The 138,791-nt window shown below is 46.5% G+C and overlaps 51 non-coding genes across 51 annotated transcripts; 24 read left to right on the top strand and 27 right to left on the bottom strand.

The window, feature by feature from the left end:
• Window positions 1–2,254: 2,254 nt before the first annotated feature.
• trnag-ucc (transfer RNA glycine (anticodon UCC)) lies at window positions 2,255–2,326 on the bottom strand. Its single transcript has one exon. It is a non-coding gene; the product is annotated as a tRNA-Gly (tRNA).
• A 9,568-nt stretch (window positions 2,327–11,894) lies between these two features.
• On the top strand, window positions 11,895–12,036 carry LOC138237351 (U4 spliceosomal RNA). Its single transcript, XR_011188887.1, has one exon. It is a non-coding gene; the product is annotated as a U4 spliceosomal RNA (small nuclear RNA).
• Window positions 12,037–21,716: 9,680 nt separating this feature from the next.
• Window positions 21,717–21,858, bottom strand: LOC138237432 (U4 spliceosomal RNA). The gene has a single exon (XR_011188964.1). It is a non-coding gene; the product is annotated as a U4 spliceosomal RNA (small nuclear RNA).
• Window positions 21,859–23,151: 1,293 nt separating this feature from the next.
• Window positions 23,152–23,270, top strand: LOC138237388 (5S ribosomal RNA). Its single transcript, XR_011188922.1, has one exon. It is a non-coding gene; the product is annotated as a 5S ribosomal RNA (ribosomal RNA).
• A 636-nt stretch (window positions 23,271–23,906) lies between these two features.
• Window positions 23,907–24,076, bottom strand: LOC138237419 (U1 spliceosomal RNA). Its single transcript, XR_011188951.1, has one exon. It is a non-coding gene; the product is annotated as a U1 spliceosomal RNA (small nuclear RNA).
• Window positions 24,077–30,994: 6,918 nt separating this feature from the next.
• LOC138237427 (5S ribosomal RNA) lies at window positions 30,995–31,113 on the top strand. The gene has a single exon (XR_011188959.1). It is a non-coding gene; the product is annotated as a 5S ribosomal RNA (ribosomal RNA).
• Window positions 31,114–31,749: 636 nt separating this feature from the next.
• Window positions 31,750–31,913, bottom strand: LOC138237406 (U1 spliceosomal RNA). Its single transcript, XR_011188939.1, has one exon. It is a non-coding gene; the product is annotated as a U1 spliceosomal RNA (small nuclear RNA).
• A 1,807-nt stretch (window positions 31,914–33,720) lies between these two features.
• LOC138237348 (5S ribosomal RNA) lies at window positions 33,721–33,839 on the top strand. Its single transcript, XR_011188884.1, has one exon. It is a non-coding gene; the product is annotated as a 5S ribosomal RNA (ribosomal RNA).
• A 635-nt stretch (window positions 33,840–34,474) lies between these two features.
• On the bottom strand, window positions 34,475–34,638 carry LOC138237404 (U1 spliceosomal RNA). Its single transcript, XR_011188937.1, has one exon. It is a non-coding gene; the product is annotated as a U1 spliceosomal RNA (small nuclear RNA).
• Window positions 34,639–36,444: 1,806 nt separating this feature from the next.
• LOC138237394 (5S ribosomal RNA) lies at window positions 36,445–36,563 on the top strand. The gene has a single exon (XR_011188927.1). It is a non-coding gene; the product is annotated as a 5S ribosomal RNA (ribosomal RNA).
• Window positions 36,564–37,199: 636 nt separating this feature from the next.
• LOC138237407 (U1 spliceosomal RNA) lies at window positions 37,200–37,363 on the bottom strand. Its single transcript, XR_011188940.1, has one exon. It is a non-coding gene; the product is annotated as a U1 spliceosomal RNA (small nuclear RNA).
• Window positions 37,364–39,170: 1,807 nt separating this feature from the next.
• LOC138237400 (5S ribosomal RNA) lies at window positions 39,171–39,289 on the top strand. The gene has a single exon (XR_011188933.1). It is a non-coding gene; the product is annotated as a 5S ribosomal RNA (ribosomal RNA).
• A 636-nt stretch (window positions 39,290–39,925) lies between these two features.
• Window positions 39,926–40,089, bottom strand: LOC138237408 (U1 spliceosomal RNA). The gene has a single exon (XR_011188941.1). It is a non-coding gene; the product is annotated as a U1 spliceosomal RNA (small nuclear RNA).
• A 1,806-nt stretch (window positions 40,090–41,895) lies between these two features.
• LOC138237405 (5S ribosomal RNA) lies at window positions 41,896–42,014 on the top strand. The gene has a single exon (XR_011188938.1). It is a non-coding gene; the product is annotated as a 5S ribosomal RNA (ribosomal RNA).
• Window positions 42,015–42,649: 635 nt separating this feature from the next.
• Window positions 42,650–42,813, bottom strand: LOC138237409 (U1 spliceosomal RNA). The gene has a single exon (XR_011188942.1). It is a non-coding gene; the product is annotated as a U1 spliceosomal RNA (small nuclear RNA).
• Window positions 42,814–44,620: 1,807 nt separating this feature from the next.
• Window positions 44,621–44,739, top strand: LOC138237354 (5S ribosomal RNA). The gene has a single exon (XR_011188890.1). It is a non-coding gene; the product is annotated as a 5S ribosomal RNA (ribosomal RNA).
• Window positions 44,740–45,375: 636 nt separating this feature from the next.
• Window positions 45,376–45,545, bottom strand: LOC138237420 (U1 spliceosomal RNA). Its single transcript, XR_011188952.1, has one exon. It is a non-coding gene; the product is annotated as a U1 spliceosomal RNA (small nuclear RNA).
• Window positions 45,546–52,486: 6,941 nt separating this feature from the next.
• LOC138237393 (5S ribosomal RNA) lies at window positions 52,487–52,605 on the top strand. Its single transcript, XR_011188926.1, has one exon. It is a non-coding gene; the product is annotated as a 5S ribosomal RNA (ribosomal RNA).
• Window positions 52,606–53,241: 636 nt separating this feature from the next.
• LOC138237421 (U1 spliceosomal RNA) lies at window positions 53,242–53,411 on the bottom strand. The gene has a single exon (XR_011188953.1). It is a non-coding gene; the product is annotated as a U1 spliceosomal RNA (small nuclear RNA).
• Window positions 53,412–58,672: 5,261 nt separating this feature from the next.
• Window positions 58,673–58,789, top strand: LOC138237364 (U5 spliceosomal RNA). The gene has a single exon (XR_011188898.1). It is a non-coding gene; the product is annotated as a U5 spliceosomal RNA (small nuclear RNA).
• A 230-nt stretch (window positions 58,790–59,019) lies between these two features.
• Window positions 59,020–59,161, top strand: LOC138237355 (U4 spliceosomal RNA). Its single transcript, XR_011188891.1, has one exon. It is a non-coding gene; the product is annotated as a U4 spliceosomal RNA (small nuclear RNA).
• A 759-nt stretch (window positions 59,162–59,920) lies between these two features.
• Window positions 59,921–60,035, bottom strand: LOC138237370 (U5 spliceosomal RNA). Its single transcript, XR_011188904.1, has one exon. It is a non-coding gene; the product is annotated as a U5 spliceosomal RNA (small nuclear RNA).
• Window positions 60,036–60,425: 390 nt separating this feature from the next.
• LOC138237373 (U5 spliceosomal RNA) lies at window positions 60,426–60,542 on the bottom strand. The gene has a single exon (XR_011188907.1). It is a non-coding gene; the product is annotated as a U5 spliceosomal RNA (small nuclear RNA).
• A 393-nt stretch (window positions 60,543–60,935) lies between these two features.
• LOC138237384 (U5 spliceosomal RNA) lies at window positions 60,936–61,050 on the bottom strand. Its single transcript, XR_011188918.1, has one exon. It is a non-coding gene; the product is annotated as a U5 spliceosomal RNA (small nuclear RNA).
• Window positions 61,051–61,441: 391 nt separating this feature from the next.
• Window positions 61,442–61,558, bottom strand: LOC138237374 (U5 spliceosomal RNA). The gene has a single exon (XR_011188908.1). It is a non-coding gene; the product is annotated as a U5 spliceosomal RNA (small nuclear RNA).
• Window positions 61,559–61,949: 391 nt separating this feature from the next.
• On the bottom strand, window positions 61,950–62,066 carry LOC138237360 (U5 spliceosomal RNA). The gene has a single exon (XR_011188894.1). It is a non-coding gene; the product is annotated as a U5 spliceosomal RNA (small nuclear RNA).
• Window positions 62,067–62,457: 391 nt separating this feature from the next.
• On the bottom strand, window positions 62,458–62,574 carry LOC138237383 (U5 spliceosomal RNA). The gene has a single exon (XR_011188917.1). It is a non-coding gene; the product is annotated as a U5 spliceosomal RNA (small nuclear RNA).
• An 8,837-nt stretch (window positions 62,575–71,411) lies between these two features.
• trnas-gcu (transfer RNA serine (anticodon GCU)) lies at window positions 71,412–71,493 on the top strand. Its single transcript has one exon. It is a non-coding gene; the product is annotated as a tRNA-Ser (tRNA).
• A 2,427-nt stretch (window positions 71,494–73,920) lies between these two features.
• On the top strand, window positions 73,921–74,002 carry trnas-cga (transfer RNA serine (anticodon CGA)). The gene has a single exon. It is a non-coding gene; the product is annotated as a tRNA-Ser (tRNA).
• An 8,128-nt stretch (window positions 74,003–82,130) lies between these two features.
• Window positions 82,131–82,203, bottom strand: trnar-ucg (transfer RNA arginine (anticodon UCG)). Its single transcript has one exon. It is a non-coding gene; the product is annotated as a tRNA-Arg (tRNA).
• Window positions 82,204–83,396: 1,193 nt separating this feature from the next.
• trnan-guu (transfer RNA asparagine (anticodon GUU)) lies at window positions 83,397–83,470 on the top strand. Its single transcript has one exon. It is a non-coding gene; the product is annotated as a tRNA-Asn (tRNA).
• A 1,539-nt stretch (window positions 83,471–85,009) lies between these two features.
• On the top strand, window positions 85,010–85,091 carry trnas-uga (transfer RNA serine (anticodon UGA)). Its single transcript has one exon. It is a non-coding gene; the product is annotated as a tRNA-Ser (tRNA).
• A 2,820-nt stretch (window positions 85,092–87,911) lies between these two features.
• On the top strand, window positions 87,912–87,985 carry trnan-guu (transfer RNA asparagine (anticodon GUU)). Its single transcript has one exon. It is a non-coding gene; the product is annotated as a tRNA-Asn (tRNA).
• Window positions 87,986–89,516: 1,531 nt separating this feature from the next.
• trnas-uga (transfer RNA serine (anticodon UGA)) lies at window positions 89,517–89,598 on the top strand. The gene has a single exon. It is a non-coding gene; the product is annotated as a tRNA-Ser (tRNA).
• A 1,554-nt stretch (window positions 89,599–91,152) lies between these two features.
• Window positions 91,153–91,225, bottom strand: trnar-ucg (transfer RNA arginine (anticodon UCG)). Its single transcript has one exon. It is a non-coding gene; the product is annotated as a tRNA-Arg (tRNA).
• A 1,193-nt stretch (window positions 91,226–92,418) lies between these two features.
• On the top strand, window positions 92,419–92,492 carry trnan-guu (transfer RNA asparagine (anticodon GUU)). Its single transcript has one exon. It is a non-coding gene; the product is annotated as a tRNA-Asn (tRNA).
• A 1,538-nt stretch (window positions 92,493–94,030) lies between these two features.
• Window positions 94,031–94,112, top strand: trnas-uga (transfer RNA serine (anticodon UGA)). Its single transcript has one exon. It is a non-coding gene; the product is annotated as a tRNA-Ser (tRNA).
• A 6,377-nt stretch (window positions 94,113–100,489) lies between these two features.
• On the bottom strand, window positions 100,490–100,562 carry trnar-ccu (transfer RNA arginine (anticodon CCU)). The gene has a single exon. It is a non-coding gene; the product is annotated as a tRNA-Arg (tRNA).
• A 6,255-nt stretch (window positions 100,563–106,817) lies between these two features.
• Window positions 106,818–106,890, bottom strand: trnar-acg (transfer RNA arginine (anticodon ACG)). The gene has a single exon. It is a non-coding gene; the product is annotated as a tRNA-Arg (tRNA).
• A 1,624-nt stretch (window positions 106,891–108,514) lies between these two features.
• trnas-gcu (transfer RNA serine (anticodon GCU)) lies at window positions 108,515–108,596 on the top strand. Its single transcript has one exon. It is a non-coding gene; the product is annotated as a tRNA-Ser (tRNA).
• Window positions 108,597–109,939: 1,343 nt separating this feature from the next.
• On the top strand, window positions 109,940–110,021 carry trnas-uga (transfer RNA serine (anticodon UGA)). Its single transcript has one exon. It is a non-coding gene; the product is annotated as a tRNA-Ser (tRNA).
• A 1,695-nt stretch (window positions 110,022–111,716) lies between these two features.
• trnag-gcc (transfer RNA glycine (anticodon GCC)) lies at window positions 111,717–111,787 on the top strand. Its single transcript has one exon. It is a non-coding gene; the product is annotated as a tRNA-Gly (tRNA).
• A 5,443-nt stretch (window positions 111,788–117,230) lies between these two features.
• Window positions 117,231–117,372, bottom strand: LOC138237430 (U4 spliceosomal RNA). The gene has a single exon (XR_011188962.1). It is a non-coding gene; the product is annotated as a U4 spliceosomal RNA (small nuclear RNA).
• Window positions 117,373–118,664: 1,292 nt separating this feature from the next.
• On the top strand, window positions 118,665–118,783 carry LOC138237390 (5S ribosomal RNA). The gene has a single exon (XR_011188924.1). It is a non-coding gene; the product is annotated as a 5S ribosomal RNA (ribosomal RNA).
• A 635-nt stretch (window positions 118,784–119,418) lies between these two features.
• Window positions 119,419–119,582, bottom strand: LOC138237414 (U1 spliceosomal RNA). The gene has a single exon (XR_011188947.1). It is a non-coding gene; the product is annotated as a U1 spliceosomal RNA (small nuclear RNA).
• A 1,766-nt stretch (window positions 119,583–121,348) lies between these two features.
• On the top strand, window positions 121,349–121,467 carry LOC138237398 (5S ribosomal RNA). The gene has a single exon (XR_011188931.1). It is a non-coding gene; the product is annotated as a 5S ribosomal RNA (ribosomal RNA).
• Window positions 121,468–124,191: 2,724 nt separating this feature from the next.
• trnas-cga (transfer RNA serine (anticodon CGA)) lies at window positions 124,192–124,273 on the bottom strand. Its single transcript has one exon. It is a non-coding gene; the product is annotated as a tRNA-Ser (tRNA).
• A 1,389-nt stretch (window positions 124,274–125,662) lies between these two features.
• trnas-gcu (transfer RNA serine (anticodon GCU)) lies at window positions 125,663–125,744 on the bottom strand. The gene has a single exon. It is a non-coding gene; the product is annotated as a tRNA-Ser (tRNA).
• Window positions 125,745–126,340: 596 nt separating this feature from the next.
• LOC138237368 (U5 spliceosomal RNA) lies at window positions 126,341–126,454 on the bottom strand. The gene has a single exon (XR_011188902.1). It is a non-coding gene; the product is annotated as a U5 spliceosomal RNA (small nuclear RNA).
• A 393-nt stretch (window positions 126,455–126,847) lies between these two features.
• LOC138237378 (U5 spliceosomal RNA) lies at window positions 126,848–126,961 on the bottom strand. The gene has a single exon (XR_011188912.1). It is a non-coding gene; the product is annotated as a U5 spliceosomal RNA (small nuclear RNA).
• Window positions 126,962–130,258: 3,297 nt separating this feature from the next.
• Window positions 130,259–130,400, bottom strand: LOC138237350 (U4 spliceosomal RNA). The gene has a single exon (XR_011188886.1). It is a non-coding gene; the product is annotated as a U4 spliceosomal RNA (small nuclear RNA).
• Between the last annotated feature and the right edge of the window lie 8,391 nt (window positions 130,401–138,791).

Consider the following 138,791-nt stretch of genomic DNA (forward strand, 5'->3'; position numbering starts at 1 on the left):
CAATACAGAAGGAATGGCTGAGGGTTCACTGAAATGTATAAATATACAAATTCCAAAGACTGAGTCCATATAGAAACAACTACTTTTCATTTTCAGTATAAGAAAAAAAAAACTATCTTCCAAAGCATCATAAAATTGTCCCTTCTTCCAGACCCTACTTCTCTCTTGTAGTAGTACAGCAGACCTTTCCAGGTGAGCAGATCACAGAGTCCGAAATGAGCTTCCTCCATCAAGCAAAGTACCTGAACATGACTCTGTCTTCATAAAAGCGCCCCTGTAATAAAGAAATTAAATCCAAAATCAAGAGGGCAGTTGCCTACTGAAATACAAGAAGTCATCAATTTTAACCTAGCAACACATTAAAGGCTGCATCTATACAAGTGCGATTCTAGAAATGCTCACCAGATTACGTTTTAAGAAGGAACTGCGCCACAGGTTCCGCCGAGATCTTAAATCGGATGGCAGGATTCAGAGTCCGGAGTGTGGACTGATGGCGAACGGAGGGTCCACATACTGTGGATCCCTCAGTGATCTTCCGCGTATTCAAACCGCCAGCGTGTGACTCCCCTGTCCCTGTGACCTCATTGCTCTGCTCTCTCCTCTGTGCAGCCGAGCCCGACTCACGGTAAAGTGAAAAAAAAGATGCCCTCAACGTGAGATTTACTCTGGAGCGAGGATAGATGTTACCTTTTTATCATTTAACAGGATGTATGTGATGTGGCGACTAGGTTCAATTTTGTATCCTCTTTAAAAGATTAAGGACTGGGGTGAGCGTGATTTACCACCCTTTCAGCTAAGAACCCGACTTGCGCACCGTTTAAGCTGCATAGACTCGGTCGTTTAACTCTTCTCCGTTAGCAGGGTTAAGGTTAAAGAAAAAAAAATAGCTGACTCCTTTTTTTTGCCAGCTGCTAGCGCTGATTAGCAAGGCTTGTATTTCATGTTTTGCAAGTTGCATCCATTTTAAGAAAAACAAGTCGCGTTAAAGACAGGAAATGAATACTTGCATTTAATTAAGTCTAGCCGTAGGCGGGGATCTCCTGTTTACTAGACAGGCGCTTTAACCAACTAAGCCACGGGGCCCCAGGAGTGTTGTCCTTTTGCAGCCACTTGGACACACCACTCAGACACATCTGCATTCGGTGTGTGCTCCGCCTGCTCGCTGAGCAAGTTGCCACCTTTACATACAATAGCAACATCGACACCAAGAGAAAGGATGACAAATGGCTTTTATCTGGAACTTTTCATGTCCAAGGAGCTCAATGTGCTTTCTGTGTAAACAGGGCCACTGAACTCCACACTGGCCACTGAACCACAGCAGTGGCTTGCTGGCTTGACATCTCCCAAGGAAAATGTTGAAATCACATGTGGAACAGGAAAATGACCCTCGAGTATGTGGGGAAAAAAAGAAAAAGATCATCTGGAGCGCGCCAACCCATGTCCGGACAGCCCAGTTTCGTCGACAAGGTGGCTGAGTGGTTAAGGTGATGGACTGCTAATCCATTGTGCTCTGCAGGCATGGGTTCGAATCCCATTCTCATCGCTCTCCATCTCTGACACGTGTGCCTGTTCGACATCGGCCCTCCTGTTGTTTGCTCCGGTGCTAGAGCCGTACATTTTCTAGCAGTGGCTGAACATGGTATAGTAGGCCAACGTCGGTATCGAGCAGTGACAGTAACAGTACTTACTGCGCCCCATAAGAAATCGTTTGTCCCTGTTCAAAAGAGATTGTGCGATGTCCTGCGGCGTTCGTAAAGCAAACCTTTGACAGTTTGAAAAGAGGAATTTATTCTGCTTCCTGTGCGTGCAGTAGTTACAAAGTTGAACGTCTTTACACGATCTGCTGCAGTTTTCAGTGGGCGGGCTTTGTCAGATGGCTTGAAAAAACGCACTGTGTTTCGGCTCGGGAAACATCATGAGCAGTGTCCTGCATGTTTTCTGTGTATAGCTGTCTTTTAACGCATACAGAATTCATTCGAAATCATTGATTTCTCCAATTAACAAGGGTCCCTTTTTGAACCTGCGAGAAGCATTCTTTCAATGTAACAGATTTACTCCGGGGAAAGCCAGCACGACATTGAGAGTAGCTCAAGCTTTCAGCACCCGTATCGGACTGCGTGTATGCAGACACCGCTCAGAATCCCCTGTAAGATTCTCCCTCAATTCCGTTTTTCAGTGCTTTAGCTCTTTCAAAAGGCTTTGCTTTGCTAGTCACAATCCAAGGCTCATGACAGCATTTGAAAACATTCGCCACTGCATTGGCCGGGAATCGAACCCGGGTCAACTGCTTGGAAGGCAGCTATGCTCACCACTATACCACCAACGCACACCCACAGGAAGCCTGCAGGACACCACCAGAGAATGCTTTTTTTAATTTTTTTTTATTAAACATAGAATTTACAAATACAAATACAACAAGAGGATCAGAGTCATGTACAAGAGAAAAAAAACGCAGCAGAAAAAAGCATTTAACTACCAGAGGTAATTAAGTAATTATGTGATCAAATTGTATATTTTACACGTATCATATTTTCCTTGCTTTAATATTTCTCAATTATTTATAAACTTTAGTTTCAACATGCATGCGTTTCCTGTAAAAAATAAAACTCAGCACACAGTTTTTCTTTTAACAACATTTCGAGTACCTCTGGCATTCATGAAAAAGACATACACAAAAGCAAATAACTAACTCTAAGACTGTCTAAACTATTGAGTTTTTCAAAGAACCATGAAGAAAGATGTGAAGACGGGGGTTTGAATTTAATCCTTTCTGTAGGGGGTTTAGACTTCTAAGTCACAAGCTGGGGTTTATGGCAGGAAAGGGGGTTAACTGATAAGGATTGCAGATGCAAGCTAGGAACCCCCCTGGGTGTAATGTTAAACTGACCATTTGCCCAGAACATCGTAAACTGGCCAAATACCATGAACCCCCCTCTTTACCATCAGACCGAGTGACGTCAGAAACGGAGAAGAAAACACTATATAACCCAAAAGTTTGTAACAGTACGTGGAACAATACTTCGGTTTTGTTGTTTCTTGCGGGAAACAAGACTTCGGCTTTATTGTTCCTTGCATGCAATAAACTCATCTGTTTTACTTCATCTCGGGATCAAGAACCTTATTTCTTCTGTTACAACAAATTTGGCGTAGTCGGCGGATGCTCCAGAAGGCGCAGAACTTCCCATCGGCAGGAGAGACGGTCAGCGCGCACATAACTAAGAGGTAAGGACTCCTCTTTTATTTAAAAGTCCCGACTCTCTCTGACCGATTGGGAAATCTCTGCTCCCTGCGAGAATCGCCCGAGATGACGGAGTAAACGTGAGTTTCTGAATTCCTCTGGCCCGGGGAAGGCACCGGTGTATGTAATGGGTTGGTTGCTGTAAGCCCAGAATTTGGTCTGGCAGGGGTTCCGCGGTATTGTGTACAGGCGTTCGAAGCTGGTGTATGCCTTAATTGCGCGTGGAGTTTTTAACGGGTTTTGGACCCTTACCGTGAAGTTCAGGACTGGTGTGGGTCTTAATTGCACCCGGAGTTCTGAAGGTCAGAACTGGTTTGGGTCTTAATTGCACCCGGAGTTCTGAGGCTCAGAATCGGTGTGGGCCTTAATTGCGCCCGGGGTTCTAGAGCAAGTGGTGCATTAAATGCACGTAGTTCAGGACTGGTGTGGGTCTTAATTGCACCCGGAGTTCTGAAGGTCAGAACTGGTTTGGGTCTTAATTGCACCCGGAGTTCTGAGGCTCAGAATCGGTGTGGGCCTTAATTGCGCCCGGGGTTCTAGAGCAAGTGGTGCATTAAATGCACGTAGTTCAGGACTGGTGTGGGTCTTAATTGCACCCGGAGTTCTGAAGGTCAGAACTGGTTTGGGTCTTAATTGCACCCGGAGTTCTGTGGCTCGGGATCGGTGTGGGCCTTAATTGCGCCCGGGGTTCTGGAGCTGAGTGGTGCATTAAATGCACGTATAATCCAGGATTGGTGTGGGCTTTAATTACGCCCGGGGTCCTGAGATTAGCTACGCCTTGATCGTGCACAGATTGGAGTGGCGTGGTTTCTGGCGTGGCGTGGTTTTTTTTTTTGTTTTAAAGGAAACAGGAGTAGAAGAGATATATGTATGTATGTTTTTGGTGTTTTCCTTGTTTGTGAAATACATATACACACGCACGACACTAACATAAACACACCTCATAATAAAGAGCAAAGCATTAAGTAGCAGGATTTAAAGGACGTTGAGACCCGAGAATCGCCCTGATTGAGCTCAGTGCGTAAGTCCACCCCGGGGCAAAAGCAGCGATGCTGGCGTTCTGGGGATGGTGAATTACTGATCAAGAAAGGGGGTTTTCGAGGTCTCGTTTCTTACCTGTGAACAGTGCGGTGTAAGTCCTCTCTAAAGTCTCGGAGAGGCATTTAGATCTGGAGGTAACAGACGCCCTTGGCTGAATGAGTGCAGTAATGCACAGGTTTTTCCAAGTGAAAACATCCCCCTACTGAATGAGCTGTTACCTCACACACGACAAAAGTAAATCTTAAAGAGACCGAACATGTGCGCTAACTGATGGTTTGAGAAAGTGGTGGAAGGGTCCGTTTAAATATCGGAAAAGTGTAAGTTGACGGAAAAGAAGGAGAAAAATATGGAAAAAGCTGAGTTTGTCAGAGGGAATTTGGGGGCGAAGACGCCTGTAAAGAAAGCATATATGAGTATTGATTGGCAAAAGCACAAGCATGTAGCTCCCACCCTGGTGCACGGCCGGCACCAGTGGTGGCAGATACATGAGAAAAAAAAAAAAGAAATTGGGATGTGACTTAAAAGTGTGTTTACGGGGAAAACAAAAACCCGGAAGAAAAGATATTTTAATCGCTACGAAAGAGTATAGAAAAAAAGCTAAAAGAGGCAGTACAGGAGAATGAGAAACTAAAGAAGGAATTAACTCCTGGTCACGCTGCACTGGTTAATGTGCTGCAGCCAGCGACTAAGTTATATCCTGCTCTCCCACAGGGGAACAAACAGGCAGGAAACGAAAATAATTGGGATCAATTCCCTCAGTGGCCATATGGAGAAGGGGGGTCTGATTGGGATAACACTTGGTATGAGTGTGATAAAGACGGATCAGGGTCTCCCCTGTTAGAGGGAGGGCGCCCGCAGATCTGTACTCTCACTCGAAGTGGGAAAGGACTTGATGTAGCAGGGGCTGGCGCCGTTGATGACAGTGCCACTCTAACACTGTCTCGCACCCCGTCGAGGGGGTCTGCAATCGCACCTACCTTCCCTGATTTCCCCCATACGATCAAATCCAAAACCGTAAGATATTGACCGGTGGGCTAAAGTACCGCACCCGAAATTAGAAATGCAGCGAACCTGGAGTGCGCTTCAGGAATTAAAAGGATTCATGTAGAAGTAAAACAAGAATACAGCACATTGTATTACGAAGAGAAAAATATATTCTCGATGTGTATGTGTGTTTTATGAATTTGTGTGCCGGCATGTATGTGTGTAACTGTGAGTTTTGGTATACTAAATGACGGTGTGAGTGTGTTTAGCCAGCGGGACTGGCTAGAGACGTAACTAAAGAGACTTGACGAAAATCAACTTAAGGAGATTGGAAAATATAAGAGCGTCTGAAACGTATAAGTACAGTGCAGGTGGACGTAAAAGTAGTTAAACAGTTTTTGTATTATTATAAATTATTATAAATTGTAATTTATACAATTAGTTGCAATAATGGAAACAATTTGGTTTTATTCGAATGTCTCGAAACCAGACATGCTGAAACGGTGTAGGTTTAGAATCGAGACTGGGGAGAATAACGTCTTGTGAGAAAATCTGTTTACCTAACGATTAGATCCTGTAAATCCCTTGTAGCCTCCCTAAGTCTGTCCCAGTCCAGTGGATAAAAATGTACTGTTAATGGAGTGTTGGTTTCTCTGTTAGGGGATACTGGAGCACTACTGTCCTGCTTGTTTCACTCCTCTGTTCAACAGTGTACTATAGAGCAATGTATATGGGAAGATGGCAGGAGGCCACAGGAGTATTGGGACAGCAAGTTTTACTTGCCGAGTACCAGATTTTAATGGGTGGTTTTATTCCAGATCTATTGGGTTGGAATATTATGCATTACAAAGAATGACTATGCAGAACAGGGTATCACGTGGCTTCAACTGGCTGTGATCACTCAGTATGTTGATGGTATTCTGAGTGCTTCCCCTGACGAGGAAACCCACAAGTCTGAGTTGCTTCAGCTTTAGAGTGTCTAATAGAAGCAGTTATGATAAGGCCCTTTTGTGTCTAGCATTGTGAAATTTTAACAGGGCCTGGGTGCAATGTTTTTTACAGGGTGAGCACAACTCTTAACAGATCTGCTTAAGGGGGGAGTGCAGTACAAGGACAAGATTGCCTTGGTTCCCGCAGCAAAAGCCGCCTTTAATAATTTGAATCAAGTTCTCTTACAGGTGCTGAGACTGGGGTTTCCTCAGATGGATCAACCATTCCTTTGTATTATTGCAAGTTGCTGACAGAGGCCACACAAGGAGCCCGCGAGCAGGTCCTGGAGGCGTGGGGACCACCACCTGAAGGAGGGCACGACCTCATCCCAGGAGAGTGGGTGTGGATCAGGAAATTTCCTTCACAGGTTCTCCAGCCCAGGTGGGACGGACCCTACCAGATCCTGTTGACAACCGAGTCTGCGGTTCGAGTGGAAGGAAAAGATCGCTGGATCCACGCGCCACACTGCCGACGAGCCTCATCCCCATTTACAGACTCAGAATGAAATCATTTCTGTTTATAACAATAATTGTTGCTGTAGGACTATGTTCCGCAGGAATTAATGATCATCTCTCCCACAAAGGAGAACATGGAATTAATTCCTTTTTAGGCCTCTCCTATCCTAGCTAAGAAAACCAACCAAAGTGCCTGCTGGGTGTGTGCCGCATTACCCAAATATGTACAGGGAGGACTTCCTATGGGAGCCATTCCTTGGCGTCGCGAGGAAGTCATAGGCATGATCATTTGGAGGGATAATTTAGGAAATTTTAATATGACAAACTATGGGGGTTGCCATAACACGACTTTAACCTGCACAACATTACAATATCTACAGGAGCGAGGCTTAGAGCCCACGAGTTTCACAGGCTCTTACGCTCCTAAATATAACAGAAGCCATACACCACCATACCTGACTCTAAATAAGGAACGTGAGGGAAACATATGTTTTCAGCACACTAATGGTCTGCACTTGGTTGGATGGAGTCGTTGCAACCTTACCATCGCTGCAAATATATCCACCTCTACCTTCCAAATTCCAGGATGGGATCGGCACACCCCACAATTCGGTATAAGTTTCTTATTTTCAGAGGCATGGGGAGCGCCAAACGGAACATATTTCATTTGTGGAAAACGAGCCTACCCATGGTTGCCAGCCCAGTGGTCTGGCTCATGTTATTTAGGATATGTGGTTCCTCATATCCGTGTTCAAATCCACAGCCCCTTCGGACCTAACCACAGACCACAAAGAAAATTGGCTGATTGGGAATATTATTTAGGTATAATATTTCCACAAGCCGGCATGAACTTTCTGAGTCGAGAGTTAATTCAAATGGCCTCGACTTTAGAAGAATTAGCAAATTCTACCTCATCTAGTCTGAAGGCTGTTAATGATGAAATGGTAGCCCTCAGAACAGTGGCCATGCAGAACCGACTAGCTTTAGATTATGTACTGGCGGCCCAAGGAGGAACTTGTGCAGTAATTGGCACTGAATGCTGCACATATATTCCTGAAAATTCTGAGCACATCTCAGATCTGGCCCAACACATTTACAATGAGGGACAGAAATTTCAGTATGGGTAAAGTCTGTGTTTGGGGCCTGGGGTGGAACCTTTTTATAGTGTTTATCCGTAGGAGTAGTATTGTTTATATGTATAATTGTAATCATCACATTCACAAAAAAATGTATCACATCTTGCTATAACCGTGGAACGTACAATGACATGGCAATACATACCTGTTCGCCAAGAAAGGAAAGATCTGCCCTGACATTGTATTTATAAAAATAGGCTACACTGACGTATGCCATATTTTATAAGGGGGGAATGAAGAAAGATGTGAAGACGGGGGTTTGAATTTAATCCTTTCTGTAGGGGGTTTAGACTTCTAAGTCACAAGCTGGGGTTTATGGCAGGAAAGGGGGTTAACTGATAAGGATTGCAGATGCAAGCTAGGAACCCCCCTGGGTGTAATGTTAAACTGACCATTTGCCCAGAACATCGTAAACTGGCCAAATACCATGAACCCCCCTCTTTACCATCAGACCGAGTGACGTCAGAAACGGAGAAGAAAACACTATATAACCCAAAAGTTTGTAACAGTACGTGGAACAATACTTCGGTTTTGTTGTTTCTTGCGGGAAACAAGACTTCGGCTTTATTGTTCCTTGCATGCAATAAACTCATCTGTTTTACTTCATCTCGGGATCAAGAACCTTATTTCTTCTGTTACAACAACCAGAACTATAACAGTCCTTAACACTTAACTACACCATTCCAAACTAACACTAAAGAAACACTAGTATATACTGGTATAACAAATATAACCAAACATAATCATTAACTGAGCAGTCACTGGGAGCAAATCTCCTTCCCATCCACAAAGGCCCTCGCTCCCACAAAGTAGGCTCTCCTCCCCTCTCTTCTGGCAGCTTCAACCTGGGGCCACAGCTGGTTCCTGGTACTCCTGTCCGCGGCAGACAGGTCCTCTGCAAACCTCAGTTTGTTCCCATTCAAATACTCATTCTCCCTCGCCGCTCGCCACAGCATGTCCCTCGCCGTCCTCTTGGTGAACTGTATTATAATCGATCTGGGGCGCACTTGCCCAGACATGTTCGCTCTCCCGAGCCTGTGAACAAAGTCAATGGCCGATATTGTCACGCCCGACATCCCTCCCTAGAGGGCGCTCCACTGCTCTCATTATCGTTCTTGTCATTTAGCTCTCCAGGTGTACCTTTTTAGTGTTATTATTTAAAGACCAGCTCCTCCAGTCCTCGGGGCTCATCATTAGGGTAAGATGTCGCGAGGCCCGCCTAGCACCAGGAAACCCTACGTCCGTCTCCTGAGGGCATAGGCCTCATCCCCGACACCTCCCGTTTCCTGAGCCCGGGGTCTGGAGGATCTCGCCCCGTCACCCTTGGACCTCCATGTTTCGTTCGTCTGTGTGCTCCCCTCTCTCGGGGATTTTAACTTTGTCGCGTTCCAGGATGGATTTCCAGTTGATGGACTTTCGGACTGTGCTTTGACCTGCCCTTGGACTCGTTTGGATTTGGATGCCGTTTTGTCTTCCCCGTACACTGTCTCACGGACTGTCACTATTATTTTGTGCACTATTAAACCCCTCTGTGTTCCTTTTACCACGCCTCCTGTTTTCTCCAGCTCTTACCGCATCGCATAGGGTCTTCTACAATATCTGACACGGATTCCAGTTCGTGTCCGTTACAGAATGATGAGCCTATGCTAGACCCCGCGAGCGGTAATCTGGAACACCCGGACCCTCATCTGGACCTTTTTTTTTTCAAGATGCCCTTCCTGTTTTCCTGTCAAGATCCATTCCTGTTTCGCTGGACAAGGTATTTTTTGTGGATTTTTTTTTTTCTAAAGGAATTCTTGGATTTTTTTTTTCCTGGACCGTTTTGTTTCTCCGTTTTTTTTTTCTTTCCCCGTTGGAACTATTTTGAGAGTGGACAGCCCTACCGTTTTGTATATAGTATTCTCCGGTTTTATCTCTTGTGTATATAGTGATTCTGAATTTCCTTCTCTGGTTGTATATAGTCTGTGCTTGTGATATTCTTGTTGATAGTATTGCCCTTATTTTTAATTGTGTAGGGCGTCAGGAGCCGCCCTTGAAGGGGGGGGTACTGTCACGCCCGACATCCCTCCCTAGAGGGCGCTCCACTGCTCTCATTATCGTTCTTGTCATTTAGCTCTCCAGGTGTACCTTTTTAGTGTTATTATTTAAAGACCAGCTCCTCCAGTCCTCGGGGCTCATCATTAGGGTAAGATGTCGCGAGGCCCGCCTAGCACCAGGAAACCCTACGTCCGTCTCCTGAGGGCATAGGCCTCATCCCCGACACCTCCCGTTTCCTGAGCCCGGGGTCTGGAGGATCTCGCCCCGTCACCCTTGGACCTCCATGTTTCGTTCGTCTGTGTGCTCCCCTCTCTCGGGGATTTTAACTTTGTCGCGTTCCAGGATGGATTTCCAGTTGATGGACTTTCGGACTGTGCTTTGACCTGCCCTTGGACTCGTTTGGATTTGGATGCCGTTTTGTCTTCCCCGTACACTGTCTCACGGACTGTCACTATTATTTTGTGCACTATTAAACCCCTCTGTGTTCCTTTTACCACGCCTCCTGTTTTCTCCAGCTCTTACCGCATCGCATAGGGTCTTCTACAATATCTGACACGGATTCCAGTTCGTGTCCGTTACAGATATTACGTCCTCCTGGTCCGGCAGGGTCCTTTTACAGATACCCTTCACTGTTGCAACAAGGTCCTTATCACGTTCCTCTTTAACTCCAAATAATTTTAAATTCCATCATCGACGGTATCTATCTACATCGTTCACTTTCAATTCAAGTTCTTTAATATGCTTTTCTTGTTTGGTATTTACTTGTTTAAGAACTTTTACTTCACTCTTTAAGTCTTCAACCTCTTTAAACACACAGTCCATGGACTTTTTAAGACTTTCGATTGCGACTGTATTAGATCAAATCATTTCCTTCAGCTCACCCATGCTCTGTGCCATCATGTTGAAGATGTTGGTCTGGAGCTCCTCCAGCGTCAGGTCGCCCCTTCCTCTCTTGGCTGCCGGGGTTTTCACAGGTGTGCTGGGCAGGGACTCCGGCTCTTCCTCTGGCAGCTGAGTCTCACTTGGGCTGCGAACGCTCGCGTACGAGCGCATCTCCAGCACTCTTTCCACGTCCCCTCCAGCTGCTTCACTTTTCCCTTTAGTTGCCATCAATTTTCTTGTAGTGCTATACATATACGATTGAGGTTTCTTAGACTTCTCCTTCGAAGACCCAGCACTCTCTTTTCTTTTCCCAGTGTTACTCATATCGAAATTCTTAAACCTAAAAAAAAACGTTTTTTTTTCTTTCAATTATAACTGAAGTTTAAACAAGTAGTGTTAAGTCCTTATTTTTCTGTAGTCAAAAAAAGCAAAAATTAACATTCAGGTCATGAAAAACTCAAAAAAAATCCTCAACCACTAAACTTTACCTCCCACCTGAGCGCCATCTTGAACGCCCCTACCACCAGAGAATGCTCACGATTTCGGAAGCTGTCTCCGGGACGTGCTGATTCCACACATCCTGAATAAATCATGATATTGTTAGTTGCTGTAGCTAGACGTTCAAATGAGTTTCATGGCCAGATGGACTGTTTCCTCCAGCGGTATAGTATTGCAGTGAGACAGCACGATGCCTGCAAGACTATGTCACGCTAAACGCCACAGATTGTGTTTGTCCGTTCATGTCAGTCATCCTGCAGCCACGGGAAGTGGGACACAAACATGCCGCAATGCTTTCAAGACATTAGGATTTGTTTGTGCAACATCCGAGAAGAGTACTTGTGGCTTGAATGTGAACTGTACGTGCCCGCCCCCTTTCCTCTGTAGTGCATGAGTTCCTCCCGGCATGCCCTTCGTCATTGTTCTGTCATCTTGTATTTAAAGGGTTGTATTTCTGCTGCTGAAAAGAATCAACGGGTTTCTTTGTTCCCAACGGAGCCCTTGTCTGTCATGAAATTCTTCAAAACCTCAAGCTAGAAGAAGACGACAAATATGAAGCGTTACAGCAACGACATGCCATGAGACGATTGATAACGATTTCCATAGGATCCCCGCGGTTGCCTGGCAACCGTCAGCTTTGCGCAGTGGCAGTATCGTAGCCTGTGAGGTTTAGCCGAGGCGGGATTATTGCTAGTTGAAAACTTTTCCCAATACCCCGCTTCCGCCGGTTTGCAATACAATCGGCAAAAGCAATTTTTGACAGTCTCGTTAGAGACTGAGCAAGGTGTTTAAAGACAGATTTGGTCATGGTGACATCATGGTAGAAAGAAGCGAGCTTGTTCCCAGTGGGCATTGATTCGTCGAATATACGTATATTTACGGTGAAATTACGGCTATACGTATATATACGTCGCCTCGAAGTATAATCAACGTCGAATTGCAACCGTAAAATTGACGACATTAACAAACGCATATATAACGTCGAAAACACATCTAACACAGTGCCTGAGGCTTTTTACTGTATGTATCGTGTGTGCCGCAACTAGGAGTATACGGCACTCTGCACAGTGTACGAAGTAAATTATTTTCGCAGCAATTAATTTACACGTGTATAATAAATATAGTAAATATAATAAATTAATTACTGCGAAAATAATTTACTTCGTACACTGTGCAGAGTGCCGTATACTCCTAGTTGCGGCACACAATCAATGCCCACAGCTTGGCATACAAGGGTTTTGCTGAGGGGGTCTTGCCACCTGCCTGAAAAAAAACAGTAAAATGTTTGAGTGCCTATAGAGTTTCTATTTTTATTTTCTTGACAAAAGTCCCCCATCAGTGCGCGGTGCCCGAGGAAAAATCTGTAGGGGGGCGTCTGAAATTCTGAGGGGGGAGTGATATTTCAGTTGAAACGGAGCTGTACGGTGCAGCTACCCAAATGAAATCTCGCAGCTATGCCGTTGATTAGTGCTTCATGATAGAAGATAACGACTAGCAATCTGGTATTTGCGATGAAGTTCAGTTTCACATTTTTCGTCACTCTCAAGGTTTGTATTGCCTGGAGCGAAAAGTACCATAAGCGTTCATTTTTGCAGCTACATGGACGTTCTGAATCGTTAAGAAAAAAATGTTGTAAAACCAACAGAAAGCACAGACTGCTATAACTAGTCCTAGTTATATAACGATTTTAAGTATAATGATAAACTACTGCAAGGAATCGGTCCACCTGAGCAAACAGGATCGTAATGTTGACACTCAATAATATGTGCAGTTCCTGGACGGATAGCCCTCCTGCCTATCAAACAGACTGAGTGACTGTTCGTGTCATTTAGTGTTGTCTGACCATTGACAAAGTACAACTATTTTTTTAGGGTGCAAATTAAGTTAGGTAAAACTTTTTGCCCAAAACTGAAGGGGCGACATTCCCCCCTCCCCCCGTGATGCCAGGCCTGTCCCCATCCTATTCCATAATGTCATTATATATAATACCATACAACAGTGACCGATCCTTACTTATTGCATGCGTTAAAATTGCACATCAGCTCATAGCAGCGATGTATTATCAATGTTAAATTTCAACCATAATATCGACAACATTAATAAACGCATACGTTGAGAAAATATCGAACCCAGCATATTTTCCGGTTATATACCACAATGCATTGCTAGTATTCGTTGGTCACCATTTTGGACACGTTTTTCAAACGTAAAAGTATATCCGAAAATATCTCAGCAATCCTCTTTTGACGAGTAAGTATGAACAATAATAATACTATCTGAATACATACAGATCTTTCTTAATATTATTTTGATTAAAATAGTATGTGAATAAGCAAAAAAATGGCACATAAAATAGTGTGAATGGGGAAGATGACACAAAATCGTTTTGCCGTTTCTCTTATTCTTATTCTATGTTGTACTTTCAAACTTTGGGTACTCTTTAATTAGGACAGACTTTATTGCTCAACTGCTATGATGCAAGCCAAATTTTATACATTTATTTCAGCTTTGAGCTTAGTAAACCGTTCATTTTTTAGATTATACTAAAGAAGATATTAATCATCATTTATTTGGGAAGTAATATTATATAATTTTCTCCTAGCTGCGGTGCTGAAGTCCCACCCTACATCAACAGAAAAAGAAATAAAGGAGCACGCAATGTGTTACTTGAAGAATGCATATGCAAGGCAGGGGGCCAGGAGATCTGGACTCTGAAAATAATAGGTTTTTGGTTCTAACTGTTAGGACAATTAGACAGGGTTTGCAAATAGTGGACAAAAATCGTCTTAACTTCCATTGCAATATTTTATATTTTATGTAATATTTTTTTCTTGGAAATATAGAAGTTGTACATTTTAAAATGTATATTTGAATCAAAATGTGGTTTTGAGTTAGTGTGTTAATGTAATTAGTTTTGTGTTTGTCATTACTATACTGTATATTGCCATGTTACCAGAATTTGTAGCTGAAGTTTAAGACTAGTTGTGTTTTTATGATTATTGCCCATATGTTGATTGTTGATTGATTGTATACAATGTATAATTTGAAATACATATGTTTCAGGTGTGAATGTGTATTTTCAGAATACATTTCTAAACCTAATCATTGGCTTGTTTTACTTGTTTCTACACCTATAAAATCTATCTTTGATGTATAATAGACCTCTACCCATATACGTATAATAGACCTCTAATGTTATCCGTATAATAGACCTCTAACCATATACGTATAATAGACCTCTAAAGTTATCCGGAACTCCAACCATATATGTATAATAGTCCTCTAAATTTATCCGTATAATAGAACTCCAACCATTTATGTATAATGAACGTCTAAATATAGACGTATAATTGACGTTTAACTTTAGACGTATATTAGAATTTCATTCTAGACGAATTGTAGACCACATTTAGACGTCTAAGATATGCGTTTAATAGACGTATATTATACGTCTTTTGCCCAATGGGTTACGTCTCAACAGAAACGCTCTTTAGCTCTTTCAGCGTTATGCAGAGAACATCGTCTGTCGAGATCACTTTTTAGTCAGCGCGAAACGCCGTGTGCTGTCAGTTTGATTTCATATTGCTCGTAGCGGCGCCCGGCTTTTGTCTGTCAAACGTTAGGTTGCGCTTCTTCATGCTGCATCGTCGGCATGAGTGGAGCTTTATAAACGTCTGTACTTACTGCGCCCCATAAGAAATCGTTTGTCCCCGTTCAAAAGAGATTGTGCGATGTCCTGCAGCAAACCTTTGACAGTTTGAAAAGAGGAATTTATTCTGCTTCCTGTGCGTGCAGTAGTTACAAAGTTGAACGCCTTTACACGATCTGCTGCAGTTTTCAGTGGGCGGGCTTTGTCAAATGGCTTGGAAAAACGCACTGTGTTTCGGCTCGGGAAACATCATGAGCAGTGTCCTGCATGTTTTCTGTGTATAGCTGTCTTTTAACGCATACAGAATTCATTCGAAATCATTGATTTCTCCAATTAACAAGGGTCCCTTAAAGGATGAGTCAAAGTAACGTCTAATCGGATTAGTTTCCTTAGAGCTGGTTCAGAGTTTGCTCAAGAGTTTACCTTTCACAGATGCGCAAAGAAGAATGTTGGGAGTGCACGCTTCAAGGCGCCTTACAGCTGTAGGGAGTGATTCGAGACGATTCGTGGCGTGTGCTCGTTCCCATATACCGTATGACCCGGGGTGCAGTGCTAGGATGACGTACAATACCGCTTGGGCACGTAACAGCGTTATATGCAAGTGCGGGACGTGAGGGTTTTCGTTTGTTCGTTTTGTTTTGCTCTGCTTTGCTTTGTTTTGCTTTCCATCGCGTTGGTAAGAGCGTAAATAAAAAGGCGATTCCTGTGTCTACCACTAATGTAAGAGCTATTTCAAGTGCGACGTGGTGCGGCTTTTCAAATGCTTGTGGGCATTTCTCTGTTGTTGATTCTTTTTTTGTGTGTAACAAAGTGGCATTTTCATGTCCGGACGGGGAGACTTTATCATTCCGACATGAAGCCACCCTTAAGTCCTCTGAGGCGTGTCTGTCTGCAAGGCTTGTATTTTGGAAATGTTTTTTTGAAACGGAGAACGACTTTGAAATAGGCTTCCGCCGGCGCCTCGCGATCCAGGTAAGATTGTAGCAAGAACGCAGCGGCGGTGGGGCTTGCTGTAGTCGTGGCTGAGTGGTTAAGGCGATGGACTAGAAATCCATTGGGGTCTCCCCGCACAGGTTCCAATCCTGCCGACTACGTTGTCCGCCTTCAGTCGGTGTGTTTCGGCACAAGCAAAGAAGCGTGCCTCTTTGCTGTTCCTGGTGGTTTTAAAACGCCCAATCGCTTGTACCCGCTGCCTTGGAAATAAGTTCTTCAGCGTCCGCAAATGACATTTTGCAGCTGGAAGCAGATGTCGACGCGTTTTGCACAGAGCACCAAAAAAGCGTCTTTTTTGAAGGCCCAGGCACTGAGCATTGGTGGTTCAGTGGTAGAATTCTCGCTTGCCACGCAGGAGGCTCGGGTTAGATTCCCGGCCAATGCAGTGACTTTTGCAGCGAGCGGCTCCATCACTTGCATCCCCTTGCAACTCGCAACTGAATACCCACTGAAGCTAAGCAGGTGTGAGCCAGGTCAGTACCTGGATGAGGATGAGCTACAGGGAAAAACAAAGCTTCCAGCTGGAAGCGGTGTTAATGGTGCCGGCGGGGGGGTGCTCACCCTGAGGTCTGTGCGGGTCCCAATGCCCCAGTATAGTGACGGAGATGCTGTGTTGTAAAAGGGCGCTGTCTTTTGGATGAGATGTAAAACCGAGGTCACAGCGCTCTGTGGTCATTCAAAATGACCACCAAAACCTTTGACAAAAGCTCTTGGTAATTGATGGTCTTCAATAATGCTTCTCCTTTAGGTACATTTTAAATCAGCTGAAAAATGCTGTGAAATGGGGGGGCACTTTAGGCCAGTGTAGGATTTGGGTTACAAGAACCATGAAACTGCACGAGAAAGCCCGTACACTGAATTACACGGCTTTCTATTCAAAGGAAGACAAAAGAAATTCCCTGAGTTTGATTTTTTGCAGCACAGAGAGGAGCACTGTCGTGAGGCCGGTTAGCTCAGTTGGTTAGAGCGTGGTGCTAATAACGCCAAGGTCGTGGGTTTGAGCCCTGTACGGGCCAGGTCTAGGTCCAGGTCCCTGTTTGTGAAACAGGCAAATGACTGTCTCAGGGGCCCATTCCTCATTCTCAAGACACATGTGTGCAGTATGTACACCGTGCATTGAGCAATAGGGACTGAATACACCACAGGAAAGGTTAGAAGTCATTCTGAGGTGCCACATGTGAGGGATACAGCTAGGCATCCGAAATGTAGGGTTTGAGACCCTTCAGGAGTACTGCATCCTTTGAGACAGACCCGTGCATGTTAAACAAATGATCATTTCTTTCGGCATTAGGGACTAAATATACTAAACATATGATGCTAAAATGTTATTTCCACATATATTAATGTAATAAATGATTGCTTATGCTTTATAAACAAATCTAATTAAAATAAAAGCTTAAGTTTTGTATTTATCTTGTACCATAGAACATGATTTTCTTTGTATTTCAAGCCCACAAAGTGTCCAAATGACGCACTACATGATATAAGGAAGATTATCACATGCATATCGGTATTATCTTTCTTATGAAAATGCATTCCTTTCATTACCTTTTACTTTTTAAAATGAACTCAAATTGAGTATAATGTAATAATTTAAGTAGAATAGATTCTAATAATATAATGATCCAGTGTTTTGCACTACTTCACTGCTTCACTGCTCTATGCCATCTGGAAATAAATCCTCAGACTGCTTACTGCCCTGGGCATGTACCAATAAATTAAAGGAGCACATCTGTTTATCACTGCATTGAAGCAGGAGACACACAGTCTCTGCAAACACATCCTAGATACAGTGTTCCAGCACCTTTGACCTCATCCAGAACGTATCATTTCTTGAAAGGGATTGCTGTCCGAATGCACATCTGAATCCCAAACAGAATCTCTAGTAAAATACGATCATTTGTGAAACAGGCAAATGACTGTCTCAGGGGCCCATTCCTCATTGTCAGACACATGTATGGAATGCTTTCACCGTGCATTGAGCAATAGGGATTAAAAACACCGCAGGTAAGGTTAGATGTCATGTTCTATGATCATTTCTTTCAGCATTAGGGACTAAATATACTAAACGTATGATGCTAAAATGTTATTTTCACATATATTAATGTAATAAATGATTGCTTATGCTTTATAAACAAATCTAATTAAAATAAAAGCTTAAGTTTTGTATTTATCTTGTACCATAGTACATGATTTGCTTTGTATTTCAAGCCCACAAAGTGTCCAAATGTTCTATGATCATTTCTTTCAGCATTAGGGACTAAATATACCAAACGTATGATGCTAAAATCCTGAAAAAAGGATGTGCTCCATCTCGTCAGTAGATTGGATTCCAAAACTGATTTGGGTCAATATACATTACCTTTGAAATTAAAGTACAGTCTACTGTAGGGAACCATCAACTTAGAAAGCATTGGCCTTCCCTGGGGGTCAGGTAGGTGCAAAAGATAAACCTTTATCCTATCTTTATCTTAAGATAAGTGGCCAAGCAGTATTTTTCCAAGTTTCACCAAGCACATCATGTTGCCATAGTAGACAAAGTTCTATAAAATGTTAAATAACTTTTAAAAAAAGCATCTTGGTCTTACAGTACTGTACAAGGTGAATTAAACTGTCCCTGGTAATAAAAAGTAATTAGAAGCATCTCAGAAACTTTATCTCTAGAAACATTAGCTGTTTTATATCATGTAATTTAGTGTGATGTTGTCAGAATTCAAGGACATTATCACACACAGAAATTGGTTCAGTTAAATCTAAAAAACACAGCTAAACATGGGTTTAAATGTAACAGAAGTCTTACCTCTTGTCAAAAGATTTAATTCAAGAAGCGATGTAATAAATGATTGCTTATGCTTTATAAAGAAGCTTAAGTTTTGTATTTATCTTGTACCATAGAACATGATTTTCTTTGTATTTGAAGCCCACAAAGTGTCCAAATGATGCACTACATGATATAAGGAAGATTATCACATGCATATCGGTATTATCTTTCTTATGAAAATGCATTCCTTTCATTACCTTTTACTTTTTAAAATGAACTCAAATTGTGTATAATGTAATAATTTAAGTAGAATAGATTCAGGTAGGAAATATAGAGTCATGATGTTTATGGCTGACATCATTTCACATGGGTGAATTTTAAGCTAAGAAATAAAAACATTTACAATGAAGATACCATTGCTTAATTTTAAATGCCTTTAAAAAATAAATACCTCCTGAGAATAATTTGCCACTCCCAGATCCTTGGTAAGGTACTGTTTGAATCCAATCAGGAGAGGAGCATCCAGGGAGTGCTTTCTATAGAGTCCAGCTTGGGCCACTCTCTTCCGGCCTGCTGATACTTTTTAACTACTCAGGGCCTGTAAGGATATAAAACACCGGTTTAAACATTTTATACCTATAAGACAAATTAGAATTTTAGTAAAAAATAGATACATCTGAAAAATAAAAAGTCTTACTGCTGATAGAGTTCTTCAGAGCTCACATCTTCCCCTTCCTTATCCGCTTCTGTTTCAGTTTCTAGAGCAGCCTCTGGCATCTCTTCCTCCTGGACTGCGGCCTCTTGCTCAGGGCCGCTGGAATGCAGGTAGATTCTTTTCAACATGCTTTTACATAATATGTTGTAACAATGATTTCAAAAAGAAACTACAGAAGCCTTACAGATTAAAAATATCTCACCTTGCCAATGTGTCTTCAGGCTTCCCATGTACAAAAAGGCCCAAGGACTCTAGCAGTCTTACAACCACTATCCTGTTTGCCTCACCAGACACGATCTCTATTCTGTGGTAATCCACGATGACCCCCTTCTTCAGGTGATTCATCATGTCCTCCCTCGCCTGTTGAGAGGCCATCCTGATCTTTTCTGCCGTGGCGTGCTTCATACACGCCCTCTTCAAGTGAGCAGGAAGCTGATCAAGAGTATTCAGGTACATCTTGCACACCAGGGGAATCCGCGCGGGTTTCCTTTGAAAATAAATAATACCATCTGTGTATAGAAACAAGCTAAGACTGATTTCTTAAATTATCCTTAATTTTCTCTCTCATAGTTTGAGCATAATGATTTTATTGCATTTATATAAGAATTGCTCATTGCTCCTAAATAAATAATGGTTTCATAAAAAAGTGAACACTTGGTCTCAGTCACAGACTTTCCAATAGAAGCCATTGTGGAGTTCAGCAACTGCAGGTCCTAGAAGTGGGGAAGGAATTTTAAAAGAGAAATTGAATTACAATACAGAAGGAATGGCTGAGGGATCACTGAAATATATATATACAAATTCCAAAGACTGAGTCCATATAGAAACAACTACCTTTCATTTTCAGTATAAGAAAAAAAAAACATTATCTTCCAAAGCATCATAAAATTGTCCCTTCTTCCAGACTCTACTTCTCTCTTGTAGTAGTATAGCAGACCTTTCCAGGTGAGCAGATCACAGAGTCCGAAATGAGCTTCCTCCATCAAGCAAAGTACCTGAACATGACTCTGTCTTCATAAAAGCGCCCCTGTAATAAAGAAATTAAATCCGAAATCAAGAGGGCAGTTGCCTACTGAAATACAAGAAGTCATCAATTTTAACCTAGCAACACATTAAAGGCTGCATCTATACAAGTACGATTCTAGAAATGCTCACCAGAATACGTTTTAAGAAGGAACTGCGCCTCAGGTTCCGCCGAGATCTTAACTCGGATGGCAGGATTCAGAGTCCGGAGTGCGGACTGATGGCGCACGGAGAGTCCATATACTGTGGATCCCTCAGTGATCTTCCGCGTATTCAAACCGCCAGCGTGTGACTCCCCTGTCCCTGTGACCTCATTGCTCTGCTCTCTCCTCTGTGCAGCTGAGCCCGACTCACGGTAAAATGGAAAAAAATATGCCCTCGACGTGAGATTTATTCTGGAGCGAGCCAGTGTTGCGCATAGATGCCTTCAAAGCAGTTAACCCAGGTTCGATTCCCGGCCAACGCAGTTACGAATGTTTTCAAATGCTGTCATGAGCCTTGGATTGTGACTAGCAAAGCGAAGCCTTTTGAAAGAGCTAAAGCACTGCAAAACGGAATTGAAGGAGAATCTTACAGGGGATTCTGAGCAGTGTCTGCATACATGCAGTCAGATAAAGGTGCTGAAAGCTTGAGCTACTCTCAATGTCATACTGCCCTTCCCCGGAGTAAATCTGTTACATTGAAAGAATGCTTCTGGCAGGTTCAAAAAGAGACCCTTGTTAATTGGAGAAATCAATGATTTCGAATGAATTCTGTATGCGTTAAAAGACAGCTATACACAGAAAACATGCAGGACACTGCTCATGATGTTTCCCGAGCAGAAACACAGTGCGTTTTTCCAAGCCATTTGACAAAGCCCACCCACTGAAAACTGCAGCAGATCGTGTAAAGACGTTCAACTTTGTAACTACTGCACGCACAGGAAGCAGAATAAATTCCTCTTTTCAAACTGTCAAAGGTTTGCTTTGCGAACGCTGCAGGACATCGCACAATCTCTTTTGAATGGGGACAAACGATTTCTTATGGGGCGCAGTAAGTACAGACGTTTAAAATGCTCCACTCATGCCGACGATGCAGCATGAAGAAGCGCAACCTAACGTTTGACAGACAAAAGCCAGGCGCCGCTACGAGCAATATGAAATCATACTGACAAGCACACGGCGTTTCGCGCTGACACAAAAGTAATCTCGACAGACGCTGTTCTCTGCATAAAGCTGAAAGAGCTAAAGAGCGTTTCTGTTGACACGTAACAAGTTCGTTTCTTTCTACCATGATATCACCGTGACCAAATCTGTCTTTAAACACCTTGCTCAGTCTCTGACGAGACTGTCAAAAATTGCTTTCGCCGATTGTATTGCAAACCGGCGGAAGCGGGGTATTGGGAAAAGTTTTCAACTAGCAATAATCACGCCTCGGCTAACCCTCACAGGCTACGATACTGCCACTGCGCAAAGCTGACGGTTGCCAGGCAACCGCGGGGATCCTATGGAAATCGTTATCGATCGTGTCATGGCATGTCGTTGCTATAACGCTTCATATTTGTCGTCTTCTTCTTCTTCTAGCTTGAGGTTTTGAAGAATTTCATGACAGACAAGGGCTCCGTTGGGAACAAAGGGCGTTGTGAGAAAACCGTTGCTTATTTTCAGCAGCAGAAATACAACCCTTTAAATACAAGATGACAGAACAATGACGAAGGGCATGCCGGGAGGAACTCATGCACTACAGAGGAAAGGGGGCGGGCACGTACAGTTCACATTCAAGCCACAAGTACTCCTCTTGGATGTTGCACAAACAAATCCTAACGTCTTGAAAGCATTGCAGCATGTTTGTGTCCCACTTCCCGTGGCTGCGGGACGACTGACACGAACGGACAAACACAATCTGTGGCGTTTAGCGTGACATAGTCTTGCAGGCATCGTGCTGTCTCACTGCAATACTATACCGCTGGAGGAAACAGTCCATCTGGCCATGAAACTCATTTGAACGTCTAGCTACAGCAACTAACAATATCATGATTTATTCAGGATGTGTGGAATCAGCACGTCCCGGAGACAGCTTCCGAAATCGTGAGCATTCTCTGGTGGTAGGGGCGTTCAAGATGGCGCTCAGGTGGGAGGTAAAGTTTAGTGGTTGGGGAGTTTTTTTGAGTTTTTCATGACCTGAATGTTAATTTTTGCTTTTTTTGACTACAGAAAAATAAGGACTTAACACTAGTTGTTTAAACTTCAGTTATAATTGAAAGAAAAAAAAAACGATTTTTTTTTAGGTTTAAAAAGTCCGATATGAGTAACACTGGGAAAAGAAAAGAGAGTGCTGGGTCTTCGAAGGAGAACTCTAAGATACCTCAATCGTATATGTATAGCACTACAAAAAAATCGATGGCAACTAAAGGGAAAAGTGAAGCAGCTGCAGGGGCAGCAAGAGGGCGGAGGCGCCGCGCGCCCGGCCGAAGTGTTGGACCGGTGCGCTTTACGTGCTGAAATAAACACGCGACAGCCCCGAAATGTTTCCAGAGTGCTGTGCACTGAAGACTTGCCTGGTGCTCCTCCGTGCAGATTCTTTGTCCTCCTCCAGTGCGGGACGAGCCAACACAAGGGAGCGCATTCGCCAACATCCAGGCACGCAATGCGATTTGGAAAGCAGCTCCTTTCCAAAGAGTTGCACACGAACGATCCTTCAGTCCCGCTCGGGGGGCACGGAGCCCCCGCCACACACAGCTTCAAGTAGCGAGTCAGGCGCCAGGGCTTTCGCTTACGGCCACACCACCCTGAACACGCCCGATCTCGTCTGATCTTGGAAGCTAAGCAGGGTCGGGCCTGGTTAGTACTTGGATGGGAGACCGCCTGGGAATACCAGGTGCTATAAACTCTTGCTCTCCCGGCCAGCAGGGGTCGCCGTTGGTGCCGTAGGCTTTGGGAGGAAAACCTGCAGGATGGAAAGGTGATCTATAGCCTCATCTCTAGAGATGTTTTGTTGCTGTGGCATGTGTGTGACCCATATTCAAAAAAAAAAACCCGTCTGTAAAATGAATATCGAAGCTGCCTCTAAATCTGCAAATGAAGATGAGTCGATAAACCACTCGTTTTTCGTATAACTAGACATATATTCATTTGTTACCGATTTCATTCATTGAGCACGGTTACAGTAGAGGTACAGCCATTCACTGTTTGACATGTCTGCACTGGTACAGAACCGAGCAATCAGAAAACGGGTGAAACTGTCTTTAGACTCAGCATACAGTACCGAGGCCCCCCATGACCAAATAAAGGCTAACCTCGATAATCAGCCTAAAGAACGCAGACTACAGCAAAACGACTGACTTTGAAAAGGGAATGAACGTCCGGAAGGAGTAGTGGAACTAGCTTGAGATGCTTCTCCGGACCCCTAACTAAAAGCCAGCGAGAACCAGCAGCGGCGTCCACTCCTGTCGAACCGGGATCCTTCCGCAGCCACGCAGCTCGTGGTGTCCTAACCCTCCCGTATCTGATTTTGGACCAAGCACATCAGGGGAGAGCGCGAACGCAGTCCCCCACTACCAGAAATTATGCAGTCGAGATTCCCACATTTGGGGAATTCGCAGGGGTCAGCACAGCCGGAGTGCAATGGCCGAGCCTCGCCCTGGGTGAACCGATTTCGATTTTTAAGAACTTTATTTTCTTTTCACAAAAAAATACAGGAAATCACAAATCAGAAAGCTTTACATTAATATACATACTTAAAACAGTATATATGATCACATCTCATTACATTTTGACACGGTAACAGTTACATAGCAACAATTTTCTTTTTTTCTGGTGCAAATCACATTCTTTATTTAAACATGATAATGTTTTTCACAGTTTCTTGAGATACTGTCCAATGCTCTCTATTTCCCACAGATTTTCTGCTTCCTCCCTCCCTTCTCTCCACAGATCTCTGAGGTAATAGTTCTCTCGGGTGATGAACAGGGCCAGGCTACCTGCTGCCTTGACTGGGACCTCGATGCCTTTGAACAGCCCCATGTTCCTCACTCTCCACAGGGCGTCTTTCCCACTGTTCACCACGGCCCAGATCCTGTCAAACACGTCAGGGGGAAGTTTGACAGGAGAGATGCCGTATATGATGAAAGCAGCGGTCAGGGTAAATTGGGGCGAGAGAGCCTGCAACCAATCTTCAAACTGTGTCCAGAAGGCCTTAGCAAAAAAGCAGGACCACAGGAGATGGGTCACAGTCTCCTCCTCGCCGCAGCCCACCCTAACGCAGCGAGGGCTGGGGGTGAGGCCCCTACGGTACAAGAAAGTTCGTACCGGTAAGCACTGGTGGACGACACTCCAGGCTAAATCTCTGTGAATGTTGCACAGAAATTTAGAGGATGTGTGTTTCCACACCTTCCTTGTTTGGGCTGATGTTAAAATGCCCACAGGGGTCTGCCTATTGTTCTGGGGTGCTACGAAATCTTCCAGTTTTTGGACGCTGACATCTCGGAGGGGAATATGGCCAATTGGGTGAGATCTTAGAAAACTTTTAACTGTCCCATAAATTGCAGGGCATGTGTCAGAGAGTGGGACGTCCAGCTTGGGTCTGACACCCCACACTCTGAACACCTCCCTACCTACCCAGAGCCTGGAAAAATAAGTCCAGGTACGCGCTGCAGGTGCTGTTGCAAAGCCTCTCAGCACAGAGGCCAGGAAAATGCACAGCAGCTTCGTAGCAATATCTGGGACAGACTTCCCCCCTGAGGGTAGCGGCCTGTACATTATTTCCCTTCTGAGTCTTTCCTGCTTCCCACCCCATAGAAATTGAAACATCAATCTCCTCAGCACCGCCGCAACACGGTGTGGGATTGGGAAGGTAGAAGCCAGAAAATTCAAGACAGGCAAGAGCTCGGCTTTGATGACCAGCACCTTCCCTGTCATGGTGAGGTCTCGGTCCTTCCATTGCATCAGTTTTTTGTTTAAGATTGGCAATTTGTTCTGCCAATTTACTGTTCCCATCTCTTCTCCAAAATACACCCCCAGGACCTTAATTCTCTTCTCTTGCAGCCTGAGATCATGTCCTTCTTTTGGCTCCCTCCAGTTCTGATAAAAAATCTCACTCTTAGATGTGTTAATTTTTGCGGAGGAAGCCAAAGAGAACCGATCACAGCACTGCAGAGCTCTGCTAATTGAGGCATTGTCAGAGAGGAGCAGGGTGACGTCATCCATGTATAGAGATGTCTTTACCTCTCCTCCCCCACTTCCAGGCACTGGTATCCCATTAATGGCCTGATCCTGGCGCAAGGCACAGGCTAAGGGCTCCATAGCCAAAACGAATAACAAGGGGGATAATGGGCAGCCCTGCCTCACCCCTGAACAGACTTCAAAGGTGCGTGATCTATTGCCATTAACCATGACTCTGCTGTTGCTACCTGTGTACAGCAGGTTAATCCACTTTCTCATGATGGGGCCAAACTTCATGTGCTCAAGTATCGATGTTAAGTACTGCCGGTTTAGGCGGTCAAAGGCCTTTTCTAGGTCTACACCTAAAATGCACAGAGGGAGGGAGCGATCCTCAGAGTACAGACAGACATCCCTCAACAAGGCCAGGTTGTCGCTCATCAGGCGTCCTGCTATCCCACAAGTCTGTTCTTTCCCTACCAGTGAGGCCACTACATTTTGTAGGCGCAGGAAAAGGGCTTTGGACAGGATCTTAGTGTCCACGCCTAACAGGCTGAGGGGTCTCCAGTTCTTTATGTCATTTTTTGCTCCTTTCTTAAACAAGAGAGAGATAGTGCCTTCTCTTAAGGAGTCAGGCAGCAATTCTGTCTTGTAGCTTTCCTCGAATAGGAGCAGTAGCGGATCCTGAAGCAGATCCCAAAAGGTGCAATAAAATTCTTTAGGGAGCCCGTCAGCACCCGGAGTTTTCCCCTTCTGTAAGCTCTCCATAGCCTGTCTCAGCTCTTCTACTGTCAAATCCCTCTCAAGTACTTCCCTATCTTCTTCACTCAAAATGTTTTCTAGCTTTGAGGTAAAAAAATGAATATCTTCATCCTTTACCTCTGTAGAGCTGTACAGTCTTGAGTAGAAGGCCTCGGTGCAGGAGAGGATAGCACTCGGCTCTGTTCTCTCTCGTCCCTCCTCATCAACTACACTTTCCATGACAGTCTTGGAGCCTACCACTTTCCTGAAAAAGAAGCGAGTACACTTCTCATTTTCTTCCAAGAACTGCACTCTGCTTCTTAACAGCACTCCTCGACTACTTTCTTCGGCTATGCTCCGGATGTCCTTTTTTAAAAGGGCGATATCCTCGAGCACATCGAAGCCACTGTGCAGCATCGTGTAGAGACGCTGCAGCTGCCTCTGTTTCCTGGCTAGCACTCCTCTCCGTCTGGCAGCAGCCTTCCTTCCCTCAGCCATGAAAAAGGCCTTTGTCCTCACCTTCACCTCCTCCCACCACTCTCCTACTGACCCGTACAGACACTGCAAGGACAGCCACTGTGATAGTTTCTCCTTGTAGCGGGATACTACCCCCTCGTTCTCTAGCAGCTTTGTGTTGAGTTTCCAGAGGCCTGGGCCAAAGACAGTCCCGCCCTGGAGTTCCACTCTACACCCTAAAGCCTGATGATCTGAGAAGAAGACAGGCTGAAGAGTGACCCCAACAACTTTCACTCTCTCTGAGACAAAGCAATAGTCAATTCTGGAGCTGCTATTCCTCCCTGACCATGTATATCCTGCTGTTGTGGGATATATACATCTATATGTGTCTGAGAGTTTAAAGTCTTGAACTAAGTTTTGCAGGGCCAGTGAGCTGGAATCCAATTTTATCGGCGAGCTAGACTGCCTGTCTGTGTGCTCTAAGATACAATTAAAATCCCCTCCCACTATCACGTCTGTGCTGCATAACAATAGGGGGGAGAGTGCCTTGAGTAGCTCCACCCTTCCTCCTACGTCAGTAGGGCAATACACATTGATTAGCCGCAGGTTAACGGTCCCCCATTCCACATCCACACACAGCAACCTGCCATCTATGACCCTCTGAATACTTTTCAATTTGAATGCCCATCCTTTGAAAAGAATGGCCACGCCAGAGGCTCTGTTATTGTCCCCTGACCAAACAGAAGGCCCTTTATCCCACCTATCTTCAAAACTTTTATACCTCTCTTGATAGGCTAAAGCACACTCCTGCAACATCAACACATCTCCCTCTCTCTGCTGGAGGTAATCAAAGACAGACTGGCATTTAACTCTGTCATTGATACCTCTTGTGTTAAGAGAAATTATGTTAAGAGCCATATTACATAAGAAAGTGGAACCAGTCTTTACAAAACACATTTCTCTTCGGTCTCACCTGTTACCTTTTTCTTTTTCTTTTTCTTCTTACCAATTTCCTGCCAGCCATCCTCTGAATGAGCCTTCATCAGGGTGGCAGCAGTAAAAGCGTTCACAGAGTCCATTTCAAGGAAGGGGGTAGAGGGAGGGGTGGAGGGGTTCCAGCTGTCCCCATCGCCATGCTCTCCTTCCTCCTCGCTCGGGGAGAAAACAGAGTCATTTTTCCTTTTCCTCAAGTCCAGCTCCTGGGAGCACTGAGGGGAAAGGGGTGCAGCCGATGCACCAGTCTCCTCTTCCCCCTCACCCACCAGCTGCTGCAGATCCTCCGTGATGGACTGGATGGAGGAGAGGAGGGCATCTGTAGCACTTGCAGAGTCTGAGAAAAGCAGCTCCGCTGAATCCTGGGTATCGTCGCTGGACCCGCTCCACCGGGGGGCCCCACACTGGCCCTCGTTCTGAGGAGCAGGAGTGGGGGAGGGGTCCTCGCTGTTCTCTGGGGTTTTCAAACCCTCGTGCTTGTCTGGTGCAGTCTGCGGTTGTGGGAGCGTAGTGGATTTCTCTTCCACCGGCCCCGGAGCCACAGCAGGACTTATCCTGGCTGGAGGCTGAGAGTCTTTGTCCAACAAGGGTTCTTTGTTTGACTTGTTGTTTGCTTTGGGTTTTCGGGCCGGTTTGGCTGAAACAAGCACTGCCTCATCCTTTCTCATTTTGAGTTTATTGGCGTAGGCGTGAGGGCAGTTCTTAAAAACGTGTCCTTCCGAGCCACATAAATTGCACTTTGGCAGCATTGAACAGTCAGAGGCTAAATGTCCCTGTTTGCCACAGGTCTTGCAGCATTTCACAGTGCAGGACGATGCCAGGTGTCCCACAGCACCACAGCGCCGACACACCTTTGGTTGTCCCACATAAAACACATAGCCATTGCAGGCGCCCAGCCGGATTGTAGAGGGCAGGTGCCTTAAGCCTCCATTTACGCTGTCCGGTAGCAAGCGAACCTCGAATTTCCTTGCTCCTGTTTTTATACCATCAACATCTCTAACCTCAGTTCCATGGTGGACGGTGCAGTACTGGTTAAGCCAGGTGTGAATGTCCTCCGTCTTTGCCAGTTCCGAGAACATAACAACATGCACCGTTTTCCTCTCTCTCTGTGTCAGAGGCTGCAAGTTGATCTTCTCAAGTGCAGGAACTTTGCCTCTTTTTGCCTCAAACACATCCACGCATTGTTCAAACAGAGGATAGGTAGCAAATACAACCTCAAATGCTTTCTGACCTGGGAGAGCGAAGATGAAATCCAAGTGCCGAGGTTCAAAGCCAAGTTCCTTCTGTAACACTTTTCTGCTGAACTGCATACGATCCATGAAGAGGTCATCCAAGAGCTCAAAACGTACAGCATTCTTACGGGATCCAAAGGTTGCCATTTCAAAAACCGCAAATCGAACACTGCTTCCAACAAAAGAAAAACAATCCAACTACTCCACCTACAGGCTGATCAAGGTATCTCCCCTGCCAGGTAAGTATGAGTTAAACAGGCCCCTGCAAGCGGCCCGCACCCACAGCACAAATCGCGCAGCCTAGGCCACCTCCTCGCCCCGCACGCCACCGCCTCCTGCTGGGCCCACTCTTTCACACACTCACACGCCACACTAACACTCAAAAGTGTGGGCAAAACGAGAAAACGAGCGCGCCGTTTCCTACACATCTGCAGTCGCCGTTGCGCATTCGGAGCATGTCCCGGGATGCAATTCGGCCTCATTTGCATAACTCCAGACCGGCAGATCGCCACGCAAGCTCGCGACGTGCGCCTGCCACACACCGAACAAACCTTTTCAGCAATTTCCAAAAAACGGGCCTGCTCGCCTGCCCACAAGGCTCCGTCTCTTACCTGCTCTCCAGAGCCTGCTGCCTTCTGTGCTTTTCTCTCGGCACCGCTGCAGTGCACACAACTCCTGCAGCGGGAGGGGGGGAGAAAGTTCCCGCGCTCCGCCGCAGGGAAGGCTCGCTCCGTGCGCACACGTCCTTTCGATGCCAGTCCAACAAGTGCTCCGCATTAGCTGCGTCGGGGCTCCGGCGTGTCGCACCTCACCTCACCTCGCCCTACCCCCTCCTTGAATGTCTGCCGCTGGGCATGCCCCGCTCTCCTCCGCCTTATCTTATCGCGTGTGAGCACCGACAATGGCCACAATGCCGGGGAATGGCACCTGTAAAGTGTTAATTGGGGCACAGGAACAGCCCGTCTCGTCTCGGGGGGGGCGGCTTCAGAGACAATACAGCAAACACAGCGGGGCGGGGGAAGAAGACGACACCACACATGCGGGTACATTCAGCTCCGGCGGGAACGAGACATTTGTCGGTCTTTTCAAGTGCCGAGAGCTGAGCAATCCTTCACTTGTATCGTTTCTCCCCGGTGACTAGATCTGGCCCTGCGACTCTCGACTGGGCTCACCCCCGGGGCAGCCCAGCAGGTGTGAGCATGTCCGGCACCCGGATAGGAGATTCCACCCCGGAAAAGCTCCGGTTGCTGCTGCTCCTGCAAGAGGTGTGACTGGGACCAGTAGGGAGCGCTCACCCTGCGGGCTGTGTGGCTCTCTTACGCCCCAGCCTCCTGATGGCGACACTCTGCTGCACAAACAGAGGTCAAACCGAGGTCCCGACCCTCCTTGGCCATTAGGAAACCCCAGGGCGTCTCTCAAAAAGAGACGCCGGGGGTGTCCCTCTGGTGTTAGTGCTCCCCTTTACCCATCAGTCGGGGTCTCCTCCTAATCCCCGTCTCACCTGTAACAATCAATGACGAGGCCCCCCTGTCCGTGAGATTTAGTACTCGCGCAAGAGACCGGGGGCAGAGCGCGAACGCGGTCCCCCGCCCCCCACAAAGTGCGCGCTCCGGGTTCCCTCTCGGGGCCCTGCAACACAGCGGAAGGGCAGCGAGAAGGAGCCTCTTGCTCTGACGCCGCAAGGCCACAAGAGGGCGGAGGCGCCGCGCGCCCGGCCGACGTGTTGGACCGGTGCGCTTTACGTGCTGAAATAAACACGCGAAAGCCCCGAAATGTTTCCAGAGTGCTGTGCACTGGAGGTTTTTGTCTGGTGAAGACTTGCCTGGTGCTCCTCCGTGCAGATTGTTTGTCCTCCTCCAGTGCGGGACGAGCCAACACAAGGTAGCGCATTCGCCAACATCCAGGCACGCAATGCGATTTGGAAAGCAGCTCCTTTCCAAAGAGTTGCACACGAACGATCCTTCAGTCCCGCTCGGGGGGCACGGAACCCCCGCCACACACAGCTTCAAGTAGCGAGTCAGGCGCCGGGGCTTTCGCTTATGGCCACACCACCCTGAACACGCCCGATCTCGTCTGATCTCGGAAGCTAAGCAGCGTCGGGCCTGGTTAGTACTTGGATGGGAGACTGCCTGGGAATACCAGGTGCTGTAAGCTTTTGCTCTCCCGGCCAGCAGGGGTCGCCGTTGGTGCCGTAGGCTTTGGGAGGAAAACCTGCAGGATGGAAAGGTGATCTATAGCCTCATCTCTAGAGATGTTTTGTTGCTGTGGCATGTGTGTGACCCATATTCCAAAAAAAAAACCCGTCTGTAAAACGAATATCGAAGCTGCCTCTAAATCTGCAAATGAAGATGAGTCGATAAACCACTCGTTTTTCGTATAACTAGACATATATTCATTTGTTACCGATTTCATTCATTGAGCACGGATACAATAGAGGTACAGCCATTCACTGTTTGACATGTCTGCACTGGTACAGAACCGAGCAATCAGAAAACGGGTGAAACTGTCTTTAGACTCAGCATACAGTACCGAGGCCCCCCATGACCAAATAAAGGCTAACCTCGATAATCAGCCTAAAGAACGCAGACTACAGCAAAACGACTGACTTTGAAAAGGGAATGAACGTCCGGAAGGAGTAGTGGAACTAGCTTGAGATGCTTCTCCGGACCCCTAACTAAAAGCCAGCGAGAACCAGCAGCGGCGTCCACTCCTGTCGAACCGGGATCCTTCCGCAGCCACGCAGCTCGTGGTGTCCTAACCTTCCTGTATCTGATTTTGGACCAAGCACATCAGGGGAGAGCGCGAACGCAGTCCCCCACTACCAGAAATTATGCAGTCGAGATTCCCACATTTGGGGAATTCGCAGGGGTCAGCACAGCCGGAGTGCAATGGCCGAGCCTCGCCCTGGGTGAACCTCCTTCTTGATCAAGGTATCTCCCCTGCCAGGTAAGTATGAGTTAAACAGGCCCCTGCAAGCGGCCCGCACCCACAGCACAAATCGCGGAGCCTAGGCCACCTCCTCGCCCCGCACGCCACCGCCTCCTGCTGGGCCCACTCTTTCACACACTCACACGCCACACTAACACTCAAAAGTGTGGGCAAAACGAGAAAACGAGCGCGCCGTTTCCTACACATCTGCAGTCGCCGTTGCGCATTCGCAGCATGTCCCGGGATGCAATTCAGCCTCATTTGCATAACTCCAGACCGGCAGATCGCCACGCAAGCTCGCGACGTGCGCCTGCCACACACCGAACAAACCTTTTCAGCAATTTCCAAAAAACGGGCCTGCTCGCCTGCCCACAAGGCTCCGTCTCTTACCTGCTCTCCAGAGCCTGCTGCCTTCTGTGCTTTTCTCTCGGCACCGCTGCAGCGCACACAACTCCTGCAGCGGGAGGGGGGGAGAAAGTTCCCGCGCTCCGCCGCAGGGAAGGCTCGCTCCGTGCGCACACGTCCTTTCGATGCCAGTCCAACAAGTGCTCCGCATTAGCTGCGTCGGGGCTCCGGCGTGTCGCACCTCACCTCACCTCGCACTGCCCCCTCCTTGAATGTCTGCCGCTGGGCATGCCCCGCTCTCCTCCGCCTTATCTTATCGCGTGTGAGCACCGACAATGGCCACAATGCCGGGGAATGGCACCTGTAAAGTGTTAATTGGGGCACAGGAACAGCCCGTCTCGTCTCGGGGGGGCCGGCTTCAGAGACAATACAGCAAACACAGCGGGGCGGGGGAAGAAGACGACACCACACATGCGGGTACATTCAGCTCCGGCGGGAACGAGACATTTGTCGGTCTTTTCAAGTGCCGAGAGCCGAGCAATCCTTCACTTGTATCGTTTCTCCCCGGTGACTAGATCTGGCCCTGCGACTCTCGACTGGGCTCACCCCCGGGGCAGCCCAGCAGGTGTGAGCCTGGCCGGCACCCGGATGGGAGATTCCACCCCGGAAAAGCTCCGGTTGCTGCTGCTCCTGCAAGAGGTGTGACTGGGACCAGTAGGGAGCGCTCACCCTGCGGGCTGTGTGGCTCTCTTACACCCCAGCCTCCTGATGGCGACACTCTGCTGCACAAACAGGCGCCGTCCTTCGGGGGAGGCGTCAAACCGAGGTCCCGACCCTCCTTGGCCATTAGGAAACCCCAGGGCGTCTCTCAAAAAGAGACGCCGGGGGTGTCCCTCTGGTGTTAGTGCTCCCCTTTACCCATCAGTCGGGGTCTCCTCCTAATCCCCGTCTCACCTGTAACAATCAATGACGAGGCCCCCCTGTCCGTGAGATTTAGTACTCGCGCAAGAGACCGGGGGCAGAGCGCGAACGCGGTCCCCCGCCCCCCACAAAGTGCGCGCTCCGGGTTCCCTCTCGGGGCCCTGCAACACAGCGGAAGGGCAGCGAGAAGGAGCCTCTTGCTCTGATGCCGCAAGGCCACAAGAGGGCGGAGGCGCCGTGCGCCCGGCCGACGTGTTGGACCGGTGCGCTTTACGTGCTGAAATAAACACGCGAAAGCCCCGAAATGTTTCCAGAGTGCTGTGCACTGGAGGTTTTTGTCTGGTGAAGACTTGCCTGGTGCTCCTCCGTGCAGATTGTTTGTCCTCCTCCAGTGCGGGACGAGTCAACACAAGGGAGCGCATTCGCCAATATCCAGGCACGCAATGCGATTTGGAAAGCAGCTCCTTTCCAAAGAGTTGCACACGAACGATCCTTCAGTCCCGCTCGGGGGGCACGGAACCCCCGCCACACACAGCTTCAAGTAGCGAGTCAGGCGCCGGGGCTTTCGCTTACGGCCACACCACCCTGAACACGCCCGATCTCGTCTGATCTCGGAAGCTAAGCAGCGTTGGGCCTGGTTAGTACTTGGATGGGAGACTGCCTGGGAATACCAGGTGCTGTAAGCTTTTGCTCTCCCGGCCAGCAGGGGTCGCCGTTGGTGCCGTAGGCTTTGGGAGGAAAACCTGCAGGATGGAAAGGTGATCTATAGCCTCATCTCTAGAGATGTTTTGTTGCTGTGGCATGTGTGTGACCCATATTCCAAAAAAAAAACCCGTCTGTAAAACGAATATCGAAGCTGCCTCTAAATCTGCAAATGAAGATGAGTCGATAAACCACTCGTTTTTCGTATAACTAGACATATATTCATTTGTTACCGATTTCATTCATTGAGCATGGATACAGTAGAGGTACAGCCATTCACTGTTTGACATGTCTGCACTGTTACAGAACCGAGCAATCAGAAAACGGGTGAAACTGTCTTTAGACTCAGCATACAGTACCGAGGCCCCCCATGACCAAATAAAGGCTAACCTCGATAATCAGCCTAAAAAACGCAGACTACAGCAAAACGACTGACTTTGAAAAGGGAATGAACGTCCGGAAGGAGTAGTGGAACTAGCTTGAGATGCTTCTCCGGACCCCTAACTAAAAGCCAGCGAGAATCAGCAGCGGCGTCCACTCCTGTCGAACCGGGATCCTTCCGCAGCCACGCAGCTCGTGGTGTCCTAACCCTCCCTATCTGATTTTGGACCAAGCACATCAGGGGAGAGCGCGAACGCAGTCCCCCACTACCAGAAATTATGCAGTCGAGATTCCCACTTTTGGGGAATTCGCAGGGGTCAGCACAGCCGGAGTGCAATGGCCGAGCCTCGCCCTGGGTGAACCTCCTTCTTGATCAAGGTATCTCCCCTGCCAGGTAAGTATGAGTTAAACAGGCCCCTGCAAGCGGCCCGCACCCACAGCACAAATCGCGCAGCCTAGGCCACCTCCTCGCCCCGCACGCCACCGCCTCCTGCTGGGCCCACTCTTTCACACACTCACACGCCACACTAACACTCAAAAGTGTGGGCAAAACGAGAAAACGAGCGCGCCTTTCCTACACATCTGCAGTCGCCGTTGCGCATTCGCAGCATGTCCCGGGATGCAATTCAGCCTCATTTGCATAACTCCAGACCGGCAGATCGCCACGCAAGTTCGCGACGTGCGCCTGCCACACACTGAACAAACCTTTTCAGCAATTTCCAAAAAAAGGGCCTGCTCGCCTGCCCACAAGGCTCCGTCTCTTACCTGCTCTCCAGAGCCTGCTGCCTTCTGTGCTTTTCTCTCGGCACCGCTGCAGTGCACACAACTCCTGCAGCGGGAGGGGGGGAGAAAGTTCCCACGCTCCGCCGCAGGGAAGGCTCGCTCCGTGCGCACACGTCCTTTCGATGCCAGTCCAACAAGTGCTCCACATTAGCTGCGTCGGGGCTCCGGCGTGTCGCACCTCACCTCACCTCGCCCTACCCCCTCCTTGAATATCTGCCGCTGGGCATGCCCCGCTCTCCTCCGCCTTATCTTATCGCGTGTGAGCACCGACAATGGCCACAATGCCGGGGAATGGCACCTGTAAAGTGTTAATTGGGGCACAGGAACAGCCCGTCTCGTCTCGGGGGGGCCGGCTTCAGAGACAATACAGCAAACACAGCGGGGCGGGGGAAGAAGACGACACCACACATGCGGGTACATTCAGCTCCGGCGGGAACGAGACATTTGTCGGTCTTTTCAAGTGCCGAGAGCCGAGCAATCCTTCACTTGTATCGTTTCTCCCCGGTGACTAGATCTGGCCCTGCGACTCTCGACTGGGCTCACCCCCGGGGCAGCCCAGCAGGTGTGAGCCTGGCCGGCACCCGGATAGGAGATTCCACCCCGGAAAAGCTCCGGTTGCTGCTGCTCCTGCAAGAGGTGTGACTGGGACCAGTAGGGAGCGCTCACCCTGCGGGCTGTGTGGCTCTCTTACGCCCCAGCCTCCTGATGGCGACACTCTGCTGCACAAACAGGCGCCGTCCTTCGGGGGAGGCGTCAAACCGAGGTCCCGACCCTCCTTGGCCATTAGGAAACCCCAGGGCGTCTCTCAAAAAGAGACGCCGTGGGTGTCCCTCTGGTGTTAGTGCTCCCCTTTACCCATCAGTCGGGGTCTCCTCCTAATCCCCGTCTCACCTGTAACAATCAATGACGAGGCCCCCCTGTCCGTGAGATTTAGTACTCGCGCAAGAGACCGGGGGCAGAGCGCGAACGCGGTCCCCCGCCCCCCACAAAGTGCGCGCTCCGGGTTCCCTCTCGGGGCCCTGCAACACAGCGGAAGGGCAGCGAGAAGGAGCCTCTTGCTCTGATGCCGCAAGGCCACAAGAGGGCGGAGGCGCCGCGCGCCCGGCCGACGTGTTGGACCGGTGCGCTTTACGTGCTGAAATAAACACGCGAAAGCCCCGAAATGTTTCCAGAGTGCTGTGCACTGGAGGTTTTTGTCTGGTGAAGACTTGCCTGGTGCTCCTCCGTGCAGATTGTTTGTCCTCCTCCAGTGCGGGACGAGTCAACACAAGGGAGCGCATTCGCCAATATCCAGGCACGCAATGCGATTTGGAAAGCAGCTCCTTTCCAAAGAGTTGCACACGAACGATCCTTCAGTCCCGCTCGGGGGGCACGGAACCCCCGCCACACACAGCTTCAAGTAGCGAGTCAGGCGCCGGGGCTTTTGCTTACGGCCACACCACCCTGAACACGCCCGATCTCGTCTGATCTCGGAAGCTAAGCAGCGTTGGGCCTGGTTAGTACTTGGATGGGAGACTGCCTGGGAATACCAGGTGCTGTAAGCTTTTGCTCTCCCGGCCAGCAGGGGTCGCCGTTGGTGCCGTAGGCTTTGGGAGGAAAACCTGCAGGATGGAAAGGTGATCTATAGCCTCATCTCTAGAGATGTTTTGTTGCTGTGGCATGTGTGTGACCCATATTCCAAAAAAAAAAACCCGTCTGTAAAACGAATATCGAAGCTGCCTCTAAATCTGCAAATGAAGATGAGTCGATAAACCACTCGTTTTTCGTATAACTAGACATATATTCATTTGTTACCGATTTCATTCATTGAGCATGGATACAGTAGAGGTACAGCCATTCACTGTTTGACATGTCTGCACTGTTACAGAACCGAGCAATCAGAAAACGGGTGAAACTGTCTTTAGACTCAGCATACAGTACCGAGGCCCCCATGACCAAATAAAGGCTAACCTCGATAATCAGCCTAAAGAACGCAGACTACAGCAAAACGACTGACTTTGAAAAGGGAATGAACGTCCGGAAGGAGTAGTGGAACTAGCTTGAGATGCTTCTCCGGACCCCTAACTAAAAGCCAGCGAGAACCAGCAGCGGCGTCCACTCCTGTCGAACCGGGATCCTTCCGCAGCCACGCAGCTCGTGGTGTCCTAACCTTCCTGTATCTGATTTTGGACCAAGCACATCAGGGGAGAGCGCGAACGCAGTCCCCCACTACCAGAAATTATGCAGTCGAGATTCCCACATTTGGGGAATTCGCAGGGGTCAGCACAGCCGGAGTGCAATGGCCGAGCCTCGCCCTGGGTGAACCTCCTTCTTGATCAAGGTATCTCCCCTGCCAGGTAAGTATGAGTTAAACAGGCCCCTGCAAGCGGCCCGCACCCACAGCACAAATCGCGCAGCCTAGGCCACCTCCTCGCCCCGCACGCCACCGCCTCCTGCTGGGCCCACTCTTTCACACACTCACACGCCACACTAACACTCAAAAGTGTGGGCAAAACGAGAAAACGAGCGCGCCGTTTCCTACACATCTGCAGTCGCCGTTGCGCATTCGGAGCATGTCCCGGGATGCAATTCGGCCTCATTTGCATAACTCCAGACCGGCAGATCGCCACGCAAGCTCGCGACGTGCGCCTGCCACACACCGAACAAACCTTTTCAGCAATTTCCAAAAAACGGGCCTGCTCGCCTGCCCACAAGGCTCCGTCTCTTACCTGTTCTCCAGAGCCTGCTGCCTTCTGTGCTTTTCTCTCGGCACCGCTGCAGTGCACACAACTCCTGCAGCGGGAGGGGGGGAGAAAGTTCCCGCTCTCCGCCGCAGGGAAGGCTCGCTCCGTGCGCACACGTCCTTTCGATGCCAGTCCAACAAGTGCTCCGCATTAGCTGCGTCGGGGCTCCGGCGTGTCGCACCTCACCTCACCTCGCACTGCCCCCTCCTTGAATGTCTGCCGCTGGGCATGCCCCGCTCTCCTCCGCCTTATCTTATCGCGTGTGAGCACCGACAATGGCCACAATGCCGGGGAATGGCACCTGTAAAGTGTTAATTGGGGCACAGGAACAGCCCGTCTCGTCTCGGGGGGGCCGGCTTCAGAGACAATACAGCAAACACAGCGGGGCGGGGGAAGAAGACGACACCACACATGCGGGTACATTCAGCTCCGGCGAGAACGAGACATTTGTCGGTCTTTTCAAGTGCCGAGAGCCGAGCAATCCTTCACTTGTATCGTTTCTCCCCGGTGACTAGATCTGGCCCTGCGACTCTCGACTGGGCTCACCCCCGGGGCAGCCCAGCAGGTGTGAGCCTGGCCGGCACCCGGATGGGAGATTCCACCCCGGAAAAGCTCCGGTTGCTGCTGCTCCTGCAAGAGGTGTGACTGGGACCAGTAGGGAGTGCTCACCCTGCGGGCTGTGTGGCTCTCTTACGCCCCAGCCTCCTGATGGCGACACTCTGCTGCACAAACAGGCGCCGTCCTTCGGGGGAGGCGTCAAACCGAGGTCCCGACCCTCCTTGGCCATTAGGAAACCCCAGGGCGTCTCTCAAAAAGAGACGCCGGGGGTGTCCCTCTGGTGTTAGTGCTCCCCTTTACCCATCAGTCGGGGTCTCCTCCTAATCCCCGTCTCACCTGTAACAATCAATGACGAGGCCCCCCTGTCCGTGAGATTTAGTACTCGCGCAAGAGACCGGGGGCAGAGCGCGAACGCGGTCCCCCGCCCCCCACAAAGTGCGCGCTCCGGGTTCCCTCTCGGGGCCCTGCAACACAGCGGAAGGGCAGCGAGAAGGAGCCTCTTGCTCTGACGCCGCAAGGCCACAAGAGGGCGGAGGCGCCGCGCGCCCGGCCGACGTGTTGGACCGGTGCGCTTTACGTGCTGAAATAAACACGCGAAAGCCCCGAAATGTTTCCAGAGTGCTGTGCACTGGAGGTTTTTGTCTGGTGAAGACTTGCCTGGTGCTCCTCCGTGCAGATTGTTTGTCCTCCTCCAGTGCGGGACGAGCCAACACAAGGTAGCGCATTCGCCAACATCCAGGCATGCAATGCGATTTGGAAAGCAGCTCCTTTCCAAAGAGTTGCACACGAACGATCCTTCAGTCCCGCTCGGGGGGCACGGAACCCCCGCCACACACAGCTTCAAGTAGCGAGTCAGGCGCCGGGGCTTTCGCTTATGGCCACACCACCCTGAACACGCCCGATCTCGTCTGATCTCGGAAGCTAAGCAGCATCGGGCCTGGTTAGTACTTGGATGGGAGACTGCCTGGGAATACCAGGTGCTGTAAGCTTTTGCTCTCCCGGCCAGCAGGGGTCGCCGTTGGTGCCGTAGGCTTTGGGAGGAAAACCTGCAGGATGGAAAGGTGATCTATAGCCTCATCTCTAGAGATGTTTTGTTGCTGTGGCATGTGTGTGACCCATATTCCAAAAAAAAAACCCGTCTGTAAAACGAATATCGAAGCTGCCTCTAAATCTGCAAATGAAGATGAGTCGATAAACCACTCGTTTTTCGTATAACTAGACATATATTCATTTGTTACCGATTTCATTCATTGAGCACGGATACAATAGAGGTACAGCCATTCACTGTTTGACATGTCTGCACTGGTACAGAACCGAGCAATCAGAAAACGGGTGAAACTGTCTTTAGACTCAGCATACAGTACCGAGGCCCCCCATGACCAAATAAAGGCTAACCTCGATAATCAGCCTAAAGAACGCAGACTACAGCAAAACGACTGACTTTGAAAAGGGAATGAACGTCCGGAAGGAGTAGTGGAACTAGCTTGAGATGCTTCTCCGGACCCCTAACTAAAAGCCAGCGAGAACCAGCAGCGGCGTCCACTCCTGTCGAACCGGGATCCTTCCGCAGCCACGCAGCTCGTGGTGTCCTAACCTTCCTGTATCTGATTTTGGACCAAGCACATCAGGGGAGAGCGCGAACGCAGTCCCCCACTACCAGAAATTATGCAGTCGAGATTCCCACATTTGGGGAATTCGCAGGGGTCAGCACAGCCGGAGTGCAATGGCCGAGCCTCGCCCTGGGTGAACCTCCTTCTTGATCAAGGTATCTCCCCTGCCAGGTAAGTATGAGTTAAACAGGCCCCTGCAAGCGGCCCGCACCCACAGCACAAATCGCGGAGCCTAGGCCACCTCCTCGCCCCGCATGCCACCGCCTCCTGCTGGGCCCACTCTTTCACACACTCACACGCCACACTAACACTCAAAAGTGTGGGCAAAACGAGAAAACGAGCGCGCCGTTTCCTACACATCTGCAGTCGCCGTTGCGCATTCGCAGCATGTCCCGGGATGCAATTCAGCCTCATTTGCATAACTCCAGACCGGCGATCGCCACGCAAGCTCGCGACGTGCGCCTGCCACACACCGAACAAACCTTTTCAGCAATTTCCAAAAAACGGGCCTGCTCGCCTGCCCACAAGGCTCCGTCTCTTACCTGCTCTCCAGAGCCTGCTGCCTTCTGTGCTTTTCTCTCGGCACCGCTGCAGCGCACACAACTCCTGCAGCGGGAGGGGGGGAGAAAGTTCCCGCGCTCCGCCGCAGGGAAGGCTCGCTCCGTGCGCACACGTCCTTTCGATGCCAGTCCAACAAGTGCTCCGCATTAGCTGCGTCGGGGCTCCGGCGTGTCGCACCTCACCTCACCTCGCACTGCCCCCTCCTTGAATGTCTGCCGCTGGGCATGCCCCGCTCTCCTCCGCCTTATCTTATCGCGTGTGAGCACCGACAATGGCCACAATGCCGGGGAATGGCACCTGTAAAGTGTTAATTGGGGCACAGGAACAGCCCGTCTCGTCTCGGGGGGGCCGGCTTCAGAGACAATACAGCAAACACAGCGGGGCGGGGGAAGAAGACGACACCACACATGCGGGTACATTCAGCTCCGGCGGGAACGAGACATTTGTCGGTCTTTTCAAGTGCCGAGAGCCGAGCAATCCTTCACTTGTATCGTTTCTCCCCGGTGACTAGATCTGGCCCTGCGACTCTCGACTGGGCTCACCCCCGGGGCAGCCCAGCAGGTGTGAGCCTGGCCGGCACCCGGATGGGAGATTCCACCCCGGAAAAGCTCCGGTTGCTGCTGCTCCTGCAAGAGGTGTGACTGGGACCAGTAGGGAGCGCTCACCCTGCGGGCTGTGTGGCTCTCTTACGCCCCAGCCTCCTGATGGCGACACTCTGCTGCACAAACAGGCGCCGTCCTTCGGGGGAGGCGTCAAACCGAGGTCCCGACCCTCCTTGGCCATTAGGAAACCCCAGGGCGTCTCTCAAAAAGAGACGCCGTGGGTGTCCCTCTGGTGTTAGTGCTCCCCTTTACCCATCAGTCGGGGTCTCCTCCTAATCCCCGTCTCACCTGTAACAATCAATGACGAGGCCCCCCTGTCCGTGAGATTTAGTACTCGCGCAAGAGACCGGGGGCAGAGCGCGAACGCGGTCCCCCGCCCCCCACAAAGTGCGCGCTCCGGGTTCCCTCTCGGGGCCCTGCAACACAGCGGAAGGGCAGCGAGAAGGAGCCTCTTGCTCTGACGCCGCAAGGCCACAAGAGGGCGGAGGCGCCGTGCGCCCGGCCGACGTGTTGGACCGGTGCGCTTTACGTGCTGAAATAAACACGCGAAAGCCCCGAAATGTTTCCAGAGTGCTGTGCACTGGAGGTTTTTGTCTGGTGAAGACTTGCCTGGTGCTCCTCCGTGCAGATTGTTTGTCCTCCTCCAGTGCGGGACGAGCCAACACAAGGGAGCGCATTCGCCAACATCCAGGCACGCAATGCGATTTGGAAAGCAGCTCCTTTCCAAAGAGTGGCACACGAACGATCCTTCAGTCCCGCTCGGGGGGCACGGAACCCCCGCCACACACAGCTTCAAGTAGCGAGTCAGGCGCCGGGGCTTTCGCTTACGGCCACACCACCCTGAACACGCCCGATCTCGTCTGATCTCGGAAGCTAAGCAGCGTTGGGCCTGGTTAGTACTTGGATGGGAGACTGCCTGGGAATACCAGGTGCTGTAAGCTTTTGCTCTCCCAGCCAGCAGGGGTCGCCGTTGGTGCCGTAGGCTTTGGGAGGAAAACCTGCAGGATGGAAAGGTGATCTATAGCCTCATCTCTAGAGATGTTTTGTTGCTGTGGCATGTGTGTGACCCATATTCCAAAAAAAAAACCCGTCTGTAAAACGAATATCGAAGCTGCCTCTAAATCTGCAAATGAAGATGAGTCGATAAACCACTCGTTTTTCGTATAACTAGACATATATTCATTTGTTACCGATTTCATTCATTGAGCATGGATACAGTAGAGGTACAGCCATTCACTGTTTGACATGTCTGCACTGTTACAGAACCGAGCAATCAGAAAACGGGTGAAACTGTCTTTAGACTCAGCATACAGTACCGAGGCCCCCCATGACCAAATAAAGGCTAACCTCGATAATCAGCCTAAAGAACGCAGACTACAGCAAAACGACTGACTTTGAAAAGGGAATGAACGTCCGGAAGGAGTAGTGGAACTAGCTTGAGATGCTTCTCCGGACCCCTAACTAAAAGCCAGCGAGAACCAGCAGCGGCGTCCACTCCTGTCGAACCGGGATCCTTCCGCAGCCACGCAGCTCGTGGTGTCCTAACCCTCCCTATCTGATTTTGGACCAAGCACATCAGGGGAGAGCGCGAACGCAGTCCCCCACTACCAGAAATTATGCAGTCGAGATTCCCACATTTGGGGAATTCGCAGGGGTCAGCACAGCCGGAGTGCAATGGCCGAGCCTCGCCCTGGGTGAACCTCCTTCTTGATCAAGGTATCTCCCCTGCCAGGTAAGTATGAGTTAAACAGGCCCCTGCAAGCGGCCCGCACCCACAGCACAAATCGCGCAGCCTAGGCCACCTCCTCGCCCCGCACGCCACCGCCTCCTGCTGGGCCCACTCTTTCACACACTCACACGCCACACTAACACTCAAAAGTGTGGGCAAAACGAGAAAACGAGCGCGCCGTTTCCTACACATCTGCAGTCGCCGTTGCGCATTCGCAGCATGTCCCGGGATGCAATTCGGCCTCATTTGCATAACTCCAGACCGGCAGATCGCCACGCAAGCTCGCGACGTGCGCCTGCCACACACCGAACAAACCTTTTCAGCAATTTCCAAAAAACGGGCCTGCTCGCCTGCCCACAAGGCTCCGTCTCTTACCTGTTCTCCAGAGCCTGCTGCCTTCTGTGCTTTTCTCTCGGCACCGCTGCAGTGCACACAACTCCTGCAGCGGGAGGGGGGGAGAAAGTTCCCGCTCTCCGCCGCAGGGAAGGCTCGCTCCGTGCGCACACGTCCTTTCGATGCCAGTCCAACAAGTGCTCCGCATTAGCTGCGTCGGGGCTCCGGCGTGTCGCACCTCACCTCACCTCGCACTGCCCCCTCCTTGAATGTCTGCCGCTGGGCATGCCCCGCTCTCCTCCGCCTTATCTTATCGCGTGTGAGCACCGACAATGGCCACAATGCCGGGGAATGGCACCTGTAAAGTGTTAATTGGGGCACAGGAACAGCCCGTCTCGTCTCGGGGGGGCCGGCTTCAGAGACAATACAGCAAACACAGCGGGGCGGGGGAAGAAGACGACACCACACATGCGGGTACATTCAGCTCCGGCGGGAACGAGACATTTGTCGGTCTTTTCAAGTGCCGAGAGCCGAGCAATCCTTCACTTGTATCGTTTCTCCCCGGTGACTAGATCTGGCCCTGCGACTCTCGACTGGGCTCACCCCCGGGGCAGCCCAGCAGGTGTGAGCCTGGCCGGCACCCGGATGGGAGATTCCACCCCGGAAAAGCTCCGGTTGCTGCTGCTCCTGCAAGAGGTGCGACTGGGACCAGTAGGGAGTGCTCACCCTGCGGGCTGTGTGGCTCTCTTACGCCCCAGCCTCCTGATGGCGACACTCTGCTGCACAAACAGGCGCCGTCCTTCGGGGGAGGCGTCAAACCGAGGTCCCGACCCTCCTTGGCCATTAGGAAACCCCAGGGCGTCTCTCAAAAAGAGACGCCGGGGGTGTCCCTCTGGTGTTAGTGCTCCCCTTTACCCATCAGTCGGGGTCTCCTCCTAATCCCCGTCTCACCTGTAACAATCAATGACGAGGCCCCCCTGTCCGTGAGATTTAGTACTCGCGCAAGAGACCGGGGGCAGAGCGCGAACGCGGTCCCCCGCCCCCCACAAAGTGCGCGCTCCGGGTTCCCTCTCGGGGCCCTGCAACACAGCGGAAGGGCAGCGAGAAGGAGCCTCTTGCTCTGACGCCGCAAGGCCACAAGAGGGCGGAGGCGCCGCGCGCCCGGCCGACGTGTTGGACCGGTGCGCTTTACGTGCTGAAATAAACACGCGAAAGCCCCGAAATGTTTCCAGAGTGCTGTGCACTGGAGGTTTTTGTCTGGTGAAGACTTGCCTGGTGCTCCTCCGTGCAGATTGTTTGTCCTCCTCCAGTGCGGGACGAGCCAACACAAGGTAGCGCATTCGCCAACATCCAGGCATGCAATGCGATTTGGAAAGCAGCTCCTTTCCAAAGAGTTGCACACGAACGATCCTTCAGTCCCGCTCGGGGGGCACGGAACCCCCGCCACACACAGCTTCAAGTAGCGAGTCAGGCGCCGGGGCTTTCGCTTATGGCCACACCACCCTGAACACGCCCGATCTCGTCTGATCTCGGAAGCTAAGCAGCGTCGGGCCTGGTTAGTACTTGGATGGGAGACTGCCTGGGAATACCAGGTGCTGTAAGCTTTTGCTCTCCCGGCCAGCAGGGGTCGCCGTTGGTGCCGTAGGCTTTGGGAGGAAAACCTGCAGGATGGAAAGGTGATCTATAGCCTCATCTCTAGAGATGTTTTGTTGCTGTGGCATGTGTGTGACCCATATTCCAAAAAAAAAACCCGTCTGTAAAACGAATATCGAAGCTGCCTCTAAATCTGCAAATGAAGATGAGTCGATAAACCACTCGTTTTTCGTATAACTAGACATATATTCATTTGTTACCGATTTCATTCATTGAGCACGGATACAATAGAGGTACAGCCATTCACTGTTTGACATGTCTGCACTGGTACAGAACCGAGCAATCAGAAAACGGGTGAAACTGTCTTTAGACTCAGCATACAGTACCGAGGCCCCCCATGACCAAATAAAGGCTAACCTCGATAATCAGCCTAAAGAACGCAGACTACAGCAAAACGACTGACTTTGAAAAGGGAATGAACGTCCGGAAGGAGTAGTGGAACTAGCTTGAGATGCTTCTCCGGACCCCTAACTAAAAGCCAGCGAGAACCAGCAGCGGCGTCCACTCCTGTCGAACCGGGATCCTTCCGCAGCCACGCAGCTCGTGGTGTCCTAACCTTCCTGTATCTGATTTTGGACCAAGCACATCAGGGGAGAGCGCGAACGCAGTCCCCCACTACCAGAAATTATGCAGTCGAGATTCCCACATTTGGGGAATTCGCAGGGGTCAGCACAGCCGGAGTGCAATGGCCGAGCCTCGCCCTGGGTGAACCGATTTCGATTTTTAAGAACTTTATTTTCTTTTCACAAAAAAATACAGGAAATCACAAATCAGAAAGCTTTACATTAATATACATACTTAAAACAGTATATATGATCACATCTCATTACATTTTGACACGGTAACAGTTACATAGCAACAATTTTCTTTTTTTCTGGTGCAAATCACATTCTTTATTTAAACATGATAATGTTTTTCACAGTTTCTTAAGATGTTGACCTATGCTCTCTATTTCCCACAGATTTTCTGCTTCCTCCCTCCCTTCTCTCCACAGATCTCTGAGGTAATAGTTCTCTCGGGTGATGAACAGGGCCAGGCTACCTGCTGCCTTGACTGGGACCTCGATGCCTTTGAACAGCCCCATGTTCCTCACTCTCCACAGGGCGTCTTTCCCACTGTTCACCACGGCCCAGATCCTGTCAAACACGTCAGGAGGAAGCTTGACAGGAGAGATGCCGTATCTAACGAAAGCAGCGGTCAGGGTAAATTGGGGCGAGAGAGCCTGCAACCAATCTTCAAACTGGGCCCAGAAGGCCTTAGCAAAAAAGCAGGACCACAGGAGATGGGTCACAGTCTCCTCCTCGCCGCAGCCCACCCTAACGCAGCGAGGGCTGGGGGTGAGGCCCCTACGGTACAAGAAAGTTCGTACCGGTAAGCACTGGTGGACGACACTCCAGGCTAAATCTCTGTGAATGTTGCACAGAAATTTAGAGGATGTGTGTTTCCACACCTTCCTTGTTTGGGCTGATGTTAAAATGCCCACGGGGGTCTGCCTATTGTTCTGGGGTGCTACGAAATCTTCCAGTTTTTGGACGCTGACATCTCGGAGGGGAATATGGCCAATTGGGTGAGATCTTAGAAAACTTTTAACTGTCCCATAAATTGCAGGGCATGTGTCAGAGAGTGGGACGTCCAGCTTGGGTCTGACACCCCACACTCTGAACACCTCCCTACCTACCCAGAGCCTGGAAAAATAAGTCCAGGTACGCGCTGCAGGTGCTGTTGCAAAGCCTCTCAGCACAGAGGCCAGGAAAATGCACAGCAGCTTCGTAGCAATATCTGGGACAGACTTCCCCCCTGAGGGTAGCGGCCTGTACATTATTTCCCTTCTGAGTCTTTCCTGCTTCCCACCCCATAGAAATTGAAACATCAATCTCCTCAGCACCGCCGCAACACGGTGTGGGATTGGGAAGGTAGAAGCCAGAAAATTCAAGACAGGCAAGAGCTCGGCTTTGATGACCAGCACCTTCCCTGTCATGGTGAGGTCTCGGTCCTTCCATTGCATCAGTTTTTTGTTTAAGATTGGCAATTTGTTCTGCCAATTTACTGTTCCCATCTCTTCTCCAAAATACACCCCCAGGACCTTAATTCTCTTCTCTTGCAGCCTGAGATCATGTCCTTCTTTTGGCTCCCTCCAGTTCTGATAAAAAATCTCACTCTTAGATGTGTTAATTTTTGCGGAGGAAGCCAAAGAGAACCGATCACAGCACTGCAGAGCTCTGCTAATTGAGGCATTGTCAGAGAGGAGCAGGGTGACGTCATCCATGTATAGAGATGTCTTTACCTCTCCTCCCCCACTTCCAGGCACTGGTATCCCATTAATGGCCTGATCCTGGCGCAAGGCACAGGCTAAGGGCTCCATAGCCAAAACGAATAACAAGGGGGATAATGGGCAGCCCTGCCTCACCCCTGAACAGACTTCAAAGGTGCGTGATCTATTGCCATTAACCATGACTCTGCTGTTGCTACCTGTGTACAGCAGGTTAATCCACTTTCTCATGATGGGGCCAAACTTCATGTGCTCAAGTACCGATGTTAAGTACTGCCGGTTTAGGCGGTCAAAGGCCTTTTCTAGGTCTACACCTAAAATGCACAGAGGGAGGGAGCGATCCTCAGAGTACAGACAGACATCCCTCAACAAGGCCAGGTTGTCGCTCATCAGGCGTCCTGCTATCCCACAAGTCTGTTCTTTCCCTACCAGTGAGGCCACTACATTTTGTAGGCGCAGGAAAAGGGCTTTGGACAGGATCTTAGTGTCCACGCCTAACAGGCTGAGGGGTCTCCAGTTCTTTATGTCATTTTTTGCTCCTTTCTTAAACAAGAGAGAGATAGTGCCTTCTCTTAAGGAGTCAGGCAGCAATTCTGTCTTGTAGCTTTCCTCAAATAGGAGCAGTAGCGGATCCTGAAGCAGATCCCAAAAGGTGCAATAAAATTCTTTAGGGAGCCCGTCAGCACCCGGAGTTTTCCCCTTCTGTAAGCTCTCCATAGCCTGTCTCAGCTCTTCTACTGTCAAATCCCTCTCAAGTACTTCCCTATCTTCTTCACTCAAAATGTTTTCTAGCTTTGAGGTAAAAAAATGAATATCTTCATCCTTTACCTCTGTAGAGCTGTACAGTCTTGAGTAGAAGGCCTCGGTGCAGGAGAGGATAGCACTCGGCTCTGTTCTCTCTCGTCCCTCCTCATCAACTACACTTTCCATGACAGTCTTGGAGCCTACCACTTTCCTGAAAAAGAAGCGAGTACACTTCTCATTTTCTTCCAAGAACTGCACTCTGCTTCTTAACAGCACTCCTCGACTACTTTCTTCGGCTATGCTCCGGATGTCCTTTTTTAAAAGGGCGATATCCTCGAGCACATCGAAGCCACTGTGCAGCATCGTGTAGAGACGCTGCAGCTGCCTCTGTTTCCTGGCTAGCACTCCTCTCCGTCTGGCAGCAGCCTTCCTTCCCTCAGCCATGAAAAAGGCCTTTGTCCTCACCTTCACCTCCTCCCACCACTCTCCTACTGACCCGTACAGACACTGCAAGGACAGCCACTGTGATAGTTTCTCCTTGTAGCGGGATACTACCCCCTCGTTCTCTAGCAGCTTTGTGTTGAGTTTCCAGAGGCCTGGGCCAAAGACAGTCCCGCCCTGGAGTTCCACTCTACACCCTAAAGCCTGATGATCTGAGAAGAAGACAGGCTGAAGAGTGACCCCAACAACTTTCACTCTCTCTGAGACAAAGCAATAGTCAATTCTGGAGCTGCTATTCCTCCCTGACCATGTATATCCTGCTGTTGTGGGATATATACATCTATATGTGTCTGAGAGTTTAAAGTCTTGAACTAAGTTTTGCAGGGCCAGTGAGCTGGAATCCAATTTTATCGGCGAGCTAGACTGCCTGTCTGTGTGCTCTAAGATACAATTAAAATCCCCTCCCACTATCACGTCTGTGCTGCATAACAATAGGGGGGAGAGTGCCTTGAGTAGCTCCACCCTTCCTCCTACGTCAGTAGGGCAATACACATTGATTAGCCGCAGGTTAACGGTCCCCCATTCCACATCCACACACAGCAACCTGCCATCTATGACCCTCTGAATACTTTTCAATTTGAATGCCCATCCTTTGAAAAGAATGGCCACGCCAGAGGCTCTGTTGTTATTGTCCCCTGACCAAACAGAAGGCCCTTTATCCCACCTATCTTCAAAACTTTTATACCTCTCTTGATAGGCTAAAGCACACTCCTGCAACATCAACACATCTCCCTCTCTCTGCTGGAGGTAATCAAAGACAGACTGGCATTTAACTCTGTCATTGATACCTCTTGTGTTAAGAGAAATTATGTTAAGAGCCATATTACATAAGAAAGTGGAACCAGTCTTTACAAAACACATTTCTCTTCGGTCTCACCTGTTACCTTTTTCTTTTTCTTTTTCTTCTTACCAATTTCCTGCCAGCCATCCTCTGAATGAGCCTTCATCAGGGTGGCAGCAGTAAAAGCGTTCACAGAGTCCATTTCAAGGAAGGGGGTAGAGGGAGGGGTGGAGAGGTTCCAGCTGTCCCCATCGCCATGCTCTCCTTCCTCCTCGCTCGGGGAGAAAACAGAGTCATTTTTCCTTTTCCTCAAGTCCAGCTCCTGGGAGCACTGAGGGGAAAAGGGGTGCAGCCGATGCACCAGTCTCCTCTTCCCCCTCACCCACCAGCTGCTGCAGATCCTCCGTGATGGACTGGATGGAGGAGAGGAGGGCATCTGTAGCACTTGCAGAGTCTGAGAAAAGCAGCTCCGCTGAATCCTGGGTATCCTCGCTGGACCCGCTCCACCGGGGGGTCCCACACTGGCCCTCGTTCTGAGGAGCAGGAGTGGGGGAGGGGTCCTCGCTGTTCTCGGGGGTTTTCAAACCCTCGTGCTTGTCTGGTGCAGTCTGCGGTTGTGGGGGCGTAGTGGATTTCTCTTCCACCAGCCCCGGAGCCACAGCAGGACTGATCCTGGCTGGAGGCTGAGAGTCTTTGTCCAACAAGGGTTCTTTGTTTGACTTGTTGTTTGCTTTGGATTTTCGGGCCGGTTTGGCTGAAACAAGCACTGCCTCATCCTTTCTCATTTTGAGTTTATTGGCGTAGGCGTGAGGGCAGTTCTTAAAAACGTGTCCTTCCGAGCCACATAAATTGCACTTTGGCAGCATTGAACAGTCAGAGGCTAAATGTCCCTGTTTGCCACAGGTCTTGCAGCATTTCACAGTGCAGGACGATGCCAGGTGTCCCACAGCACCACAGCGCCGACACACCTTTGGTTGACCCACATAAAACACATAGCCATTGCAGGCGCCCAGCCGGATTGTAGAGGGCAGGTGCCTTAAGCCTCCATTTACGCTGTCCGGTAGCAAGCGAACCTCGAATTTCCTTGCTCCTGTTTTTATACCATCAACATCTCTAACCTCAGTTCCATGGTGGACGGTGCAGTACTGGTTAAGCCAGGTGTGAATGTCCTCCGTCTTTGCCAGTTCCGAGAACATAACAACATGCACCGTTTTCCTCTCTCTCTGTGTCAGAGGCTGCAAGTTGATCTTCTCAAGTGCAGGAACTTTGCCTCTTTTTGCCTCAAACACATCCACGCATTGTTCAAACAGAGAATAGGTAGCAAATACAACCTCAAATGCTTTCTGACCTGGGAGAGCGAAGATGAAATCCAAGTGCCGAGGTTCAAAGCCAAGTTCCTTCTGTAACACTTTTCTGCTGAACTGCATACGATCCATGAAGAGGTCATCCAAGAGCTCAAAACGTACAGCATTCTTACGGGATCCAAAGGTTGCCATTTCAAAAACCGCAAATCGAACACTGCTTCCAACAAAAGAAAAACAATCCAACTACTCCACCTACAGGCTGATCAAGGTATCTCCCCTGCCAGGTAAGTATGAGTTAAACAGGCCCCTGCAAGCGGCCCGCACCCACAGCACAAATCGCGCAGCCTAGGCCACCTCCTCGCCCCGCACGCCACCGCCTCCTGCTGGGCCCACTCTTTCACACACTCACACGCCACACTAACACTCAAAAGTGTGGGCAAAACGAGAAAACGAGCGCGCCGTTTCCTACACATCTGCAGTCGCCGTTGCGCATTCGCAGCATGTCCCGGGATGCAATTCGGCCTCATTTGCATAACTCCAGACCGGCAGATCGCCACGCAAGCTCGCGACGTGCGCCTGCCACACACCGAACAAACCTTTTCAGCAATTTCCAAAAAACGGGCCTGCTCGCCTGCCCACAAGGCTCCGTCTCTTACCTGTTCTCCAGAGCCTGCTGCCTTCTGTGCTTTTCTCTCGGCACCGCTGCAGTGCACACAACTCCTGCAGCGGGAGGGGGGGAGAAAGTTCCCGCTCTCCGCCGCAGGGAAGGCTCGCTCCGTGCGCACACGTCCTTTCGATGCCAGTCCAACAAGTGCTCCGCATTAGCTGCGTCGGGGCTCCGGCGTGTCGCACCTCACCTCACCTCGCACTGCCCCCTCCTTGAATGTCTGCCGCTGGGCATGCCCCGCTCTCCTCCGCCTTATCTTATCGCGTGTGAGCACCGACAATGGCCACAATGCCGGGGAATGGCACCTGTAAAGTGTTAATTGGGGCACAGGAACAGCCCGTCTCGTCTCGGGGGGGCCGGCTTCAGAGACAATACAGCAAACACAGCGGGGCGGGGGAAGAAGACGACACCACACATGCGGGTACATTCAGCTCCGGCGGGAACGAGACATTTGTCGGTCTTTTCAAGTGCCGAGAGCCGAGCAATCCTTCACTTGTATCGTTTCTCCCCGGTGACTAGATCTGGCCCTGCGACTCTCGACTGGGCTCACCCCCGGGGCAGCCCAGCAGGTGTGAGCCTGGCCGGCACCCGGATGGGAGATTCCACCCCGGAAAAGCTCCGGTTGCTGCTGCTCCTGCAAGAGGTGTGACTGGGACCAGTAGGGAGCGCTCACCCTGCGGGCTGTGTGGCTCTCTTACGCCCCAGCCTCCTGATGGCGACACTCTGCTGCACAAACAGGCGCCGTCCTTCGGGGGAGGCGTCAAACCGAGGTCCCGACCCTCCTTGGCCATTAGGAAACCCCAGGGCGTCTCTCAAAAAGAGACGCCGTGGGTGTCCCTCTGGTGTTAGTGCTCCCCTTTACCCATCAGTCGGGGTCTCCTCCTAATCCCCGTCTCACCTGTAACAATCAATGACGAGGCCCCCCTGTCCGTGAGATTTAGTACTCGCGCAAGAGACCGGGGGCAGAGCGCGAACGCGGTCCCCCGCCCCCCACAAAGTGCGCGCTCCGGGTTCCCTCTCGGGGCCCTGCAACACAGCGGAAGGGCAGCGAGAAGGAGCCTCTTGCTCTGACGCCGCAAGGCCACAAGAGGGCGGAGGCGCCGTGCGCCCGGCCGACGTGTTGGACCGGTGCGCTTTACGTGCTGAAATAAACACGCGAAAGCCCCGAAATGTTTCCAGAGTGCTGTGCACTGGAGGTTTTTGTCTGGTGAAGACTTGCCTGGTGCTCCTCCGTGCAGATTGTTTGTCCTCCTCCAGTGCGGGACGAGCCAACACAAGGGAGCGCATTCGCCAACATCCAGGCACGCAATGCGATTTGGAAAGCAGCTCCTTTCCAAAGAGTGGCACACGAACGATCCTTCAGTCCCGCTCGGGGAGCACGGAACCCCCGCCACACACAGCTTCAAGTAGCGAGTCAGGCGCCGGGGCTTTTGCTTACGGCCACACCACCCTGAACACGCCCGATCTCGTCTGATCTCGGAAGCTAAGCAGCGTCGGGCCTGGTTAGTATTTGGATGGGAGACTGCCTGGGAATACCAGGTGCTGTAAGCTTTTGCTCTCCCGGCCAGCAGGGGTCGCCGTTGGTGCCGTAGGCTTTGGGAGGAAAACCTGCAGGATGGAAAGGTGATCTATAGCCTCATCTCTAGAGATGTTTTGTTGCTGTGGCATGTGTGTGACCCATATTCCAAAAAAAAAACCCGTCTGTAAAACGAATATCGAAGCTGCCTCTAAATCTGCAAATGAAGATGAGTCGATAAACCACTCGTTTTTCGTATAACTAGACATATATTCATTTGTTACCGATTTCATTCATTGAGCACGGATACAATAGAGGTACAGCCATTCACTGTTTGACATGTCTGCACTGGTACAGAACCGAGCAATCAGAAAACGGGTGAAACTGTCTTTAGACTCAGCATACAGTACCGAGGCCCCCCATGACCAAATAAAGGCTAACCTCGATAATCAGCCTAAAGAACGCAGACTACAGCAAAACGACTGACTTTGAAAAGGGAATGAACGTCCGGAAGGAGTAGTGGAACTAGCTTGAGATGCTTCTCCGGACCCCTAACTAAAAGCCAGCGAGAACCAGCAGCGGCGTCCACTCCTGTCGAACCAGGATCCTTCCGCAGCCACGCAGCTCGTGGTGTCCTAACCTTCCTGTATCTGATTTTGGACCAAGCACATCAGGGGAGAGCGCGAACGCAGTCCCCCACTACCAGAAATTATGCAGTCGAGATTCCCACATTTGGGGAATTCGCAGGGGTCAGCACAGCCGGAGTGCAATGGCCGAGCCTCGCCCTGGGTGAACCGATTTCGATTTTTAAGAACTTTATTTTCTTTTCACAAAAAAATACAGGACATCACAAATCAGAAAGCTTTACATTCATATACATACTTAAAACAGTATATATGATCACATCTCATTACATTTTGACATGGTAACAGTTACATAGCAACAATTTTCTTTTTTTCTGGTGCAAATCACATTCTTTACTTAAACTTGATAATGTTTTTCACAGTTTCTTGAGATATTGACCTATGCTCTCTATTTCCCACAGATTTTCTGCTTCCTCCCTCCCTTCTCTCCACAGATCTCTGAGGTAATAGTTCTCTCGGGTGATGAACAGGGCCAGGCTACCTGCTGCCTTGACTGGGATCTCGATGCCTTTGAACAGCCCCATGTTCCTCACTCTCCACAGGGCAACTTTCCCACTGTTCACCACGGCCCAGATCCTGTCAAACACGTCAGGAGGAAGTTTGACAGGAGAGATGCCGTATATGACGAAAGCAGCGGTCAGGGTAAATTGGGGCGAGAGAGCCAGCAACCAATCTTCAAACTGTGCCCAGAAGGCCTTAGCAAAAAAGCAGGACCACAGGAGATGGGATACAGTCTCCTCCTCGCCGCAGCCCACCCTAACGCAGCGAGGGCTGGGGGTGAGGCCCCTACGGTACAAGAAAGTTCGTACCGGTAAGCACTGGTGGACGACACTCCAGGCTAAATCTCTGTGAATGTTGCACAGAAACTTAGAGGATGTGTGTTTCCACACCTTCCTTGTTTGGGCTGATGTTAAAATGCCCACATGGGTCTGCCTATTGTTCTGGGGTGCAACGAAATCTTCCAGTTTTTGGACGCTGACATCTCGGAGGGGAATATGGCCAATTGGGTGAGATCTTAGAAAACTTTTAACTGTCCCATAAATTGCAGGGCATGTGTCAGAGAGTGGGACGTCCAGCTTGGGTCTGACACCCCACACTCTGAACACCTCCCTACCTACCCAGAGCCTGGAAAAATAAGTCCAGGTACGCGCTGCAGGTGCTGTTGCAAAGCCTCTCAGCACAGAGGCCAGGAAAATGCACAGCAGCTTCGTAGCAATATCTGGGACAGACTTCCCCCCTGAGGGTAGCGGCCTGTACATTATTTCCCTTCTGAGTCTTTCCTGCTTCCCACCCCATAGAAATTGAAACATCAATCTCCTCAGCACCGCCGCAACACGGTGTGGGATTGGGAAGGTAGAAGCCAGAAAAATCAAGACAGGCAAGAGCTCGGCTTTGATGACCAGCACCTTCCCTGTCATGGTGAGGTCTCGGTCCTTCCATTGCATCAGTTTTTTGTTTAAGATTGGCAATTTGTTCTGCCAATTTACTGTTCCCATCTCTTCTCCAAAATACACCCCCAGGACCTTAATTCTCTTCTCTTGCAGCCTGAGATCATGTCCTTCTTTTGGCTCCCTCCAGTTCTGATAAAAAATCTCACTCTTAGATTTGTTAATTTTTGCGGAGGAAGCCAAAGAGAAACGATCACAGCACTGCAGAGCTCTGCTAATTGAGGCATTGTCAGAGAGGAGCAGGGTGACGTCATCCATGTATAGAGATGTCTTTACCTCTCCTCCCCCACTTCCAGGCACTGGTATCCCATTAATGGCCTGATCCTGGCGCAAGGCACAGGCTAAGGGCTCCATAGCCAAAACGCATAACAAGGGGGATAATGGGCAGCCCTGCCTCACCCCTGAACAGACTTCAAAGGGGCGTGATCTATTGCCATTAACCATGACTCTGCTGTTGCTACCTGTGTACAGCAGGTTAATCCACTTTCTCATGATGGGGCCAAACTTCATGTGCTCAAGTCCCGATGTTAAGTACTGCCGGTTTAGGCGGTCAAAGGCCTTTTCTAGGTCTACACCTAAAATGCAAAGAGGGAGGGAGCGATCCTCAGAGTACAGACAGACATCCCTCAACAAGGCCAGGTTGTCGCTCATCAGGCGTCCTGCTATCCCACAAGTCTGTTCTTTCCCTACCAGTGAGGCCACTACATTTTGTAGGTGCAGGAAAAGGGCTTTGGACAGGATCTTAGTGTCCACGCCTAACAGGCTGAGGGGTCTCCAGTTCTTTATGTCATTTTTTGCTCCTTTCTTAAACAAGAGAGAGATAGTGCCTTCTCTTAAGGAGTCAGGCAGCAATTCTGTCTTATATCTTTCCTCGAATAGGACCAGTAGCGGATCCTGAAGCAGATCCCAAAAGGTGCAATAAAATTCTTTAGGGAGCCCGTCAGCACCTGGAGTTTTCCCCTTCTGTAAGCTCTCCATAGCCTGTCTCAGCTCTTCTACTGTCAAATCCCTCTCAAGTACTTCCCTATCTTCTTCACTCAAAACGTTTTCTAGCTTTGAGGTAAAAAAATGAATTTCTTCATCCTTTACCTCTGTAGAGCTGTACAGTCTTGAGTAGAAGGCCTTGGTGCAGGAGAGGATAGCACTCGGCTCTGTTCTCTCTCGTCCCTCCTCATCAACTACACTTTCCATGACAGACTTGGAGCCTACCACTTTCCTGAAAAAGAAGCGAGTACACTTCTCATTTTCTTCCAAGAACTGCACTCTGCCTCTTAACAGCACTCCTCGACTACTTTCTTCGGCTATGCTCCGGATGTCCTTTTTTAAAAGGGTGATATCCTCGAGCACATCGAAGCCACTGTGCAGCATCGTGTAGAGACGCTGCAGCTGCCTCTGTTTCCTGGCTAGCACTCCTCTCCGTCTGGCAGCAGCCTTCCTTCCCTCAGCCATGAAAAAGGTCTTTGTCCTCATCTTCACCTCCTCCCACCACTCTCCTACTGACCCGTACAGACACTGCAAGGACAGCCACTGTGATAGTTTCTCCTTGTAGCGGGATACTACCCCCTCGTTCTCTAGCAGCTTTGTGTTGAGTTTCCAGAGGCCTGGGCCAAAGACAGTCCCGCCCTGGAGTTCCACTCTACACCCTAAAGCCTGATGATCTGAGAAGAAGACAGGCTGAAGAGTGACCCCAACAACTTTCACTCTCTCTGAGACAAAGCAATAGTCAATTCTGGAGCTGCTATTCCTCCCTGACCATGTATATCCTGCTGTTGTGGGATATATACATCTATATGTGTCTGAGAGTTTAAAGTCTTGAACTAAGTTTTGCAGGGCCAGTGAGCTGGAATCCAATTTTATCGGAGAGCTAGACTGCCTGTCTGTGTGCTCTAAGATACAATTAAAATCCCCTCCCACTATCACGTCTGTGCTACTTAACAATAGGGGAGAGAGTGCCTTGAGTAGCTCCACCCTTCCTCCCACATCAGTAGGACAATACACATTGATTAGCCGCAGGTTAACGGTCCCCCATTCCACATCCACACACAGCAACCTGCCATCTATGACCCTCTGAATACTTTTCAATTTGAAAGCCCATCCTTTGAAAAGAATGGCCACGCCAGAGGCTCTGTTGTTATTGTCCCCTGACCAAACAGAAGGCCCTTTATCCCACCTATCTTTAAAGCTTTTATACCTCTCTTGATAGGCTAAAGCACACTCCTGCAACATCAACACATCTCCCTCTCTCTGCTGGAGGTAATCAAAGACACACTGGCATTTAACTCTGTCATTGATACCTCTGGTGTTAAGAGAAATTATGTTTAGAGCCATTTTACATAAGAAAGTGGAACCAGTCTTTACAAAACACATTTCTCTTCGGTCTCACCTGTTACCTTCTCTTTCTTTTTCTTCTTACCAATTTCCTGCCAGCCATCCTCTGAATGAGCCTTCATCAGGGTGGCAGCAGTAAAAGCATTCACGGAGTCCATTTCAAGGAAGGGGGTAGAGGGAGGGGTGGAGGGGTTCCAGCTGTCCCCATCGCCATTTTCTCCTTCCTCCTCGCTCGGGGAGAAAACAGAGTCATTTTTCCTTTTCCTCAAGTCCAGCTCCTGGGAGCACTGAGGGGAAAGGGGTGCAGCCGATGCACCAGTCTCCTCTTCCCCCTCACCCACCAGCTGTTGCAGATCCTCCGTGATGGACTGGATGGAGGAGAGGAGGGCATCTGTAGCACTTGCAGAGTCTGAGAAAAGCAGCTCCGCTGAATCCTGGGTATCGTCGCTGGACCCGCTCCACCGGGGGGCCCCACACTGGCCCTCGTTCTGAGGAGCAGGAGTGGGGGAGGGGTCCTCGCTGTTCTCGGGGGTTTTCAAACCCTCGTGCTTGTCTGGTGCAGTCTGCGGTTGTGGGAGCGTAGTGGATTTCTCTTCCACCGGCCCCGGAGCCACAGCAGGACTGATCCTGGCTGGAGGCTGAGACTCTTTGTCCAACAAGGGTTCTTTGTTTGACTTGTTGTTTGCTTTGGCTTTTCGGGCCGGTTTGGCTGAAACAAGCACTGCCTCATCCTTTCTCATTTTGAGTTTATTGGCGTAGGCGTGAGGGCAGTTCTTAAAAACGTGTCCTTCCGAGCCACATAAATTGCACTTTGGCAGCATTGAACAGTCAGAGGCTAAATGTCCCTGTTTGCCACAGGTCTTGCAGCATTTCACAGTGCAGGAAGATGCCAGGTGTCCCACAGCACCACAGCGCCGACACACCTTTGGTTGTCCCACATAAAAAACATAGCCATTGCAGGCGCCCAGCCGGATTGTAGAGGGCAGGTGCCTTAAGCCTCCATTTACATTGTCCGGTAGTAAGCGAACCTCGAATTTCCTTGCTCCTGTTTTTATACCGTCAACATCTCTAACCTCAGTTCCATGGTGGACGGTGCAGTACTGGTTAAGCCAGGTGTGAATGTCCTCCGTCTTTGCCAGTTCCGAGAACATAACAACATGCACCGTTTTCCTCTCTCTCTGTGTCAGAGGCTGCAAGTTGATCTTCTCAAGTGCAGGAACTTTCCCTCTTTTTGCCTCAAACACATCCACGCATTGTTCAAACAGAGGATAGGTACCAAATACAACCTCAAATGCTTTCTGACCTGGGAGAGCAAAGATGAAATCCAAGTGCCGAGGTTCAAAGCCAAGTTCCTTCTGTAACACTTTTCTGCTGAACTGCATACGATCCATGAACAGGTCATCCAAAAGCTCAAAACGTACAGCATTCTTGCGGGATCCAAAGGTTGCCATCTCAAACTGCAAAACAAACACTGCTTCCACAAAACAAGAAAACAATCCAACTACTCCAACTACAGGCTGATCAAGGTATCTCCCCTGCCAGGTAAGCCGAGAGCCGCAGGCGATGAGCCCGGAGCTGAACGGGCCCCACTGGCTCGTTTGTAAGGCCAGGTGCATTGCCAACCACGACCGGCAGGGCAGAGGCCTTGAAGGCAGCCTGGGCTCCTGCAGCTGTCCAGCCACGCACTCTGGTTTCTTTTCATCTCGTACAAATCTTTTGCCTTTTACTAAAGATTTCCATGAAGAGGAGCATGAATGAGTTCCATACAATTTTTGTGCTTTCCTGCCTTCGGGTGGGGCGCAGCTGGGCTGGTCAAAGAGAGAAAACAAAACCGCTCACAATCACTCTTATTACTGCGACTGTGGCCGTCTGCTCTGCGAGTCCTCGGTCTCCGCCTGTCTGATTGGTGCTCTTTTCTTTGGGGGGCGGGAAGTGTCCGGCCGCAAATATGAAGCGTTACAGCAACAACATGCCATGAGACGATTGATAACGATTTCCATAGGATCCACGCGGTTGCCTGGCAACCGTCAGCTTTGCGCAGTGGCAGTATCGTAGCCTGTGAGGTTTAGCCGATGCGCGATTATTGCTAGTTGAAAACTTTTCCCAATACCCCGCTTCCGCCGGTTTGCAATACAATCGGCGAAAGCAATTCTTGACAGTCTCGTCAGAGACTGAGCAAGGTGTTTAAAGACAGATTTTGTCATGGTAACATCATGGTAGAAAGAAACAAGCTTGTTACGTCTCAACAGAAACACTCTTTAGCTCTTTCAGCGTTATGCAGAGAACAGCGTCTGTCGAGATCACTTTTGAGTCAGCGCGAAACGCCGTGTGCTGTCAGTTTGATTTCATATTGCTCGTAGCGGCGCCCGGCTTTTGTCTGTCAAACGTTAGGTTGCCCTTCTTCATGCTGCATCGTCGGCATGAGTGGAGCTTTTTAAACGTCTGTATTTACTGCGCCTCATAAGAAATCGTTTGTCCCCGTTCAAAACAGATTGTGCGATGTCCTGCAGCGTTCGAAAAGCAAACCTTTGACAGTTTGAAAGAGGAATTTATTCTGCTTCCTGTGCGTGCAGTAGTTACAAAGTTGAACGTCTTTATACGATCTGCCGCAGATCTTACAAACGAGCCAGTGGGGCCCGTTCAGCTCGGGGCTCATCGCCTGCGGCTCACGGCTTGCGAGCGTGCCCAATCCGTGCGATAACTTGGAAAACACCCGGCCACACTGTGCCGGAAACGACGCACTCTGGGAAGCCGCTATGCAAAGCGAGGTCCCAAGATCCCCTGCGGCCGGACACAACCCGCCCCCCAAAGAAAAGAGCGCCAATCAGACGGCCGGAGATCGAGGACTCGCGGAGCAGACGGCCACAATCACCATTACAAGAGCGATTGCGAACGTGCTTGTTTTCTCTCTTTGACCAGCCCAGCTGCCCGCGACCCGAAAGCAGGAAATCACAAAAATTGCAGGGAACTCATTCGTGCTCCTCTCCACGGAAATCTTTAGTAAAAGGCGAAAGAGTTGTACGAGATGAAGAGAAACCAGAGTGCATGGCTGCACAGCTGCAGGAGCCCAGGCCGCCTTCAAGGCCTCTGCCCTGCCGGTCGTGGTTGGCAATACACCTGGCCTTACAAACGAGCCAGTGGGGCCCGTTCAGCTCCGGGCTCATCGCCTGCGGCTCACGGTTTGCGAGCGTGCCCAATCCGTGCGATAACTCGGAAAACACCCGGCCACACTGTGCCGGAAACGACGCACTCTGGGAAGCCGCTATCCAGGCAAGGTCCCAAGATCCCCTGCGGCCGGACACTTGCCGCCCACCAAAGAAAAGAGCGCCAATCAGACGGCCGGAGACCAAGGACTCGCGGAGCAGACGGCCACAATCACCATTACAAGAGCGATTGCGAACGTGCTTGTTTTCTCTCTTTGACCAACCCAGCTGCGCCCCACCCGAAGGCAGAGAAGCACAAAAATTGCATGGAACTCATTCATGCGCCTCTCCACGGAAATCTTTAGTAAAAGGCGAAAGATTCGTATGAGATGAAGAGAAACCAGAGTGCGTGGCTGCACAGCTGCAGGAGCCCAGGCCGCCTTCAAAGCCTCTGCGCTGCCGGTCATGGTTGGCAATGCACCTGGCCTTACAAACTAGCCAGTGGGGCCCGTTCAGCTCCGGGCTCATCGCCTGCGGCTCTCAGCTTGCGGCCGTGCCCAATCCGTGCGATAAGTCGGAAAACACCCAGCCACACTGTGCCGGAAACGACGCACTCTGGGAAGCCGCTATGAAAAGCGAGGTCCCAAGATCCCCTGCGGCCGGACACTTCCCGCCCCCCAGAGAAAAGAGCGCCAATCAGACGGCCGGAGACCGAGGACTCGCGGAGCAGACGGCCACAATCACCATTACAAGAGCGATTGCGAACGTGCTTGTTTTCTCTCTTTGACCAGCCCAGCTGCCCGCCACCCGAAAGCAGGGAAGCACAAAAACTGCAGGGAACTCATTCGTGCTCCTCTCCATGGAAATTTTTAGTAAAAGGCGAAAGATTTGTACGAGATGAAGAAAAACCAGAGTGCGTGGCTGCACAGCTGCAGGAGCCCAGGCCGCCTTCAAGGCCTCTGCCCTGCCGGTCGTGGTTGGCAATACACCTGGCCTTACAAACGAGCCAGTGGGGCCCGTTCAGCTCCGGGCTCATCGCCTGCGGCTCACGGCTTGCGAGCATGCCCAATCCGTGCGATAACTCGGAAAACACCCGGCCACACTGTGCCGGAAACGACGCACTCTGGGAAGCCGCTATGCAAAGCGAGGTCCCAAGATCCCCTGCGGCCGGACACTTCCCGCCCCCCAAAGAAAAGAGCGCCAATCAGACGGCCGGAGACCGAGGACTCGCGGAGCAGACGGCCACAATCGCCATAACAAGACCGATTGCGAGCGTTTTTGTTTTCTCTCTTTGACCAGCCCAGCTGCGCCCCACCCGAAAGCAGAGAAGCACAAATATTGCATGGAACTCATTCATGCTTCTCTCCGCGGGAATCTTTAGTAAAAGGCGAAAGATTTGTACGAAATGAAGAGAAACCAGAGTGCGTGGCTGCACAGCTGCAGGAGCCCAGTCCGCCTTCAAAGCCTCTGCGCTGCCGGTCGTGGTTTGCAATGCACCTGGCCTTACAAACGAGCCAGTGGGGCCCGTTCAGCTCCGGGCTCATCGCCTGCGGCTCACGGCTTGCGAGCGTGCCCAATCCGTGCGATAACTCGGAAAACACCCGGCCACACTGTGCCGGAAACGACGCACTCTGGGAAGCCGCTATGCAAAGCGAGGTCCCAAGATCCCCTGCGGCCGGACACTTCCCACCCCCCAAAGAAAAGAGCGCCAATCAGACGGCCGGAGACCGAGGACTCGCGGAGCAGACTGCCACAATCGCCATAACAAGACCGATTGCGAGCGTTTTTGTTTTCTCTCTTTGACCAGCCAGGCTGCGCCCCACCCGAAGGCAGGGAAGCACAAAAATTGCATGGAACTCATTCATGCTCCTCTCCACGGAAATCTTTAGTAAAAGGCGAAAGATTTGTACGAGATGAAGAGAAACCAGAGTGCGTGGCTGCACAGCTGCAGGAGCCCAGGCCGCCTTCAAAGCCTCTGCGCTGCCGGTCATGGTTGGCAATACACCTGGCCTTACAAACGAGCCAGTGGGGCCCGTTCAGCTCCGGGCTCATCGCCTGCGGCTCTCAGCTTGCGGCCGTTCCCAATCCGTGCGATAAGTCGGAAAACACCCAGCCACACTGTGCCGGAAACGACGCACTCTGGGAAGCCGCTATGCAAAGCGAGGTCCCAAGATCCCCTGCGGCCGGACACTTCCCGCCCCCCAAAGAAAAGAGCGCCAATCAGACAGCCGGAGACCGAGGACTCGCGGAGCAGACGGCCACAATTGCCATAACAAGAGTGATTGCGAACGTTTTTGTTTTCTCTCTTTGACCAGCCAGGCTGCGCCCCACCCGAAGGCAGGGAAGCACAAAAATTGCATGGAACTTATTCATGCTCCTCTCCACGGAAATCTTTAATAAAAGGTGAAAGATTTGTACGAGATGAAGAGAAACCAGAGTGCGTGGCTGCACAGCTGCAGGAGCCCAGACCGCCTTCAAAGCCTCTGCGCTGCCGGTCGTGGTTGGCAATGCACCTGGCCTTACAAACTAGCCAGTGGGGCCCGTTCAGCCCCGGGCTCATCGCCTGCGGCTCTCGGCTTGTGGGCGTGCCCAATCCGTGCGATAACTCGGAAAACACCCGGCCACACTGTGTCGGAAACAACGCACTGTAAGGCACCTTGAAGCGTGCACCCCCAACATTCTTCTTTGCACATCTGTGAAAGGTAAACTCTTGAGCAAACTCTGAACCAGCTCTAAGGAAACTAATCCGATTAGACGTTACTTTGACTCATCCTTTAAGGGACCCTTGATAATTGGAGAAATCAATGATTTCGAATGAATTCTGTATGCGTCAAAAGACAGCTATACACAGAAAACATGCAGGACACTGCTCATGATGTTTCCCGAGCCGAAACACAGTGCGTTTTTCCAAGCCATCTGACAAAGCCCGCCCACTGAAAACTGCAGCAGATCGTGTAAAGACGTTCAACTTTGTAACTACTGCACGCACAGGAAGCAGAATAAATTCCTCTTTTCAAACTGTCAAAGGTTTGCTTTGCGAACGCTGCAGGACATCGCAAAATCTCTTTTGAACGGGGACAAACGATTTCTTATGGGGCGCAGTAAGTACAGACGTTTAAAAAGCTCCACTCATGCCGACGATGCAGCATGAAGAAGCGCAACCTAACGTTTGACAGACAAAAGCCGGGCGCCGCTACGAGCAATATGAAATCAAACTGACAGCACACGGCGTTTCGCGCTGACTCAAAAGTGATCTCGACAGACGCTGTTCTCTGCATAACACTGAAAGAGCTAAAGAGCGTTTCTGTTGAGACGTAACCCAGTGGGCAAAAGACGTATAATATACGTCTATTAAACGCATACCTCAGACGTCTAAATGTGGTCTGCAATTCGTCTAGAATGAAATTCTAATATACGTCTATTGTTATACGTCAATTATACGTCTATGATTAGATGTTCATTATACGTAAATGGTTGGAGTTCTATTATACGGATAAATTTAGAGGACTATTATACATATATGGTAGGAGTTCCGGATAACTTTAGAGGACTATTCTACGTATATGGTTGGAGGTCTATTATACGGATAACTTTAGAGGTCTATTATACGTATATGGGTAGAGGTCTATTATACGGATAACTTTAGAGGTCTATTATACGTATATGGGTAGAGGTCTATTATACGGATAACTTTAGAGGTCTATTATACGTATATGGGTAGAGGTCTATTATACATCAAAGTTAGGTTTTACAGGTGTAGAAACTAGTAAATCAACCCAATGATTTGGTTTAGAAATTTATTGTGAAAATACACATTCACACCTGAAAAATATGTATTTCAAATTATACATTGTATACAATCAATCAACAATCAACATATGGGCAATAATCATAAAAAACACAACTAGTCTTAAACTTCAGCTACAAATTCTGGTAATATGGCAATATACAGTATAGTAACGGCAAACACAAACTAATTACATTAACACACTAACTCAAAACCACATTTTGATTCAAATATACATTTTAAAATGTACAACTTCTATATTTCCAAGAAAAAAAATATTACAATGGAAGTTAAGATGATTTTTGTCCACTATTTGCAAACCCTGTGTAATTGTCCTAACAGTTAGAACCAAAAACCTAGTATTTTCAGTGTCCAGATCTCCTGGCCCCCTGCCTTGCATATGCATTCTTCAAGTAACACATTGCGTGCTCCTTTATTTCTTTTTCTGCTGATTTAGGGCGGGACTTCAGCACCGCAGCTAGGAGAAAATTATATAATATTACTTCCCAAATTAATGATGATTAATATCTTCTTTAGTATAATCTAAAAAATGAACGGTTTACTAACCTCAAAGCTGAAATAAATGTATAAAATTTGGCTTGTATCATAGAAGTTGAGCAATAAAGTCTGTCCTAATTAAAGAGTACCCAAAGTTTGAAAGTACAACATAGAATAAGAATAGAGAAACGGCAAAACGATTTAGTGTCATCTTCCCCATTCACACCATTCCCCATTTCGAATGAATTCTGTATGCGTTAAAAGACAGCTATACACAGAAAACATGCAGGACACTGCTCACGATGTTTGCCGAGCCGAAACACAGTGCGTTTTTCCAAGCCATTTGACAACGCCCGCCCACTGAAAACTGCAGCAGATCGTGTAAAGACGTTCAACTTTGTAACTACTGCACGCACAGGAAGCAGAATAAATTCCTCTTTTCAAACTGTCAAAGGTTTGCTTTGCGAACGCTGCAGGACATCGCACAACCTCTTTTGAACGGGGACAAACGATTTCTTTGGGGCGCAGTAAGTACAGACGTTTAAAAAGCTCCACTATTTTTATGTGCCATTTTTTGCTTATTCACTTACTATTTTAATCAAAATAATATTAAGAAAGATCTGTATGTATTCAGATAGTATTATTATTGTTCATACTTACTCGTCAAAAGAGGATTGCTGAGATATTTGCGGATATACTTCTACGTTTGAAAAACGTGTCCAAAATGGTGACCAACGAATACTAGCAATGCATTGTGGTATATAACCGGAAAATATGCCGGGTTCGATATTTTCTCAACGTATGCGTTTATTAATGTTGTCGATATTATGGTTGAAATTTAACATTGATAATACATCGCGGCTATGTGCCCCCTGCTATGAGCTGATGTGCAATTTTAACGTATGCAGTTAGTAAGGATCGGTCACTGTTGTATGGTATTATATACAGTATAATGACATTATGGAATAGGATGGGGACAGGCCTGGCATCACGGGGGGAGGGAGGAATGTCGCCCCTTCAGTTTTGGGCAAAAAGATGTACCTAACTTACCTAGGAGTATACGGCACTCTGCACAGTGTACGAAGTAATTTTCGCAGTAATTAATTTATTATATTTACTATATTTATTATACACGTGTAAATTAATTACTGCGAAAATAATTTACTTCGTACACTGTGCAGAGTGCCGTATACTCCTAGTTGCGGCACACACGATACATACAGTAAAAAGCCTCAGGCACTGTGTTAGATGTGTTTTCGACGTTATATATGCGTTTATTAATGTCGTCGATTTTACGGTTGCAATTCGACTTTGATTATACGTCGAGGCGACGTATATATACGTATAGCCGTATTTTCGCCGTGAATATACGTATATTCGACGAATCAGTGCCCACTGGGTAAACTCTTCAGCAAACTCTGAACCAGCTCTAAGGAAACTAATCCGATTAGACGTTACTTTGACTCATCTTTTTACGCTAGGGTTAGGGTTAGCATTCCCACGCTACTTAGACACTTTGTTTACGCTCAGTGCTTGATTTTGGGAACTTCAGGACGAGTGGGAATTTTCTCCTATCTGTCAATTCTGTTTTGTTTTGGAGACTCTTGGCTGCCTATGTTGTACAGTGCAGCGTGAAGGAAACATTTTCCAAAACTGTGTCAGCTCAAAAGTTGTAAGAAAACCTCTCCAGCTGCTTTAACTCTCTTCATTTTTGTCATTTAATGTGACACTCGATGTATAACTGGAGCCTCACATATGCAAATGGTGAGGCTCCAGTTCGACACCCAGTTCAATATCACTTTACAGTAAATGACAAAAGCATGGCAGACTGTGCCGGACCGGCAGATTACTTCCGCTTATTTTTACCATATTAAACAATGGAAATCCAACCACTTGCATTTGTGACACTTGATTTTGGCTGCACCTAAGACACTCTTAAATCTTCAAACACATTTCTCTTCTCCCGCAACACTCTTGTCTGTCGGCGCTATGTGGCAGCGTTGCATGACAACCCATCTCACCACGGAAAGGAACCTAACAGCTTTGGTAAGAGAGGAGAAAAGGACCTGGCCCGTACGCGGCTCAAACCCACAACCTTGGCGTTACTAGCACCACCATCTAACCAACTGAGCTAACCGACCTCACAACAGTGGTCCTCTCTGTGCTGCAAAAAATCAAGCTCAGGGAATTTCTTTTGTCCTTTGAATAGAAAGCCGTGTAATTCAGTGTACGGGCTTTCTCGTGCAGTTTCATAGTTCTTGTAACCCAAATCCTACACTGGCCTGAAGTGCCCCCCCATTTCACAGCATTTTTCAGCTGATTTAAAATGTACCTAAAGGAGAAGCATTATTGAAGACCATCAATTACCAAGAGCTTTTGTCAAAGGTTTTGGTGGTCATTTTTAATGACCACAGAGCACTATGACCTCGGTTTTACATCTCATCCAAAAGACAGCGCCCTTTTTCCAACACAGCTTCTCCGTCACTATATTGGGACATTGGGACCCGTACAGACCTCAGAGTGAGCGCCCATTAACACCACTTCCAGCTGGAAGCTTTGTTTTTCCCTGTAGCTCACCCTCATCCTGGTACTGACCTGGCTCACACCTGCTTAGCTTCAGTGGGTTTTCAGTTGCGAGTTGCAAAAGTTGGGATACAAGTGTAGCGGCAATGCTTGTTAATAAGACAGAATTAAGCGTTGGTATGCTGTCCTAAATGAAGCCCCATCTCACCCCCCATCTCTGTGGTGCAGCCACAGAGAAAGTATTCATGCAGACTGATTTAAGTTGTTTTCTTTTGATAGGGAACAGCTCCCAGACAGGGATGCACTTAGCTAAGCCTGGCTATCATGATCAATGGTCATCCATTGGCGCCTATCTGTCTAGGGAGTGCTGAATGGACATCTGGACTGCATTCTTAAGTGTCAAGAGTAAGTGACTTATATCTCACCTTGACCAACCAATCAGGGACTGGCAGGGCGTGGTAATACCACGTGGGTCTCCAATGCCCGCCAAACTCTCAACCAATCAGCACACATCTGTGTCTTGGTCAAAAAGGGAGCGCAAGCTCAGATCGGGGCTCTCCTTGGCCATTTTCGCGCATCCTCAGAGACAATCACGTGACAACTGCTGTTGTCTGCATAGGGACTTGGACTTTGTTCTAAGCGCGAGGCCAAGCACCCCGTACGTACTCAGAATTCTACTAACGTGAATGCTCCGTTTGATCAACGGCAGCCTACAGTTGGACCCTCGTCGACAACCTGAATAGCTTATTCAGAAGCAGCGCTGGACCGGGAACGAACCAGTTTCTTCCCAGGCAAAAGAGTGACTTGTGAGGACTCGCGGTCACACTCTGTGCATAGAGACTTTCTACTAGCCAGCCGGACTGCTGGTAGATCCCCTCGGAGCAACGACTGCCCTGCGCGCCGCAGTCAGATTCCTCCGCCCGTCCTACTCCGAGCTGCACCTTGACTGGTTGGCTGGTAGCCAGAGGACGCCGACACAACGCCCATTGGACAACCGCTGGAACAGAGGCTGCAACAGAGCTTGTCAGCTGGTTTGGTGTTCGTGCCGGGAAATTCCAAATCCATACACAGTGGATAAGTTAACCCCATGTTCTACATTGCGTCTCGAGAATTCAATTGTACCTCAACACAAGTTGTTATCAATTTAATTCATGAGTAATGTATTTACTTCCGAGTTTAGAGTAACAATGGGTAATAACACTGATTAGCGATTTGGTAACCGAACGATATATATTGACATATATTCTCTGTTGTGTATCTCTTTGTGTTTGCATCTCTTCGAGATTATATATCTTGTATATTGATAACCCTCACAGTAAGGTCTGCCGCTCGTATCCAGGCAGACTAGTATATGTTTGGTGCACAATTTATATTAATAAATGTATCTCGTGTATTGAACCCGTGTGTGTGCGTTGTTAGTTGTTCTGGCGATTGATTTTCTAAAAGCCCCAACGAACAACCTCGTGATTACTGCTACAATTAATAAGTGTCTCAGTAAACCCATCAAACCACTACATTTAATGGCGTCCCTGGGTGGGCGAGTTTAGAATGAAATGAGACTCAATCGCACAGAATAACTGATGTTGCTGTGAGTTCAAGTTCAGCACAGCACCGTGGCTTTTATACGCGAATACCGGGTGTGCTGATAACTGCGTAAAGAAATCCCCCTGTTTTCTAGCGTTTAGTGTAACGTGTGCTGATTGGAAATCCATCTGCTCGGGTGTTTAGATTCCATACTGTATTTTGGTAAAAGGAAAAAAAGTAATACTCTTAAAGTTTCTCTGACGTAATGACAATGGCTGCTAAAATGTCTGAAGTGGAGTCGCTTATAAGTACTATTTCTAGCGACGACAATCCTGGTTACTGGAGCGGTATCGAAAAGTTGAACTTTGATGATATTGAGAAGCTGCAAGTAGATTTAGTAGCTAAGGTAGCGAACCAGCTTAACACAGGAGGGTCTGTGAACGCAGTTCAGGTCCTATCTAGTTTCGCCTTAAATCTAGCTAAACAGCTGGAACTGTCTTTGTCCGAGCTGACAAAGTTTCAAACGCTTCAGGGAAAGCTAGAAAGATATAAGGCGGAGCGAGTTGAGTTGTTGGATATAATCAGAGAAAAGAGAGTGAAAAGTGAGGAAAGTGAAGACAGACTCAGGGAAGTTTTAGGTAAATTAGATGACCTGTCTGCTAGAGAAACTGCGGCTGAGGTAGCTAGGAGAGACCTAGAAGCGAGCTTGAAAGAAAAAGAAAAAGAAATTGAGAGTTTAAATGAGCTCAGCCAGGAAAGGCAAAAGGAGTTAGATGCTGCCGTACTGGAAGCAAAACAGGCTAGATCCCACTTACATGCCAGCCCACCTAGCAGCCCGGAGCGCTCACCCAGGAGGTTTCTCCCGGCCAGGGTCTGTGGTCGGATCGGCATGGGGGAGATCGCCGAGTCCTGCGCGAGACGCAAGGGCGATTCAATTCAGGCATAGACCCCCTGCTCCTGATCACGGCCGTCTCCCTGCCCACGGAGAAACTGTAAAAATTAACCTCCACTCCCTGAGGCAGTTAGCCAAAGATGTAGAAAGGTTTGACCCGACAGTGTCAGGGAATAATGTGGAGACCTACATTGATGAGCTGAGATATACTTTGCAGTTTATGCCCGAAGCGTCCGAACAGGAAAAGGCTATGTTAGTAAGGAAAACTACCAGCCGAGCGGTCCACGAGTGGATGTCTAGACAAGGACCTGAGGTCTGTAATAGCTTTGAGGAGCTGTGTCAGGCAATGATCGGAGAATTTTCGGCTTTTATAGATCCCATATCTGCCGTGGCCACAGCGCACCATATTAAGCACGAAAAAGCTGAAGCCCCTCGCGACTATTACCCCTATTATATAATATTTTACTATTATATAACTTGTAAAATATTACCCCCGGTCCATTCTCTTCCAAAAGTGAGAAACACCTGTTTTCTACATTTTGTCTGTTTTAAAACCATATCTCTTTAAACCAAACCAAGAGTTTGTCTTTTGCACTGATATTCTGATTCATTTCAATTTCAAAGAAAAAAAAAACATTATCTTCCAAAGCATCATAAAATTGTCCATTCTTCCAGACTCTACTTCTCTCTTGTAGTAGTACAGCAGACCTTTCCAGGTGAGCAGATCACAGAGTCCGAAATATGCTTCCTCCATCAAGCAAAGTACCTGAACATGACTCGGTCTTCATAAAAGCGCCCCTGTAATAAAGAAATTAAATCCAAAATCAAGAGGGCAGTTGCCTACTGAAGTTCAAGAAGTCATCAATTTTAACCTAGCAACACATTAAAGGCTGCATCTATACAAGTACGATTCTAGAAATGCTCACCAGATTACGTTTTAAGAAAGAACTGCGCCTCAGGTTCCGCCGAGATCTTAACTCGGATGGCAGGATTCAGAGTCCGGAGTGCGGACTGATGGCGCACGGAGGGTCCACATACTGTGGATCCCTCAGTTTTCTTCCGCGTGTTTAAACCGCCAGCGTGTGGCTCTCCTGTCCCCGTGACCTCATTGCTCTGCTCTCGCCTCTGTGCAGCCGAGCCCGACTCATGGTAAAGTGGAAAAAAATATGCCCTCAACGTGGGATTTACTCTGGATCGAGGATAGATGTCACCTTTTTATCGTTGAACAGGATGTATGTGATGTGGCGACTAGGTTCAATTTTGTATCCTTTTAAAAGATTAAGGACTGGGGTGAGCGGGATTTATCACCCTTTCAGCTAAGAACCCGACGTGAGCACCGTTTAAGCTGCATAGACTCGGTCGTTTAACTCTTCTCCATTAGCAGGGTTAAGGTTAAAGAAAAAAAACATTGCTGACTTCTTTTTTTTTTGCCAGCCGCGAGCGCTGATTAGCGAGGTTTGTATTTCATGTTTTGCAAGTTGCATCCATTTTAAGAAAAACAAGTCGTTCAAGACAGGAAATGAATACTTGCATTTAATTAAGTCTAGGCGTATGCGGTTGTCCATAATGACCAGTTCTGTTCGAGAACACAGCACAAAAAAAGGCACCGCTGGGATTCGGACCCAGGATTTCTTGTTTACTAGACAGGCGCTTTAACCAACTAAGCCACGGCGCCCCGGGAGTGCTGTTTTTTTGCAGCCACTTGGACACACCACTCAGACACATCTGCATTCGGTGTGTGCTCCGCCTGCTCGCTGAGCAAGTTGCCACCTTTACATACAATAGCAACATCGACACCAAGAGAAAGGATGACAAATGGCTTTTATCTGGAACTTTTCATGTCCAAGGAGCTCAATGTGCTTTCTGTGTACAACAGGGCCACTGAACTCCACACTGGCCACTGAACCACAGCAGTGGCTTGCTGGCTTGACATCTCCCAAGGAAAATGTTGAAATCGCATGTGGAACAGGAAAAGGACCCTCGAGTACGAGGGAAAAAAAAGAAAAAGATCATCTGGAGCGTGCCAACCCGTGTCTGGACAGCCCAGTTTCATTGACGAGGTGGCCGAGTGGTTAAGGCGATGGACTGCTAATCCATTGTGCTCTGCACGCATGGGTTCGAATCCCATCCTCGGCGCTCTCTATGTCTGACACGTGTGCCTGTTAGATGTTGGCCCTCCTTCTGTTTGCTCCAGTACTAGAGCTGTACATTTTCTAGCGGTGGCTGAACATGGTATAGTAGGCTAACGTCGGTATCGAGCAGTGGCAGTAACAGTATTTACGTGCCGCTGCTGCCAAGTGGCTCTGGGTTGAGACCGCATTTTCACTTACTTGCAGCACAAACGGAGAAAGCGATTTTTGACAGTCTCTCGAGAGACTGCGCTAGGTGTTTAGGGATAGACTTTGTCAGTTCCCCCTGGGATGATGGCCTCTCAAATAGTTTGTGATTCCTCTAGACGTTTATACAGTAGAAGCCTGCTTCGTGGCTTAAATCCAAGCTAAGGAAACGAGTTAGAGGTCTGATGCAGAACTGCACTGTATGTGTGAGGAAAGCTGCCCCCTTCTGTTCCATGTCGACCGAACAGAGGACTGTAAAGGATACGACCAAGAAACTTTAGGATGCTGGTTGGAATCCAGCTCCAAAGAAGCCCCTTTGGGTGTTATGTCATGAAAAAGTAAGAACAGAGAATCTCCCTTTGATCAAAAGCGCAACAGAACTGTTTTCCGTGGAGCAGGTTTCAGACCCGTAGACCTGTTTTATTTGTATGGCGTTCGTAAGCGCGCAAAACAAGGACAATTCCTGCGTCTAACACGAATGTAAATGCTTTTGAAAGTGCAGTGTGGTGCAGCTTGTAAAATCCTTGTCCACATTTGTGGTTTGTTGATGTTTTTTTTCTGTCTGCCAAAGTTGCATTTTGACATCCGGACGGTGAGACTTTATCATTTGAACGTGAAGCCAGCCTTAAACCCTCTGAGGCGTGTCTGTCTGCCGGCATGTATCTTGTGAAAGGTATTTTTTTTTTAACGGAGAGCGACTTTAAAAAGGTTTCCGCAGACACCTCGCACTCCGGAGGAGGAATGCGGCGGCGGCGAGCTCACTGTAGTTGTGGCCGAAGAGTTAAGGCGATGGACTTGAAATCCATTGAGGACTCCCTGCTCAGGTTCGAATCCTGCTGACTACGGCGTCTGCTGCACGTCGCCTTGTGCCTGTGTGGCAAAGGCGAAGTGCCGCTTCTCCTTTCCTGGTACTATAAAAATGCTACATCGCTTGGTCCTGCTTCCATGGAAAGCAGTTCTTCAGGTAATTCTACTCTCTTACCAAAGCTGTTAGGTTCCTTTCCGTGGTGAGATGGGTTGTCATGCAACGCTTCCACATAGTGCCGACAGACAAGTGTGTTGCGGGAGAAGAGAAAAGTGTTAGAAGATTTAAGAGTTTCTTAGGTGGAGCCAAAATCAAGTGTCACAAATGCAAGTGGGAAGATGTTTAATATGGTCAAAATAAGCGGAAGTTATCTGCTGGTCCGGCACAGTTTGCCATGCTTTTGTCATATACTGTAAAGTGGTGTCGAACTGGGTGTCGAACTGGAGCCGCACCATTTGCATATGTGAGGCTCCAGTTATACATCGAGTGTCACATTAAATGACAAAAATGAAGAGAGTTGTAGCAGCTGGAGAGGTTTTCTTACAACTCTTGAGCTGACACAGTTTTGGAAAATGTTTCCTTCACGCTGCACTGTACAACATAGGCAGCCAAGAGTCTCCAAAACAAAACAGAATGGACAGATAGGAGAAAATTCCCACTCGTCCTGAAGTTCCCAAAATCCAGCACTGAGCGTAAACAAAGTGTCTAAGTAGCGTGGGAATGCTAACCCTAACCCTAGCTGGAGTTTGAGCAATCCGGCACTGAGCGTAAGAAGATGAGTCAAAGTAACGTCTAATCGGATTAGTTTCCTTAGAGCTGGTTCAGAGTTTGCTCAAGAGTTTACCTTTCACAGATGTGCAAAGAAGAATGTTGGGGGTGCACGCTTCAAGGTGCCTTACAGCTGTAGGGAGTGATTCGAGACGATTCGTGGCGTGTGCTCGTTCCCATGTACCGTACGCCCCGGGGTGCAGTGCTAGGATGACGTACAATACCACTTGGGCACGTAACGGCGTTATGTGCAGGGTTTTCGTTTGTTCGTTTTGTTTTGCTCTGCTTTGCTTTGTTTTGCTTTCCATCGCGTTGGTAAGAGCGTAAATAAAAATGCGATTCCTGTGTCTACCACTAATGTAAGAGCTATTTCAAGTGCGACGTGGTGCGGCTTTTCAAATGCTTGTGGGCATTTCTCTGTTGTTGATTCTTTTTTTGTGTGTAACAAAGTGGCATTTTCATGTCCGGACGGGGAGACTTTATCATTCCGACATGAAGCCAGCCTTAAACCCTCTGAGGCGTGTCTGTCTGCCGGCACGTATTTTGTCAAAGGTATTATTTTTTTTTAACGGAGAGCGACTTTGAAAAGGTTTCCGCAGCCACGTCGCACTCCGTGTTAGATTAAAGGAGGAATGCGGCGATGGTGAACTCGCTGTAGTCGTGGCCGAGTGGTTAAGGCGATGGACTCGAAATCCGTTGGGGACTCCCCATGCAGGTTCAAATCTTGCCGACTACGGCGTCTGCCGCACGTCTCCTTGTGCCTGCGCGGCAAAGGTGAAGTGCCGCTTCTCCTTCCCTGGTACTATAAAAACACTAAATAGCTTGGCCCCGCTGCCATGGAAATGAGTTCTTCAAATAACCACACATCTTGCGTTCGCACCTCTGGTGTTCTACTTATGCCTTTGAAAACCTAATGAATAAAACTGAAAGAACCGACACAATATGTAGGTGCTCGTAAAGCATGCATTAAAGAACTGTTAACAGCAAGGGTTTCAGTGGGTTAACTGAGGAGAAGGCGTAATCGCTAATTGTTGACTTTTTATTTGGTGTTAGAAACACTCTTACTGTGCATGACGTGCAACAAATTTAGCCACAGAAATTGCATCACGCTTTCATGTATGCTATTGCAGACACCAACGTTGCCTAGATAGAAAACCGAAATAGCCGTGGGTTTGCTTGCTGGTCTGAAGGATCTCTCTTCGAATCTCTATCATTTGTCAATGGAAGTAAAAGGTGCTGCAATCTGATACGTTCAGAATCAAACCCGCAGCTGTTGTTCGACTTTATTTCTTGACTAATTACAACTGAGTGTCGCATGAGCAGTTACGTAAACTTGTCTGATATATTTGAACACAAATGCCTTTCTTCAATTAAAACTAACAGTACATTGTCAGGGACATTCAGTTCTATACAAACAAGAGACAGACAAGAGAACATTTAGTATATAATAGACAGAAAGAGGTTCGAATCCTGCCGACTACGTTGTCCACCTCCTGTCGTTGTGTTTCGGCGCAAGCAAAGAAGCGCGCCTGTTCGGTGTTCCTGGTGGTTTTAAAATGCCAAATTGCTTGTACCCGCTCCCTTGCAAATAAGTTCTTCAGCGTCCGCGAATGGCATTTTACAGCTGGAAGCAGATGTCGACGCTTTTTGCACAGAGCACCAAAAAAGCGTCTTTTTTGAAGGCCCGGGTTCTGAGCGTTGGTGGTTCAGTGGTAGAATTCTCGCCTGCCACGCGGGAGGCTCGGCTTTGATTCCCGGCCAATGCAGTGGCTTTTGCAGCGAGCTGCTCCATCACTTGCATCCCCTTGCAACTCGCAACTGAAAACCCACTGAAGCTAAGCAGGTGTGAGCCAGGTCAGTACCCGGATGAGGGTGAGCTACAGGGAAAAACAAAGCTTCCAGCTGGAAGCGGTGTTAATGGTGCCGGCGGTGGGGCGCTCACCCTGAGGTCTGTGCGGGTCCCAATGCCCCAGCATAGTGACGGAGACACTGTGTTGTAAAAGGGCGCTGTCTTTTGGATGAGATGTAAAACCGAGGTCACAGCGCTCTGTGGTCATTAAAAATGACCACCAAAACCTTTGACAAAAGCTCTTGGTAATTGATCGTCTTCAATAATGCTTCTCCTTTAGGTACATTTTAAATCAGCTGAAAAATTCTGTGAAATGGGGGGCACTTCAGGCCAGTGTAGGATTTGGGTTACAAGAACCATGAAACTGCATGAGAAAGCCCGTACACTGAATTACACGGCTTTCTATTCAAAGGAGGGCAAAAGAAATTCCCTGAGTTCGATTTTTTGCAGCACAGAGAGAGCCACTGTCGTGAGGCTGGTTAGCTCAGTTGGTTAGAGCATGGTGCTAATAACGCCAAAGTCACAGGTTCGTGCCCCTTACTGGCCAGGTCCTTTTCTACTCTCTTACAAAAGCTGTTAGGTTCCTTTCCGTGGTGAGAGGGGTTGTCATGCAACGCTGCCACATAGTGCCGACAGACAATTAAATGACAAAAATGAAGAGAGTTAAAGCAGCTGGAGAGGTTCTCTTACAACTTTTGAGCTGACACAGTTTTGGAAAATAATTCCTTCACGCTGCAGTGTACCATATAGGCAGCCAAGAGTCTCCAAAACAAAACAGAATTGACAGTCATATAATGTCCATTAACCCCGGTTTTAAACGCAGCATCATGTCTGCCATCATAAGAATATGAGTCCAATATTTTAGAATATAGTCAGAATGACTTCTAACCTTAGCTGTGGTGTCTTTAATCCCTATTGCTCAATGCATGGTGTACGTACTGCATACATGTGTCTTGAGAATGAGGAATGGGCCCCTGAGACAGTCATTTGCCTGTTTCACAAATGATCGTATTTTACTAGAGATTCTGTTTGGGATTCAGATGTGCATTCGGACAGCAATCCCTTTCAAGAAATGATATGTTCTGGATGAGGTCAAAGGTGCTAGAACACTGTATTTAGGATGTGTTTGCAGTGATTGTGTGTCTCCTGCTTCAACGCAGTGATATATAGATGTGCTCCTGTAATTTATTGGTACATGCCCAGGGCAGTAAGTAGTCTGAGGATTTATTTCCAGACGGCATAGAACAGTGAAGCACTTCTACTTAAATTATTACATTATACACAATTTGAGTTCATTTTAAAAAGTAAAAGGTAATGAAAGGAATGCATTTTCATAAGAAAGATAATACCGATATGCATGTGATAATCTTCCTTATATCATGTAGTGCGTCATTTGGACACTTTGTGGGCTTGAAATACAAAGAAAATCATGTTCTATGGTACAAGATAAATACAAAACTTAATCATTTATTTTAATTAGATTTGTTTATAAAGCATAAGCAATCATTTATTACATTAATATATGTGAAAATGACATTTTAGCACCATAATATTACATACAGGTCTCTAGCTTCAACACAGTGATATATATATATATGCTCAGTGATTTATTGGTACATGCCCAGGGCAATAATCAGAATTAGTATTTATTTCCATACGGGCTACAGGTAATGTTGTGAAATACTTCAACACACTGGATCGCAGATTTAGACCCCCTGCACTCTTACTCCTTAAAAACCAAAGAAATGAAGATATGTAGCAATCACATTGTAACAGGGGTGACAGTGACTTAATGCTTATACTAGTGGACTTCTGGTACCTTTAGGGTACGGTGTTCCCTGAAGGGCTCTCAAACCCCGCATTTCAGATGCCTAGCTGTATTGCTGATGTGTTGCACCTCAGAATCACTTTTAAACCTTACCTCTGGTATCTTTAATCCCTATTGCTCAACGCATGGTGAAAGTATTGCATAAATGTGTCTGAAAATGAGCAATGGGCACCTGAGAGACTCATTTGCCTGTTTCACAAATGATCATATTTGACTAGAGATTCTGTTTGGGATTCAGTTGTGCATTCTGACAGCAATCTCTTTCAAAAAATGATTTTACCTTATCGCGGCTTTGCCCTTCTTGCCTTTTTGGACAATATCTCCATCTTGTGGTCGTTGTTGGTAATGTCTAGACAATATCTCCATCTTGTGGTCGTTGTTGGTAATGTCTTCTTATGCCCTTTTTTTATTTCAATTCTCTATTAGATGATTCTAGAATCTCTACAATAGAGTTGAAAACATCAGTTTTATAGCAGACAATATGACATTATTTATAGTCCAATTAGAAATTTATTACCCTGTTTTTAACATAATAACAAATTAAAACTAAGTTTGGAACACCAGGGAACATAAAAAATGATTTTTAGGAAAACCATGAGGTTCTCTGTGTCCGATGCCTGCAAGGGGAGAAAGCTAGAATCCTTTGATTTTTCCAAATTTGAAAATAAACATCATATAACAACAGCTTTCATTCCTAGGAGTGAAAAACAACCATTTTTGAAGACATATTAGTTTCTAAAACACTACAATAAAGTTAAAAACATCCATTTTATATTACATTATTTTTTGTGAAATAATTAAATTGGCTTATTTCTCTCGCATTAAATTGGCTACAAATGCAAGAATTCAACCAGATATTCTTGTAAAATGTATAATGTTGCATTGCAGTTAGTTAATGTAGTTAGTCCATAGTCAGCAATCTAAACTTTATTGTTAAGCTTTAATGATTGATGTTGTACCAGTAACCTTTAGAAATACTATAGTACTTCACAAATGCTTTGTGTGTTTGGAAACCTTTTGAGTAAAAGCCTTATAAAAATAGGTTTAGTTTTTACAGGACATCACAAAGAAATAGGATGGTATAATTCTTATAATTGCTTAGTGATTGTATTTGGAAGATTATGCACTAAACAGACTTCAGGAATGCCAGTGGATCATTGTGCTATTTGGAATTATTCCAAAAATCAAGTGACCTCTTTGCTGTAGTATTTTTAGTATTATTTATTTAGTATTAATAAAGAATAGATTTATTAAAGTCGTGCGATGTGCAAGCGGGATATGTAAAATAATTTAAAATAAAGTTTTTTATTATTGTTATAGAGAAACATGATCAGATTTTCCCTGGTTCAGAAAAATTTTAAAACGATTAAAATCTGTAATCTTTCCACTTGTATGTCATCAGACATTAACGAGTACAACCCCCCTCTCTGCCGGAGTGCTGGCTGTGACGAATTAAACCAATTTCACAGGTGTTTTCAAAGTAGGAAGTACAGTGTTAACTAGTAGATGGCCTCCTCAATGAAATCGCTTCAACATGCTAATGCGTTGGTGTAACAGTCCGGGCGTGGCAAGCTTCCAATGTCAACTCGACTCGATTGGAAGACAATGAACGTATTTTAGCCCTAAATGAATTAATAGCAAACATGGTTTACATAAAAGACATTTTTCCAAGAAAGTTTATAATAATACAATCTATAGTTGAAATCTGAGCCTAAATATAAAGAAAAAAGCATTTTCAGAGAGCAATCACGCTGTGTTTATGTAGAAAAAGCGATTAGGTTTATGAGCAATCTAATTACCTATTCGCTTAAAACGCTATATAAAATAAAGTTTATTTAAAGATGAATGATAAGTGTCGCAGTTTTAATAATTTTCGTAGTAGGGCTTGGACAGATTCCAAGTGCATTTTTGCAATTTACGTTGCATTGTCCAATGTGATGTTGTAATACAGTTTAGAATACAGTAAGTCTAAACTGTATCAGCTTTATTTATGGGTTGCAATTTAGAAAAAGTCAAAAACCGCACTCAAAATCCAATTTAGAGCTTTCTGGCAAGAGGAGACACCCAAATTATAATGTAACATGCCACTGTTTGTGCATGAACAAAGTTATACTGCAATTTTCCTTAGATACGCGATTAAAAAAAATAATTTTTTTGAATCCCCGGCCAAACACATTCCATAAGAATCAGCGCTTTTATACAGTATATCGCCTTTAAACACGCGTTTACGATTTAAATCAAAACTCGATTCAAATCAATATAAATGTTTATTTTGTAACGCATAGGTGACTATTCATTGTTATTAAAAAGACGTAAATTCGATCATGTTGTGATATTTAGAAATATAAATTTGTTTTGATGCGAGTGAGGTTTTATTTAATCTCTGACCAAGGGAAATGTTTCATTTTTTCAAAGAAATGTTTGTTAAAAATTAAAGTCATAGTTCCATGAGATTCAACCACAGACCATGTGACATAGGAGTCAGGAACCTAACCCACAGCACCACCAGCGCAGTCACATGCTGAGGGCTGAAAAAGCACTACAGAAACATTATCGACTATAAAATAATGTAATTAGGCACAGAAGAAGTTTACAGCACAGTACAATAATAAATGCTGACCATGACTTTAGAAGCATAAATTACCTTACACTCAATTTAAACACAAGCTGTCTTTAGCCCTCTAAGCTGGTTCATACAGAAATGTAGAGAACCAGGCTCAGAACACACAGCTTCATTAGCGAATACATATGCAGAACAACTAGAGAAGATGTTTTACAGAGGATGGATTTTTAGAAACATCCCATCAGTGACATCACTGAAGTCAACTCCTAGGTAACTGTCGTGTGGATAGTTTCACAAGAATCAGACAAAGGTTTAAGCATCGCTTATTTTAGATAAAACTGCAAAAAAACAACAACAACCCATAATGTACTTCTTTGCGGCTCTGTTTGCCCAAATCATATATTCACAACGTGAAATTAGAAAATAGTATTACGTAACCAAAAACCGCAATATGGAAACAGAACCTGTGTAATTGTTGACAGATGATGTACTCGTAACATTTTTACAAGACGAACTACAACATTTAAAAAATGACTTGTATGTACTTGATATCTCTAATCAATCCACTGCACTGCATTAAAACAAAACAAAAACTAAAACGCCCTGGGCATACCGTTTCGCGCTTCTCATCAGTTGCTCAAAAGCAATTTGACCGTATGAAATGCATAATATAAACCTAGAAACATATACGTGAGGAGTATTTACGTAGTATCGGTGTCAAGACATACCTCTCAAATACTGTAAATCAAGTTAAAAATATCTCAAGACCGATTCTGGTCATAATGAAACCATGTTTCGTGTATGTTTTCTTTAAAGTACCGAGACCAGCCATATACTGTATGTTTATGTTCCAAAATTAATATCGTTTATGGCCTTCACACGCGTTGCATTACGCTCCTATTCTTTTTATGCTCAGGCACTAAGATTTCCCTTCAGTGGTAAAATTCCATATAAATATTCAATACTTAAACGGGCACAGTTAAGACATTAAATATACATATACATATACATATACATATACAAACTGTATACAGTACAGTTTGCATACGGTAATATGTTTATGTTCCTAAATCAATCTCTTTTATGAGCATGTGAAAGGCATGGTGAATCGATTCTCAAAAATTACTGTACTTTGCATGATTGGAAAAAAATGCGTGATTGCGAAATGCTGTGGTGTTACTTTTACAAAGAAGGTCAGTGAAAAAAATAATGTGGACCAGGGCAATACTTTGAGTTTACAGCTTGTCCAAGGTCATTTATTATTAATACTATTAGTAATATCTTCATTAAAGACTTTGATGGCTACAGCTCAAACATGAGAAGTTGAGCTTTATTAGCTCCACCTTGCGGAAATTCCGGATACTATTATTTTGCTAGCGGTATTTACCGGTAACTCGCGGTATTTACCGGTAACTCGCGGTAGACTGCGTACAGCGTACCGGAAAATAATGCAGTATCGCCCGCACATTTTGAATGGCTGCATCTGTAGCAATCATATTGTAGCAGACACTCATTTGCCTGTTTCACAAATGATCATATTTTACTAGAGATTCTGTTTGGGATACGGATGTGCATTCTGACACCAATCTCTTACAAAAAATGATTTTACCTTATCGCGGCTTTGCCCTTCTTGCCTCTTTGGACAATATCTCCATCTTGTGGTCGTTGTTGGTAATGTCTAGACAATATCTCCATCTTGTGGTCGTTGTTGGTAATGTCTTCTTATAGATAGATACTTTATTGATCCCGTGAGGGAAATTGCAGTGCAACAGCAGCTTAACACACACAACACAGCCACAGTGTAACGAATTATATAATAATAGTACAATACTGTATATATACTGTATATATATATATGAAACAGAAATAGAAACAGAAACAGGAATCGCTTACTCACCTGGAGAATCTCTGTAGGAATATATAGCATTTATCAATGGAAATAAAAGCTGCTTTAATACAGTGCATGTTCAAACTCAAACCCTCAGCTGCTGTTCTTGTTTGTTTTGGGACAAATTGCAACTGAGCATCGCATGAGCCGTTACGTACCCTTATCTGTTTGGCAATTTCAAGGGAGGAGTTAGGTCAGAATGGGTAGGCTGCAAAACAACAAGTAAAGATTTATTCCAAGATGAAACATTGTGGCGGTTTTCTTATCTTTTCAGCATGGACTCAACTTTTACGTGTTCCTTATATGCTATATATGTATATATTAGCACCAATGTCGTTCTTAAAAACTAACATGAAATTGTCAGGGACATTCAGCTATATACAAAGACGAGACAGACAAAGTAATAATTCTGTATTAACGTGGCCTACATATTGACGCAATGATCGAACTAACTGACATGTTCTGATTCAGATCCCCTGCAGTTCATGCCAATTAGAACAATAGCAATGCTGAGTCCTCCCCACCCTACTGAGCACAAATTCATCTGCTCTCCAGTTCTTTTCTGCATGTTTTTTCATTGCAATTGAGCTCGGAGCTGGAGATGATCTCCATACAGTTCTGTGTTCACCAGCCCGCACTTGCGTGCTAATTTACGGGTTGTGGCAAATGCTTTTCTATAGTTCATATACATGACGGCAACCTGTTACCGAGGAACCTGAGAGGTTTAAAAGCCTCACGAGCCAGGCAGGACTCGAACCTACAATCTTCTGATCCGAAGTCAGACGCGTTATCCATTACGCCACTGGCCCATAGAACATGCGCTTGCACTCCACCACAGAGAGCTCTACACTGCTACTAGTAGTACACTTCCCCATCTAAATTTTCACAGCAAGAAACTTGTGTTTCCTACTATTTTTATCAGGTTTAAAATATCATCTCCTTAAAACAGAAAAAGTGTTGATGTGTCGTGCTGAAATTCCGATTGATTTTGAATTCAAAGAAAAAAGGTTTTCTTCCAAAACACCATGAAATTGTCACATCTTGCAGACAATAGGTGTATTCCATGTTGAAAAGAGAAGAAAGAAAACCATGGAGCCTTTTACAGGTGTGAGGCTTCTTCAGGTGTGAGAAGACCTCACAGTCGAAACGCTGTGTTTCCGTTCTTCTCTTTTCAGCATGCAATAAACCTAGTACTTGTTCCTTTGCAGCCGAGGCATGCTGACGTAGCTACCCAGCTGAACATCTTGCAGACTCTACAGTACTTCTCTCCTGTAGAAGTAAAGCAGGGCTTGCTGGGTGAGCTTTTGCTCCGGTAAATTAGGTCACGTGTCATGTTAAATCACTTCTTCTAAACACAACATTTGCTGGTGCTAGCTTTCCCCATGAAAAGAGACATTTCCCTTACAGTACATGACATATCATTTTTATTCTATCAATAAGTATAGAAATTAAACAAAAGAAAAAATGGTGTCGCCAAAGAATGCACAGCTCTGTCGCCTTGTGGAGGTGTCAAGGGCATTGAGCTCCTTGGACATGAAAAGTGCCCGATAAATGCCATTTCTCATCATTTCTCTTGGCGTCAGTTCTGCTATTAAATGGGACGGAGGCAACGGGCTCAGAGAGCAGGTTAAGTGCACACCGAACGCAGATGTGTCCAAGTGTCTGTAAAAGCGCGGTGCTCCGCTGGCGCTGTTCCCTAGTGGCTTAAAGTGCCCGCCTAGTAAGCAGGCGATCCTGGGTCTGAATACCAGCGGTGCCTCTCTCCGTGTCTTGTTGTGCCGAATGTATCATTTCAGACAAACATGTACAGCTTGGTTCAGTTTAATGCAAGAATTCATTTCCTTTCTGGAATAACTTGTTTTTGAAGAAATCCATACAGCTTGTGAAAGATGAAATCCATTTCTTGGTTGTCAGTGGAAAAAGATTGCCGGCTGCAAGAAGCGCAAGTGATTGTTTTCTTTGACCATAAACCTGCAAATGTAGGGAACACAAGCGGCCGTCAGTCTCTGTGGCGCAATCGGTTAGCGCGTTCAGCTGTTAACCGAAAGGTTGGTGGTTCAAGCCCACCCAGGGACGCATGTCTCCGTTTTTCCAATGTAAACATCATCACCGCTAAAGAAGATGGCGCAGAAGGCTCCACAGTCGAAACGTTGTGCTTCTTTTCTTCTCTTTTCAGCATGGAGTAAACCTTTGCTTGATCGTTTGCAGCCTACGCATGCTGACACAGCTACCTTTCTCTTAACGCGCCTCAATCATTATTCACCAAAACCATCAGCAGAATGTGTCGCCTTTGTGGTGATGTCACTCCTCTGCTTCACAAATGTCCTTAGTGACGGACCATTTCTTTCTGCCATTTTTCCGGAGCGGTTATTGATTGCTCCATCATTTCCCTCATACTTTCCATCCCTAGATTGAAAAAAAAAAAACAGAAACAGGCTGACAGGACGACAACCAAATTGCAAAAACTCATCAAAGCACTCGATAGAGTATTTGAATCCACAAGTAGCTACGAGCAACTTTGTCCTGGCTTGCATGAAAGTCGGAAAATGTCAAAAAGACAAAGATGGTGGCTTTTTCATATCTGTTCTTTTATTTTTAGTTCGTTGGCTCTTCTGTCCATTGTCCTCCTGCCTGGCTCTTGACCTGTGACTGTCTGAACGCACACATTAGACTTTCAGGCGGGGGATTTGTCCTGAGCCTCTGTGGAAGACCCACCCACCCCCATAAATAACTGCTCTAGAAACACATGAATGCAAAACTAAACCACAGCTTAAAGAGGAGCTCCAACTCAGTGCCATACTAATGTAAACGAAGTAATACTAAGACATGTTCTTATGGATTTGTCTTACCTTGAGATATGTAATTGGATTTCAGGATTAACTTCCTCATTCAATGTACTGGTGATTCTTTGCCTGGTCAGTACCTGGGTGGGAGACCTCCAGCGAACAATTAAGCTTACTGCTGGAAGTGGTGTTAAGAGACTCTTAGGATCTTCCAGAGGTGTCTGTCCAATAGCACTAGTTGCCTTAGAGCTGGCTCAAACATTGCTCAAGAGTCTACCTTTCACAGATGCGCAAAGATGAATGATGGGGGTGCACGCTTCAAGGAGCCTTCCAACTGTAGGGACCGATTAGAGACGATCCGTAGCATGTGTTCGTTTCCATATCTGCCCCGTGTCTCAACGGTAGGACAGAGTCAAATACTGCCTCGACACGTAACAGCATTATATATAACCGCAGGACTTGAGGGCTGTTTTGTTTGAATGTTCAAGGCATTGGTAAGAGCGTAGGTCAAGGGCCATTGGTGCATCTCCTGTAACTGGAGTAAAAATGCTATTCAAAGTGCAGTGACTAAAATCGTCGTCCACATGTCTCCGTTGTTGATTGCTTTCTGTCTAAGAACGTTCTGTTTTCATGTCCGAACGGGGAGACTTTATCATTCCAACTTGAAGCCACCCTTAAGTCCTCTGAGGTGTGTGTGTGTGTGTCCTTGCACGTATGGCGTAAAAGGTTTCTTAAACGGAGAGCGAACTTGAAAAAAGTTGCCTCCGCTGCCGCCGCCACCTCGCACTCCCTGTTCGATTGTAGCAAGAAGGCAGCGGCCGCGGTGCTCGCTGTAGTCGTGGCCGAGTGGTTAAGGTGACGGACTTGAAATCCGTTGGGGTCTCCCCGCGCAGGTTCAAATCCTGCCGACTACGGCGTCCTTTGCATTTGGTTGCGTGCGTGCGTGTAAAAGGACCAGCGCCGTTTCGTTTTCGCTGGGACCTTTAACACTCTAAATCGCCTGGACCCGCAGCCTCTGAAATCGATTCTTCAGCACCCACGATGGACGCTTTGCCGCTGGACACAGATAACGATGCTTTTCTGCAACGAGCTTTCCAGCTGAATTTTCTCGGCAGCTCCGTACTGAACCTGTTCTCCATTGCAACATAGCGGAGGCTCGTCACGTCTATAGCAAGGCTGTGTAGGACCGCATACGCCACAGTGACTTGTACACAGACCACATGAAAGGCAAGCAAAATACACTTTTAAAATTCCAAAGACTCACAAGGTCAGAGAAACAGCGATGACCTGAACAGATCTGTTACAGAAGTCTAGGTTGACCTTTTTAGAGCTGTAATTGCATTTTTGTTTAATAGAAGATCAAATCTACTCGCATGTACCAGCACCTTACAGTTTATTGATGTTAATTCTGTTTAAGTAATAAGATTGCTAACGATGTTGGACTTTAGCCGGTGTTTTTTAGAACAAATTGCTTACACTTCTGTAAGGAATACGCAGTACGTGCCTTTGTCAGTCATTGCTCACCATACCTGTAACTTTCTTATCTAACTCACTTCCTCAAATGGTGAAGGTCCACAAACATAAATGAAAAAAAAACCCTTGTTGTAGATGAGGTGCACAAAAAAGCAGCCCCTGATAGTGTATAACACATTTATACTATTGCAGAGACACATGTAACATATATATACTGTATATATATATGAAACAGAAATAGAAACAGAAACAGGAATCGCTTACTCACCTGGAGAATCTCTGTAGGAATATCTAGCATTTATCAATGGAAATAAAAGCTGCTTTAATACAGTGCATGTTCAAACTCAAACCCTCAGCTGCTGTTCTTGTTTGTTTTGGGACAAATTGCAACTGAGCATCGCATGAGCCGTTACGTACCCTTATCTGTTAGGGAATTTCAAGGGAGGAGTTAGGTCAGAATGGGTAGGCTGCAAAACAACAAGTAAAGATTTATTCCAAGATGAAACGTTGTGGCGGTTTTCTTATCTTTTCAGCATGGACTAAACTTTTACGTGTTCCTTATATGCTATATATGTATATATTAGCACCAATGTCGTTCTTAAAAACTAACATGAAATTGTCAGGGACATTCAGCTATATACAAAGACGAGACAGACAAAGTAATAATTCTGTATTAACGTGGCCTACATACTGACGCAATGATCAAACTAACTGACATGTTCTGATTCAGATCCCCTGCAGTTCATGCCAATTAGAACAATAGCAATGCTGAGTCCTCCCCACCCTACCGAGCACAAATTCAGCTGCTCTCCAGTTCTGTTCTGCATGTTTTTTCATTGCAATTGAGCTCGGAGCTGGAGATGATCTCCATACAGTTCTGTGTTCACCAGCCCGCACTTGCGTGCTAATTTACGGGTTGTGGCAAATGCTTTTCTATAGTTCATATACATGACGGCAACCTGTTACCTAGGAACCTGAGAGGTTTAAAAGCCTCACGAGCCAGGCAGGACTCAAACCTCCAATCTTCTGATCCGAAGTCAGACGCGTTATCCATTACGCCACTGGCCCATAGAACATGCGCTTGCACTCCACCACAGAGAGCTCTACACTGCTACTAGTAGTACACTTCCCCATCTAAATTTTCACAGCAAGAAACTTGTGTTTCCTACTATTTTTGTCAGGTTTAAAATATCATCTCCTTAAAACAGAAAAAGTGTTGATGTGTTGTGCTGAAATTCCGATTGATTTTGAATTCAAAGAAAAAAGGTTTTCTTCCAAAACACCATGAAATTGTCACATCTTGCAGACAATAGGTGTATTCCATGTTGAAAAGAGAAGAAAGAAAACCATGGAGCCTTTTACAGGTGTGAGGCTTCTTCAGGTGTGAGAAGACCTCACAGTCGAAACGCTGTGTTTCCGTTCTTCTCTTTTCAGCATGCAATAAACCTAGTACTTGTTCCTTTGCAGCCGAGGCATGCTGACGTAGCTACCCAGCTGAACATCTTGCAGACTCTACAGTACTTCTCTCCTGTAGAAGTAAAGCAGGGCTTGCTGGGTGAGCTTTTGCTCCGGTAAATTAGGTCACGTGTCATGTTAAATCACTTCTTCTAAACACAACATTTGCTGGTGCTAGCTTTCCCCATGAAAAGAGACATTTCCCTTACAGTACATGACATATCGTTTTTATTCTATCAATAAGTATAGAAATTAAACAAAAGAAAAAATGGTGTCGCCAAAGAATGCACAGCTCTGTCACCTTGGGGAGGTGTCAAGGGCATTGAACTCCTTGGACATGAAAAGTGCCCGATAAATGCCATTTCTCATCATTTCTCTTGGCGTCAGTTCTGCTATTAAATGGGACGGAGGCAACGGGCTCAGAGAGCAGGTTAAGTGCACACCGAACGCAGATGTGTCCAAGTGTCTGTAAAAGCGCGGTGCTCCGCTGGCGCTGTTCCCTAGTGGCTTAAAGTGCTCGCCTAGTAAGCAGGCGATCCTGGGTCTGAATACCAGCGGTGCCTCTCTCCGTGTCTTGTTGTGCCGAATGTATCATTTCAGACAAACATGTACAGCTTGGTTCAGTTTAATGCAAGAATTCATTTCCTTTCTGGAATAACTTGTTTTTGAAGAAATCCATACAGCTTGTGAAAGATGAAATCCATTTCTTGGTTGTCAGTGGAAAAAGATTGCCGGCTGCAAGAAGCGCAAGTGATTGTTTTCTTTGACCATAAACCTGCAAATGTAGGGAGCACACGCGGCCGTCAGTCTCTGTGGCGCAATCGGTTAGCGCGTTCGGCTGTTAACCGAAAGGTTGGTGGTTCAAGCCCACCCAGGGACGCATGTCTCCGTTTTTCCAATGTAAACATCATCACCGCTAAAGAAGATGGCGCAGAAGGCTCCACAGTCGAAACGTTGTGCTTCTTTTCTTCTCTTTTCAGCATGGAGTAAACCTTTGCTTGATCCTTTGCAGCCTACGCATGCTGACACAGCTACCTTTCTCTTAACGCGCCTCAATCATTATTCACCAAAACCATCAGCAGAATGTGTCGCCTTTGTGGTGATGTCACTCCTCTGCTTCACAAATGTCCTTAGTGACGGACCATTTCTTTCTGCCATTTTTCCGGAGCGGTTATTGATTGCTCCATCATTTCCCTCATACTTTCCATCCCTAGATTGAAAAAAAAAACAGAAACAGGCTGACAGGACGACAATCAAATTGCAAAAACTCATCAAAGCACTCGATAGAGTATTTGAATCCACAAGTAGCTGCGAGCAACTTTGTCCTGGCTTGTATGAAAGTCGGAAAATGTCAAAAAGACAAAGATGGTGGCTTTTTCATATCTGTTCTTTTATTTTTAGTTCGTTGGCTCTTCTGTCCATTGTCCTCCTGCCTGGCTCTTGACCTGTGACTGTCTGAACGCACACATTAGACTTTCAGGCGGGGGATTTGTCCTGAGCCTCTGTGGAAGACCCACCCACCCCCATAAATAACTGCTCTAGAAACACATGAATGCAAAACTTAACCACAGCTTAAAGAGGAGCTCCAACTCAGTGCCATACTAATGTAAACGAAGTAATACTAAGACATGTTCTTATGGATTTGTCTTACCTTGAGATATGTAATTGGATTTCAGGATTAACTTCCTCATTCAATGTACTGGTGATTCTTTGCCTGGTCAGTACCTGGGTGGGAGACCTCCAGCGAACAATTAAGCTTGCTGCTGGAAGTGGTGTTAAGAGACTCTTAGGATCTTCCAGAGGTGTCTGTCCAATAGCACTAGTTGCCTTAGAGCTGGCTCAAACATTGCTCAAGAGTCTACCTTTCACAGATGCGCAAAGATGAATGATGGGGGTGCACGCTTCAAGGAGCCTTCCAACTGTAGGGACCGATTAGAGACGATCCGTAGCATGTGTTCGTTTCCATATCTGCCCCGTGTCTCAACGGTAGGACAGAGTCAAATACTGCCTCGACACGTAACAGCATTATATATAACCGCAGGACTTGAGGGCTGTTTTGTTTGAATGTTCAAGGCATTGGTAAGAGCGTAGGTCAAGGGCCATTGGTGCATCTCCTGTAACTGGAGTAAAAATGCTATTCAAAGTGCAGTGACTAAAATCGTCGTCCACATGTCTCCGTTGTTGATTGCTTTCTGTCTAAGAACGTTCTGTTTTCATGTCCGAACGGGGAGACTTTATCATTCCAACTTGAAGCCACCCTTAAGTCCTCTGAGGTGTGTGTGTGCTTGCACGTATGGCGTAAAAGGTTTCTTAAACGGAGAGCGAACTTGAAAAAAGTTGCCTTCGCTGCCGCCGCCACCTCGCACTCCCTGTTCGATTGTAGCAAGAAGGCAGCGGCCGCGGCGCTTGCTGTAGTCGTGGCCGAGTGGTTAAGGTGACGGACTTGAAATCCGTTGGGGTCTCCCCGCGCAGGTTCAAATCCTGCCGACTACGGCGTCCTTTGCATTTGGTTGCGTGCGTGCGTGTAAAAGGACCAGCGCCGTTTCGTTTTCGCTGGGACCTTTAACACTCTAAATCGCCTGGACCCGCAGCCTGTGAAATCGATTCTTCAGCACCCACGATGGACGCTTTGCCGCTGGACACAGATAACGATGCTTTTCTGCAACGAGCTTTCCAGCTGAATTTTCTCAGCAGCTCCGTACTGAACCTGTTCTCCATTGCAACATAGCGGAGGCTCGTCACGTCTATAGCAAGGCTGGTTAGGACCGCATACGCCACAGTGACTTGTACACAGACCACATGAAAGGCAAGCAAAATACACTTTTAAAATTCCAAAGACTCACAAGGTCAGAGAAACAGCGATGACCTGAACAGATCTGTTACAGAAGTCTAGGTTGACCTTTTTAGAGCTGTAATTGCATTTTTGTTTAATAGAAGATCAAATCTACTCGCATGTACCAGCACCTTACAGTTTATTGATGTTAATTCTGTTTAAGTAATAAGATTGCTAACGATGTTGGACTTTAGCCGGTGTTTTTTAGAACAAATTGCTTACACTTCTGTAAGGAATACGCAGTACGTGCCTTTGTCAGTCATTGCTCACCATACCTGTAACTTTCTTATCTAACTCACTTCCTCAAATGGTGAAGGTCCACAAACATAAATGAAAAAAAAACCCTTGTTGTAGATGAGGTGCACAAAAAAGCAGCCCCTGATAGTGTATAACACATTTATACTATTGCAGAGACACATGTAACATATATATACTGTATATATATATGAAACAGAAATAGAAACAGAAACAGGAATCGCTTACTCACCTGGAGAATCTCTATAGGAATATCTAGCATTTATCAATGGAAATAAAAGCTGCTTTAATACAGTGCATGTTCAAACTCAAACCCTCAGCTGCTGTTCTTGTTTGTTTTGGGACAAATTGCAACTGAGCATCGCATGAGCCGTTACGTACCCTTATCTGTTAGGGAATTTCAAGGGAGGAGTTAGGTCAGAATGGGTAGGCTGCAAAACAACAAGTAAAGATTTATTCCAAGATGAAACGTTGTGGCGGTTTTCTTATCTTTTCAGCATGGACTAAACTTTTACGTGTTCCTTATATGCTATATATGTATATATTAGCACCAATGTCGTTCTTAAAAACTAACATGAAATTGTCAGGGACATTCAGCTATATACAAAGACGAGACAGACAAAGTAATAATTCTGTATTAACGTGGCCTACATACTGACGCAATGATCAAACTAACTGACATGTTCTGATTCAGATCCCCTGCAGTTCATGCCAATTAGAACAATAGCAATGCTGAGTCCTCCCCACCCTACCGAGCACAAATTCAGCTGCTCTCCAGTTCTGTTCTGCATGTTTTTTCATTGCAATTGAGCTCGGAGCTGGAGATGATCTCCATACAGTTCTGTGTTCACCAGCCCGCACTTGCGTGCTAATTTACGGGTTGTGGCAAATGCTTTTCTATAATTCATATACATGACGGCAACCTGTTACCGAGGAACCTGAGAGGTTTAAAAGCCTCACGAGCCAGGCAGGACTCGAACCTCCAATCTTCTGATCCGAAGTCAGACGCGTTATCCATTACGCCACTGGCCCATAGAACATGCGCTTGCACTCCACCACAGAGAGCTCTACACTGCTACTAGTAGTACACTTCCCCATCTAAATTTTCACAGCAAGAAACTTGTGTTTCCTACTATTTTTATCAGGTTTAAAATATCATCTCCTTAAAACAGAAAAAGTGTTGATGTGTCGTGCTGAAATTCCGATTGATTTTGAATTCAAAGAAAAAAGGTTTTCTTCCAAAACACCATGAAATTGTCACATCTTGCAGACAATAGGTGTATTCCATGTTGAAAAGAGAAGAAAGAAAACCATGGAGCCTTTTACAGGTGTGAGGCTTCTTCAGGTGTGAGAAGACCTCACAGTCGAAACGCTGTGTTTCCGTTCTTCTCTTTTCAGCATGCAATAAACCTAGTACTTGTTCCTTTGCAGCCGAGGCATGCTGACGTAGCTACCCAGCTGAACATCTTGCAGACTCTACAGTACTTCTCTCCTGTAGAAGTAAAGCAGGGCTTGCTGGGTGAGCTTTTGCTCCGGTAAATTAGGTCACGTGTCATGTTAAATCACTTCTTCTAAACACAACATTTGCTGGTGCTAGCTTTCCCCATGAAAAGAGACATTTCCCTTACAGTACATGACATATCGTTTTTATTCTATCAATAAGTATAGAAATTAAACAAAAGAAAAAATGGTGTCGCCAAAGAATGCACAGCTCTGTCGCCTTGGGGAGGTGTCAAGGGCATTGAGCTCCTTGGACATGAAAAGTGCCCGATAAATGCCATTTCTCATCATTTCTCTTGGCGTCAGTTCTGCTATTAAATGGGACGGAGGCAACGGGTTCAGAGAGCAGGTTAAGTGCACACCGAACGCAGATGTGTCCAAGTGTCTGTAAAAGCGCGGTGCTCCGCTGGCGCTGTTCCCTAGTGGCTTAAAGTGCCCGCCTAGTAAGCAGGGGATCCTGGGTCTGAATACCAGCGGTGCCTCTCTCCGTGTCTTGTTGTGCCGAATGTCTCATTTCAGACAAACATGTACAGCTTGGTTCAGTTTAATGCAAGAATTCATTTCCTTTCTGGAATAACTTGTTTTTGAAGAAATCCATACAGCTTGTGAAAGATGAAATCCATTTCTTGGTTGTCAGTGGAAAAAGATTGCCGGCTGCAAGAAGCGCAAGTGATTGTTTTCTTTGACCATAAACCTGCAAATGTAGGGAGCACAAGCGGCCGTCAGTCTCTGTGGCGCAATCGGTTAGCGCGTTCGGCTGTTAACCGAAAGGTTGGTGGTTCAAGCCCACCCAGGGACGCATGTCTCCGTTTTTCCAATGTAAACATCATCACCGCTAAAGAAGATGGCGCAGAAGGCTCCACAGTCGAAACGTTGTGCTTCTTTTCTTCTCTTTTCAGCATGGAGTAAACCTTTGCTTGATCCTTTGCAGCCTACGCATGCTGACACAGCTACCTTTCTCTTAACGCACCTCAATCATTATTCACCAAAACCATCAGCAGAATGTGTCGCCTTTGTGGTGATGTCACTCCTCTGCTTCACAAATGTCCTTAGTGACGGACCATTTCATTCTGCCATTTTTCCGGAGCGGTTATTGATTGCTCCATCATTTCCCTCATACTTTCCATCCCAAGATTGAAAAAAAAAAACAGAAACAGGCTGATAGGACGACAATCAAATTGCAAAAACTCATCAAAGCACTCGATAGAGTATTTGAATCCACAAGTAGCTACGAGCAACTTTGTCCTGGCTTGCATGAAAGTCGGAAAATGTCAAAAAGAAAAAGATGGTGGCTTTTTCATATCTGTTCTTTTATTTTTAGTTCGTTGGCTCTTCTGTCCATTGTCCTCCTGCCTGGCTCTTGACCTGTGACTGTCTGAACGCACACATTAGACTTTCAGGCGGGGGATTTGTCCTGAGCCTCTGTGAAAGACCCACCCACCCCCATAAATAACTGCTCTAGAAACACATGAATGCAAAACTAAACCACAGCTTAAAGAGGAGCTCCAACTCAGTGCCATACTAATGTAAACGAAGTAATACTAAGACATGTTCTTATGGATTTGTCTTACCTTGAGATATGTAATTGGATTTCAGGATTAACTTCCTCATTCAATGTACTGGTGATTCTTTGCCTGGTCAGTACCTGGGTGGGAGACCTCCAACGAACAATTAAGCTTGCTGCTGGAAGTGGTGTTAAGAGACTCTTAGGATCTTCCAGAGGTGTCTGTCCAATAGCACTAGTTGCCTTAGAGCTGGCTCAAACATTGCTCAAGAGTCTACCTTTCACAGATGCGCAAAGATGAATGATGGGGGTGCACGCTTCAAGGAGCCTTCCAACTGTAGGGACCGATTAGAGACGATCCGTAGCATGTGTTCATTTCCATATACGCCCCGTGTCTCAACGGTAGGACAGAGTCAAATACTGCCTCGACACGTAACAGCGTTATATTAAACCGCAGGACTTGAGGGCTGTTTTGTTTGAATGTTCAAGGCATTGGTAAGAGCGTAGGTCAAGGGCCATTGGTGCATCTCCTGTAACTGGAGTAAAAATGCTATTCAAAGTGCAGTGACTAAAATCGTCGTCCAGATGTCTCTGTTGTTGATTGCTTTCTGTCTAAGAACGTTCTGTTTTCATGTCCGAACGGGGAGACTTTATCATTCCAACTTGAAGCCACCCTTAAGTCCTCTGAGGTGTGTGTGTGTGTGTGCTTGCACGTATGGCGTAAAAGGTTTCTTAAACGGAGAGCGAACTTGAAAAAAGTTGCCTCCGCTGCCGCCGCCGCCTCGCACTCCCTGTTCGATTGTAGCAAGAAGGCAGCGGCCGCGGCGCTTGCTGTAGTCGTGGCCGAGAGGTTAAGGTGACGGACTTGAAATCCGTTGGGGTCTCCCCGCGCAGGTTCAAATCCTGCCGACTACGGCGTCCTTTGCATTTGGTTGCGTGCGTGCGTGTAAAAGGACCGGCGCCGTTTCGTTTTCACTGGGACCTTTAACACTCTAAATCGCCTGGACCCACAGCCTGTGAAATCGATTCTTCAGCACCCACGATGGACGCTTTGCCGCTGGACACAGAGAACGATGCTTTTCTGCAACGAGCTTTCCAGCTGAATTTTCTCGGCAGCTCCGTACTGAACCTGTTCTCCATTGCAACATAGCGGAGGCTCGTCACGTCTATAGCAAGGCTGTGTAGGACCGCATACGCCACAGTGACTTGTACACAGACCACATGAAAGGCAAGCAAAATACACTTTTAAAATTCCAAAGACTCACAAGGTCAGAGAAACAGCGATGACCTGAACAGATCTGTTACAGAAGTCTAGGTTGACCTTTTTAGAGCTGTAATTGCATTTTTGTTTAATAGAAGATCAAATCTACTCGCATGTACCAGCACCTTACAGTTTATTGATGTTAATTCTGTTTAAGTAATAAGATTGCTAACGATGTTGGACTTTAGCCGGTGTTTTTTAGAACAAATTGCTTACACTTCTGTAAGGAATACGCAGTACGTGCCTTTGTCAGTCATTGCTCACCATACCTGTAACTTTCTTATCTAACTCACTTCCTCAAATGGTGAAGGTCCACAAACATAAATGAAAAAAAAAACCCTTGTTGTAGATGAGGTGCACAAAAAAGCAGCCCCTGATAGTGTATAACACATTTATACTATTGCAGAGACACATGTAACATATATATACTGTATATATGAAACAGAAATAGAAACAGAAACAGGAATCGCTTACTCACCTGGAGAATCTCTGTAGGAATATCTAGCATTTATCAATGGAAATAAAAGCTGCTTTAATACAGTGCATGTTCAAACTCAAACCCTCAGCTGCTGTTCTTGTTTGTTTTGGGACAAATTGCAACTGAGCATCGCATGAGCCGTTACGTACCCTTATCTGTTAGGGAATTTCAAGGGAGGAGTTAGGTCAGAATGGGTAGGCTGCAAAACAACAAGTAAAGATTTATTCCAAGATGAAACGTTGTGGCGGTTTTCTTATCCTTTCAGCATGGACTAAACTTTTACGTGTTCCTTATATACTATATATGTATATATTAGCACCAATGTCGTTCTTAAAAACTAACATGAAATTGTCAGGGACATTCAGCTATATACAAAGACGAGACAGACAAAGTAATAATTCTGTATTAACGTGGCCTACATACTGACGCAATGATCAAACTGACTGACATGTTCTGATTCAGATCCCCTGCAGTTCATGCCAATTAGAACAATAGCAATGCTGAGTCCTCCCCACCCTACTGAGCACAAATTCATCTGCTCTCCAGTTCTGTTCTGCATGTTTTTTCATTGCAATTGAGCTCGGAGCTGGAGATGATCTCCATACAGTTCTGTGTTCACCAGCCCGCACTTGCGTGCTAATTTACGGGTTGTGGCAAATGCTTTTCTATAGTTCATATACATGACGGCAACCTGTTACCTAGGAACCTGAGAGGTTTAAAAGCCTCACGAGCCAGGCAGGACTCGAACTTCCAATCTTCTGATCCGAAGTCAGACGCGTTATCCATTACGCCACTGGCCCATAGAGCATGCGCTTGCACTCCACCACAGAGAGCTCTACACTGCTACTAGTAGTACACTTCCCCATCTAAATTTTCACAGCAAGAAACTTGTGTTTCCTACTATTTTTGTCAGGTTTAAAATATCATCTCCTTAAAACAGAAAAAGTGTTGATGTGTTGTGCTGAAATTCCGATTGATTTTGAATTCAAAGAAAAAAGGTTTTCTTCCAAAACACCATGAAATTGTCACATCTTGCAGACAATAGGTGTATTCCATGTTGAAAAGAGAAGAAAGAAAACCATGGAGCCTTTTACAGGTGTGAGGCTTCTTCAGGTGTGAGAAGACCTCACAGTCGAAACGCTGTGTTTCCGTTCTTCTCTTTTCAGCATGCAATAAACCTAGTACTTGTTCCTTTGCAGCCGAGGCATGCTGACGTAGCTACCCAGCTGAACATCTTGCAGACTCTACAGTACTTCTCTCCTGTAGAAGTAAAGCAGGGCTTGCTGGGTGAGCTTTTGCTCCGGTAAATTAGGTCACGTGTCATGTTAAATCACTTCTTCTAAACACAACATTTGCTGGTGCTAGCTTTCCCCATGAAAAGAGACATTTCCCTTACAGTACATGACATATCGTTTTTATTCTATCAATAAGTATAGAAATTAAACAAAAGAAAAAATGGTGTCGCCAAAGAATGCACAGCTCTGTCGCCTTGGGGAGGTGTCAAGGGCATTGAGCTCCTTGGACATGAAAAGTGCCCGATAAATGCCATTTCTCATCATTTCTCTTGGCGTCAGTTCTGCTATTAAATGGGACGGAGGCAACGGGCTCAGAGAGCAGGTTAAGTGCACACCGAACGCAGATGTGTCCAAGTGTCTGTAAAAGCGCGGTGCTCCGCTGGCGCTGTTCCCTAGTGGCTTAAAGTGCCCGCCTAGTAAGCAGGCGATCCTGGGTCTGAATACCAGCGGTGCCTCTCTCCGTGTCTTGTTGTGCCGAATGTATCATTTCAGACAAACATGTACAGCTTGGTTCAGTTTAATGCAAGAATTCATTTCCTTTCTGGAATAACTTGTTTTTGAAGAAATCCATACAGCTTGTGAAAGATGAAATCCATTTCTTGGTTGTCAGTGGAAAAAGATTGCCGGCTGCAAGAAGCGCAAGTGATTGTTTTCTTTGACCATAAACCTGCAAATGTAGGGTGCACAAAAGACTGTCAGACTCTGTGGTGCTGAAAAGTTGGTGGTTCAAGCCCCTCCAGTATGCGTGTCTCAGTTTTTCCAATGTAAACATCATCACCATCGCTAAAGAAGATGGCGCAGAAGGCTCCACAGTCGAAACGTTGTGCTTCTTTTCTTCTTTTTTCAGCATGGAGTAAACCTTTGCTTTATCCTTTGCAGCCTAAGCATGCTGACGCAGCTACCTTTCTCTTAACACGCCTCAATCATTATTCACCAAAACGATCAGCAGAATAAGTCACCTTTGTGGTGATGTCACTCCTCTGCTTCACAAATGTCCTTAGTGACGGACCATTTCTTTCTGCCATTTTTCCGGAGCGGTTATTGATTGCTCCATCATTTCCCTCATACTTTCCATCCCTAGATTGAAAAAAAAAAACAGAAACAGGCTGACAGGACGACAATCAAATTGCAAAAACTCATCAAAGCACTCGATAGAGTATTTGAATCCACAAGTAGCTACGAGCAACTTTGTCCTGGCTTGCATGAAAGTCGGAAAATGTCAAAAAGAAAAAGATGGTGGCTTTTTCATATCTGTTCTTTTATTTTTAGTTCGTTGGCTCATCTGTCCATTGTCCTCCTGCCTGGCTCTTGACCTGTGACTGTTTGAACGCACACAGTAGACTTTCATGCAGGGGATTTGTCCTGAGCCTCTGTGAAGGACCCACCCACCCCCATAAATAACTGCTCTAGAAACACATGAATGCAAAACTAAACCACAGCTTAAAGAGGAGCTTGTCATGACCGCCAGGCAGTTAAGACCAACTCTTAAGCAATCTAAACAGCACCAGCAGAGGGTGATTATTAACAAACGCCGCCGCACGAGTTAACCCACCTGCACACACTCCACCGTGGGGTACGCAGTGCTATTTTTACCATCTTTACTTGCTTCCCGCTGGTATTGAGTCTACTCCTTGAGAGCTCTACCTGGCGTTTTTTCCATTACCTCGTTTATTCTGGATATTGGACTCCCCTTCTGCCTTTTCGACTTTGGACCTCGCCTCTCACCTCGGACTGTTTGCCACCAGTGTTCTCCCTGGATTACGACTTACCTTACGCCTCTTGACCACGAAACAAAGCAAAGCAGAGCAAAACAAAATGAACAAACGAAAAGCCTCACGTCCCGCACTTGCGTGTAACGCCGTTACGTGCCCAAGCGGTATTGTACTTCATCTTAGCACTGCACCCCGGGGCGTACGGTATATGGGAACGAGCACACGCCACAAATCGTCTCGAATCACTCCCTACAGCTGTAAGGCACCTTGAAGCGTGCACCCCCAACATTTTTCTTTGCGCATCTGTGAAAGGTAAACTCTTGAGCAAACTCTGAACCAGCTCTAAGGAAACTAATCCGATTAGACGTTACTTTGACTCATCCTTTAAGGGAACCTTGTTAATTGGAGAAATCAATGATTTCGAATGAATTCTGTATGCGTTAAAAGACAGCTATACACAGAAAACATGCAGGACACTTCTCATGATGTTTCCCGAGCCGAAACACAGTGCGTTTTTCCAAGCCCTCTGACAAAGCCCGCCCACTGAAAACTGCAGCAGATCGTGTAAAGACGTTCAACTTTGTAACTACTGCACGCACAGGAAGCAGAATAAATTCCTCTTTTCAAACTGTCAAAGGTTTGCTTTGCGAACACTGCAGGACATCGCACAATCTCTTTTGAATGGGGACAAACGATTTCTTATGGGGCACAGTAAGTACAGACGTTTAAAAAGCTCCACTCATGCCGACGATGCAGCATGAAGAAGCGCAACCTAACGTTTGCATTCCTAGCAAATTCCTTTTATTTTTTGATAAATAAAGACAGTCTTGTTTAACAAACAACACACACAACATTTTACATTGTCAATTCAATTCAAATCAATGTATTTCTATATAGCACCTTTCACAACAAGGTTGTCCCAAGGCACTTAACAATGCAAGTTGTTAAGAGCCTTGTGTCTAATATGCCGCCTAGGTAACGTGCTGTCTCTTTGAGGCAGATGTTTAAATCCTCTGAGTTAAGTGCTGAAGTTATAGTAGTCCTATCAGTATTGTTGCCTCCGATCAACAGATCCTCATTTTTCTCAGAGTTGAGTAACAAAAAGTTTTCACACATCCAAGTATTTCCTTCCTTAATGCATTTAACTAAACTGATAATAGAAGAGTTGTCGTTTGGTGTAAACAAAATGTTTATTTGAGTGTCATCAGCATATGAATGAAAGTTCATATTATTTTTTCATATTATCCTACCTAGCAGCAGCATGTAGAGAGAGAGAGCAATATTGGTCCCAGCACTGATCTTCTGGTACCCCAAATTGAACTGGTGACATTGATGAAGCAGTACAATTATTAGATATTTGAACATAATGAAAACGATGAGTAAAATGTGAAGTAAACCACTGAAGGACGGTTCCAGATAAGCCAACCTCAAACTCAAGCCTGTGTAACAAAACAGAGAGGTCAACCGTGTCAAAGGCAGCTCTAAGATCTAGAAGCAAAGCACAAGCACTGTTGCATTCCCTGCATCAGTAGCTAAGAGAATATCATTTACGACTCTTGTTAATGCAGTTTCAGAAACCAGACTAAAATTTCTCAAGTATATTATTTGAATCCAGATATGATTGACGTTGGGCAACAACTATTCTCCCAAGACTTTTAGATTGAAATGGGACCTTTGAGACAGGCCTGTAGTTGTTAAGAACTTGTTGATCCAAATTTGACTTCTTAAGAGCGGTCTAACAACCGCTACCTTAAATTGATCAGGTACAACGCCTGACGCAAGCGATGCATTCATCATACTAATTATAGGTCCTGCCAGTCCTTCGAGGGAATCTTTGACTAGCTGAGTGGGGATGGGATCTAGCGAACAGGTGGTTGACTTTGTCTTACGTCTGTGTTTATGAGTCCACCATAAGAAGAAATCTGAACAGGAGTGGTGATCATGCGAGGTCACCATGGAGGAAACCACTGCTCTCCCCCCCAAAAAAACCACCACTGCCCCTCTCAAGTTTGCTAAAGACCACATGGATGTTCCACAGCAACTCCTGGAACAATGTTCTGTGGACAGTGACAAAAGTTGAACATGTTGGTAAATGTGCACAACGTTATGTTTGGAGATAACAAAACACTGCATACCAACTCCAAAACCTCATCCCACCTGGGAAGCATAGCGGAGGCTGTACGGCTTGCAATCATCGAGGGACCGATGAATTCCAAGATGTATCAGGAAATTCTACAGCAGAATGTCAGGGTGTCTGCCTGTGATCTAAAACTCGAAAGACGCTGGGTCATGCAGCATGACAAAAACAAAGGAGTACATCAACAACAGAGTGGCTGAAACAATAGAAATTCCGTATTTTGGGATGGCCGAGTAAGAGTCCTGACCCCAATCCCATTGAAGTGCTGTGGCGTGATCTGAAGCAGGCCGTTCAGTGCAAGACATCTCCCAACTGTATGTGAGAGAAAAGCAGAGACGCTCACTGAGTAAGGTGGGGTTGCAGCTTTGCAAATCAAAAGGACATTTGTACGCTCAAAAAGGGACAGTAGCACCCCAGATGGGACTCGAACCCACAATCCCTGGCTTAGGAGGCCAGTGCCTTATCCATTAGGCCACTGGGGCACACTGGGTTGGGTCGATCACGCTGATGAAGAGCCAGTTTTTTTTTTCCTTTGCTTTTTCAAAGGGATCCCCAAAATTAGGAAAGTTAGGCAGCAGAAGGTTTACTGTGACCTGAGAAGGACCGGCATCCAATCACGGTGGTACACACACACACGCTCTCACTCATCTGAGCTACACGGCTACCAAGATGATCTCAGGTGCGCCGAGCTGGTACGGAACATATTGAACTGATCGACGGCGAATTGTCTCTCAGACAGGCTTTTCACCTCTGAGCTCCCTGACTGACAGTAATCAGCTAGGTAGTGAAACAGTCAGCTGCTTCTAAGCCTTAAACAGCTGCATCTCGGCGCTTCCACAGAGAGATGATTTGAAAGCCAAACATCGCCCATTGGGAACACCTTACTATCACTAGTTTAAGAGACTCTTAAGGTCTTGCAGAGGTGCCTGTCTAATAGCATGCGCTTTGCAAGCTATAGGTGTTTAGGCTGAGGCAGAATGCCTGTTAACAAAATGTTTTTCTAAAGGGGCCTCGCACTCTTTTCCAAGCAATGGTCACCATCCCCACCGAGTGTCACAACGTAGTCATGTCCTAGGATGTCTCCTGTTAGTCTCCATTTGTCTGCCACCAACACTTTAGGTTACGGGGTCACAACCGCACCCCGGAGAGCAGAGGAGCCGTTGTCGTTCTGGCGGCGCAGATTGGGCTGAAGGTGGGGCGCTTGAATCTCGCTGTTGGAGGCCGTCTGAAACTGACCCAAGCCTTTCCCTTGAATTAAATGTAAATAAGAAATGAACCCCAGATGCACATGGAATCAATCACGTGTTTCCTTTGAGCCGTTTCAAAGACTGCTCCAGAGTTTACCTTGCACAGATGCGCAAAGATTAATGATGGGGGTGCACGCTTCCAGGCGCCTTACAACTGTAGGGACTGATTAGAGACAATTCGTAGCGTGTGTTCGTTTCCATATACGCCCCGTGTTGCAATGGTAGGATGAAGTCAAATACGGCTTGGACGCGTAACGGCATTCTATCCAACTGCAGGACTTGAGGGTTTTTTGTGCTTTGTTCTGTTTTCGTTGACATCGCATTCGTAAGAGCGTCAAAAAAAGGCAATTCCAGCATCTAACACGAATAAAAGGGCTATTGAAACTGCAGGGCTGCGCAGCTTCTAAAATCCTTGCACACAATTCTCCGTTATTGTTACTTCCTTCTTTCTGTCTAACAAAGTTCCCTTTTCCTGACCGGACGGGGAGACTTTATCATTCCAACTTGAAGCCAGCCTTAAGTCCTCTGAGGCGCATTTGTCTGCTAGCATGCATTTTGTGAAAGTTTTTTTTGTTGTTGTTAAACGGAAAGCGACTTTGAAAAAGGTTTCCGCCGCTGCCCGGCACTCTATGTTAGACTGCATCAAAAAGGCAGTGGCGGCGGCGGCGGCTGAGTGGTTAGGGTGATGGACTAGAAAGCCATCGGGGTCTCCCTGCGAAGCTTCAAGTCCTGCCGCCTACGGTGTCGTCGTGTGTCTGCGCAACAAAGGAAAAGCACCTGTTTTGCTTTTCCCGCAACTTTTAAAACGCGAATGATCTGGATTTCTACATGATTGGCTCTTAAAATGTGATCTGATCTTCATCTGACGCATAATAATAAATAAAGACAGTCTTGTTTAACAAACAACACACACAACATTTTACATTGTCAATTCAGTTCAAATCAATGTATTTCTATATAGCACCTTTCACAACAAGGTTGTCTCAAGGCACTTAACAATGCAAGTTGTTAAGAGCCTTGTGTCTAATATGCCACTTAGGTTACGTGCTGTCTCTTTGAGGCAAATGTTTAAATCCTCTGAGTTAAGTGCTGAAGTTATAGTAGTCCTATCAGTATTGTTGCCTCCGATCAACAGATCCTCAGTTTTCTCAGAGTTGAGTAACAAAAAGTTTTCACACATCCAAGTCTTTCCTTCATTAATGCATTTAACTAAAGTGATAATAGAAAAGTTGTCGTTTGGTGTGAACAAAATGTTTATTTGAGTGTCATCAGCATATGAATGAAAGTTCATATTATTTTTTCGTATTATCCTACCTAGCAGCAGCATGTAGAGAGAGAGAGCAATATTGGCCCCGGCACTGATCCGTCTGGTACCCCAAATTGAACTGGTGACGTTGATGAAGCAGTACAATTATTAGATATTTGAACATAATGAAAACGATGAGTAAAATGTGAAGTAAACCACTGAAGGACGGTTCCAGATAAGCCAACCTCAAACTCAAGCCTGTGTAACAAAACAGAGAGGTCAACCGTGTCAAAGGCAGCTCTAAGATCTAGAAGCACAAGCACTGTTGCATTCCCCACATCAGTAGCTAAGAGAATATCATTTACGACTCTCGTTAATGCAGTTTCAGAAAGCAGACTGAAATTTCTCAAGTATATTATTTGAATCCAGATACGATTGACATTGGGCAACAACTATTCTCTCAAAACTTTTAGATTGAAATGGGACCTTTGAGACAGGCCTGTAGTTGTTAAGAACTTGTGGATCCAAATTTGACTTCTTAAGGAGCGGTCTAACAACCGCTACCTTAAATTGATCAGGTACAACGCCTGACGCAAGCGATGCATTCATCATACTAATTATAGGTCCTGCCAGTCCTTCGAGGGAATCTTTGACTAGCTGAGTGGGGATGGGATCTAGCGAACAGGTGGTTGACTTTGTCTTACGTCTGTGTCCATGAGTCCACCATAAGAAGAAATCTGAACAGGAGCGGTGATCATGCGAGGTCACCACGGAGGAAACCACTGCTCTCCCCCCAAAAAAAACCACCACTGCCCCTCTCAAGTTTGCTAAAGACCACATGGATGTTCCACAGCAACTCCTGGAACAATGTTCTGTGGACAGACATGACAAAAGTTGAACTTGTTGGTAAATGTGCACAGCGTTATGTTTGGAGATAACAAAACACTGCATACCAACTCCAAAACCTCATCCCACCTGGGAAACATGGCGGAGGCTGTACGGCTTGCAATCATCGAGGGACCGATGAATTCCAAGATGTATCAGGAAATTCTACAGCAGAATGTCAGGGTGTCTGCCTGTGATCTAAAACTCGAAAGAGGCTGGGTCATGCAGCATGACAAAAACAAAGGAGTACATCAACAACAGAGTGGCTGAAACAGAAGAAATTCCGTATTTTGGGATGGCCAAGTAAGAGTCCTGACCCCAATCCCATTGAAGTGCTGTGGCGTGATCTGAAGCAGGCCGTTCAGCGCAAGACATCCCAAAAATATACATGAACTGAAACAGTTTTGCATAGAGGAATAGGCCAAAATACCTCCTAACCGCTGCTCAGGTCTGACCAGCCGCTACAGAAAGTGGGGATTGAGGTTTTTGTCATAAAGGAGGTTCCACTAGCTCCTTAATATAAGGGTTCACGTACTTTTTCCATCAATGACCTTGATTGTTTAAACCATTTGGTCAATAAAGAAACAGCAATGTCAAATGTTGGGCGTGTGTTGTTTGTTAAATCAGACTCTCTTTATTAATTATTATGACTTAGATAAAGATAAGATCACATGTTAGGAGCCATTCATGCAGAAATCCACATCATTCCGAAGGGCTGTTTACAAAAGTTTTTCTCCCAACTGTATGTGAGAGAAAAGAAGAGACGCTCACTGAGTAAGGTGGGGTTGTAGCTTTGCAAATCAAAAGGACATTTGTACGCTCAAAATGGGACAGGAGCACCCCAGATGGTACTCAAACCCACAATCCATGGCTTAGGAGGCCAGTGTCTTAGCCATTAGGCCACTGCGCCACACTGGGTGAGGTCGATCATGCTGATGAAGAGCCAGTTTTTTTTCCTTTGCTTTTTCAAAGGGATCCCCAAAATTAGGGAAGTTATGCAGCAGAAGGTTTACTGTGACCTGAGAAGGACCGGCATCCAATCACGGTGGTACACACACACACGCTCTCACTCATCTGAGCTACACGGCTACCAAGATGATCTCAGTTGCGCCGAGCTGGTACGGAACATATTGAACTCATCGACGGCGAATTGTCTCTCAGACAGGCTTTTCACCTCTGAGCTCCCTGACTGACAGTAATCAGCTAGGTAGTGAAACAGTCAGCTGCTTCTAAGCCTTAAACAGCTGCATCTCGGCGCTTCCACAGAGAGATGATTTGAAAGCCAAACATCGCCCATTGGGAACACCTTACTATCACTAGTTTAAGAGACTCTTAAGGTCTTGCAGAGGTGCCTGTCTAATAGCATGCGCTTTGCAAGCTATAGGTGTTTAGGCTGAGGCAGAATGCCTGTTAACAAAATGTTTTTCTAAAGGGGCCTCGCACTCTTTTCCAAGCAATGGTCACCATCCCCACCAAGTGTCACAATGTAGTCATGTCCTAGGACATCACCTGTTAGTCTCCATTTGTCTGCCACCAACACTTTAGGTTACGGGGTCACAACCGCACCCCAAAGACCAGAGGAGCTGTTGTCGTTCTGGCGGCGCAGATTGGGCTGAAGGTGGGGCGCTTGAATCTCGCTGTTGGAGGCCGTCTGAAACTGACCCAAGCCTTTCCCTTGAATTAAATGTAAATAAGAAATGAACCCCAGATGCATATGGAATCAATCACGTGTTTCCTTTGAGCCGTTTCAGAGACTGCTCCAGAGTTTACCTTGCACAGATGCGCAAAGATTAATGATGGGGGTGCACGCTTCCAGGCGTCTTACAACTGTAGGGACTGATTAGAGACAATTCGTAGCTTGTGCTCATTTCCCTCTATTCCCCGTGTTGCAGTGGTAGGATGACGTAAATTCCTGCTTCGACACGTAACGGCATTATAATCAAGTGCAGGAGCTGAGGGCTTTAGTTTTGTTTCGTTTTCTATGGCGTTCGTAAGCGCGCAAATCAAAGGCAATTCCTGCGTCTAACACGAATGTAAATGCTTTTGAAAGTGCAGTGTGGTGCAGCTTGTAAAATCCTTGTCCACATTTTTGGTTTGTTGATGTTTTTTCTGTCTGCCAAAGTTGCATTTTGACATCCGGACTGGGGGACTTTATCATTTGAACGTGAAGCCAGCCTTAAACCCTCTGAGGCGTGTCTGTCTGCCGGCACGAATCTTGTGAAAGGTATTTTTTTTAACGGAGAGCAACTTTAAAAAGGTTTCCGCAGCCAAATCGCAGTCCGTGTTTGATTATAGGAGGAATGCGGCGGCGGCGAGCTCGCATTTGTCGTGCTCGAGTGGTTAAGGCGATGGGCTCGAAATGCGTTGGGGCTTCCCCGCGCAGGTGCGAAACCTGCTGACTCCGGCGTCTGCCGCACGTCGCCTTGTGCCTGCGCGGCAGAGTCGAAGTGCCGCTTTTCCTTTCCTGGTACTATAACAACGCGAAATCGCTTGGACCCGCTGCCATGGAAATCAATTCTTCAGATAACTACACATTTTGCGTTCGCACCTCTGGTGCTCTACTTATGCCTTTGAAAACCTAATGAATAAAGCTGAAAGAACCGACACGATATGTAGGTGCTGGTAAAGCACGCAGTCAAGAACTGTTAACAGCAAGGGTTTCAGTGGGTTAACTGAGGAGAAGGCGTGATCGCTAATTGTTGACTTTTTATTTGGTGTTAGAAACACTCTTACTGTGCATGACGTGCAACAAATGTAGCCACAGAAATTGCATCACGCTTTCATGTATGCTATTGCAGACACCAACGTTGCCTAGATAGAAAACCGAAAAAGCCGTGGGTTTGCTTGCTGGTCTGAAGGATCTCTCTTCGAATCTCTATCATTTGTCAATGGAAGTAAAAGGCGCTGCAATCTCATACGTTCAGAATCAAACCCGCAGCTGTTGTTCGACTTTTTTTTCTTGACTAATTACAACTGAGTGTCGCATGAGCAGTTACATAAACTTGTCTGGTATATTTGAACACAAATGCCGTTCTTCAATTAAAACTAACAGTACATTGTCAGGGACATTCAGTTCTATACAAACAAGAGACAGACAAGAGAATATTTCTACCGTTCATGTGGACTACGTGTTGACTTACTGATCGGAATAATTGAAAGGTTCGGGCTCATAGCCGATGCAGTGCGTGCTAATTAGAACAGCAACGCTAAGCTCTCAGCACCGTACTGAGCCCAGGTGTTTTTCTAAAGCTGTCAGGTGCAGTTCATTTACATGAAGGAAATATCTTACTGGGTACGATTACAATGCAGTAAGTAGCACAGACTACTTAGGGAGTAGCCCGATGTGTTTAAAAACGACCCGAGCCAGGCAGGAGTCGAACCTGCAATCTCCTGATCCGTAGTCAGACGCGTTATCCATTGCGCCACTGGCCCTGGTGTGACACTGCAGGACTGTAACCCAGTGAGATGAGCACTGCACCTAGTAAAATATTACCCCCGGTCCATTCTTTTCCAAAAGTGAGAAACACCTGTTTTCTACATTTTGTCTGTTTTAAAACCATATCTCTTTAAACCAAACCAAGAGTTTGTCTTTTGCACTGATATTCTGATTCATTTCGATTTCAAAGAAAAAAAAAACATTACCTTCCAAAGCATCATAAAATTGTCCCTTCCTCCAGACTCTACTTCTCTCTTGTAGTAGTACAGCAGACCTTTCCAGGTGAGCAGATCACAGAGTCCGAAATGAGCTTCCTCCATCAAGCAAAGTACCTGAACATGACTCTGTCTTCATAAAAGCGCCCCTGTAATAAAGAAATTAAATCCGAAATCAAGAGGGCAGTTGCCTACTGAAGTTCAAGAAGTCATCAATTTTAACCCAGCAACACATTAAAGGCTGCATCTATACAAGTACGATTCTAGAAATGCTCACCAGATTACGTTTTAAGAAGGAACTGTGCCTCAGGTTCCGCCGAGATCTTAACTCGGATGGCAGGATTCAGAGTCCGGAGTGCGGACTGATGGCGCACGGAGGGTCCATATACTGTGGATCCCTCAGTGATCTTCCGCGTATTCAAACCGCCAGCGTGTGACTCCCCTGTCCCCGTGACCTCATTGCTCTGCTCTCGCCTCTGTGGAGCTGAGCCCGACTCATGGTAAAGTGGAAAAAAATATGCCCTCATCGTGGGATTTACTCTGGATCGAGGATAGATGTCACTTTTTTATCGTTGAACAGGATGTATGTGATGTGGCGACTAGGTTCAATATTGTATCCTTTTAAAAGATTAAGGACTGGGGTGAGCGTGATTTACCACCCTTTCAGCTAAGAACCCGACATGAGCACCGTTTAAGCTGCATAGACTCGGTCGTTTAACTCTTCTCCATTAGCAGGGTTAAGGTTAAAGAAAAAAAACATTGCTGACTTCTTTTTTTTTGCCAGCCGCTAGCGCTGATTAGCAATGTTTGTATTTCATGTTTTGCAAGTTCCATCCATTTTAAGAAAAACAAGTCGCGTTAAAGACAGGAAATGAATACTTGCATTTAATTAAGTCTAGCCGTAGGCGGTTGTCTGTAAGGACCAGTTCTGTTCGAGAAGACAGAACAAAGAAGGCACCACTGGGATTCGGACTCAGGATCTCCTGTTTAAGAGACAAGCGCTTTAACCAACTAAGCAACGGCGCCCCGGTAGTGTTGTCCTTTTGCAGCCACTTGGACACACCACTCAGACACATCTGCATTCGGTGTGTGCTCCGCCTGCTCGCTGAGCAAGTTGCCACCTTTACATACAATAGCAACATCGACACCAAGAGAAAGGATGACAAATGGCTTTTATCTGGAACTTTTCATGTCCAAGGAGCTCAATGTGCTTTCTGTGTACAACAGGGCCACTGAAATCCACAATGGCCACTGAACCACAGCAGTGGCTTGCTGGCTTGACATCTCCCAAGGAAAATGTTGAAATCGCATGTGGAACAGGAAAAGGACCCTTGAGTACGAGGGAAAAAAAAGAAAAAGATCATCTGGAGCACGCCAACCCATGTCTGGACAGCCCAGTTTCATCGACGAGGTGGCCGAGTGGTTAAGGCGATGGACTGCTAATCCATTGTGCTCTGCACGCATGGGTTCGAATCCCATCCTCGTCGCTCTCTACGTTTGACGTTGGCTCTCCTTTTGTTTGCTCCAGTACTAGAGCCTTACATTTTCTAGCGGTGGCTGAACATGGTATAGTAGGCTAACGTTGGTATCGAGCAGTGGTAGTAACAGTATTTACGTGCCGCTGCTGCCAAGTGGCTCTGGGTTGAGACCGCGTTTTCACTTACTCGCAGCACAAATGGAGAAAGCGATTTTTGACAGTCTCTCGAGAGACTGCGCTAGGTGTTTAGGGATAGACTTTGTCAGTTCCCCCTGGGATGATGGCCTCTCAAATAGTTTGTGATTCCTCTAGACGTTTATACAGTAGAAGCCTGCTTCGTGGCTTAAATCCAAGCTAAGGAAACGAGTTAGAGGTCTGATGCAGAACTGCGAATTCAATGAAGGGGAACACTACAGTACATTGCACTGTATGTGTGAGGAAAGCTGCCCCCTACTGTTCCTTGTCGACCGAACAGAGGACTGTAAAGGATACCGCCAAGAAACTTTAGGATGCTGGTTGGAATCCAGCTCCAAAGAAGCCCCTTTGGGTGTTATGTAATCAAAAAGTAAGAACAGAGAATCTCCCTTTGATCAAAAGCGCAACAGAACTGTTTTCCGTGGAGCAGGTTTCAGACCCGTAGACCTGTTTTATTTGTAGGGCAGGGCGCATTCCCAAACGCGAATCTCCTGTTTTAGAAATGCTTTGGGCGGCATGAAGTGAAAATAAGAAGTGGGCTCCAGATGCACATGGAAGCAATCAAGTGTTTCATCCGAGCTGTTTCAAAGACTGCTCAACAGCTTTCCTTTTACAGAGGCCCAACGATTAATGATGGGGGTGCACCCTTCAATGTGCCTTACGACTCTAGGGAGTGATTGAGACGATTCGTAGCGTGTGTTCATTTCCCTCTATTCCCCATGTTGCAGTGGTAAGATGACGTAAATTCCTGCTTCGACACATAACGGCGTTATAATCAAGTACAGGAGCTGAGGGCTTTTGTTTTGTTTCGTTTTCTATGGCGTTCGTAAGCGCGCAAAACAAAGACAATTCCTGCGTCTAACACGAATGTAAATGCTTTTGAAAGTGCAGTGTGGTGCAGCTTGTAAAATCCTTGTCCACATTTGTGGTTTGTTGATGTTTTTTCTGTCTGCCAAAGTTGCATTTTGACATCCGGACGGGGAGACTTTATCATTTGAACGTGAAGCCAGCCTTAAACCCTCTGAGGCGTGTCTGTCTGCCGGCATGTATCTTGTGAAAGGTTTTTTTTTTAACAGAGAGCGACTTTAAAAAGGTTTCCGCAGCCACCTCGCACTCCGTGTTAGATTATAGGAGGAATGCGGCGGCGGCGAGCTCGCTGTAGTCGTGGCCGAGTAGTTAAGGCGATGGATTTGAAATCCATTGGGGACTCCCCGCTCAGGTTCGAATCCTGCCGACTACGGCGTCTGCCGCACGTCACCTTGTGCCTGTGCGGCAAAGGCGAAGTGCCGCTTCTCCTTTCCTGGTACTATAAAAATGCTACATCGCTTGGTCCTGCTTCCATGGAAAGCAGTTCTTCAGGTAATTCTACTCTCTTACCAAAGCTGTTAGGTTCCTTTCCGTGGTGAGATGGGTTGTCATGCAACGCTGCCACATAGTGCCGACAGACAAGTGTGTTGCGGGAGAAGAGAAAAGTGTTTGAAGATTTAAGAGTGTCTTAGGTGGAGCCAAAATCAAGTGTCACAAATGCAAGTGGGAAGATTTCCAATGTTTAATATGGTCAAAATAAGCGGAAGTTACCAGCTGGTCCGGCACAGTCTGCCATGCTTTTGTCATATACTGTAAAGTGGTGTGGAACTGGGTGTCGAACTGGAGCCTCACCATTTGCATATGTGAGGCTCCAGTTATACATCGAGTGTCACATTAAATGACAAAAATGAAGAGAGTTAAAGCACCTGGAGAGGTTTTCTTACAACTTTTGAGCTGACACAGTTTTGGAAAATGTTTCCTTCACGGTGCACTGAACAACATAGGCAGCCAAGAGTCTCCAAAACAAAACAGAATGGACAGATAGGAGAAAATTCCCACTCGTCCTGAAGTTCCCAAAATCCAGCACTGAGCGTAAACAAAGTGTCTAAGTAGCGTGGGAATGCTAACCCTAACCCTAGCTGGAGTTTGAGCAATCCGGCACTGAGCGTAAGAAGATGAGTCAAAGTAACGTCTAATCGGATTAGTTTCCTTAGAGCTGGTTCAGAGTTTGCTCAAGAGTTTACCTTTCACAGATGCGCAAAGAAGAATGTTGGGGGTGCACGCTTCAAGGCGCCTTACAGCTGTAGGGAGTGATTCGAGACGATTCGTGGCGTGTGCTCGTTCCCATATACCGTACGACCCGGGGTGCAGTGCTAGGATGACGTACAATACCGCTTGGGCACGTAACGGGGTTATATGCAAGTGCAGGACGTGAGGGTTTTCGTTTGTTCGTTTTGTTTTGCTCTGCTTTGCTTTGTTTTGCTTTCCATCGCGTTGGTAAGAGCGTAAATAAAAAGGCGATTCCTGTGTCTACCACTAATGTAAGAGCTATTTCAAGTGCGACGTGGTGCGGCTTTTCAAATGCTTGTGGGCATTTCTCTGTTGTTGATTCTTTTTTTGTGTGTAACAAAGTGGCATTTTCATGTCCGGACGGGGAGACTTTATCATTCCGACATGAAGCCACCCTTAAGTCCTCTGAGGCGTGTCTGTCTGCAAGGCTTGTATTTTGGAAATGTTTTTTTGAAACGGAGAACGACTTTGAAATAGGCTTCCGCCGGCGCCTCGCGATCCAGGTAAGATTGTAGCAAGAACGCAGCGGCAGTGGGGCTTGCTGTAGTCGTGGCTGAGTGGTTAAGGCAATGGACTAGAAATCCATTGGGGTCTCCCCGCAGAGGTTCCAATCCTGCCGGCTACGTTGTCCGCTTTCAGTCGGTGTGTTTCGGCACAAGCAAAGAAGCGCGCCTCTTTGCTGTTCCTGGTGGTTTTAAAACGCCCAATCGCTTGTACCCGCTGCCTTAGAAATAAGTTCTTCAGCGTCCGCAAATGGCATTTTGCAGCTGGAAGCAGATGTCGACGCGTTTTGCACAGAGCACCAAAAAAGCGTCTTTTTTAAAGGCCCAGGCACTGAGCATTGGTGGTTCAGTGGTAGAATTCTCGCCTGCCACGCGGGAGGCTTGGGTTCGATTCCCGGCCAATGCAGTGGCTTTTGCAGCGAGCGGCTCCATCACTTGCATCCCCTTGCAACTCGCAACTGAAAACCCACTGAAGCTAAGCAGGTGTGAGCCAGGTCAGTACCTGGATGAGGATGAGCTACAGGGAAAAACAAAGCTTCCAGCTGGAAGCGGTGTTAATGGTGCCGGCGGGGGGGCGCTCACCCTGAGGTCTGTGCGGGTCCCAATGCCCCAGTATAGTGACGGAGATGCTGTGTTGTAAAAGGGCGCTGTCTTTTGGATGAGATGTAAAACCGAGGTCACAGCGCTCTGTGGTCATTCAAAATGACCACCAAAACCTTTGACAAAAGCTCTTGGTAATTGATGGTCTTCAATAATGCTTCTCCTTTAGGTACATTTTAAATCAGCTGAAAAATGCTGTGAAATGGGGGGGCACTTCAGGCCAGTGTAGGATTTGGGTTACAAGAACCATGAAACTGCACGAGAAAGCCCGTACACTGATTACACGGCTTTCTATTCAAAGGAGGACAAAAGAAATTCCCTGAGTTTGATTTTTTGCAGCACAGAGAGGAGCACTGTCGTGAGGCTGGTTAGCTCAGTTGGTTAGAGCGTGGTGCTAATAACGCCAAGGTCGCGGGTTTGAGCCCTGTACGGGCTAGGTCCAGGTCCCTGTTTGTGAAACAGGCAAATGACTGTCTCAGGGGCCCATTCCTCATTCTCAAGACACATGTATGCAGTATGTACACTGTGCATTGAGCAATAGGGACTGAATACACCACAGGTAAGGTTAGAAGTCATTCTGAGGTGCCACATGTGAGGGATACAGCTAGGCATCCGAAATGTAGGGTTTGAGACCCTTCAGGAGTACTGCATCCTTTGAGACAGACCCGTGCATGTTAAACAAATGATCATTTCTTTCGGCATTAGGGACTAAATATACTAAACATATGATGCTAAAATGTTATTTTCACATATATTAATGTAATAAATGATTGCTTATGCTTTAGAAACAAATCTAATTAAAATAAAAGCTTAAGTTTTGTATTTATCTTGTACCATAGAACATGATTTTCTTTGTATTTCAAGCCCACAAAGTGTCCAAATGACGCACTACATGATATAAGGAAGATTATCACATGCATATCGGTATTATCTTTCTTATGAAAATGCATTCCTTTCATTACCTTTTACTTTTTAAAATGAACTCAAATTGAGTATAATGTAATAATTTAAGTAGAATAGATTCTAATAATATAATGATCCAGTGTTTTGCACTACTTCACTGCTTCACTGCTCTATGCCATCTGGAAATAAATCCTCAGACTGCTTACTGCCCTGGGCATGTACCAATAAATTAAAGGAGCACATCTGTTTATCACTGCGTTGAAGCAGGAGACACACAGTCTCTGCAAACACATCCTAGATACAGTGTTCCAGCACCTTTGACCTCATCCAGAACATATCATTTCTTGAAAGGGATTGCTGTCCGAATGCACATCTGAATCCCAAGCAGAATCTCTAGTAAAATACGATCATTTGTGAAACAGGCAAATGACTGTCTCAGGGGCCCATTCCTCATTGTCAGACACATGTATGGAATGCTTTCACCGTGCATTGAGCAATAGGGATTAAAAACACCGCAGGTAAGGTTAGATGTCATGTTCTATGATCATTTCTTTCAGCATTAGGGACTAAATATACTAAACGTATGATGCTAAAATGTTATTTTCACATATATTAATGTAATAAATGATTGCTTATGCTTTATAAACAAATCTAATTAAAATAAAAGCTTAAGTTTTGTATTTATCTTGTACCATAGTACATGATTTGCTTTGTATTTCAAGCCCACAAAGTGTCCAAATGTTCTATGATCATTTCTTTCAGCATTAGGGACTAAATATACCAAACGTATGATGCTAAAATCCTGAAAAAAGGATGTGCTCCATCTCGTCAGTAGATTGGATTCCAAAACTGATTTGGGTCAATATACATTACCTTTGAAATTAAAGTACAGTCTACTGTAGGGAACCATCAACTTAGAAAGCATTGGCCTTCCCTGGGGGTCAGGTAGGTGCAAAAGATAAACCTTTATCCTATCTTTATCTTAAGATAAGTGGCCAAGCAGTATTTTTCCAAGTTTCACCAAGCACATCATGTTGCCATAGTAGACAAAGTTCTATAAAATGTTAAATAACTTTTAAAAAAAGCATCTTGGTCTTACAGTACTGTACAAGGTGAATTAAACTGTCCCTGGTAATAAAAAGTAATTAGAAGCATCTCAGAAACTTTATCTCTAGAAACATTAGCTGTTTTATATCATGTAATTTAGTGTGATGTTGTCAGAATTCAAGGACATTATCACACACAGAAATTGGTTCAGTTAAATCTAAAAAACACAGCTAAACATGGGTTTAAATGTAACAGAAGTCTTACCTCTTGTCAAAAGATTTAATTCAAGAAGCGATGTAATAAATGATTGCTTATGCTTTATAAAGAAATCTAATTAAAATAAAAGCTTAAGTTTTGTATTTATCTTGTACCATAGAACATGATTTTCTTTGTATTTGAAGCCCACAAAGTGTCCAAATGATGCACTACATGATATAAGGAAGATTATCACATGCATATCGGTATTATCTTTCTTATGAAAATGCATTCCTTTCATTACCTTTTACTTTTTAAAATGAACTCAAATTGTGTATAATGTAATAATTTAAGTAGAATAGATTCAGGTAGGAAATATAGAGTCATGATGTATATGGCTGACATCATTTCACATGGGTGAATTTTAAGCTAAGAAATAAAAACATTTACAATGAAGATACCATTGCTTAATTTTAAATGCCTTTAAAAAATAAATGCCTCCTGAGAATAATTTGCCACTCCCAGATCCTTGGTAAGGTACTGTTTGAATCCAATCAGGAGAGGAGCATCCAGGGAGTGCTTTCTATAGAGTCCAGCTTGGGCCACTCTCTTCCGGCCTGCTGATACTTTTTAACTACTCAGGGCCTGTAAGGATATAAAACACCGGTTTAAACATTTTATACCTATAAGACAAATTAGAATTTTAGTAAAAAATAGATACATCTGAAAAATAAAAAAGTCTTACTGCTGATAGAGTTCTTCAGAGCTCACATCTTCCCCTTCCTTATCCGCTTCTGTTTCAGTTTCTAGAGCAGCCTCTGGCATCTAATCCTCCTGGACAGCGGCCTCTTGCTCAGGGCCGCTGGAATGCAGGTAGATTCTTTTCAACATGCTTTTACATAATATGTTGTAACAATGATTTCAAAAAGAAACTACAGAAGCCTTACAGATTAAAAATATCTCACCTTGCCAATGTGTCTTCAGGCTTCCCATGTACAAAAAGGCCCAAGGACTCTAGCAGTCTTACAACCACTATCCTGTTTGCCTCACCAGACACGATCTCTATTCTGTGGTAATCCACGATGACCCCCTTCTTCAGGTGATTCATCATGTCCTCCCTCGCCTGTTGAGAGGCCATCCTGATCTTTTCTGCCGTGGCGTGCTTCATACACGCCCTCTTCAAGTGAGCAGGAAGCTGATCAAGAGTATTCAGGTACATCTTGCACACCAGGGGAATCCGCGCGGGTTTCCTTTGAAAATAAATAATACCATCTGTGTATAGAAACAAGCTAAGACTGATTTCTTAAATTATCCTTAATTTTCTCTCTCATAGTTTGAGCATAATGATTTTATTGCATTTATATAAGAATTGCTCATTGCTCCTAAATAAATAATGGTTTCATAAAAAAATGAACACTTACTTGGGCTCAGTCACAGACTTTCCAATAGAAGCCATTGTGGAGTTCAGCAACTGCAGGTCCTAGAAGTGGGGAAGGAATTTTAAAAGAGAAATTGAATTACAATACAGAAGGAATGGCTGAGGGTTCACTGAAATATATAAATATACAAATTCCAAAGACTGAGTCCATATAGAAACAACTACCTTTCATTTTCAGTATAAGAAAAAAAAACATTATCTTCCAAAGCATCATAAAATTGTCCCTTCTTCCAGACTCTACTTCTCTCTTGTAGTAGTATAGCAGACCTTTCCAGGTGAGCAGATCACAGAGTCTGAAATGAGCTTCCTCCATCAAGCAAAGTACCTGAACATGACTCTGTCTTCATAAAAGCGCCCCTGTAATAAAGAAATTAAATCCGAAATCAAGAGGGCAGTTGCCTACTGAAATACAAGAAGTCATCAATTTTAACCTAGCAACACATTAAAGGCTGCATCTATACAAATACGATTCTAGAAATGCTCACCAGATTACGTTTTAAGAAGGAACTGCGCCTCAGGTTCCGCCGAGATCTTAACTCGGATGGCAGGATTCAGAGTCCGGAGTGCGGACTGATGGCGCACGGAGGGTCCATATACTGTGGATCCCTCAGTGATCTTCCGCGTATTCAAACCGCCAGCGTGTGACTCCCCTGTCCCCGTGACCTCATTGCTCTGCTCTCTCCTCTGTGCAGCTGAGCCCGACTCACGGTAAAATGGAAAAAAATATGCCCTCGACGTGAGATTTATTCTGGAGCGAGCCAGTGTTGCGCATAGCTGCCTTCAAAGCAGTTAACCCAGGTTCGATTCCCGACCAACGCAGTTGCGAATGTTTTCAAATGCTGTCATGAGCCTTGGATTGTGACTAGCAAAGCGAAGCCTTTTGAAAGAGCTAAAGCACTGCAAAACGGAATTGAAGGAGAATCTTACAGGGGATTCTGAGCAGCGTCTGCATACATGCAGTCAGATAAAGGTGCTGAAAGCTTGAGCTACTCTCAATGTCATGCTGCCCTTCCCCGGAGTAAATCTGTTACATTGAAAGAATGCTTCTGGCAGGTTCAAAAAGGGACCCTTGTTAATTGGAGAAATCAATGATTTCGAATGAATTCTGTATGCGTTAAAAGACAGCTATACACAGAAAACATGCAGGACACTGCTCACGATGTTTCCCGAGCCGAAACACAGTGCGTTTTTCCAAGCCATTTGACAAAGCCCACCCACTGAAAACTGCAGCAGATCGTGTAAAGACGTTCAACTTTGTAACTACTGCACGCACAGGAAGCAGAATAAATTCCTCTTTTCAAACTGTCAAAGGTTTGCTTTGCGAACGCTGCAGGACATCGCACAATCTCTTTTGAATGGGGACAAACGATTTCTTATGGGGCGCAGTAAGTACAGACGTTTAAAATGCTCCACTCATGCCGACGATGCAGCATGAAGAAGCGCAACCTAACGTTTGACAGACAAAAGCCAGGCGCCGCTATGAGCAATATGAAATCATACTGACAGCACACGGCGTTTCGCGCTGACACAAAAGTAATCTCGACAGACGCTGTTCTCTGCATAAAGCTGAAAGAGCTAAAGAGCGTTCCTGTTGACACGTAACAAGCTCGTTTCTTTCTACCATGATATCACCGTGACCAAATCTGTCTTTAAACACCTTGCTCAGTCTCTGACAAGACTGTCAAAAATTGCTTTCGCCGATTGTATTGCAAACCGGCGGAAGCGGGGTATTGGGAAAAGTTTTCAACTAGCAATAATCGAGCCTCGGCTAAACCTCACAGGCTACGATACTGCCACTGCGCAAAGCTGACGGTTGCCAGGCAACCGCGGGGATCCTATGGAAATCGTTATCGATCGTCTCATGGCATGTCGTTGCTATAACGCTTCATATTTGTCGTCTTCTTCTTCTTCTAGCTTGAGGTTTTGAAGAATTTCATGACAGACAAGGGCTCCGTTGGGAACAAAGGGCGTTGTGAGAAAACCGTTGCTTATTTTCAGCAGCAGAAATACAACCCTTTAAATACAAGATGACAGAACAATGACGAAGGGCATGCCGGGAGGAACTCATGCACTACAGAGGAAAGGGGGCGGGCACGTACAGTTCACATTCAAGCCACAAGTACTCTTCTTGGATGTTGCACAAACAAATCCTAACGTCTTGAAAGCATTGCAGCATGTTTGTGTCCCATTTCCCGTGGCTGCGGGACGACTGACACGAACGGACAAACACAATCTGTGGCGTTTAGCGTGACATAGTCTTGCAGGCATCGTGCTGTCTCACTGCAATATTATACCGCTGGAGGAAACAGTCCATCTGGCCATGAAACTCATTTGAACGTCTAGCTACAGCAACTAACAATATCATGATTTATTCAGGATGTGTGGAATCAGCACGTCCCGGAGACAGCTTCCGAAATCGTGAGCATTCTCTGGTGGTAGGGGCGTTCAAGATGGCGCTCAGGTGGGAGGTAAAGTTTAGTGGTTGGGGAGTTTTTTTGAGTTTTTCATGACCTGAATGTTAATTTTTGCTTTTTTTGACTACAGAAAAATAAGGACTTAACACTAGTTGTTTAAACTTCAGTTTTAATTGAAAGAAAAAAAAACGATTTTTTTTTAGGTTTAAAAAGTCCGATATGAGTAACACTGGGAAAAGAAAAGAGAGTGCTGGGTCTTCGAAGGAGAACTCTAAGATACCTCAATCGTATATGTATAGCACTACAAAAAAATCGATGGCAACTAAAGGGAAAAGTGAAGCAGCTGCAGGGGCAGCAACAGGGCGGAGGCGCCGCGCGCCCGGCCGACGTGTTGGACCGGTGCGCTTTACGTGCTGAAATAAACACGCGACAGCCCCGAAATGTTTCCAGAGTGCTGTGCACTGAAGACTTGGCTGGTGCTCCTCTGTGCAGATTGTTGGTGCTCCTCCAGTGTGGGACGAGCCAACACAAGGGAGCGCATTCGCCAACATCCAGGCACGCAATGCGATTTGGAAAGCAGCTCCTTTCCAAAGAGTTGCACACGAACGATCCTTCAGTCCCGCTCGGGGGGCACGGAACCCCCGCCACACACAGCTTCAAGTAGCGAGTCAGGCGCTGGGGCTTTCGCTTACGGCCACACCACCCTGAAAACGCCCAATCTCATCTGATCTCGGAAGCTAAGCAGCGTCGGGCCTGGTTAGTACTTGGATGGGAGACTGCCTGGGAATACCAGGTGCTGTAAGCTTTTGCTCTCCCGGCCAGCAGGGGTCGCCGTTGGTGCCGTAGGCTTTGGGAGGAAAACCTGCAGGATGGAAAGGTGATCTATAGCCTCATCTCTAGAGATGTTTTGTTGCTGTGGCATGTGTGTGACCCATATTCAAAAAAAAAACCCGTCTGTAAAACGAATATCGAAGCTGCCTCTAAATCTGCAAATGAAGATGAGTCGATAAACCACTCGTTTTTCGTATAACTAGACATATATTCATTTGTTACCGATTTCATTCATTGAGCACGGATACAATAGAGGTACAGCCATTCACTGTTTGACATGTCTGCACTGGTACAGAACCGAGCAATCAGAAAACGGGTGAAACTGTCTTTAGACTCAGCATACAGTACCGAGGCCCCCCATGACCAAATAAAGGCTAACCTCGATAATCAGCCTAAAGAACGCAGACTACAGCAAAACGACTGACTTTGAAAAGGGAATGAACGTCCGGAAGGAGTAGTGGAACTAGCTTGAGATGCTTCTCCGGACCCCTAACTAAAAGCCAGCGAGAACCAGCAGCGGCGTCCACTCCTGTCGAACCGGGATCCTTCCACAGCCACGCAGCTCGTGGTGTCCTAACCCTCCCGTATCTGATTTTGGACCAAGCACATCAGGGGAGAGCGCGAACGCAGTCCCCCACTACCAGAAATTATGCAGTCGAGATTCCCACATTTTGGGAATTTGCAGGGGTCAGCACAGCCGGAGTGCAATGGCCGAGCCTCGCCCTGGGTGAACCTCCTTCTTGATCAAGGTATCTCCCCTGCCAGGTAAGTATGAGTTAAACAGGCCCCTGCAAGCGGCCCGCACCCACAGCACAAATCGCGCAGCCTAGGCCACCTCCTCGCCCCGCACGCCACCGCCTCCTGCTGGGCCCACTCTTTCACACACTCACACGCCACACTAACACTCAAAAGTGTGGGCAAAACGAGAAAACGAGCGCGCCGTTTCCTACACATCTGCAGTCGCCGTTGCGCATTCGCAGCATGTCCCGGGATGCAATTCGGCCTCATTTGCATAACTCCAGACCGGCAGATCGCCACGCAAGCTCGCGACGTGCGCCTGCCACACACCGAACAAACCTTTTCAGCAATTTCCAAAAAACGGGCCTGCTCGCCTGCCCACAAGGCTCCGTCTCTTACCTGCTCTCCAGAGCCTGCTGCCTTCTGTGCTTTTCTCTCGGCACCGCTGCAGTGCACACAACTCCTGCAGCGGGAGGGGGGGAGAAAGTTCCCGCGCTCCGCCGCAGGGAAGGCTCGCTCCGTGCGCACACGTCCTTTCGATGCCAGTCCAACAAGTGCTCCGCATTAGCTGCGTCGGGGCTCCGGCGTGTCGCACCTCACCTCACCTCGCACTGCCCCCTCCTTGAATGTCTGCCGCTGGGCATGCCCCACTCTCCTCCGCCTTATCTTATCGCGTGTGAGCACCGACAATGGCCACAATGCCGGGGAATGGCACCTGTAAAGTGTTAATTGGGGCACAGGAACAGCCCGTCTCGTCTCGGGGGGGCCGGCTTCAGAGACAATACAGCAAACACAGCGGGGCGGGGGAAGAAGACGACACCACACATGCGGGTACATTCAGCTCCGGCGGGAACGAGACATTTGTCGGTCTTTTCAAGTGCCGAGAGCCGAGCAATCCTTCACTTGTATCGTTTCTCCCCGGTGACTAGATCTGGCCCTGCGACTCTCGACTGGGCTCACCCCCGGGGCAGCCCAGCAGGTGTGAGCCTGGCCGGCACCCGGATGGGAGATTCCACCCCGGAAAAGCTCCGGTTGCTGCTGCTCCTGCAAGAGGTGTGACTGGGACCAGTAGGGAGCGCTCACCCTGCGGGCTGTGTGGCTCTCTTACGCCCCAGCCTCCTGATGGAGGTCAAACCGAGGTCCCGACCCTCCTTGGCCATTAGGAAACCCCAGGGCGTCTCTCAAAAAGAGACGCCGGGGGTGTCCCTCTGGTGTTAGTGCTCCCCTTTACCCATCAGTCGGGGTCTCCTCCTAATCCCCGTCTCACCTGTAACAATCAATGACGAGGCCCCCCTGTCCGTGAGATTTAGTACTCGCGCAAGAGACCGGGGGCAGAGCGCGAACGCGGTCCCCCGCCCCCCACAAAGTGCGCGCTCCGGGTTCCCTCTCGGGGCCCTGCAACACAGCGGAAGGGCAGCGAGAAGGAGCCTCTTGCTCTGACGCCGCAAGGCCACAAGAGGGCGGAGGCGCCGCGCGCCCGGCCGACGTGTTGGACCGGTGCGCTTTACGTGCTGAAATAAACACGCGAAAGCCCCGAAATGTTTCCAGAGTGCTGTGCACTGGAGGTTTTTGTCTGGTGAAGACTTGCCTGGTGCTCCTCCGTGCAGATTGTTTGTCCTCCTCCAGTGCGGGACGAGCCAACACAAGGGAGCGCATTCGCCAACATCCAGGCACGCAATGCGATTTGGAAAGCAGCTCCTTTCCAAAGAGTTGCACACGAACGATCCTTCAGTCCCGCTCGGGGGGCACGGAACCCCCGCCACACACAGCTTCAAGTAGCGAGTCAGGCGCTGGGGCTTTCGCTTACGGCCACACCACCCTGAACACGCCCAATCTCGTCTGATCTCGGAAGCTAAGCAGCGTCGGGCCTGGTTAGTACTTGGATGGGAGACTGCCTGGGAATACCAGGTGCTGTAAGCTTTTGCTCTCCCGGCCAGCAGGGGTCGCCGTTGGTGCCGTAGGCTTTGGGAGGAAAACCTGCAGGATGGAAAGGTGATCTATAGCCTCATCTCTAGAGATGTTTTGTTGCTGTGGCATGTGTGTGACCCATATTCAAAAAAAAAACCCGTCTGTAAAACGAATATCGAAGCTGCCTCTAAATCTGCAAATGAAGATGAGTCGATAAACCACTCGTTTTTCGTATAACTAGACATATATTCATTTGTTACCGATTTCATTCATTGAGCACGGATACAATAGAGGTACAGCCATTCACTGTTTGACATGTCTGCACTGGTACAGAACCGAGCAATCAGAAAATGGGTGAAACTGTCTTTAGACTCAGCATACAGTAACCACTCGGCCACCTCGTCTAGGAAACTGGGCTGTCCTGACATGGGTTGGCGCACTCCAGTTGATCTTTTTCTTTTTTTCCCCTCATACTCGAGGGTCATTTTCCTGTTCCACATGCGATTTCAACATTTTCCTTGGGAGATGTCAAGCCAGCAAGCCACTGCTGTGGTTCAGTGGCCAGTGTGGAGTTCAGTGGCCCTGTTGTACACAGAAAGCACATTGAGCTCCTTGGACATGAAAAGTTCCAGATAAAAGCCATTTGTCATCCTTTCTCTTGGTGTCGATGTTGCTATTGTATGTAAAGGTGGCAACTTGCTCAGCGAGCAGGCGGAGCACACACCGAATGCAGATGTGTCTGAGTGGTGTGTCCAAGTGGCTGCAAAAGGACAGCACTCCCGGGGCGCCGTGGCTTAGTTGGTTAAAGCGCCTGTCTAGTAAACAAAAAATCCTGGGTCCGAATCCCAGCGGTGCCTTTTTTTGTTCTGTGTTCTCGAACAGAACTGGTCATTATGGACAACCGCATACGTCTAGACTTAATTAAATGCAAGTATTCATTTCCTGTCTTGAACGACTTGTTTTTCTTAAAATGGATGCAACTTGCAAAACATGAAATACAAACCTCGCTAATCAGCGCTCGCGGCTGGCAAAAAAAAAAGAAGTCAGCAATGTTTTTTTCTTTAACCTTAAGCCTGCTAATGGAGAAGAACCTAGTCGCCACATCACATACATCCGTTTCAACGATAAGAAGGTAACAACTATCCTCACTCCAGAGTAAATCTCACGTTGAGGGCATATTTTTTTCCACTTTACCATGAGTCGGGCTCAGCTGCACAGAGGCGAGAGCAGAGCAATGAGGTCAGGGGGATAGGGGAGTCACACGCTGGCGGTTTGAACACGCGGAAGATCACTGAGGGATCCACAGTATGTGGACCCTCCGTGCGCCATCATTCCACACTCCAGACTCTGAATCCTGCCATCCGAGTTAAGATCTCGGCGGAACCTGAGGCGCAGTTCTTTCTTAAAACGTAATCTGGTGAGCATTTCTAGAATCGTACTTGTATAGATGCAGCCTTTAATGTGTTGCTAGGTTAAAATTTATGACTTCTTGTATTTCAGTAGGCAACTGCCCTCTTGATTTCGGATTGAATTTCTTTATTACAGGGGCGCTTTTATGATGACAGAGTCATGTTCAGGTACTTTGCTTGATGGAGGAAGCTCATTTCGGACTCTGTGATCTGCTCACCTGGAAAGGTCTGCTGTACTACTACAAGAGAGAAGTAGAGTCTGGAGGAAGGGACAATTTTATGATGCTTTGGAAGGTAATGTTTTTTTTTTCTTTGAAATCGAAATGAATCAGAATATCAGTGCAAAAGACAAACTCTTGGTTTGGTTTAAAGAGATATGGTTTTAAAACAGACAAAATGTAGAAAACAGGTGTTTCTCACTTTTGGAAAAGAATGGACCGGGGGTAATATTTTACTAGTTGCAGTGCTAAGCTCACTGGGTTACAGTCCTGCAGTGTCACACCAGGGCCAGTGGTGCAATGGATAATGTGTCTGACTATGGATTAGGAGTTTGGAGGTTTGACTCCTGCCTGGCGCTGGTTGTTTTTAAACACATCAGCCTACTCCCTAAGTAGCCTGTGCTACTTACTGCATTGTAATCGTACCCAGTAAGAGATTTCCTTCATGTAAATGAACTGCACCTGACAGCTTTAGAAAAACACCTGGGCTCAGTACGGTGCTGAGAGCTCAAGTTGTACCAATAAACTTGACAGTAAAAGGTTGTAATTAGTCAAGAAATAAAGTCGAACAACAGCTGCGGGTTTGATTCTGAACGTATCAGATTGCAGCACCTTTTACTTCAATTGACAAATGATAGAGATTCGAAGAGAGATCCTTCAGACCAGCAAGCGAACCCACGGCTATTTCGGTTTTCTATCTAGGCAACGTTGGTGTCTGCAATAGCATACATGAAAGCGTGATGCAATTTCTGTGGCTACATTTGTTGCACGTCATGCACAGTAAGAGTGTTTCTAACACCAAATAAAAAGTAAACAATTAGCGATCACGCCTTCTCCTCAGTTAACCCACTGAAACCCTTGCTGTTAACAGTTCTTTAATGCGTGCTTTACGAGCACCTACATATTGTGTCGGTTCTTTCAGTTTTATTCATTAGGTTTTCAAAGGCATAAGTAGAACACCAGAGGTGCGAACGCAAGATGTGTGGTTATCTGAAGAACTCATTTCCATGGCAGCGGGGCCAAGCGATTTAGCGTTTTTATAGTACCAGGAAAGGAGAAACAGCACTTCGCCTTTGCCGCGCAGGCACAAGGAGACGTGCGGCAGACGCCGTAGTCGGCAGGATTCGAACCTGCGCAGGGAGTCCCCAATGGATTTCGAGTCCATCACCTTAACCACTCGGCCACGACTACAGCGAGTTTGCCCTCGCCGCATTCCTCCTTTAATCTAACACGGAGTGCGACGTGGCTGCGGAAACCTTTTCAAAGTCGCTCTCCGTTAAAAAAAATAAATACCTTTGACAAAATACGTGCCGGCAGATAGACACGCCTCAGAGGGTTTAAGGCTGGCTTCACGTTCAAATGATAAAGTCTCCCCGTCCGGATGTCAAAATGCAGCTTTGGCAGACAGAACAAACAGCAACAAACCACAAATGTGGATAAGGATTTTACAAGCTGCACCACACTGCACTTTCAAAAGCATTTACATTCCTGTTAGACGCAGGAATTGCCTTTGATTTGCGTGCTTACAAACGCCATGGAAAACGAAACAAAACAAAAGCCCTCAGCTCCTGCACTTGATTATAATGCCGTTACGTGTCGAAGCAGGAATTTACGTCATCCTACCACTGCAACACGGGGAATAGAGGGAAATGAGCACACGCTACGAATCGTCTCAATCATTCCTGTTAGACGCAGGAATTGCCTTTGATTTGCGCGCTTACGAACGCCATGGAAAACGAAACAAAACTAAAGCCCTCAGCTCCTGCACTTGATTATAATGCCATTACGTGTCGAAGCAGTAATTTACGTCATCCTACCACTGCAACACGGGGAATAGAGGGAAATGAGCACACGCTACGAATCGTCTCAATCACTCCCTAGAGTCCTAAGGCGCATTGAAGGGTGCACCCCCATCATTAATCGTTGCGCCTCTGTGAAAGGAAAGCTCTTGAGCAGTCTTTGAAACAGCTCGGATGAAACACTTGATTGCTTCCATGTGCATCTGGAGCCCATTTCTTATTTTCACTTCACGCCCATTAAAGCATTTCTAAAACAGGAGATTCGCGCTTGGGAATGCGCCCTGCCTTACAAATAAAACAGGTCTACGGGTCTGAAACCCGCTCCACGGAAAACAGTTCTGTTGCGCTTTTGATCAAAGGGAGATTCGCTGTTCTTACTTTTTGATGACATAACACCCAAAGGGGCTTCTTTGGAGCTGGATTTCAACCAGCATCCTTGGCGGTATCCTTTACAGTCCTCTGTTCGGTCTACAAGGGACAGAAGGGGGCAGCTTTCCTCACACATACAGTGCAATGTACTGTAGTGTTCCCGTTCATTGAATTTGCAGTTCTGCATCAGACCTCTAACCCGTTTCCTTAGCTTGGATTTAAGCCACGAAGCAGGCTTCTACTGTATAAACGTCTAGAGGAATGACAAACTGTGATTCTGAGAGACTGTCAAAAATCGCTTTCTCCGTTTGCGTTGCAAGTAAGTGAAAACGCGGTCTCAACCCAGAGCCAACGTTAGCCTACTATACCATGTTCAGCCACCGCTAGAAAATGTACGGCTCTAGTACCGGAGCGACGAGGATGGGATTCGAACCCACGCATGCAGAGCACAATGGATTAGCAGTCCATCGCCTTAACCACTCGGCCACCTCGTCGAGGAAACTGGGCTGTCCGGACATGGGTTGGCACGCTCCGGACATGGGTTGGCACGCTCCAGATGATCTTTTTCTTTTTTTTCCCTCGTACTCGAGGGTCATTTTCCTGTTCCACATGCGATTTCAACATTTTTCTTGGGAGATGTCAAGCCAGCAAGCCACTGCTGTGGTTCAGTGGCCAGTGTGGAGTTCAGTGGCCCTGTTTATTATGCCTAATAAACAGGAGATCCTGCGTGATCCTAGATGATTGCAAGCCGTACAGCCTCCGCCATGCTTCCCAGGTGGGATGAGGTTTTGGAGTTGGTATGCAGTGTTTTGTTATCTCCAAACATAACGCTGTGCACATTTACCAACAAGTTCAGCTTTTGTCACGTCTGTCCACAGAACATTGTTCCAGGAGTTGCTCTGGAACATCCACGTGGTCTTTAGCAAACTTGAAAGGGGCAGTGGGGGCAGACACTTCCCGCCCCCCAAAGAAAAGAGCGCCAATCAGACAGGCGGAGACCAAGGACTCGCAGAGCAGACAACCACAATCGCCATAACAAGAGCGATTGTGAGCGGTTTTGTTTTCTCTCTTTGACCAGCCCAGCTGCGCCCCACCCGAAAGCAGGGAAGCAGAAAAATTGCATGGAACTCATTCATGCTCCTCTCCACGGAAATCTTTAGTAAAAGGCAAAAGATTTGTATGAAATGAATAGAAACCAGAGTGCGTGGCTGCACAGCTTCAGGAGCCCAGGCCACCTTCAAGGCCTCTGCCCTGCCGGTCGTGGTTGGCAATGCACCTGGCCTTACAAACGAGCCAGTGGGGTCCGTTCAGCTCCGGGCTCATCGCCTGCGGCTCTCGGCTTGCGGGCGTGCCCAATCCGTGCGATAACTCGGAAAACACCCGGCCACACTGTGCCGGAAACGACGCACTCTGGGAAGCCGCTTTGCAAAGCGAGGTCCCAAGATCCCCTGCGGCCGGACACTTCCCGCCCCCCAAAGAAGAGAGCGGCAATCAGACGGGCAGAGACCGAGGACTCGCAGAGCAGACAACCACAATCGCCATAACAAGAGTGATTGTGAGCGGTTTTGTTTTCTCTCTTTGACCAGCCCAGCTGCAACCACCCGAAGGCAGGGAAGCACAAAAATTGCACGGAACTCATTCATGCTCCTCTCTACGGAAATCTTTAGCAAAAGGCGAAAGATTTGTACGAAATGAAGAGAAACCAGAGTGCGTGGCTGCACAGCTGCAGGAGCCCAGGCTGCTTTCAAGGCCTCTGCCCTGCCGATCGTGGTTGGCAATGCACCTGGCCTTACAAACGAGCCAGTGGGGCCCGTTCAGCTCCGGGCTCATCGCTTGCGGCTCTTGGCTTGCGGGCGTGCCCAATCCGTGCAATAACTCGGAAAACACCCTGCCATACTATGCCGGAAACGATGCACTCTGCTACAATATGATTGCTACATATCTGCATTTGTTGGTTTTTAAGGAGTAAGAGTGCAGGGAGTTTAAACCTGCGATCCAGTGTGTTGAAGTATTTCACAACACTACCCCTAGCACATCTGGAAATAAATCCTCATAATGATTATTGCCCTGGGCATGTACCATAAAATCAGTGAGCATATATATATATATAACTGTGTTGAAGCTAGAGACACAGAATAACTGCAAACACATCCTAAATACAGTGTTCCTGCACCTTTGACCTCATCCAGAATGTATCCTTTTTTGAAAGGGATTGCTGTCAGAATGCACAACTGAATCCCAAACAGAATCTCTAGTCAAATATGATCATTTGTGAAACAGGCAAATGAGTCTCTCAGGTGCCCATTGCTCATTTTCCGACACATTTATGCAATACTTTCACCATGCATTGAGCAATAGGGATTAAAGACACCACAGGTAAAGTTTTCGCGTTGAGCAATAGGGATTAAAGATACCAGAGGTAAGGTTTAAAAGTGATTCTGAGGTGTAACACATCAGCTAGGCATCTGAAATGCGGGGTTTGAGAGCCTTTCAGGGAACACCGTACCTTAAAGGTACCAGAAGTCCACTAGTATAAGCATTAAGTCACTGTCACCCCTGTTACAATGTGATTGCTACATATCTTCATTTCTTTGGTTTTTAAGGAGTAAGAGTGCAGGGGGTCTAAATCTGCGATCCAGTGTGTTGAAGTATTTCACAACACTACCTGTAGCCCGTCTGGAAATAAATCCTCATTCTGATTGTTGCCCTGGGCATGTACCAATAAATCACTGAGCATATATATATATAGCACTGTGTTGAAGCTAGAGACCTGTATGTATAATATGATGCTAAAATGTTATTTTCACATATATTAATGTAATAAATGATTGCTTATGCTTTATAAACAAATCTAATTAAAATAAAAGCTTACGTTTTGTATTTATCTTGTACCATAGAACATGATTTTCTTTGTATTTCAAGCCCACAAAGTGTCCAAATGACGCACTACATAATATAAGGAAGATTATCACATGCATATCGGTATTATCTTTCTTATGAAAATGCATTCCTTTCATTACCTTTTACTTTTTAAAATGAACTCAAATTGTGTATAATGTAATAATTTAAGTAGAATAGATTCTAATAATATAAAGATCCAGTGTATTGCACTGGCCTGGTCAGCCTGGCCTGGTGGATGGTGCACATAGCACTTTCAGTGCTGGAGGTGTTAATGGCGGAGGTGTTGGAGAGTGATAGCTGTGTGGGATGGGTGGGTGAGTAGCTGTCGTGGGTTGTAGCTTTTCCTTTGCAGCTTGTCCTATACCTTCCTCCTGTAGGCGTCCTTGCTCTCTCTCAACTTCTGTTTTAGCTCCCATCATGTAATGATGAACATGATTTACATGATAAAAGGAAGATTATCACATGCATATCGGTATTATCTTCCTCATGAATATGCATTCCTTTCATTACCTTTTAATTTTTAAAATGAACTCAAGTTGTGTTTAATGTAATAATTTAAGTAGAATAGATTCTAATAATATAATGATCCAGTGTGTTGCACTACTTCACTGCTTCACTGCTCTATGCCGTCTGGAAATAAATCCTCAGACTACTTACTGCCCTGGGCATGTACCAATAAATTACAGGAGCACATCTATATATCACTGCGTTGAAGCAGGAGACACAATCACTGCAAACATCCTAAATACAGTGTTCCAGCACCTTTGACCTCATCCAGAACGTATAATTTCTCTCAGGGGCCCATTCCTCATTCTCAAGACACATGTATGCAGTACGTACACTATGCATTGAGCAATAGGGATTAAAGACACCACAGGTAAGGTTAGAAGACATTCTGACTATATTCTAAAATATTGGACTCATATTCTTATGATGGCAGACATGATGCTGTGTTTAAAACCGGGGTAAATGGACATTATATGACTGTCAATTCTGTTTTGTTTTGTAGACTCTTGGCTGCCTATGTGGTACAGTGCAGCGTGAAAAAAACATTTTCCAAAACTGTGTCAGCTCAAAAGTTGTAAGAAAACCTTTCCAGCTGCTTTAACTCTCTTCATTTTTGTCATTTAATTGTCTGTCGGCACTATGTGGTAGGGTTGCATGACAACCCATCTCACCACGGAAAGGAACCTAACAGCTTTTGTAAGAGAGGAGAAAGGGACCTGGCCTGTACGGAGATCGAACCCACAACCTTGGCGTTATTAGCACCACGCTCTAACCAACTGAGCTAACCAGCCTCACGACAGCAATCCTCTCTGTGCTGCAAAAAATCGAACTCAGGGAATTTCTTTTGCCCTCCTTTGAATAGAAAGCCGTGTAATTCAGTGTACGGGCTTTCTCGTGCAGTTTCATGGTTCTTGTAACCCAAATCCTACACTGGCGTGAAGTGACCCCCCATTTCACAGCATTTTTCAGCTGATTTAAAATGTACCTAAAGGAGAAGCATTATTGAAGACCATCAATTACCAAGAGCATTTGTCAAAGGTTTTGGTGGTCATTTTTAATGACCACAGAGCGCTGTGACCTCGGTTTTACATCTCATCCAAGAGACAGCGCCCTTTTACAACACAGCGTCTCCGTCACTATGCTGGGGCATTGGGACCCGCACAGACCTCAGGGTGAGCGCCCCCCCGCCGGAACCATTAACACCGCTTCCAGCTGGAAACTTTGTTTTTCCCTGTAGCTCACCCTCATCCAGGTACTGACCTGGCTAACAAATGCTTAGCTTCAGTGGGTTTTCAGTTGCGAGTTGCAAGGGGATGCAAGTGATGGAGCCGCTCGCTGCAAAAGCCACTGTTTTGGCTGGGAATCGAACCAGAGCCTCCCACGTGGGAAGCGAGAATTCTACCACTGAACCATCAATGCTCAGTACCCAGGCCTTCAAAAAAGACGCTTTTTTGGTGCTCTGTTAAAAAAGCGTCGACATTACCTCTTTCAAAAGGCTTCACTTTCCTAGTCAGATTCCAAGGCTCATTGAACCCGGGCTGTTTCCTCCAGCGGTATAGTATTGCAGTTAGACAGCACGATGCCTGCAAGACTATGTCACGCTCTGACGAGACTGTCAAAAATTGCTTTCACCGATTGTATTGCAAACCGGCGGAAGCGGGGTATTGGGAAAAGTTTTCAACTAGCAATAATCGCGCCTCGGCTAAACCTCACAGGCTACGATACTGCCAATGCGCAAAGCTGATGGTTGCCAGGCAACCGCGGGGATCCTATGGAAATCGTTATCAATCGTCTCATGGCATGTTGTTGCTGTAACGCTTCATATTTGTCGTCTTCTTCTTCTAGCTTGAGGTTTTGAAGAATTTCATGACAGACAAGGGCTCCGTCGGGAACAAAGGGCGTTGTGAGAAAACCGTTGCTTATTTTCAGCAGCAGAAATACAACCCTTTAAATACAAGATGACAGAACAATGACGAAGGGCGTGCCGGGAGGAACTCATGCACTACAGAGGAAAGGGGGCGGGCACGTACAGTTCACATTCAAGCCACAAGTACTCTTCTCGGATGTTGCACAAACAAATCCTAACGTCTTGAAAGCATTGCAGCATGTTTGTGTCCCACTTCCCGTGGCTGCAGGAGGACTGACACGAACGGACAAACACAATCTGTGGCGTTTAGCGTGACATAGTCTTGCAGGCATCGTGCTGTCTCACTGCAATACTATACCGCTGGAGGAAACAGCCCGGGTTCGATGAGCCTTGGAATGTGACTAGGAAAGTGAAGCCTTTTGAAAGAGGTAAAGCACTGCACAACGGAATTGAGGGAGAATCTTCCAGGGGATTCTGAGCGGTGTCTGCATACACGCAGTCCGATATGGGTGCTGAAAGCTTGAGCTACTCTTAATGTCATGCTGCCTTTCCCCGGAGTAAATCTGTTACATTGAAAGAATGCTTCTCGCAGGTTCAAAAAGGGACCCTTGAATGTGGACATAAAAAAACAAGAGTTCGCTGGCATTATATGCTAGAAGACACAGACCGGCGCCAGACCGGTAAAATGCCAGATGAACTAGGGATTGGACAGTTTCCAAGTGCTTGTACAATCGATGGAAATGTTCAAATAAATGTGCAAAAGAAATAAACAAAATAATCATTTATTTCTTTATCATATTGGCTAGCTAATGTCTTTGCTAGTTAGTGGCTGTGTTTCTGCGTTGGGTAGCAACGGGTGACTGTTCTCAGGCGGAAGATGTAAACAGCTTAATGTTCGTGTTAAATAATTCATTCTATACAGCAATCGCATATTTGGGTACCGTTTCATAAAACTTTCATGCTTAAAATGTTTAGGGAGAAATAGAAGACTGGTGTGTATTTTTTCTTTAAACTACCAAGACAAGCCATACACAGTACAGTTTATGTACATACAGTAATGTTTATGTTCCTAAATTAATATTGTTTATGACCTTCAGATGCGTTATGCTCCTCTTCTTTTTATGCTCAGCTACTAAAATTTCCCTTTAGTGGTAAAATCCATATAAATATTCAAAACTAAGCGGATTAAAATGTGCACAGTAAAGACATTAAATGATTAAATCTTTTCACTACCAACCAATGCACCACGAGTGCCCCTGTCGGTCATTTTGGCCAGCCAAGCACTTACCGCGGTGTCCTCCGGTGCCCTGCAGTGGCTTGTGGGTAGGTTACTGTACCGTGGGTTTTTATCGCGCATTTTGAATGGCTGCATCTGTATGATGTTATATGATGGTTTTTTTTTTTTTCAAATTTTAAATGATCATTTTTCATGGAGCTTTGAAGGGGATAAATTCAGCCTCTTTAGCCAGGCCAGAGCTCCAGGAGCCTGTGTAGGATTCTAGCTTTCTCCCCTTGCAGGCATCGGGCACAGAGGACCTCATGGTTTTCCTAAAAATCTTTTTTTTTTGTATTCCTTGTTGTTCCAAACTTAATTCTAAACACTTTTAATTAGAAATTATATTACAAATAGTGCAAAAAATGACTAATTTCACAAAAAATAATGTAATATAAAACAGATGTTTTTAACTTTATTGTAGTGTTTTAGAAACTAATATGTCTTGAAAAATGGTTATTTTTCACTCCTAGGAATGAAAGCTGTTGTTATATGATGTTTATTTTCAAATTTTGAAAAATCAAAGGATTCTATCTTTCTCCCCTTGCAGGCATCGGACACAGAGAACCTCATGGTTTTCCTAAAAATCATTTTTTATGTTCCCTGGTGTTTCAAACTTAGTTTTAATCAATTTTAATTTGTTATTATGTTAAAAACAGGGTAATAAGTTTCTTATTGGACTATAAATAATGTCATATTGTCTGCTATAAAACTGATGTTTTCAACTCCATTGTAGAGATTCTAGAATCAACCAATAGAGAATTGAAATAAAAAAGGGCATAAGAAGACATTACCAACAACGACCACAAGATGGAGATATTGTCCAAAGAGGCAAGAGGGCAAAGCCGCGAAAAGGTAAAATCATTTCTTGAAAGAGATTGCTGTCAGAATGCACATCCGTATCCCAAACAGAATCTCTATTAAAATATGATCATTTGTGAAACAGGCAAATGAGTGTCTGCTACAATATGATTGCTACATATCTGCATTTGTTGGTTTTTAAGTAGTAAGAGTGGAGGGGGTTTAAACCTGCGATCCAGTGTGTTGAAGTATTTCACAACACTACCCCTAGCACATCTGGAAATAAATCCTCATAATGATTATTGCCCTGGGCATGTACCAAAAAATCAGTGAGCATGCATATATATATCACTGTGTTGAAGCTAGAGACACAGAATAACTGCAAACACATCCTAAATACAGTGTAGTTCAGGTGGGTAGCTGCGTCAGCATGCGTAGGCTGCAAAGGAACAAGTAATAGGTTTATTCCATGCTGAAAAAAAGAAGAAAGAGAACACAACGTTTCGGCCATGGAGCCTTCTTCAGGTGTGAGAGAGACAGGGCAGTAGGCAGAGGTAAAGTAGCGGGAGAACAAAGGTTGGGAGGGTGGAGGAGTGAGAGACGGGAGCAGGGGACAGAAAGAGAGGCCAATCAAGAGGTGTGAAGTCAGAATGGGTGCAGAGAGGTGTGAAATGAAACTTCCAATGAATGGAGAAAATTTAAAAGAACAGTAGTCTGTCATTAAGGGAAGGGAGAATGTGTGATCCTAGCTGCAGAATAATTTTAGTTTCGGTGGTCTTTCTGATGTATGAGTTCCGAAAACCGTTTTTGAGAACACAGACGGAGAGATTAGAGTGGTCGGGGCCGTCAGAGGTGAAATGAGAAACAATGGGCTTGGAGAGATCTTTAATCTTCACAGCCCTGACGTGTTCTCTGAAGTGGTCTCCGAGTCTCCTTCCTGTTTCTCCAATGTAGATGGCTGGACATTTACTGCAAGAGATACAGTAAATGAGGTTGCTGGAAGTACAAGATGCTGTCTGGGTGATCCGGAATTGTCCTGAGGGGCCTTGAATGAGTGTGGTGGTGGCTGTGTACTTGCAGGTGATACAACGAGCTCTGTTGCAAGGGAAAGTGCCTGGTGTGGATGGTTGTTGAGGGCGGTCAAGGGAGCTGTGAACAAGGAGGTTACGCAGATTAGGTGGTCGGTGATATGAGATGATAGGGCGATCAGAAAAGAGGGCCCCAATGGAGGGATCATCCTGTAGGATGGAAAAGTTGTGGTTAATGGTCCTGGGGATAGGAAGTGTGTTAGGGTGGTAAGGAAGCACCAAAGGAATGCGGTTGTTACGGCGGGAGTTCCTGATCGGGTTGATGGTCCAGGGGGTGTTTTTGGCTCGGGCAAGGGCCCTGTCAATCACACTGCTGGGGTATCCTCTGTTGATGAAAATTGAGTACATTTCGAGGGCTTGGTTCTCGAAGTCGATGTCATCGCTGCATAGTCGTCGTAACCTAAGGAACTGTGAAAAAGGAAGAGAGTTTTTAGTATGGTTGGGGTGAAATGAGCTGTACAGGAGGTAGCTGTGTGAATCCGTGGGTTTGTAATAAACTGAAGTGGACAGTCGGGGGTAGTTGATAGACAAGTGGATGTCTAGAAACGGAAGAGTGGTGGAAGATATGTTAACCGTATATTTGAGGGACGGGTGGAAGTTGGTGAAATGGTGCAGGAAGAACTCAAGCTGATCGCTGGAGCATGTGGCGGCACCGACGCAGTCATCAATATATCACTTGTAGAGGTCAGGGACATAGCCAGTGTAGGAAGCGAAGAAGCGTTCTTCTACCCAGCTGACAAAAATGTTGGCATAGCTGGGTCCCATTCTGGTGCCCATGGCCACTCCACTGACCTGTTGGTAAAAAAGATTATTGAAAGAGAATGCGTTCAGTGTGAGGACCAATTCTGCAAGGCGTACCAGGGTGTGGGTGGGTGGATCAAGCACTGTGCGTTTGTCCAGCGTGTGGTTGAGGGCTGTAAGGCCGTCATTATGGGGAATGACGGTGTACAGAGATGTGATGTCCATGGTAAAAATGTGGCATTCGGTACCCTGAAATTGGAAATCATTGAAAAGTTGGAGCGCGTGGTTGGTGTCTTTGATGTATGAGGGAAGATCTTCAACCAGCGGTCTCATGAGGCTGTCGAGAAAGGCTGAGATGTAAGTAGTTGGACAGTTACATGTTGATACGATGGGGCGTCCAGGGGTGTCAGGTTTGTGGATTTTGGGGAGGAGGTAAAATTGAGATACCTGTGGATGTTCCATGATGAGCCGGTTCGCCTCCTGGGGGAGCTCGTTACTGCTGATAAGAAGGGAAATGGTGGATACCACTTCCTTTTGGTAGTCAGTGGTAGGGTCCTGTTGGAGAGGGAGGTAGGCAGAAGTGTCAGTTAGTTGTCTAGAGGCTTCAAAGATATATAGATCCTTACCCACACCACAACAGCACCTCCTTTGTCCGCTGGTTTGATGACGATATCATCCCTGTTGCGGAGAGACTGGAGCACCTGATTTTCTCCTTGGGTGAGGTTAGACCTATGTTTACTGGGTATAGAGAGTGCCTTGGGAGCTTGATTAGTGCATTGGTTGATGAAATAATCAACTGGTGGAAAACGGCCAGAGGAGGGAGTCCAACAGCTCTGTTTGGGATTAATGTTGTTAATGACATCAATAACCGGGTTATAAAGGAACAAGTAACAGTGTTCCTGCACCTTTGACCTCATCCGGAATGTATCGTTTTTTTAAAGGGATTGCTGTCAGAATGCACAACTGAATCCCAAATAGAATCTCTAGTCAAATATGATCATTTGTGAAACAGGCAAATGAGTCTCTCAGGTGCCCATTGCTCATTTTCAGACACATTTATGCAATACTTTCACCATGCGTTGAGCAATAAGGATTAAAGATACCAGAGGTAAGGTTTAAAAGTGATTCTGAGGTGCAACACATCAGCGATACAGCTAGGCATTTGAAATGCGGGGTTTGAGAGCCCTTCAGGGAACACCGTACCCTAAAGGTACCAGAAGTCCACTAGTATAAGCATTAAGTCACTGTCACCCCTGTTACAATGTGATTGCTACATATCTTCATTTCTTTGGTTTTTAAGGAGTAAGAATGCAGGGGGTCTAAATCTGTGATCCAGTGTGTTGAAGTATTTCACAACACTACCTGTAGCCCGTCTGGAAATAAATCCTCATTCTGATTGTTGCCCTGGGCATGAACCAATAAATCACTGAGCATATATATATATATAGCACTGTGTTGAAGCTAGAGACCTGTATGTAATAATATGATGCTAAAATGTTATTTTCACATATATTAATGTAATCAATTATTGCTTATGCTTTATAAACAAATCGAATTTAAATAAAAGCTTAAGTTTTGTATTTATCTTGTACCATAGAACATGATTTTCTTTGTATTTCAAGCCCACAAAGTGTCCAAATGACGCACTACATGATATAAGGAAGATTATCACATGCATATCGGTATTATCTTTCTTATGAAAATGCATTCCTTTCATTACCTTTTACTTTTTAAAATGAACTCAAATTGTGCATAATGTAATAATTTAAGTAGAATAGATTCTAATAATATAATGATCCAGTGTGTTGCACTACTTCACTGCTTCACTGCTCTATGCCGTCTGGAAATAAATCCTCAGACTGCTTACTGCCCTGGGCATGAACCAATAAATTACAGGAGCACATCTATATATCACTGCGTTGAAGCAGGAGACACACAATCACTGCAAACACATCCTAAATACAGTGTTCCATCACCTTTGACCTCATCCAGAACATATCATTTCTTGAAAGGGATTGCTGTCCGAATGCACATTCAAATCCCAAACAGAATCTCTAGTAATATACGATCGTTTGTGAAACATGCAAATGACTGTCTCAGGGGCCCATTCCTCATTGTCAGACACATGTATGCAATGCTTTCACCGTGCATTGAGCAATAGGGATTAAAGACGCCACAGGTAAGGTTAGATGTCATGTTCTATGATCATTTCTTTCAGCATTAGGGACTAAATATACTAAACGTATGATGCTTAAATGTTATTTTCACATATATTAATGTAATAAATGATTGCTTATGCTTTATAAACAAATCTAATTAAAATAAAAGCTTAAGTTTTGTATTTATCTTGTACCATAGAACATGATTTGCTTTGTATTTCAAGCCCACAAAGTGTCCAAATGTTCTATGATCATTTCTTTCAGCATTAGGGACTAAATATACCAAACGTATGATGCTAAAATCCTGAAAAAAGGATGTGCTCCATCTCGTCAGTAGATTGGATTCCAAAACTGATTTGGGTCAATATACATTACCTTTGAAGATAAGGTACAGTCTACTGTAGGGAACCATCAACTTAGAAAGCATTGGCCTTCCCTGGGGGTCAGGTAGGTGCAAAAGATAAACCTTTATCCTATCTTTATCTTAAGATAAGTGGCCAAGCAGTATTTTTCCAAGTTTCACCAAGCTCATCATGTTGCCATAGTAGACAAAGTTCTATAAAATGTTAAATAACTTTTAAAAAAAGCATCTTGGTCTTTCAGTACTGTACAAGGTGAATTAAACTGTCCCTGGTAATAAAAAGTAATTAGAAGCATCCCAGAAACTTTATCTCTAGAAACATTAGCTGTTTTATATCATGTAATTTAGTGTGATGTTGTCAGAATTCAAGGACATTATCACACACAGAAATTGGTTCAGTTAAATCTAAAAAACACACCTAAACATGGGTTTAAATGTAAAATAGAAGTCTTACCTCTTGTCAAAAGATTTAATTCAAGAAGCGATGTAATAAATGATTGCTTATGCTTTATAAACAAATCTAATTAAAATAAAAGCTTAAGTTTGGTATTTATCTTGTACCATAGAACATGATTTTCTTTGTATTTCAAGCCCACAAAGTGTCCAAATGACGCACTACATGATATAAGGAAGATTATCACATGCATATCGGTATTATCTTTCTTATGAAAATGCATTCCTTTCATTACCTTTTACTTTTTAAAATGAACTCAAATTGTGCATAATGTAATAATTTAAGTAGAATAGATTCTAATAATATAATGATCCAGTGTGTTGCACTACTTCACTGCTTCACTGCTCTATGCCGTCTGGAAATAAATCCTCAGACTGCTTACTGCCCTGGGCATGAACCAATAAATTACAGGAGCACATCTATATATCACTGCGTTGAAGCAGGAGACACACAATCACTGCAAACACATCCTAAATACAGTGTTCCATCACCTTTGACCTCATCCAGAACATATCATTTCTTGAAAGGGATTGCTGTCCGAATGCACATTCAAATCCCAAACAGAATCTCTAGTAATATACGATCGTTTGTGAAACATGCAAATGACTGTCTCAGGGGCCCATTCCTCATTGTCAGACACATGTATGCAATGCTTTCACCGTGCATTGAGCAATAGGGATTAAAGACGCCACAGGTAAGGTTAGATGTCATGTTCTATGATCATTTCTTTCAACATTAGGGACTAAATATACTAAACGTATGATGCTTAAATGTTATTTTCACATATATTAATGTAATAAATGATTGCTTATGCTTTATAAACAAATCTAATTAAAATAAAAGCTTAAGTTTTGTATTTATCTTGTACCATAGAACATGATTTGCTTTGTATTTCAAGCCCACAAAGTGTCCAAATGTTCTATGATCATTTCTTTCAGCATTAGGGACTAAATATACCAAACGTATGATGCTAAAATCCTGAAAAAAGGATGTGCTCCATCTCGTCAGTAGATTGGATTCCAAAACTGATTTGGGTCAATATACATTACCTTTGAAGATAAGGTACAGTCTACTGTAGGGAACCATCAACTTAGAAAGCATTGGCCTTCCCTGGGGGTCAGGTAGGTGCAAAAGATAAACCTTTATCCTATCTTTATCTTAAGATAAGTGGCCAAGCAGTATTTTTCCAAGTTTCACCAATCTCATCATGTTGCCATAGTAGACAAAGTTCTATAAAATGTTAAATAACTTTTAAAAAAAGCATCTTGGTCTTTCAGTACTGTACAAGGTGAATTAAACTGTCCCTGGTAATAAAAAGTAATTAGAAGCATCCCAGAAACTTTATCTCTAGAAACATTAGCTGTTTTATATCATGTAATTTAGTGTGAT

The sequence above is a fragment of the Lepisosteus oculatus genome, unplaced genomic scaffold, assembly GCF_040954835.1.
Source record: "Lepisosteus oculatus isolate fLepOcu1 unplaced genomic scaffold, fLepOcu1.hap2 HAP2_SCAFFOLD_96, whole genome shotgun sequence".
In the NCBI taxonomy this organism is placed as follows: Eukaryota; Metazoa; Chordata; class Actinopteri; order Semionotiformes; family Lepisosteidae; genus Lepisosteus; species Lepisosteus oculatus.